Consider the following 144,179-nt stretch of genomic DNA (forward strand, 5'->3'; position numbering starts at 1 on the left):
TAATGGGAAGCCAGTGAAGAGATGCTAAAATAGGGGAGATGTGGTCCCTTTTTTTAGACCCAGTCAGCAGTCTAGCAGCCGCATTTTGAACAACTTGCAATCGTGATAATGAAGACTGAGGGAGACCAGAATAAAGAGTGTTGCAATAATCTAATCGTAATGTAGCAAGAGCATGAATCACAACTTCTAAATCTTTGCTTGAAAGGAGATGCTAAAATTTTGCAATAGATCTTAAATGGAAAAAGCTTCCTCTTATAACAGCACTGATTTGTTTATCAAATAATAGTGTCAAAGATCACGGCAAGATTTTTGATTTGTGTACATTTGTTGAAAGAGGACCTTACTGGGCTTCCAGAGCAGGGGAGGAATTTGCAGGACAACCTAGAATTAAAACTTCTGATTTATCCTCATTTAGCTGCACAAAATGATTTGCCATCCACCTCTTGATATAATTTACACATTTCAATAACACATCAGATGAACTGGTAGATAAAACTGGGAATCATCTGCATAACAGTGATATGAGATGTTGTATTTCTGAAAAATGAGGGCAAATAAAATGTATTTGTTTGTTTATTTATTATTTTAACAAAATAACCTTAAAACACCTTAAGGAATTCAGTGGAACATGCGGTTATGTAGCCAGTGTCTAGGGACTTTTGTGTGAGCACACTTGCTCTAGGTAACCAGTCTCAAGGCGGTCTGCAACAGGCCCAGGTGAAAAAAAAAAGAAAAAGATTTTGACACACCCGAGAGCATCAGAACAACTGCTTACAAATCTTGTTCTAACAGGTTAAACCAATTGTGTCACTGAAATGTTGAAAAATTGATGTACATAGTACAACAGCCACTGGTGTGTCTCAGCGTTCTCCTTTCTCATAAGAGAATCAAGCATATCGGGATCCTTCTCTAAACGGAATGGTGAACATAGTTGCAAAACAACATATCAAATAGCACCAAGAGGGATTAAAGTTTAATGAGTTTAGGCCTATGCAGTGATCAAAATATAGCACGCCTTCTAAACCGTCTCTTTTAATATATAAACAACACTCATAAGAGTGTTTTTTCTTCTTCATCCCTGCTCAAACCCGTTATAAGCCAAACTGGTTCTCCAGCTTTCAGGAAGAAACTTCTTATGTCAGCCAACACCATCACCACAGGAGTGTCAGGTGTCTGCAGATAACAAGTAGCCTATATTGTATAAGTGAATATAGGAATTCTGATTGACAACATTGAGATGAAAGGTTAAAATAAATAAATAGGCTAAATAAATAAATAGCATTTATCCTACAATAATAGGCTAGTTTATATTGTAAAATGTAGGCAGCTCGTGACAAAACATCATGTCTTCCCCCTTTATCAGTATTAATGTCATGTTTAAATAGGAAGTTTTACGTGTGCTTGGGTTCCTCGAATTGTATTTCAAGGAAGGTTATTACTGCGTATTCCTATTGACAACGGCCCGCGCGTTATTACGTGTGTGCCTGAGTCAACGAGGTGCTGCTCGGGCGTGGCAGTAGATACCTGCTTTGCTCGTGTCCGTGTTTGCATGCGCGCGCATCTCAGGTATCGTATCTTCCTCTGCTGCGGTTCGTTAGTGCAATGAATTTGCGCACGCGGATGGCATCGATGCAGAAAACTTGTTCTGGCCTATACAAATGAACCGAGGCGAAAAATGTTTATCTCGTAGTTTATTCTGATACAAAATAATGTTTTTGTTTTGTTTTTAAATGGCTTCATTTCTATAAATTTTAACCCGTCGTTTAAATAGTGAGTGATACAATGAAAGACATACACCTGCCATCCGATTCATGTATCAATGGTAAGAGAGTTTGTTTGTTTTTGTTTGTTAGAAACTACCGTCATAGCCTATAACTTAAATTGCTAATTGTTTTGTTCATGTATGCTATTTGTGTGATTTGTGCGTATTGTTAGAGCTCAAAGCTGCTCAAAAAGAGAAAAGCACTTAACATTGTTATAACTAGGCCTACTATTAACTAACAATAAACTCTTAACGAATTAGTAAGTAGCCTAATAGTGCTTAGTTGAATGTGGTAGTTCACTATTAGCTAATCAATAACTAGGGTACTATTTTTGTCATACCTCTTGGAGAACTAGGCTACTAAAAAGAACTATACAGATTCATAATTAATGTGAATAATGCATAATTCATTCTAAAGTGAAGATACTGATAACTCACTAGTAATTACTCGAGTATTACCAAATCCTTCTGAAGGAAAACTAATTATTTGGATCAATATTCCAAAATGAAAACATGACAACTCTCTTAGAAGTGACTGAAGTCATTGTACACTTTTGAGGTTTTTGTAAAGTTTTGGATCAATAACTAAATTATGTTTGTAATTGTAATTGTTGCACATTATTATAGTTATTGGTTTGGACTGGTTATTGGTTATGTTATGTGAATGTGACTGACATCATGCTCATTAACAGGGACAAACATTCTTTATTGTATGTCTGATGTCAGCCTTTCAATTAATGACAGATGACTGTTTATGCCCGCAACTTTGGTTGCATTGTTACCTAAAAACACTATGTAAACACTGTCTTTTAAAAAGTGATTTATGAATGTATATGCTCTAGAAATCTGATGATGAGGGTTGTCATTATTATTAAAGTGGTTGTTGCCATGGGTTGAGTGGCTGCAATGAAGAGCATGACGATAAGGATATAACAGAAAACTCTCTGGTTATACTTCATTTTAAGGTGACGTAGGTACATTGTACTTACTTAAATAAGTACAGAGTAATATGAATTAACTACATGTACTTACTATAGAGTTACGGTTAGGGTTAGTTACTTGTAATTATACATAATTTACTGTTATTACTATAGTAAGTAACGTGTAACTACGTCACCTTAAATAAAGTAGGTTACACTTTATTTTAAGGTGTCATTGTTACAGTGTAATTATATATTTAAGTACTGAGTAATATTAATTAACTACTTAGGGTTAGAGTAGGATTAGGATTTGGTTGAGTGTTAGTTGCATGTAATTATGTTAGATGTATAACAGTAAATTATGCATATGTAACAAGGACACTGTAAAATAAAGTTTTACCATAAATTATTACTAACTCTTTAATACAATATAACTATGAAAAAAGCATTAGATCTCAGGAAATAGAATGCAGCCACATGCAAAATTAATATAAACGAGGCTGAACACTGAACAAAGGAAGCTAAGGCTTATAAACGCAGGGAGAAATCAAGGACAGGTGTAAATGACTATAATCAAAATCCATATTAACTAATGAAGAGTGGGAAAACAGAACAAATGGAACAGGAAAAAATGAGAAACAAACCAAAACAAGACCTAAACATGACAGTTGTGTAGCTGTAGTTAGATCCTTTATTAACCTGAATAAAAATCCAACAGAAATTCTGCAACTGCTTTTTTCAACCAACTAAAATGTAAATAGGCTAAATAAGATCAAATTTTACATACATACATTTAAAAATTTAAAATGACAACCTGCAGTAAGTTCGTTGCCCCTTTTTGCCATGTTGATTTAGCTGTTTCATGTCACTAAAATATATACGGTATGTAAAGTATATATAATGTGAATAGGCTGTTGAGGAAAATGAACTAATCAGTTTTGCCTAACTTGTAACATTCAGTTCCTCTCTCTTCTTTTGATCAGGTTCAGTCCTAAGGATCTTCTGTCCCACGTCCGCTTCTGTCTGTGTGTTTGACACGGGTGTTGGCAACACGTCTTTTAACTCTACCGTCAACACAGCAGTTCTCGCCATTAACAAATGGAACAACTACAATTTCTGGACGGGCTTGACACTGGCCGTGCTTTCAGCTTTCCTCATAGGTGGAAGTATTATCCTGAAAAAGAAAGCATTGCTGCGTTTGGCCAGTACTGGGGAGACGAGAGCAGGTCAGGTCATTTACATTAGTATTTACATAATACAAAGACTCCATCAAATTCTGACTAAATAAAGCTTGTTTGATGTGTATCCTTCAGACTCTTAGACCGGTTATGTATAGCAAGGTATTTGGTTTAATGCTAATTATTTTACTTGACTGAATAGCAATTGCGAAATTGGTTGTAACCGGTTCCTTCTTTGTTTGTGCTTGGCTAAATTTCTGAGAATTACCAGCAGGATCTGTTTCAGGATCCTTAATAAATGTTCTTTAATGCCTGTTTAGCCGAGGGAGGTCATGGGTACCTGAAGGACTGGCTGTGGTGGGGAGGCCTTTTGACAAGTAAGTTCAATGCAAAGCAACTGTAAAGCATCTTCCTTTCATGATTTCCGACAGACTTAGTTAACATCCTGCATTTGTTTTTTAAGTGGGTGGAGGTGAAGCAGCAAATTTCACTGCGTACATGTTTGCTCCGGCCACAGTGGTGACCCCTTTAGGAGCTCTCAGTGTTCTTATCAGGTAACGGCACACCTTTATTTACATTCGCCAGCAGTTTGTTTTACAAACCTGAGTGAGAGGATCGGTACATTTTGAAATATTTATAATATAAATATACAGTATACTATAATGGTAAACATCCTGAATTGCAGTAGGTTTTGTGCAGTTAACCCCAAGTAATGCGTTTTGTAGAGTATTGACACTTGTGGGATTGTGGTGTTATGAATATTAAATGTCATTTTTCATTTTTACAGTTTGTACATTACCAGTAAAAAGTTTGGGGTCTGTACAAATTTTTTATATTTTTATGCTCATAAAGGCTGCATTTATTTGATCAAAAATACAGTAAAATAGTAATATAGCGAATTATTATTATTATTACAATATAAGATATATTATAATGTTTTATATCTGAATATATATTAGAATGTGATTTTTTCCTGTGATGGCAAAGTTGAATTTACAGCAATTTTTACATGATCCTTCAGAAATCATTCTAATATGCTGATTTGCTGCTCAAGAAGCATTTCTTATTATTATTATAAATGTTTAAAACAGTTGTGCTGCTTAATATTTTTGTGAAAACCATGATACATTTTTTCCGTGAATAGAAAGTCTAAAAACAGCAGCATTTATAAATAGATATATACATCTTTTGTAAAATAATAATTGTCTTCACTGTCGCTTTTGAAAAATTATAAATGTAATTTCTCTGGCAAATCTCATTTTAACAGATACTAGATGTTCAAAGAACGTCAATTGACAATGTCAATTATTATAAACATAATTATATAGAGAATATCTCGTGCACTGATCTCCACCTTTGACCTACTAAAGCCACAAGATTATATTTGAATCCCTCAAATGTCCCTCTCTCAATATGAGTGAATTCTGGTAATGGCCTTTTGTGTTTCGTTCTGGTGTTTTCATTGGAAGTAAATGGCAAGGTAGTAATGTTGATCTTTATTTACTCTCTTCAGTGCAGTGCTGTCCTCCTACTTGTTTGGAGAAACAATGAATCTGCTAGGAAAACTTGGCTGCATGCTCAGCATTCTGGGAAGCACTATAATGGTTATACATGCACCTGAAGAGGAAGAAGTGACGACACTTACAGAAATGACAGCGAAACTGCTAGATCCTGGTAAGTGTTGCAATAGCTTTAGTTTACGAACCGAAAACACATTGCCATGCATGGATAACAACAGTTTTTCTGCTTCTCCTGAAGGTTTTCTGGTGTTTGCCGGCATCCTGCTGGTCGCCTGTATGATCCTGATCATCTACGTCTCTCCTCGCTTCGGTCAGTCCAACATATTAGTCTACATCAGCATCTGCTCTCTGCTCGGAGCATTTACCGTGTCCTCGGTCAAGGGCCTCGGCATTGCGATCCGCACCATGATCTCCGACCTCTCGGTGGCCCGTCACCCTCTCACCTGGATTCTTTTGCCGACCTTAATCGGCTCCATCATCATCCAGGTCAACTATCTGAATAAGTCGCTGGACACCTTCAATACGCTCTTGGTGTACCCCATCTACTACGTCTTCTTCACCACCGTGGTCCTGAGCACCTCTGTGATTCTGTTTAAAGAGTGGGGTTCCATGTCAGGAGTGGATGTGGTGGGCACCATCGGGGGCTTCTTGGTGATCGTGGTCGGGGTGAGCATGCTGCACCTCTTCAAAGACTTGAACGTATGTTTTGACGATCTTAGGAGCAATCTCTGTCAGCCGCTAGGCCAGGAGAGCCCGTCGAAGAGAGAGGACAAGCATATCCTCATTGAGAACATAGAGACCCTGCCGCCCATGAGAGAGGAAGGGCCCAGAGTCTTCATCATCAGCTGAGATTGTATCATATATATTTGGAATAAGCACTTTAGATTCTCACTGTCTTAATCGTTCATTTCCTCTGCGGAAGACTGTTGTGTGACGCAGTAGTTTGGATTGGCTGCTGCCGAGTACAGTGCCGACGCAGACATTTTCTTCAAAAATGCTATTTTGCTGCTGTGACTTGAACTTGGAAATGTTTAAAGATTGAAATGGCATAAAGAACATGATGCAGCAGGACTTCAAATCTCGCTGCTGAGAGCGACCACATCATTTACACAATATTTAGTCATCTTTTTTCTGGGATGCAACTATGTGGGAAATCTGTCCGTGAAATATCTTGAAATAGACCCGCAGTGAAACTAAATATATATATATTTACATAAATATTTGAATGTAAAGAAGAAACATTTCACAGGTAATAATGTAGTTTGGCTTGAAAGGTGTAAAGTTCAAAACATTAATATGTATTATCGAAATGTTTTATGTTGCCTCTACTATAAAGCAGTATCACATTCAGCGCCTGACTTTCCATATTATATTTATTCAGGTTTGAAAACAAGCATCCTCTGCATTGTGGGTTATTTGAGACTGAGTGGCCAGAGAAGTGTTCTGTAAATCGGATAGGTCTAAACGGCAAGAGAGACAAGTCGGGAAGACTGTATTTACCTTTTAAATCATTGACCAGAAGAGCACTGGGTCAAATGACTCTGTCAATACAACGGTAACCTGTGTGCCAGTTGGCGTCTGTCTCTCAAATTAGCTGGTTTGAACTGAAAAGATCAAAGTCTTTTAGGATGACTTTTATGTTTTAATGTTTTTTGTAAAAAACCTCTACACCCACTGATCATTTGAATTAGTCATTACAATGGCATTTCTCTGAGAAATCCTAGTCCAATGCATAAAAATACATTTGCATAATTGAATTTAAAGTGTCTATTCAAATTACTATATACTCAGGAAGAACATTAAGAAAACATTTATTTTAAAGTGAAGTATACAGAATTCATATTATTTTTACTTTGCGTACCAGTATTCACGGGAGCCGCACCACACAGGCAGATTTCATACCTAAAATCTCCCATAGTTCATTACAAGAACAACAGAGCAAAGTGCAGAATTGTCTTTCTCAGTTGCACCAGTAGATGGCAAACTCTACACACCAGTCAGTCCCACCTCACCCAGACATTCAGGTCTCCAAACTGCCTAAACAACTTATTACACAGAGCTTTGCATAGGTGTGCCAGAAAGTTTGGCTCTTTTAGCCAATCAAATTGCTCACCGTGCTTAGTGTTGCTATGATACAGTAAAACAGTGTTGTAATAAAAAGACAGATAGTTGAATAATTTTGATTGCAACTATGAATGTCAATTTAACATAAAATATCAAACCAATTCATTTTTTTTTAAAAAGGGCAAACTTTTCAATCATTTCACAAAATTAAGTTTGTAGGTTTAGGTACAGTATATTCTAATTAATAACATATTTGTTTTGTTATTATTATTGTGACAACATATGGTTTTCAGACTTTAGTGGAACATGTTCATAAATCATCGTGACACCACTTTTTCTAAAAAAAATGACAAACATGTCTAAGAAAAGTTACTTCTGAGAAAAGCTTCCTTTTTTTAGCACCAGATGCCATTGGTTTTGGTATTTTGCATCTAATGCAGTAACATTTAAAGTGTCCCAAATGATGTCCAAATACTTTGGGGCCACTTGTTAAGTCAAATCCCTCAAACGTTTGGCCGATAAACAAGAATTCAGTTATGGTAGGGTGATCATTTTGTCCCATATCACAACTGAAAGCTGACCAAACACAACAAAGTGTTTACTGTAAGCCATTCCTCCCTGTTGTGACAGTGTGAGTGAAGTCATTTGATCCAGCTGCAGGACAGAGGCCATTTCATTTATTAGGGACAGCAGTATGACTGTGAGTTTAAATGGTCTCTATTGTTCTATTGTGCTCCTCCACTCACTCACCCCCATACACACACACGCGACACAACTGCATTACTGCAAGAACAGAACAGAACATTTTTCCTGGATTGTGGAATACATGGAGATGGACACAGAAAGTTCAAGGGAAAGAGATATAACCATCATTTCCTGTTGTAACACCCCCACAGATATATTCATCACCAGCCAATCGGTGTTCAACAAACAGGTACTGTGACAGATACCACACCTATGACAGGCATCAGCACGTGGAGAGGTGGAGAACAGATACAAAGAGCCTGGGCGTAAGGAAGACTCAAGGAACTGTTTCGAGAATCTGCATGCGATTCATGTGCACACTGTTGGAAAGTGTACAGAAATTATAGATCAGCAAAGAAACGGCATTAGAACTCACTGTCCGAGAAAGGGAGAGACACAGAACAAAGTGTGGAGGATGGACACATGGCTGAATGAAGTCCAGAAGCATCCAGCCCTGTATGTTTTGTGCTGTTCTTTAATCTTCAGGATTCTTCACAGGTTCCTCCTGCAGACTGTGCCCAGCCCCGGCATAGTGGACACAGACCCCTGGAGGACATGGAAATGGAGGAACCTCTCAGTGTCACTCGTCCACTCGCTGCTGACCGGCATCTGGGCCGTCACTTGGTGAGTTGTCCCACCAATTTAAATGCAGTTTTAGCATCTAAAGAACAATGTAAGACAACAAAATCTTCACTTTCATTTTAATATATGCAAGATACATTTACTTTAGAGGCAAAATAAGATAATACAACTTGTTATATATTGTGATCCTTAATACATCTTGAATTTTTTGTTTTTGATGAAATACATCTATATTCTAATATACAAGATATATTCTTCAAAACAAGTTTTATTATTCATCATTTAAAATTTTGAACAATTTTATTAGACATTTAAAAAAAAATCGAATAAATTGTCTAAACATATCTAATACATTTTGTATTTTAAGGATGTTTAGATATGCACAGGTTCAGTATCTCGAGTACACATAGAATTAAAGCATATTACAGAGGTTGTGCTTACTGTTGTATTGTTTGAACTAATAGCACTGTCTAGGAATAAACACACGTTATTGAATGTTCATAAACAGCACTTAACATTCAGTTACAGATCTTTCAGTTTAGAAACAGGTAAAACCTGCCGGACCGGCATGGTTTGAGAGAATGAATGATTGTGTAACTTAAAAGTAATTACAACACCATTACAATTGTCAGAGTATGAATCACTTCATCCCACAAACCAAGCAAGAGTTTCTATCAGCAATGGACTTTTTCACTCTTTTTGTGTGATGTTTTATTAACCAGGCTTGTGCACAATTCAGGATTGAATTGAGAATGACTCCTGAATTCCAGTTCAATTCTTGAATTGAATGGAGGCCAATTCTGAAATTCTGAATTTTGCACAAGCCTGTTATTAACAATGTTCGCAAGAGGAGGCCATACATAGCCGACTCACCTAAGTTCCTTGCAAGTTTTCTGCATCCCTCTGCCCCTCCTCATTCTTGGCTGGTTCCCATCCCAGCCAGGGATACGGGGGGAAGTACTCTGGGTTTGGGCCAAATTCAGCGCTCGGAGCCCTCCCTTCGGCAAGCATGCCAAATGAACTCTTTCACCCTATCAAGTGTGAACTAGTGAACTGTTCTTTAGTTTCTGTTACTGAGCACATGTATGTTGTATTTTGATCCTGTTGTTGACATAATCAAAAACTCGCATGAACCTGTGTGTGTGTGTGCCGACAGTGTCATACAGCATCCTGCGATGGTGCAAGAAATCCACTCGACCTACACCCCTTCATCCTACATGCTAGTCGTCGTCTCATCTGGTCAGTAAACACGTCATCATATCAGGAACGCATTGCACTAAGATGCAGTAAAATGCAAAACAATGAGCCTAGAACCTTGACACATCATTATACAACTCGCATCTTATTATTTATCTGATGCTCATGTTCTCCTGTGTGTTCAAGTATTTAGAAAACTCTGTCCTGTCTCTACTCTAATGATAAGAGTTTAAGCCATCCTACGACTCAGGTCTTTGGAATAATGGTGTAGAAAATTATTAACACCTTAAAGCTGTGCATATATTATTTATACTGTACATATGAGCATGTGAGAATAGACGTGTGTGTATGTGTATATTCACAGACAGGTGAAGTTAATAACACTTACTATCTCTTCATCACGGCCCCTGTTAGTGGGTGGGATATATTAGGCAGCAAGTGAAAATTTTGTCCTCAAAGTTGATGCGTTCGAAGCAGGAAAAATGGGCAAACGTAAGGATTCGAGTGAGTTTGACAAGGGCCAAATTGTGATGGCTAGACCTCTGGGTCAGAGCATCTCCCAAACTGCAGCTCTTGTGGAGTGTTCCCGGTTTGCAGTGGTCAGTATCTGTCAAAAGTGGTCCAAGGAAGGAACAGTGGTGAACTGGCGACAGGGTCATGGGTGGCCAAGGCTCATTGATGCACGTGGGGAGCGAAGGCTGGCCCGTGTGGTCCGATCAAACAGACGAGCTACTGTTACTCAAATTGCTCAAGAAATTAATGATGGTTCTGATAGAAAGGTGTCAGAATACACAGTGCATATATCACATAATTATGTAATGATAATTACGTTCACCAAGGCTAAAATTATTTGATCAATAATACAGTACAAACAGTAATTACAAAAAAAATTATATACAAATTGTAATTTATTCCTGTGAAGCAAAGCTGAATTTTCAGCATCATTACTAATCTTCAGTGTCACATGATCCTTCAGAAATCATTTTGATATACTGATTTGGTGCTCAAGAAACATTTCTTATCAATGTTGAAAACAGTTGTGCTGATTCATTTTTTATTTTTTGTAGAAACTGAAGGCAATTTTTTTTTCCTCCAGATTCTGGTGAATAGAAAATATAGGTAATTTCTTTCAAACTGACCCCAAACGTGTATTAATCAAAAGATTATTATAATCAAAGAAAAGTTTTATAAACAATGTTGAAAGGACTGAAACCACACATATTCGTCTGAGAATCATTAGAAACTGTACCAAACGTTGAAACCTGTGTGAGTGACACTACCTGTTCCGTAAACAAGGACTGGAAATTGTACAATTCAATTCAACAGAATGTATTTGAAGGATTTTGTCAATAAATTCAACATTTATCTCCTTCAACAGGGTACTTCATTCAGGATGCTGGTGACATTATTTTTAGTGGGTACGCAAAAGCATCTTGGGAGTTTTTACTTCACCATGTTATGGTAAGTCAATACACAGGTTAGTTATAAGGCCATGACAAATGTTGTGAAAAACAGTGCTGGGCAAAGTCATAAAAAGTATATTATTCAGGCACGGATAATGTCTCAACTTGTTCCAGATGAAAAACTTGAGATTCAGAAAAAAGTTTCTTGAGCAATTGAGTTATTGATTTTGAACACACATTAGAGTGGGCTCAACCTTAATCCTGAAGTGGTGTGTGTGTGTGTGTGTGTGTGTGTGAACAGATATAATGATTAAATACACATCATTCTCAGTACACTCAAGGGAAATTTGCCTTTTGTACTTTGTACACACACACATATATACTGTATGTGTGTGTTTCTTTTACTTCTTTTACTTGATTCCTTGTTTGGCAAGGCCTCATCCTAAAAAAAATCCATTCAATTCTAGCAAGTTAAACAAGGTGCAATAATGAAAATTATAATAATAAAAGTGTTCCCTTTCGTTCAGTCACTACGACGTAACGTTAGTGACTAACGAATGGGGGTTTCGCTTAGAAGCCTATCAACTTCGAGTTTAGAGAAAACGCCCAATGGCGTGCCAATGCCATGGGCATGCGGAATTTGCATACGTAACTCCGCCTCACTGCGTGAGTATATAAGGAAGTACGAGTCAATATCGCATTATGTTTCTGCTTTCGGAGCCTAGAGTACCTACCTCTTCACTCCTACAGCCTTCTGAGACTCTGTCAGCTTCTTCGAGACGAGCAGCTTTCCAGTCGGTGTTGGTGTGACGGCGCGTTCCAGTGATCGCATACTTCCTGCTGGCTGATCTGTGCAGTGGTCCGCCTGACAGCTGGTGTGTGTTTCCCTGGGCGCTTCGGCATCGACTGCAAAGTTTCCTCTCACAAAAGAGCTTGCACGTGACACGTCCTTTTCAGGATGTTTCGTCCGTGCACTTCTGGGTGCGGTAGATCGCTTTTTTCTTTTGACTCTTCAGGCTTACCAAGCCAAGTTGCTGTGTGATATGCACGAGGGAGGGGCTGATCCAGGACTCAGTAATGAGTTGCGTACCGCCACCGACCTCGCTCTCCGGGCGACGAAGGTGACCGCACGCTCCCTGGGTCAGGTGATGTCCACAAATGTGGTCCAGGAGAGACACCTATGGAAGAAACGCCAGGCTAAGCGGCGCTCCTGATGCGGACGGCTCAGGGATGGGCAGTTCTTTCCAGGAGACGGCGGCAGGGCCACTCCTTCCCCCGGTGGAGGGCCGGGGGAGAATCTTTTGTTCAGCTGCTGGCCCCCGGGTCAGCAGCACCCTAATGTGGTTAAAGAAAGAACTGACAACCCCATCCCTGAGCCCCCAGAGATCGGTGACGGCAGTGCGCGCCACCCTCGGGTCTCGCCACTCTCGTCCCTCTCTGTCGCCAGCCCCCTGGCAGAGCAGACCCCAGTGGAACGCGAGTCCTTCCCTGGTCTCCTCTGTCAGGGCGCAGCCGTTAACCGTGCCCCGACCCCGGGACGCCCAACAGCCTCCCCTGTCCGTGCCGGTAACGCTGCCTCGCTGCCCCACCCAGGGTACTTCTGCCGTCCGTATGACCCCGTTGGTGCAGTCTCTGGAAGCCTGGCTTCAGCTTCCGGGGCTGTCCCGCTGGGTTGCCCGGACCATCAGGATCGGCTACGCGATTCAGTTCGCGCAGGCTCCTCCCCGTTACAGGGGAGTCCGCTATACCGTGACCGGGGCCCATGCCCCCATCATGCGTGCAGAGATTGCCACTCTACTGGCGAAGGGTGCGATCGAGCCTGTCCCTCCAGCCGAAATGAGGTTGGGGTTCTACAGCCCCTACTTCATTGTACCCAAGAAAACCGGTGGGTTACGGCCAATCCTGGACCTTCGCATCTTGAACCGATCCCTTCACCGGCTTCCGTTCAAGATGTTGACTGCGAAACGCCTTTTCGAATGCGTTCGTCCTCACGATTGGTTTGCAGCGATGGACCTGAAGGACGCCTACTTCCATGTCTCCATCCTTCCTCGACACAGACCGTTCCTACGGTTTGCTTTCGAGGGGTGGGCATACCAGTACGCGGTTCTCCCATTCGGGCTATCTCTGTCCCCTCGCGTCTTCACGAAGATCGCCGAGGCAGCCCTCGCGCCCCTTCGGCAGCACGGGGTTCGCATCCTGAACTACCTCGATGACTGGCTCATACTGGGCCACTCTTGAGAGCAGGTTTGCGGACACAGAGATCTGGTTCTCCACCACTTAGCCCGTCTGGGCCTTCGGGTCAACTGGGAAAAGAGCAAACTTTGCCCCGTGCAGAGGATCTCTTTTCTCGGTATGGAGATCGACTCGGTCGCCATGTATGCGCAGCTTTCGAGCGAGCGCGCGCAGTCTCTGCTGACTTGCCTCCGTCAAATCGAGAGCAAGAGTGCGGTTCCACTGAAACTATTTCAGAGGCTCCTGGGACATATGGCATCTGCAGCCGCGGTAATGCTGCTCGGATTGCTTCATATGAGACCGCTTCAGCACTGGCTTCGCGATCGAGTCCCGAGATGGGCATGGCAGTCTGGCACGCTCCGGATCCAAGTGACTCGGGCCTGCCTACAGACGCTCACCCCGTGGTCGAACCTCAGTTTTCTCCGGGCCGGTGTGCCCTTAGAACGAGTGTCCAGGCATGTTCTCGTATCGACGGATGCCTCTGCCACGGGCTGGGGTGCCATGTGCAATGGACAAGCAGCCGCGGGCTCCTGGACAGGACCCCAACGCCTCCTGCATGTCAATTGCCTCGAGTTGCTGGCAGTACGTTTCGCCCTGCACCGCTTCCGAGCGCTGCTGAAGGACCAACATGTACTTGTCCGGACAGACAACACGGCCGTAGTAGCGTACATCAACCACCAGGGCGGTCTACGCTCCCGCCGTATGTCTCAACTCGCCCGCCATCTCATTCTATGGAGTCAGAAGCGCCTGAGGTCCCTTCGTGCTGTCCATATTCCGGGAGTCCTAAACCACCCAGCCGACGAGCTCTCGCGGTTTCAGCCTCTCCCGGGAGAATGGAGACTCCATCCCCGGACGGTTCAGCTGATTTGGGAACAGTTCGGCGACGCACAGGTAGATCTGTTTGCCTCCCTCGACTCTTCCCACTGCAGCCTGTATTATTCCCTGACCGAGGGCACGCTCGGCACGGATGCACTGGCGCACAGCTGGCCGCGGGGCCTACGCAAATATGCGTTCCCCCCAGTGAGCCTACTCGCACAGCTCCTGTGCAAGATCAGTGAGGACAAGGAGCAGGTCCTTTTGGTCGCCCCGTACTGGCACGGCCGGACCTGGTTCCCCCGAACTCGTACTCCTTGCGACAGACCTTCCCTGGCCTATTCCTCTGAGACCGGACCTCCTTACTCAGAGACGGGGCACCCTTTGGCACCCACGTCCCGACCTCTGGAGCCTCCACGTGTGGCTCCTAGACGGGACGCGGCAGGTTTGAGTGGCCTACCACCTACGGTGGTCGCCACCATCACTTCCGCTAGGGCAGAGTCCACTCGGCATGCCTATGCGTTGAAGTGGAACCTCTTCGTCACCTGGTGCTCTTCCCGCCAAGAAGACCCCTGGAAATGCCCGATCGGGTCCGTGCTTGAGTTTCTCCAAGAGGGGCTGGAGCGAAGGCTGTCTCCCTCCACCCTCAAAGTATATGTGGCTGCAATATCTGCCCACCACGATCTCTTGGAGAACAAAAAGGTAAGTCAGCACGACCTGGTCATCAGGTTCCTGAGGGGAGCCAGGAGACTGAATCCTCCTCGCTCTCCTCTCGTACCCTCTTGGGACCTCGCAGTAGTGTTAACTGCTCTGCAGAGACCTCCCTTTGAGCCTTTGCGGTCGGTTGATATTAAGTTTCTGTCTATGAAGACGGCTCTGCTGACCGCATTGGCCTCAGTTAAGAGGGTCGGGGACCTGCAGGCATTTTCGGTTGACGAAGCGTGCCTGGAATTCGGGCCGGCTAACTCTCACGTGATCCTGAGACCCCGGCCTGGATATGTGCCCAAGGTTCCCACCACTCCGTTTAAGGACCAGGTGGTGAACCTGCAAGCGCTGCCTTTGGAGGAGGCAGACCCAGCCTTGGCATTGCTCTGTCCAGTACGCGCCCTCCGCGCCTACGTAGACATGACGCAGTGTTTCAGGACCTCAGACCAGCTCTTTGTCTGTTATGGTGGAGAGCGGAAGGGAAGTGCTCTCTCAAAGCAATGGCTGTCTCACTGGATAGTGGACACCATTGCTTTGGCTTACCAGCAGCAAGGCCGACCATGTCCCCTTGGTGTGAAGGCACACTCCACCCGGAGTGTGGCCTCCTCTTGGGCTCTAGCGCATGGCGCCTCGCTAGCAGACATCTGCAGAGCTGCAGGCTGGGCGACACCCAACACATTCGCCAGATTCTACAATCTCCGTGTGGAGCCAGTGTCCGACTATGTACTCGCCCCCCCGAGGGGCCGGTGATGGGCCAGGCTCAGGTGTCTTCGCTTGCTCGCCACTCCACTCCACGGACTGGATTCATGCGATATTTCCTCAGGTGAGCTCCCCGAGAGCCCTGAGCTCCTCCAGCACTGTCGATGCCGACATCAGTTCAGTCTGCCCTTTCGAGCCCAGACCCTCATGTCCGGCGAGGTGCCCCATGTGCATGGTTCCCTCCGGCGACCCCCACATGTGTATTTCACCGTAAGTCTCCGCAGTGAGCGGGTTTCTTCCCTTGGCGTGTCCCCGCCACCCCTAGGGTTAAAAATCCACCTTCGGCTGGTACCCTAGAGATCTTCCATATGCAGCCCTCAGCGGGTCATATGTGTCTCTTAAGTCCTCCCCACGGGAAGGCATTTTTGGCATTCCCTCACTGGGATATGCTTCCCAGTGTACCTTGGTATTCCTGTGTTAAGTGGGAGTCCTTCGTCCGTACTAGTCTTACGACAGGGTACTCACACTTACGCAGGGCGCTGGAAGACAGCTGAGTGGCGGGATTATATTGGGACCCCCATTCGTTAGTCACTAACGTTACGTCGTAGTGACTGAACGAAAGGGAACGTCTCGGTTACGGATGTAACCCTCATTACCTGTGGAGGGAACGGAGACGTAACGTCCCCTTGCCACATCAGCTGTGCTACCTGGAACGCAGGAGTTCAGTCTTGGCTCCTCAAGCAGGTAACATAATGCGATATTGCCTCGTACTTCCTTATATACTCACGCAGTGAGGCGGAGTTACGTATGCAAATTCCGCATGCCCATGGCATTGGCACGCCATTGGCCGTTTTCTCTAAACTCGAAGTTGATAGGCTTCTAAGCGAAACCCCCATTCGTTAGTCACTAACGTTACGTCTCCGTTCCCTCCTCAGGGAACGAGGGTTACATCCGTAACCGAGACGTTACTCATTATCACTAAGATTGGCTGAATACATACATGTGTAGAGAACAGAGTATTTATTTATTAGAGCATATTAGGTTGAAAGACACTACAAGCACAATCGATTGTTTTCATGCACTTGTACAGTTTGAGAGTATGGCCTATTTGGCTTTTCATAATGTGTTGTTTCAGATTAGGGGAATAGAAAACATCGAACGCACACGCACACGCACACACACACACACACAGAGTTATAAAAAAAAGGGATATCCAAAATACCCTCTTTAAAATCATTTGACTAAAATGTCAACAAAATATGATTTTTATATTATATTATATTTTTTTATTATATACTCAAAATAAAATCTTAGCGATCAAAGGATTTTGAACATGTTTTTAGAAGTCTCTTATGCTCACCAAGGCTGCATTTATTTGATTAAAATACAAATATATATATTTGTATTTTATAATAATTTTTTTTTAAATGTAAAATAACTTTTCTATTTGAATATATTTTGAAATGTAATTTATTTCTGTGATGCAAAGCTGAATTTTTAGCATCATTCCTCCAGTCTTCACTGTCACATGATCCTTCAGAAATCGTTTTTACTAATATGATGATTTGCTGTGAGGCAAAACTGTGATGTGATAAATGTCTGTGAAGACATTTATAATGTTACAAAACTTTACACAACTGTTTTCAACATTGATAATAATAATAATAATAATAATAAATGTTTCTTGAGCAGCATATCATCATATTAGAATAATGTCTAAAGGATCATGTGACAAAGTAATGAGGCTAAAAATTCAGCTTTACCATCAGAGAAATACATTACATTTTAAAACACAAATACACATTTTAATAATATTTCACAATATTACAGTTTTTATGTAATTTTAATCAAATAAATGCATCCTAAGTTGGTGAGCATACGAGACTTCTTCTAAAAATATTAAAAACCTTACCGATCGGCAGTGTATATCATTTTGAACTTGGCTTTATCCAATGTTCAGATTTCTGTTTTGGAAATGTATACAAATTAGTGCATATTTAATTTGATAATAATTGCATATTTCAGCAAGTGCAACATTTCAGAAAACATAATATTAAAATGTTCACATTAAAGGGTTAGTTCACCCCAAAATGAAAATTCTGTCATTAATTACTTACCCTCATGTCGTTCGACACCTGTAAGACCTCCGTTCATCTTCGGAACAGAAATGAAGATGTTTTTAGTTGAAATCTGATGGCTCTGAAAGGCCTCCATTGGCACAATGGCACTTTACACTCTCAATACCCTTAAAAGGTACTAAAGACGTCGTTACAAAGTCCATCTCACTACAGTGGTTCTAAAATAACTTTATGAATCGGCGAGAATAGTTTTTGTGCACAAAAAAACCCTAAATAACGACTTACATAGTGATGACGATTTCAAAATAAGGCATCATGAAGCTTCGAAGCGTTATGAATCAGCGAGTCGAATCAGCGGTTTGAATCGCCAAATTTCAGCAGTTTGGCGGTTTGACACGCGATCCGAATCATGATTCGGCTCACTGATTCATAACGCTTCGAAGCTTCATGATGCCTTATTTTGAAATCGTCATGACTATGTAAGTCGTTATTTAGGGTTTTTTTGCGCACAAAACTATTCTCGCCGATTCATAAAGTTATTTTAGAACCACTGTAGTGAGATGGACTTTGTAACGTCTTTAGTACCTTTTAAGGGTCTTGAGAGTGTAAAGTGCCATTGTGCCAATGGAGGCCTTTCAGAGCCATCAGATTTCAACTAAAATATCTTCATTTCTGTTCCGAAGATGAACGGAGGTCTTACGGGTGTTGAACGACATGAGGGTAAGTAATTAATGACAGAATTTTCATTTTTGGGTGAACTAACCCTTTGATGTAATCAATCAACTAGGGAAATGTGGTGATGTCTATTGATTGCATTTTTACCCCTATTGATCTGGGGTGCTTTGCCTAACTGTAAAGCTCTCGTCTCGTTTCCCGTAGGTGATCTGGTGTTTCCTGTACGCCGTGTTCACACATCATTATGTGGCGGGTGCAGTGGTGGCTTTATTCGTGGAGGTGAACAGTGTGTTCCTGCACACACGTTTACTGCTCAAACTGGCTAAGGTGGCCCATAACTCTTTCATCTACACCATTAACAAACTGTTGAATGTGGTGACCTATGTGACCTTCCGGCTTGGAGCACAGTTTTACCTCACTTGGTACCTCATCCATCACTACTCGTCGTTGGATCATGCTCTCTACTTCCTGGTAACCATGATGCTCATGAACATCATGATTCTCATTTACTTCTACCGCCTCCTCCGAACCGACTTCTTCAACAAGCGGCGTCCTCACAACAGTGCTCCTAAATTTGCTGAGGACTAAACTAACAGATGCTTCCATAAAGCAAGGGCTGCATTCAAGTGACTGTTAACAACATTTATCCATAGGATATCTGAACTGAACAGAGAAACCTCACCAGAGACGGTCTGATGCCAATCAGAGACATTTAAAACCTGTCCGAATAAAACATATATTTAGAATAAAAAATGTAAAAATGTTTAAGATTCTGTTACAGATGGGGTTTTACACTCCAAAAGAGATTTTCTTAATATTTTTGTCGTTTTCTAGCACACATATTAAAAAAGGAGCATTTAAGGAAAATTATGTTAGAGGTTTTTCTTAAAAAATAAAATGACGTGTTTATGCATAAAACAAGAAAAAAAAACCCTCTGCCAATGAGGAAAGAAAAACAAACTTGTTTCCCTTTTAAAATTAAAGTTTCTTACCCTATACTGGCAGACATTTTTCAGAAATCAAGATGAATAAGAAATCATATGTAATTTTGCTTTCAAGTAAATGTATCTTGTTTTAAGAATGTTTAGATGTTTGGAAACTGGAAAACCATACTAAGAAAATAACTTTTTGTTGTGTAGTGTATTCAAGGAAAGGGTCATCATCACAATATTTGAATTAGCCACCATTTATTAAACAAAGCATTTTCTCAAAATTGTGAACTGTAAAAAAAAATCAGGTCTCCAATTGAAAATTTTCTAGCGAGCGATCACATCTAAAATTTTCAGTTGGCCAAATTGAATTTCTTGAATTTTAATTGGAATAAATTGCATCAATTTCACAGAAATTCAATTTGGCCAACTGAAAAATTTAGATGTGATCGCTCACTAGAAAATTTTAAATTGGAGATCTGATTTTTTTTTTTTTTACAGTGTAGCTGTGAGGCAAAGTGTGTCAGATTCTAATACGAAGTAATACTGATATGAAGCTTTGCACCCAAAAGCAGAAATTAAACCAGCCTTGTAGAGAGAGCACTCAAGGGGGAATTCAACCTTCAAAGAAAATGATTTGAGTGATGAGTATTTGTCCTACTAAATTATGCATTGGGTATGAAGCTCTCTCAGCAAACACAGCTACCTCTGTTCTGTAGAAATTGCAGAGCACCATTTCATATTTCTCTGGACACACAGTGGTAGAGATGTTCATTTAGTCAAATGATAAGATATATATAAAGAACATATCAAGAATTTAACATGCAAAAAAAGTGTGTTGGAAATGTTTTACATTTAAACAGAACAGTTAACCTTTCCCAGGCTGTTATGAATATCTTAAAGAAAATGCAAACACTGTTAAACAATAAATGTTTGGAACGTGACAGTGAATTATTTTTTGCAAAAATTGAGTTGTCTTCAACCGTTTTCAGGGTTCTCTTAGTGGAAACACACTCCATAAAAGCCTGGCTTATAGTGTATTTTTAGTGTACCGTATTATTATGGTATTCATACAATGACTCATTCTGCAACATTAACTTTGCCTTACATTAGAGCTGCACGATTCTGGAAAAATTTTGAATCACGATTTTTATTTTTCAAATAGAAAACACTTCTCCCATGATTCTGAACTACCAATCAAAATAAGCAATTTACAAGAGGATCTGACAAAATGTTGAAAACCGGTTTGAATCCATGATTTAATGACTTGCTCATAAATACTTGTTTCATTACTGGATGAATCCACATTTTTGAACAAATCTCTTGAATCTTAATAAATGTACGTGTCATTGAATCGTTTAGCCATTTGTTGGCAACTACTGACATAACCATGTAATTGATACAATCTTTATTTGAAGTTCCAAGTTACTTTCAAAAGGTGATTTGCTCTATTTTGATCAGTGTTTATATCAGATCTATAAACTTTTATCCTAGTACTTCTGTTAAGCCATTTCATTGTTGTATGCAACTTGGGATCAGCAGCAGCGCTAAACGCAGATCTAAATGCTCTGGTGTGATTTTGTCAAAGGTTTAACAGACAGAAGAATATTGATTTAGGAATGAGATCACAATATTTTAAAGATTAATCGTGCAGCTCTAGTTTACATTAACTTAATACTGCACTTAGGTTTAAAAAAATTAAATAAATCGCACTCTGCAGTAGCACCACAGGCCCTTTAGGGGTCATACGGTTTATTTTCAATACCCTAATGCAAATTACCAAAAGGATTCCTCTGCAATTGTGCCAGTTGATAGCAAATATTTTTTTTTCCTCCATTCCTCCTCACAGAGGAAAACATTTCACTTTAGATTATAATAGGGCTGTAACGATTTGACCAAAAATAAAAACCTTAACTAATTGAACATTTTATAATTATTTTTCTTTTTTTGCCCTCATAAAGGTTGAGTAAGTTCACTGATAAGGTTTTTACCGTAAATATTTTCTACTATTAAAAAGGTGGAATTTTTTTTGAGTCAAAAAAAATGTTGGGGTATGAAAAGCCTATTCCAGGGTTCTTGCAGGTTTCAGAAAGTCAAATTTAAGACCTTTTAAAGACATTTTAAGACCATAAAGATTGAAATTTAAGACCTATACGACACATTACCAAAAATTTTTCAATCAAAGAAATAATAAAAAAAGCAATGACATTAGTAACCCTCCACAGCCAACAACGTGCCAAATGCCCAAAACCTTAGGCCCAAAATGAAAATAGGCTAAAATAAACTTGCCCTCAAATAGAATAGATTACAAAACAGCATATTAATAGCCTAATAGACTGAACAGGGGATGCACTAGGGAGATAGGATAAACTAGGGATGCACGATTTGGGGAAGATATCTAATTGCGATTATTCTGGTTAAAATTCAATTTTAAAAAAAATTTTTACAAATGAAAAGTGTATGCATATAACATTTTATATATTAATGTTTATATATTAACGAGACTAATAATAATGATTATATTCAATAAATACAAATATTTAACAAAATTAGAAATATTACTATTACAATAACATTTTAATTATTAAAAAATTTAAAATAGAGTATTTAAGAATACATATAACAATATAATAATAATACTAATAAAACAACATTTATATTTTACAGAAAACTTATTTTACAAAACAAACTGCTGGGTTACCTGTTAATATGCAGACAGCCTATGACTAAAAATCATTAGAAAGGTCTGAAGATTTGTTATAAAAAATAAAGAAATTCTGTGCTTTTTATCTGTGAAATAAATTTCTTAAAGTCTATGTATTTAATATGAAATATGAGCCTCTAATGCATCCACTGTGGGGGAAAAACTGTACATTGGAGAAAAACATATGGGTTGTCATATAAATTTATTTAGAGAGAAGTATTATTTTTCATATTTGTTACCCAAACTTTCATTCATACTGGAAGCCAGAGGGCGCCCTCGAGCAGAAACTCCACATTTCCCTCAGAGAAGTAATCCTTAGCCCTAATGTGAAGCTAGCGATGTAGGATAAACTGAAGATAGAAACGCTTTGACTGATGAAACGAAGACAATAAACACGACTGCATCAAGCTATGGTGTATTTGAGTTCTTCAAGCCTTCACTATTGTCATAATAATAAGGTATGCAGTGCTGATTGAGTGCAGACTTTATCACTGTTTAGAATAATATAAAACAATGCATGTCTGCCTCATTCTGTCCAGAAAAATACAACGTTATTAAACGTAGATGTATTTTGCGGGCAGGTAATTGCATTTATCACGGGATTTGTAGTTTTATCACCGAGTACGTGTACCAACACCCCCAGAAAGAACTACAACACACCGAACGAACGCTCTGAGGGCGGCGCAGCAAAGACTCTAGAGCTCCGCTTTCGCGATTCTATACTTTTTTGCTACAGTGTAACGTTAATAACTTTCTGCAGCAGGCATTTCTGGAAATGGAGATAACACTTTTTTTAAGACCAAACTATATTAAATTTAAGACCTCGGGTGAAAATCTGGTCGTTTTTAAGACGTTTTAAGGCCTTAAATTTAAAAAAATTAATTTTAGACATTTTAAGACTTTAAGACCCCGCGGGAACCCTGCTATTCTCAAACCTTACTACAAATGAACTAGTTTCAAATGCAAACAAATGAAACCACAACAAATTGTTTTTACAAACATTTATTCTTCTGTACATCTGACCAAGAGCACTTTAGATGATGCCGATCTGTAAGAAAATAAGACCACAATCAGCACAGATCGGAGCACAAACATTTCACAAAAGAACGCACAAAGCATCAGTGGTTCCTTTGATTGCATCACAATCATTCAGGCAGAATCATAGTTTACATCATTTGCAGAGATTGACAGTTACCCTCAGCAGCCAATCTAGCTACTTGAAACTGACATCTATAGTTTGATACATGCATGGACATTACATTTACTCATTTACCTTGTTTGCAACATCCAAGGCATCGTAATCTGGCGCAAGACGAACGTATGCCTTCTTTTCGCCATCAGGCCTGCAGAGAGCAATGAAGCATTTAGAACACATTTCATCACGTCATCACAAATCTAACAACGCTCTTCCTGTGCATCAGAGGTTCCTTTGATAACATCACATTTCAGAGTAATGATAATCTTTACATCATTGCACAGCAGGGCTTCTCCCACAATGATCATTCTAACAGACCAGAAAAGTATAGATTTAAAACAGTGGTTGTCAAACTTTGACTCAAAGGCTGACAATATTCAAAGGCTCCCAGCTTTTTCCAGTATTTCTGCTTTAATTGAACTCATTTTTTTATGGGAGCACTGACAACTGTAGGCCTATATGTGCTTCAATTTAAAAAAAAAAAAAAAACTTATTGAAAGCTTTAGAAGAGTTTGAGTAAACCAAGTTCTACCTGATCAGTGTGTTGACTTTAGCCACATCGATGTCGTACAGTTTCTTGACAGCGTGTTTAATCTGATGCTTGTTAGCCTTGACGTCAACAATGAACACCAGAGTGTTGTTGTCCTCGATCTTCTTCATGGCTGACTCAGTGGTCAGGGGGAACTTGATGATGGCATAATGGTCCAGCCTGGCAGAATGAGAGGGATGTCAATCAACTCATGCAGGCTCTGCCGTGTATTTATGATTTAGATTCAACTATATCTCAATGTTGAAATGAGGATGCATCAGTGTTTTAAAAATTTGTAATCATATAATTTCATGCTTTGATCGCAATTCCCATCATTTGCATCCTGACATTCATCACAACAAAGCAACAAATGAACTCTGACTTTAGGGAGTCACAAAGCATCAAATAGCTTGGCGGTCTCACTTGTTTCTGCGTGGAGCGCTCTTCCTAGGGTACTTAGGCTGCCTCCTCAGACGCAGGGTCTTGGGCCGGCGGAAGGTTGGGGTGGTCCTGATCTTCTTCTTCCTCTGGCTGTGGACACCCTTCAGCACAGCCTTCTTGGCTTTAAGGGCCTTGGACTTGGCCTCAGTCTTAGCCGGGACAGCTGCAGAAAGATGTACAAATTATGACCATACAATATTACCAAAACAGTCTATATGACGCACCATGAATGAGTGCCTGCATTATCACATCCCTTTTTATTATTTTATTATAAAAGGTAAAGGACTTCCAGAGTCACGTCATTTGTACATTAATATTAACGTGTTTATATTTAAGCAGCAGCTATAAAAATGCCTCAAACACAAAATTTGTGTTTGAGGCCAAGTGAACGACTCTTTAAATCACTTAACTGGCTGATAGTGAATGAGAAATGGATATATATGGGTAGCCACGTGTGTTTGCTAGCTAAGGATGACAAGCTAGCGAGGTGTCATTTACTTGATTTTACTCTGTACAATACAATTGGAAGGTAAATACACTTTATGCAAACTGTTTAATGGTTTTAACACGCGGCCAGTCTGATAGAATGACGCACTGCGAATGTAGCTCAATTATGTTAGCTTGCTAACCGCCAACCCGACTAATGACGTCTCACTCCGGCAAATTACTTCTTGCATTAAAACCAATGCTATTTCCCTCCAGACGCCAAATGAAACCACCAGACACAAACATACCTATATCAACTACATTTAAACGAAAATGTAGATGTATATAATCAGAATAAACTACTTTTATAATGTAAAATCGAAAACCATAACGCACCTTCCTTCTTCGCCTTCGGGGCCATGTTGGGAAAGGAAGAACGAGAGGGGTTTCCTTCAGTATATCACAGGGGTTCACGTTAACAGATTCAGTCATCGCGAGAACACCGCTAGGCATTATGGGTTCTGTAGTTCAATGGCGCAGTGTAAATACCGAGCGCAGTCACAGGATACCGGGGCGAGAGTGCTTGTGTTGAGCACAGTCACGCAGTAAAACTTTTTACGATTACTTGTATATATATTTCATGTATTAGCCGCAAAAAGTACCTAATAGCCTACAAAATAACATTTGCCTCAACAACAAAAAAATGTGTCTACTAAATAATGACCTAATGCGAGTTTTTAAGTCTAAAATAGACTACTTGTAGAATGGGAAAAAATAAGACTTCTGCCTTTCGAGGTAAGTTATATTGTATTTTTTTTTCTCAATACATATGTATTATTATTATCTTTACGGTTTATTTTTGTTTATCCCGCTAGTCACAGGACAGAATGGTTCAGTGTTTTGTTAAAGCTCTCACATGATGAGCTCTCTACCCCCTGTGAAAGGAGACAGGATCATCTGTGAACTCCCTTTGGTAAAACTTTCTGTATTTTTAGTTAGTTATTAATTTAGTCTCAATGCACATCTGTATACTTTTTCCTATTTTTTTCTTTTCTTCTTCTCATTGTTACAATACTCACATTCTAGGATTATTGTGTTGAATTACCCTCTGTGTAATTCTAGAAACCGGACTGGACCCGATTATTATGTAAAGGCAATTTTTTTGCAAAAAAGTCTTTTTCCAAAATTTTAAACCCTAATCGAACTCATTTATATTGGTCTATTTATTCAGTACTTTACAAGGGACGCTGCAGTGCACACCAAAGATGGGTTTAATATTACTGTTAGAGAGGCATGTCAAGGATCGAAAACAGGGTAAGTTACTCTTTTTTTCTCCCTTTCACACACACACACACACACGCAATTATTTGTTTTGCTATTATGGTGGAGGCCTGTTGTCTTGATATTTCCCATTAACATTTATTAAGCCTTTTCCCCATTGGGACCTTTGGCTGGTACCCACAATTTAGGCAAAACTTCACATGCAATCCCTGGAGATTGGTTTAGATTGGATATTTGATACAAATGTGCAATGCAGCATGAATGAACATTATTTTATTGTAAATGTTCACTATATTTTCAGACTGAATGTAGCCAAGGTCATTGTAGTTGGTGATGTAGCAGTTGGAAAGACCTGTTTAATAAATAGGTAAGAGTCTGTAATGTAAATTTTCTATCATCAATTATAATCCCAACAGTTCAGTGCAAATAACATTAAATCAGCTTGATTAACAATAATTGTTTATATGTCTGACCTGAAGATTCTGCAAAGACACATTTGACAGGACGTACAAGGCGACTATTGGAGTGGATTTTGAGATGGAGAGATTTGAGGTCCTCGGGGTGCCCTTTAGTTTGCAGTTGTGAGTTTTGTGTATTTTATGGGTTTAACAGTCATTCATATGGTTGCATCCTTCTATCGTGGGACCTCTTTCCCTTTGCAGGTGGGACACAGCGGGTCAAGAAAGATTTAGATGCATTGCATCCACTTACTACAGAGGAGCTCAAGGTAATAAAACAGACTATATTAAAGGGGTCCTGAATTGAGAAATCAACTTTCTCTTGAGCTTTTGATACATAAAAGGTCATGGTGATATAAGAATATCCTGTAAGTTTCAGAGCTGAAAACTTCCATGTTAGTCAAAGAAAAGCTTTTATTGACACCAGGCCCAGCAAACGCTCGATCTCAGAATGTGCCATGCTGTGACGTCAGAGGGTGGTGAAACACCGCCTCAACAGAAAAAGAACAACGCCTGATTCTGTAGCCCTGCCCACCGTCTCATGCCTGAGATGATATAGGCCTACATAGAGCTAAACCGGATCGAACTTCTAAGCAATAAACATACCGCATAAGTTTAATTCCGATTCCGATATATTATGAATGCATGGATGAACTTTATTTTTAATGAATATCCAGCTCACGTGGGGAAGACATTGCGCATTTGTTCCTTCATTTCACCACGGATTCGTTTGTAAACAAGAGACTGGATTTGCAGACAGGATGAGATTACATTAATGAATGAAGCAACTCACTAATGTAATTTAAAAAAAAAAAAGTGATAGTATTGCATTGTTACAGATCGTGTGTATGTGTCTAACTGAACATACCTTAGCACGCTGTCAAAGGCTGAAGAATAATTTGTGGTGTTGTTGGTTAATTTGGGATCAGACTTGGACATGTATGGGCCAGGGCTCGCAAAGCCCAACGTCCCAGGGCTATGTGTTTTCCAGACGGGCTACCAAAACATTAAATTACCTTAAATAAGTGCGTTGTTCACTCTCAACTTGACATTTGAAGGGCTTGTCAGTGCGCACGTGTGTGTGTGTATGTTTCACGGTTATATCCACCGATCGGGCAGGCCAAGTAATACAAAAATAACATTCCAATCAATCGCGGGTGGATGAGAGATAAAACTTTGTGTTTGCTTGATAAAGATATTTTGCGAGCCCTGTGGGCAATTAATTCCGGTTGCCGTTTTCCCAGACACTTTCAAAACAATTCCCACATGTACTGACAGGGGAGCTGAAGCTTTGAAATATGAAAATCTAATCTTAGCCGTGGGCGTTTACTTCCAAGTCTTCAATTCAGCACGCCCATAAAAACAGAGCGTTCCAGGAGAGAGACTCAAAACCAGGGTAGAAAATAGACTATTACTTATTCATTATGATGTTTTTTTTATGTAAAAACCACACAAACGTCATAAATTGACCTCAGACAACAGTATACATTAAAAAAAAAAAAAAGCTAGTTCATGACCCCTTTAAGCATACGCTTGCTGTGTATTGTGCAAAAACAAATTGTCTTTTGTTTCCAGCCATCATCGTTGTATTTGACCTGAGCAATTATAACTCTTTGGATAATGCAAGGTACAGTATGACCACTTCTTTGGTTTGAAACACTTGTCTAAATAACTTCAGGTTTCTCTCACCTGTCTCTGTTTATTCAGAGAGTGGCTTGAAGATGCCATGAGAGACAATGACCCTTCTAGTGTTCTCCTCTTCCTCGTTGGAACCAAGAAGGATCTTAGTGTGAGTTATCAAATTATCACCTGGAAGCCGAAGCCATTAAAAAGCCATCGCCACACTGTGACTTTCTCACAATGTTGGCGTAACGGTTTTTTTAAAGAAAAAATGGATATGGATGCATGAAATAATATTCCCAAAATAGTGTTTCCTTGAGATGGTGAATATTTTTGTCCTATAGCACCCAGATCAGTTGGCCCAAATGGAGCAAGAGGCTGTTAAACTCTCCGAGGAGATCAGAGCAGAATATTGGCCCGTCTCTGCGCTGTCAGGTACAGAAAAGTGTTTATTTGTTTGATGGCATTCAAAACACCTGCTAACAGGTGTTCAAACAAGTTGGTGTGTCTGAGCTGATTCCTGAAATACTCGAGGTTGCAAAAGCAGATCAAAATAACATCTACATGAAGTGTGTAATAAATGTGATAATCTCACTAAAAGTCGGATTCCACTATGTTCCACTATTGTCATCACTGCAGTGCTAGTAGCACTATAATCAGCTGAATATATCATCCTGTCATTACTGTATATTATGTTTTCCATTTTAATATATTTTAAAATGAACTTTTTAAAAATGTACTTCATTGTCTTTCAGAAATCATTCTAAAATGTTGATTTGCTGCTCAAGAAACATTTCTGATTATTATTGATGCTGAAAACAAATTTTAATATACACTCACTTAAAGGATTATTAGAAACACCTGTTCAATTTCTCATTAATGCAATTATCTAATCAACCAATCACATGGCAGTTGCTTCAATGCATTTAGGGCTGTGGTCCTGGTCAAGACAATCTCCTGAACTCCAAACTGAATGTCAAAATGGGAAAGAAAGGTGATTTAAGCAATTTTGAGCGTGGCATGGTTGTTGGTGCCAGACGGGCCGGTCTGAGTATTTCACAATCTGCTCAGTTACTGGGATTTTCACGCACAACCATTTCTAGGGTTTACAAAGAATGATGTGAAAAGGGAAAAACATCCAGTATGCGGCAGTCCTGTGGGCGAAAATGCCTTGTTGATGCTAGAGGTCAGAGGAGAATGGGCCGACTGATTCAAGCTGACAGAAGAGCAACTTTGACTATGCAGCAAAGCATTTGTGAAGCCACAACACGCACAACCTTGAGGCGGATGGGCTACAACAGCAGAAGACCCCACCGGGTACCACTCATCTCCACTACAAATAGGAAAAAGAGGCTACAATTTGCACGAGCTCACCAAAATTGGACAGTTGAAGACTGGAAAAATGTTGCCTGGTCTGATGAGTCTCGATTTCTGTTGAGACATTCAGATGGTAGAGTCAGAATTTGGAGTAAACAGAATGAGACCATGGATCCATCATGCCTTGTTACCACTGTGCAGGCTGGTGGTGGTGGTGTAATGGTGTGGGGGATGTTTTCTTGGCACACTTTAGGCCCCTTAGTGCCAATTGGGCATCGTTTAAATTCCACGGCCTACCTGAGCATTGTTTCTGACCATGTCCATCCCTTTATGGCCACCATGTACCCATCCTCTGATGCTACTTCCAGCAGGATAATGCACCATGTCACAAAGCTCGAATCATTTCAAATTGGTTTCTTGAACATGACAATGAGTTCACTGTACTAAAATGGCCCCCACAGTCACCAGATCTCAACCCAATAGAGCATCTTTGGGATGTGGTGGAACGGGAGCTTCGTGCCCTGGATGTGAATCCCACAAATCTCCATCAACTGCAAGATGCTATCCTATCAATATGGGCCAACATTTCTAAAGAATGCTTTCAGCACCTTGTTGAATCAATGCCACGTAGAATTAAGGCAGTTCTGAAGGCGAAAGGGGGTCAAACACAGTATTAGTATGGTGTTCCTAATAATCCTTTAGGTGAGCGTATGTTTTAATAGTTTTGTGTAAATCGTGTTCCCTACCATTCAAAGGTTTGGGGTAAGATTTGTTTTTTGTATGTGTGTAAAATAGATTAATCATTTTATTCAGCAAGGATGCATTAAATTGGTCAAAAGTGACAGTAAAGACATGATGTTGTAATATTACAAATAAATGCAGTTCTTTTGAACATTATTTTCATCAGAGCATATAAGAAAAAATCTATCATGGTTTCCAGCAAAAACTGTCATCATCATTGATAATAATCAGGACATTATTAATAACCGAGCACCAATAATTGAGCAGCAAATCAGCATATTCGAATGATTTCTAAAGGATCATGTGACACTGAAGACTGGAGTAATGATGCTGACAATTCAGCCTTGACATCACAGGAATGCACTAATTTGAAATTATAATAATATTGCTGTTTTTAATGTATTTTGATCAAATAAATGCAGTCTTGGTGAACATAAGAGACTTCTTTTTCCGTCAACAATTCCAAATGATTCCAAACTTTTGATGACATCATATATATAATTTTGGTTGTCTTCCATAGGGGAAAGTGTGAGAGACTTCTTCCACCGGGTTGCATCACTTACATTTGAGGCGACTGTATTATCTGAGATGGAGAGGAACAATTCTAGACAAGCTGGTGATATTGTCAGTAAGTTATTTTTCAATCAAGTCCAAGTAACAAATGTCTCACCCTGGGCCTCATGTCATTTCAAACACGTATGATATTTATTAACTTTAACTTTTGAGAACATATTTAGAATGTTGGTAACCAAACAATTTCAGTTCCCATTGACTTCCATTGTATTTTTTGACCATATAATGGACGTCAATTAGAACCAAAACTGTTTGGTTATCAGCATTCTTCAAAATATGTACTAATATTTTTCCACAGAATTGAGAAAATCATACATATTTCGAACGGCATGAGCGTGAGTAAATTATGGCAGAATTTTCTTTTTTTGGGGTCAACTATTCCTTTAATAAGTTTAACATCCACTTTTTGGGCTCATTTCAAATATTTAATTTCAGTTTTACCTTGGAAATCTTTCACCCTGGTCATCTTTTCTTACAGTTGCAAATATTTTGTTCACTCCACAGACATTTCTAATTGTGGTGAAAATTTGAAGAAGAGGCAATCAAACTGCTGTCATTGACTGAATGTACACAACATGTTTCAATGGATCTGATCAAATGGGGATTGAAGTGACCCTTGAATACAGACTTTGACCCCTGACACAAATCTCTGGGGGAAAGAAAATAATACAAACAGAAGACTTGGCCAGGGAGATAATGAGGGAATCTTAACAAGAATCCATCTGAAAGTGAAGTTTGGACTGTATTTAGAGGTGAATAAATGAATGCCACGTTTTTACACTTGCTTAATTATGAATTCACTACTTTTACTACATTTTCTGCATCATAGTTGTATTACATTGATATGCGGATACACAGTCAGTGAGTTTGTCATAGACTCTCAATTAACCAGGATTAAGCGAGTATTATTTTGCCTATATATGTGTTCATCTTTGACCCAAGCAGTGCCATGTAGAGATTTATGTAATCTATAAATACTTTAGTCTATCATCGTTCTTACATAAAACGATGCAAATCCCTGTAATTTGATGGTAATGAGTTCTGCTTTTTCGTTTCATTTCTTTGCTAGCAAACGGCAGTGTTTAGTGAAGTGTACTTAAGAGGTCACATTAAATGCCCTCCTGGCAATTCCGAGTGGATTTTTTTGTAAATGCAGCCCTTGTTTTTCATTGCATCATGAGTTTCTTTGGCTAATATGATACATATGCCAGCACTCATGACCACAGGCTCTGCTGCCGTCTGCTCCGACACGAGATTCCCACTGTGAGCTAAATGGAAGGATTGTTAGACGTAAATGGAGAAGTATCACTCAACAGACATGTATTATGTACCGAAATGTCCTCTCAAGTCTTGATTCATAGGACAATAAGGGCTTACATGATTTCAAGTATGGATGGTGTCAAGAGATTTGATTTTGGTACACTAGTAGTTTTGCATTACACGTGACAGCTTGTAGAATCAGCTTAAGTCTCTAGGAATAAAAATTCCAACAAATGTCACATGGAAAACCGCATAATGCAGCCTCTTGAGCCTCATCTTAAAATCACAGCTGTCTGAAATGAGTTATCTACAGTCTCAAGCTTGAAGACAAACACTCAAACCTCTTCCTTTACTAAACTGAAATCAGAATAGACTGTTAAAAAAAAAACTTGAGTACTTAAATAAAAACACTTGAATCAGAAGACTTTCATTTTGACAATTTTATCAAAGGAAAGAAATGAAATGGATGTCAGCAGTGATATACACTGAACAGTATGGACACATAAGAGCTCACTTCCTGACCTGAAGGCATAGTGCAGCCTTAATTTAGCACTAACACATGACCAGGCCAGAAACACTTCCCAAAACTTAGAAGATTCACTAATATGGGGTGTATATGGTAACTGTTTGGTGTGTGAAAATATTGTCACAGTATAAGCAGCCAGTTCATAAAGTTCTCTTTGCTTAAATGTCACACTTTTTGTCTACAGTGATGCATAGGATTGTACATGAAGGAAAAAAAGACACCGTTTAAAACAGCATGTGTGCAAACACCTTCAGGAAGTCTGGTCAGCAAAGATGCATTCACATACACACAAACAGCATCCAAACTGAAAAAGCAAAAACAAAAACTCAGCAGAGGTCTCAATACCTTATAGCACAATAGTTCAGTTTACTTGTATAAGCACATTGCTAGCAGTGACATATGAAGTTCAAAAACGAACAGCTAAATGAATGGGTTCGGCAAACCTTAAAAACATTCTTCAAAGTTTAGAATTTAAAATGCATACGTTCTGGTCACTTTAATGGCAGAGAAAAACATGGCATTTACAGGATGTCTTTTAAAGTCACACTTCATTTTAGAGTAGCTAAATAGCTTTGCAAATCTCCCGAGTGCTTTATTCTCAGAGTTTTGCGTAACAGCTCAACAGAACACGTATTTTGAATCATTACAGTGCTCTGATTCATACTGAAACAGGGTTTTATTTAAATGTTTAAGCCAGATACAAAAAGAAAAGCTCTCTGAGTGGGCTTGAACGAATGATCTTATGATGACTTGAATACCAGCTCCCATGGGCAAAATCATGCAGCGTCTCATGCTTTAAGCCTTTCCTTTTGAAATTTAGTTTAAAAAAAACAAAGGAAAAGGAGGTGCATTTTGCACACTTAAAAAAAGAAAGAAAACCCTTGTGACAAACGTATATTGTAGGTCCATTTCCTAAATCGGTTTGTCATCACCATATTTCAAGTGTTTGTCTTTGTATCAGTAGCTCTGAATGACAAAGAAATACTTCTAGCAGCGAAAGAGCAAAAGACGTAGGGTGAGAGATGGGATGTGGATGGATTGGGTTTTATATGAGATGTCTGAACACCCCCACTTCTCTCCTATCGGTCCATCTCGTCCAAGAGGGGAGTGGCGTCTCCGGCAATGGACATGGGCGTGCTTTCGATCATGGGGCTGGGCGAAGGTCGGGGCGTCATGCGGGGCGTCTTCTGCTTTCGCCGCTCAGCTTCTTTCTCCTGCAGCCACTGTTCAGCCATCTTACCCCAATCCACGGCAGTGTGGGAACTTGTCCTGCAGGGAACACAAATGGAGTTTTAGTACCTGATATTAATATAAACCCCACACAAAAAAAGTTGCAGCGTTATTTAAGTGAAAAATCTTCTGAAATGCCCGTTGTCAATAGCAGTGATGCATGAAACACTGCTCAAAGAGAAGCCACTTTCAAACTTTTTCTGTTGGTCACCACCATAGACTGTAAAAAAAAATTTGGACGTAGTGTCCGTGACGTCACCCATAGGGTTCTGAAGAGCAGTTTTGAAGCCTCAAAGTCAGAAAATGGCCAGAGGCGGGAGGTGGTGTCCATGACTAATAGACAGCAGACAAACGACAATCCACCTGTCACTCAAAGTGGCCACGCCCTTAATTATGCAGAACTTTAAGGCTTTATATAAATGTAAACGAATGAGTTATAAATCGTCATGCAGGGCCGTAAAAACCACAATTTGAACCAGGATGTAAAAGTTTTTTTCTGCTGTAAAGTTGGGCATTTCTGCTCCCTTTTGGAGCCTGTCTCTAGTGGCCAGTCAACTAATTACAGTTTAAGTCACTTCCGTAATGGCTTCAAGAGAAACTGGGGGAGGTTGCCGCTTGGTGGCCACAGCAAATTCATGTGACAAATTTGAACATTAGCAAAAATCTGTGTGGGGAAACCTTACAATTTTGACCTCACAAAAACCCCAAACACACAGATTCCTGCACATGAGCAAGTGCATAAATGTGCCTGGGCAAAAATTGAGCATGAAAAATCGGTTTGCGTTCTTTACCACCCACATATGATTTCCAATGCGTAAAAAACAGACAGGCTTAAAGAAAATTCCAAATTCACTCTCTGACAGTAGATGGTGCTTATGGAAAAGTAGAAATATCATGGTTAATCTGGTACACAAAGCATTGCGCAACTTTGTTTCAAAAAGGAAGTCAACCAGTATTTACGTTTTCAAACACCATTCGGATTTTTGTATTCGATAATAAATATGGTGTTTATCAGACCACACCAAATACAAGAGTATAGAGAAAAAAGAGCCGGTTCCAGATTCTCTCTCTGTCACTTAGTCAAACACTCGTGAGAGCCACAAACTTGTAGTTTCATGTAACAGCACCAGCAGCTCTGGTCATGCGACAAAAAACCTGAATAATATATGAAGTATGATGGAAGAGAGATTGGAACACCCCTCCATAAAAAAAACCCTCTGTTGCACTGACGGCATGCAGACATTCACATCAGTCCAAACAGACACAACAACATTTAAAATTAAAATGTTTATCGCACTGATTTTTCTTTGTGTGATGTGGCTAACATGGTTCTGTGTGTTGAAGAAAGCAGAAACACTCACTTGGGCTGTGGCGTCCGCACTCTCGATGACGAGGACGATGGAGTGGAGGACGAATGCGGATGGTGTCCGTGTGAGGACTGCGGTGTACTGCTGGGATACTGGGGCGTGGTCATGGCCTGCTGCTGGCCAGGGGTGGTGTAAGAGTAGCTTGGCGTCATCATGGGTGTGGCCATTGGCTGCTGGGGCGTTGCGAATACCTTGAAAATGTGAAAAGGCGAGGAAAGAGTATTAAATATTGGCATGCTCGGTTTTGATTCAGTAGGATAAAATGGTAAATATGTGCAGGTCTCGTACATAAGCGCTGCTGCTGCCGCCTCCTCCAGCACTGCTGCCGCCGCTGTAACCATACTGACTGGAGGCCCACTGGGCCGGCGTTGTGTTGGGATTCTGGCCCTGCCCTGTAACCGCTGCTATTGCGTTGAACATCTGGGATGTCATGTTTCGCGGGAGAGCGTTCACGGCTCGAGTCAAGTCTAAAAGCGAGGGGACAGGTGTATAATTTAAAATACATTTATAAGAAGAGTCATCTGAGAAGCTTCAGAAAGCCCTGCTGTTTTCAGGGAAGATGTCAGCATGTCTGACATACCCGCAATGTTAATGTTTGCAGGTGTGGCGTTCACTGATGCTGGTGTTCGTGTTCTGCTGCTGGTTGGTGTGACTCCTTTAGAGAGACAAAAACACTGCATTAAAAGGAATAATAATGACGCTAGGCCAGAGCTGAGGTTCAGATGGAGACTACTAACCTGGCACAGGATCCTGGTAGTGGTCCTTGAACCAGCGGAAGAGACCATTGACCGTAGAGAATACCTGAGACCGATACCTAAAGCCATCTGAAGTGATGGTTACATATTCTATTCTGAAAAACAAAAGACCAAAGCAAAACATTATTAAAAACAATTGATGTGTCTAGAGCCCTGTTCTGGTTGGGTAGTGAGAGTTACCTTGGCTTCCCTCTAGGCTGGTAACCCAGGAGAAATTTGCCCGGTAGGTCTCTACAAGCTGAAATGTAGTAGGGGATGAATGTCGGCTTCTCTTTCTTGGACCTTATGAGAAGCTCCTCCATTTTCTGTTCAAAGGCAAGAAAGGATAAATGCACAACTCCTCACATTCTGTGTTATCTCTAACACAGAGTATAAATCAAGATGAAGAGAACAGAAAAATGGTTGTTCCAGAAGAATAACATACCTTCCTATCACCTCCATTGCACTCGTGGAAGTACTTGTGGCCGAGCAGATCTCGTGCAAACGCAGCCATGGGCTGGACATATCTGGCTGTGATTTCATCCAGATCCTCAAATTCCTGCAGACAACCATGACTAACATTAGATTTCAGGTATACTGTATGAGCGAGTGTGCTTCTCCACCATCATTCAAAAGTTTGGGGTCAAGATTTATACTTTAATATAACAAGGATACTTTCAATTGATCAAAAGTGGCAGTAATGATATTTATAATATTACAAATGTTTTCTGTGCTTTTGAATTTTGTTTTTTTCATGATCATTTGATAAATTCAGTTTCCACGAAAACAATAAGCAACTGGTTTTCACCCATTATAAGAAATATATTTATTCACTTCTTTAACATGTCCCCAATTCAGATTCATTCACAAATGTTGCTTACAACGTCAACAGTTTCTTTACAATATTGTGATATAGTGAACATTCATATGGATTTAGCGTAAATTTTGGCAAATTCCTTTTGGGTTGAAGAGTTTTTATTTTACTCCTCATCTCGAACATTAGTATCGTTTCAGATGCTTACAAAATGTTTGATCTTTCTCACCATACACAATAGAACTGATAAAACTGGCCATTATCTATTTTTTCTATTATTATAAAACAGTCAAAGAATTGACAAAGTTATGACCCCTTATATTTTCTCAAACATCAGACTTCACACTACATATGCATTTTTCTTCAAAAGTGGCGTTTTACAAATAAAGCATTTTACTGCTTATTTGTCATCTACCCAATTAGTGTTTTTTTACTGTATTTTTGATCAAATAAAAGCAGTCTTGGTGAGCATAAGAGACTTTTAAAAACATTTTGATGCATGTTGGATGTGATAACAGCTCACCTCATTGTTGATCCAGAGAGTATGTCCAAGGCTGAAGGCATTCTCTTTGCCCTCCTCACGCACATCCACATGCTGATAGATCCCATCAGCCACTTTCCACGTGACCGTCAGGTGGTTCTCCCCTTTACTGCTGGGTCGTATAACTACATCACCCTGGTCCATGGATTCCATCATCTTCTCCGCTTGTTTGAAGTTGATGTTGTGGAAGGACGGGTGAGCGATCACACGCTTAATGTAAGCTAGTGAAAAGAAAAAGAAAGTCAAAACTGCATCACTTGAAAAGATGGTAAATGCTCTCAAAAGAGATTTGGTCAATACTGACTGGTTCTCTGCTGTTTCTTCTTTTGCTCCTCTTCCTGTTTAACATCATCTGTCTCGGCATCAAAGTCATAGTAGGTGTCTTTGGGAAGCTTCCATTCGTTGTTCTTGTCACTCAGATCAGATGTTCTACAAGTGAGGTCCACATTGAACTTCTCAATGTCAATCTTCATGATGCGGCAGTGCACAGTCATGCCAACCTAACAGTGGAGATCCAGGCACATAAGTGAGTGTGTCAAAAGGAGATTTCCAGAACTTTTGTAAGATTACATATTTGATGTATATTGCATAGAAATGGATGACAGATAAAGTAAAGAAAGGAAATACGAGATTAGCTTACCTTGACCCTCTCCTCAGGGTGCTTGACCACCTTGTCACTAAGAAACTTGGTTGGGATAAAGCCCATGACAGCGTTATCTAACCTGGTTCTCACTCCGATGGCTTGACCAGGACAGGAGCCGCTGTCAAAGTGATTCCACACCTGAGAAAAACAACATTGTGATTTGCTGATGTGCAAAAGCTAAAATTTCCATGATCTCATTGCGCAACCATTGGAAATTAACAGAAAAGATTCCCACCTCACTGAGCTCAGGGAAGTTGTCCTGTTGGCAAAAAGGACACTGCCAGAGTCCCGTCTCATCATTACGAATGGCTTGGTCATAACTTTCACCCTGTGGCCTTCTGTGAGCAATGCCAGTCACCACACAGGTGATGAGTTTACCTATATGTGCACAAAGATATTTCCAACCGCATCAATACAGATCACCACAAATATCACAGAAAACTATAATAAATGTAAATCATGTAAATCAAATGTAGGTTTTTATAATTATAGATTACTCTATGATCCTTTATAATATCTAAAAACATTCAAGTAGAATTTACCAATATAGAAGGTCTCAGGCGTCTCCTTGGTGAGCAAGTTAAAGACCTCCTCAGTGTTAGGAGACCTGTAAGGGGCTCTCAAATCTTTATATCTACAGCTGAGCTCCGCTCGGATGTCATACAATGTAATTCCCTTATTGCCATAACCCTGAAAAGAAATAAAAAAAATAAAATGGTTACAGAAAAATGGTCTAGTTCAGTCAAGTACATGGTTGAACAGCTTATGCTGTGTTCCTTGATTGTTGCTTTGAATGATTTTGACTGCTAACAGAATTAAGTCCAAAGCAAAGCTCACCTGTCTCTCCAGCTCCTCAGCAAAGGCATCCAGATCCAGGTCTTTCAGTCTCTCTGGGTTCTCAAGGATCTCCTCTAGCGCTCCGGCTGGGTTGGCATCTTCTGCCGACTCGTCGTACTCCAAAGCATCCACTGCCATTTTACGCGCCCACTCATACGTTTCAGGATGCACTCGGGAACCGTCCAGAACCTCAATGTAGGAGTCAGTGCTGCAGAGTGAAAGAAGACATTATTTCTACATCTCTTCTGGCTGTATGCAGCGTAATTCAGAGTGAGCTGGTGGTCATTCACACACATTACATTTAGTATATTACCTGTCTCCAAGAGAAGCCGTGTCAATCTTGATAAAGCCAGCGCAGTTAATAAAGACTTTGGGTCCCATATGGCACATGGTGACCAGCTGTGTCCGGTTCTCTAACCTAGTGTTGTTCTGTTTAAGAATCTGAGGAACATTGGGAAGGTGCAGAAGATGTTTTTTAACATCTCGTGATTTAGTTCTAGCAAAATATCTTAACCCATTAGCTAGACAAACAGAGAAAAGTTGAAGAATGTCTCACCTTGAGCAGGTGTGAGCCTTTTCTAGATCCGAGGCCACAGATGTACTGGACCAGGCTCTGGGTGTAAGGGTGAGCAATGGCACGGTTCACATCCACACCAACCTCGTTCACCCGGTTTATAAACTCACAGTAGAGAGCGCCCAGCAGCTCCTCTTTCACTACATGCTCCTGAGTAGCATTTAAATGATAACGCATGAGAATTGATTCACAGATAACCTTCATCTCAAACCTGATGAAAAGACTCTGTTAGTAACCACAAAACTATCACAAATGAAAATATAGGGTCATTCTGTCTCAACTCAACCAGAGGTCCCAGACTCAAATCTTTAATTTTGTTTATATTTTTTTGAAGAAAGACTTACATAAATAGTGATGAAAGCTAAAATATTAACATGAAAATGAACAAACTGTGCATAATCCCTTACATTGACGTGTCACTCCAGCCCTAGAATTTAAACAAATGACAGAATGCAAGTCATTAGATGAAAGAATGGGCTGGTACCTGTAGGGGATGCAGTTTCAAACACAGGATGTCCTCATCAGAGCTGCAGACTTGAGCAAACTCCACTAGGGGGTCCTGAATCTTGCGAGCCACAGACACAGCCTGCCGAAGCAGAGGTGGGTAGTCTCTGAAGTCCGCCTACGAGAGGAACAGTATGTGAAAGAAACATTAGGAAAGGTATTGAAGCGTAAAGCCTTCTGTAAAATTAGTTATCATCTCACTGCACTGACCTCAGACTTCTTGCTGTTCATATAAAGCATAGCCAGCTCGTTGTCCACCAGCTCCACTCCCACTGCAGGCAGAGAGGAGTCCTGCTCCAGCTCACTGATGGTGCGCTTGATGTCCTCCATCACCATATGAGCATCGCTAAACACATCCAGATACAGGATTAACAAGCGGCTAAATAAAAGTTGAAAACTTAAAACATAAAAAAAAAAAAGGAGCAACAATAAACATACCGATTCTCCCCAGCAACTGCAACAACATGTGGCTTCTTACTAAGGAGGAATTTCTTGAGGTTTTCAATGTCTTGAAGCTATGGAAACACAACAACCATTTTAAAAGCCACAATACTGAAAACAAACAGAATTAACAAACAGCTCAATTGTAAATGGATTGCAGGGCTTCTGTTTCTTCACCTTTTTCTCTCTTTCATCTTCTCTCCAAGCATTTCTCCTCTTAAGGAAATAAGGTAGCCTGAGGAAGTCCACAACCTCTCCTTCACCATTGATGAGGGAGCAGAAAACTGGTGTGTCTCTATAGAAACAAGCAAACACTATCATATACCATTCAAAAGTATACCATTCTGGCCAATACTGACAAGCTGATCATTATAATGACATTTTGGTGAATAACTGATAAATGGCCATTATTCAAATTCTATTAAAAAAGAAATATAAAATATTTAAATAAAATAGTATATGAAAACGTAAAATTATTTAGGGATCACAGATTCATAATAATGAAACAAAACTGTATCAACCTCTAGGATAAACACCAGTACAGGGGATGAGAAGGAATGAAATCACATATTAAACTATTAGAGAACCAAAAAGCAAATTAAATACCCAATATTTACCAATAACCAATACAGTGTTGATGCATCCCTATTCAAAATCAAGTGAAATATTCTCTCACTTAGTACAAATATGTACCTGCCAGAAGCAAAAGCCACCCCAAGTACACGGATACCCTTTCCTTGTGACTCATCCATAAGGTCATCGTCCTCTTCTACCTGCTGATCAGGCCGATAAGGAGCCACCTTCAGGCAGTTATACAGCTTCTTGCAGCAAGACTGTACCACAGACACAAGAAACACAAATCAATTTGTTTTAGGCCACAATTTGGTTCAATAACTGTTGGGTAGCTTTAAAAGGAAATGCACGCAATCAATGAGGCACCTTAACAATATTGTCCTTGGCTTCAGCGATAAGCTTATTTTTCAGTTCTTTGGCCATCTGTGGATACAGGAACTGCTGAAGGGAACGTTCAATGGCAAGTGTTCTCTGCTTGTTCCATTCCTGCACCTGGTGACTGAACTCATCCCTGTAGTAGAACTGCTTTATCTCATCAAAGTACGTCTGATCTCCATACCTGTAGAGATGACAAGCAAAACTGCTCAGCACCTCTTGTATATAATCCTTAACAACTCAATTGTTTCAAGGTTTTTAATCACAATATAATTCAGGACACATCTATACCCTTTGACTCCAACGAGGTCAATGCAGATGTCTATGGCGAGCAGGCCTTCCTCCTCAGCCAGGCACATCTTTAAGAACTGATCTCCACTGAGCTCTTTCACAGGCTTGTTCTTCAGGTACTTGAAGGAATAAGCATAGTGTGCCTCATCCACATCCTGGGAAACATGAGAGACATTAGCTCATGTGGAATTACTGACAAAAGCAAACAACGTGGTCACTGGCACATCAGAACAGTCTGGGTTTGAAAAGAAGTTCACTACGGTAACACTGTAGCAAAGCAATAATGCCTACATGGATCAACAGAATTCATTCTAGCTAAAGCTCTAACACAACAGAACTCTGCTGGGATGGGAAAGTTGCTATTCTGCTAATACCCTTTCCTTGATGAATATGGTTGAGCAAAAGAGTAGAAGATAAACAAAAATACAACAGTCAATAAAATGATGGTAGAATACTGACACTTCCTAAATAATATAAGGTAGGTCTGTAAGTACCAACCTTCTTTCCCTTCTTAGTTGGCTTGATGTTAATCTTGGCCCTCTCCTGGAAGGTCTGTCTGAGCACGTGCCTGACCAGAGGTTCACGGGCAATCTGCATGGCCACCATGTAGCGAGCACCTTCCAGAACAGCCTCGGCGGTGCTAAATTGGCTATGAAAACATGAATAAATGTACGTTTATTAATAAATATGCAAAATGCTAACTTATTCAGTAAGCAGTGGGTAAAAGTTTGCTTTGATCCATTACCTGCACACATAGTCCTTGGCCAGCTCCAAAGGCTCTGCAGGGAACTGCTCGGTTTCGTGCCTCTGATAACTGTCTCGCAAGTTTTCTCCAAACTGCTCTGGGGTCAGACCAAACTTCTTGGCAAGACCATCTAATAAAAAAAAGTGTGTATGAATTCATAACTTTCAAGGAGTTACACTGTCATTAGGTAATATGCATATAATTATGTAACATAAAAAATAATACTACATTTTTTTCTATTTTACATAATTCTATTATATTATATAACATTATACACTGATCAGGCATAACATTATTACATTATGACTCCTAATATTGTGTTGGTCCCCCTTTTGCTGCCAAAACAGCCCTGACCCGTCGAGGCATGGACTCCACTAGACCCCTGAAAGTGTGCTGTGGTATCTGGCACCAAGATGTTAGCAGCAGATCATTTAAGTCCTGTAAGTTGCGAGGTGAGTCTCCATGGATCGGACTTGTTTGTTCAGCACATCCCACACATGCTCGATTGGATTGAGATCTGGGGGATTTGGAGGGCAAATCAACACCTCAAACTTATTGTTGTGCTCCTCAAACCATTTCTGCTTTTTGGCAGGGCACATTATCCTGCAGAAAGAGGCCACAGCCACCAGGGAATACAGTTCTCAAGAAAGGGTGTACATGGTCTGCAACAATGCTTAGGTAGGTGGTATGTGTCAAAGTAACATCCACATGGATGGCAGGACCCAAGGTTTCCCAGCAGAACGTTGCCCAAAGCATAGTGCATTCCTGCTTCTAACATCAACTTTGAAGACAAAATGTTCACTGGCTGCCTAATATATCCCACCCACTTACAGGTGCCGTGATGAGATAATCAGTGCTATTGACTTCACCTGTCAGTGGTCATAATGTTATGCCTGATCGGTGTATTTCTGACACATAAAATATGTTGCCATACATTTGTTTTTTGTGTTCTTTGCAGTGGGTCAAGTAAAGTGTTTTTGTTCAAAAATATATATATAGTTGAGTCTTATTTATATTTGCAGGATGTACACACCAAGGCCTGCGCTCTGGCAGATGCTGTACATATCTCTACGGGAGGCTTGTTTCAGATCTGGCCCCTTCTGCTCCTCTTCTTCCTCTTCCTCTTCCACTTCTGGATCTTCCCCTTAAAAAAAACAAAAAATAGGTGTTAGCCTAATGCTTGAACATCATAATTGTCTCATTCAATGAAAACACGGCTGTACCATCTTCCTCTGACACTTCCTTGATCTTCTTCAGTTTCTTTTTGCTGGTCTTGGTTGCATTCTGCATCTTAGGAATGTCTCGGCCATAGTAGAGAAGGAAGTGGTTGTAGACATCTCCCAGCTCATCAAGAGACTGGACATCTTTCAGTCTATCAAAGCAGAGGAAACATGTGACTACTGTGGACACAGCGTAATATGTTAGATAGTTTGTAAGGTTGGTACCCGTACCTCTCCATATCAGCAGTGTCTAGGGGACGAGTCGAGTCGGCTAGTGGCTTGTCAGGGTCAGCTGAGATCTGCTCAAATTGATAAGACTGCATTCGCTGGAAAAGACGTGTCAGGTTCTGCTTTCTGGTCTTCAGCTGGGTCCACTGAAGAGAGGACAGCATAAACAGCCACATTTAAAAGTTAAATTAAAACAAAAAGCAGCAACCACCATGCATTCTGTGAACATTTGATTGTGCCCTTACCTTCTCATCCCATTGCCACACCTTCCACAGATCATTAATGTTCAGCTCTGGTTCCACATACTCCTTCCTGTAGAAAGCAATGAAGGGAACCTGGAGGATGGAAGAGAGAAGAGACAAGTTAATACCACTTGATCTGTCTATCAAGTAAGTTTAAAGCCTGTGACACACCAAGCCGATGACAAAGAACTAACACTAGACAACTGTGTTGTCGCCTTCGGTCAGCTGCGTCCGGAACAAAAAGCTGTGCTTGAACACACCAAATGGACTACAGGCGACTCTCAACTAGCATATGTGTTCTGCGCCTGAGTGTTAGGAAATAACAGCAGGTATCAATCGTGTATATTTGTCATTCAAAAAGACAAACCAAAACTAGGACTGCAGCCATACAAACCATAAACAAAGCAGTGCTTGCTTATTTTGAATATAAATCATATTGATCACTTTCTTTATTCCAGGTGGCTCGTGTTTTGAACATATTTGCATATTGGAATGCTCAGATATGACAACATAAAATTAGAACAGCCTTCTGTCTGTGCTGTCTTGATGCCTTTGCTCGTTTTAATCACTTTTGCTTTTATTCTCCTGCACTGACTTGCTCGCTAAATTGAACAGCCAATCAGCGTGATCTCTCTCACTGATGGCCTGACGCCAATTCAACATGCTGACTGGGGCGAACTGCCACCGAAGTTAGCCCGACTACAGCCGAGGAGAGGAAAGCGCTGCAAAGATTAGCTGGACAGACGGCTTGGTGTGTCACGGCCCTAATATACCCTATTTCCCCCCATGACTATACCTCAAAGTGTTGATTCCTCATAAAGTTCAGGGCTTCTTTGATTTTAGCAATAGTACTGGGGCCCTTTCTACTGAAATTAGTGGTTGTCCCACGATCCAGGTAGTCTGTGCTCTCCTACAAAGCAAACAAAAACAAAATAGTTTGATGAATAAAACAAGTTAGCTTAGTGCCATGATATAAATATCTGGGAACATTCAGTTCCTACCTGCATGGAGATGGTTGGTGTAGAGAAGGCATTCCTGTAAATCCATTCAGCTTCTTCCTCCAGCTCATCATCCTCAGCAGGCTTTACAGGAATGGCCCTCAACTGCAAATGACAATAAGTTATAAAATATCCTTATTCCCACCCATGAAAGGAAACGCACTTATATAAACAGCTTAACGCGGATCCACACCTGGAATCTTTCTGGCATGTCTGTAGAGCGGATCTCATTGTCCTGATCAGTCATGTGGCTGCTCTCCAGCTCACTGGGCTCATAGATCTCAAAGATGCTACGACGGCCAACTCTTCTCTTGGTCTGCTTCTTCGGTCGATCCCATGACTCATCATCCTGATCCTCCTCTTCCTCTTCCGCATGATCATACGCCTCAGTGTCGAACTCAGCAAAGTCAAAATCACCCCCGAAAATCTCTTGAGCTTCTTGCAAAGCACTAGAATGTCAGAAAAGAGAGCAACACTACAGATAAGAAAGTGATAGGGTTGAAGGCCATTTGAATCAGGGATTTAGTCCATCCTAACAAGGAGGTAGTCAATATTTACATAAACAAAACACGGTTTAGAGTTTACACAACTTACGCATCAGTATAGCCAGAGAATTTCTTTCCCTTCTTTTTAGTGATGGGCTGTCCATCATCATCCACAATGAAATCATCAATGTCTACAAGTATTGAAGAAAAAAATATAATCAATAAAATTCCACAGAATAGCAGCACAATAATTAAAATCCATGATGAATAGAGTAAATGTCTTTTCTACCAGATTCCTCATCATCTTCCTCCTCTTCATCATCTCTTTGGTGAAGTGTGTCCACAGCCTCTCCGTCCTCCACCTCTCCATCTCCGTCTCCATCCCCAGTGAAGATCTCATCAGCGATCATGTCTTTCTCGTCATCTTCCCCCTCATCATCCATGGTTTTTACACGAGAGTACTTCTTTTTCTAAACACACACATTATTTTTTATGTGGTTAACTGGTATCAGTTAAATTAGTGAAAAACCTGCAATCTAGAACAGGCAGGAACTTAGGGGACTCACCCTCCTCTTCACTTTCACTCCTAAATTTTCCTCAATAAGGTCCAGATCATCATCATCCAGACAGTCATCATAACCTGACAGATACAAACACACATTCTTTAATGAGAATTAAGGTTGAGCAAAATAGACAACAAATATATAAAACAACATTTCGTTTTGCCATTGGTCAATATTTAAAAAATATATATATTTTCTATTTAAAACAACCATAATTGCAGACAAATTTATTCAAAATAAGTGCAATACATAATCAAGACATGATTTCCAAGTACATCACAGTATTCACATGCAACCATGCAAGTATTTCCTGAACAAATCTGAGTGATGAGGCACTGATTCAGAATTGTCAATCAATTAATTGAAACGAGTAGTTTGAACAGTTTTACAAAAATGAAGTACATTTACTTAACTTTAACACTGTTTCTGCTAATAAAATATAAATCATAGACACTATTAATGTTTTATTGCTTTCATACTCACAAGTCATGAAACAAGGAATCATCACAACTAGGGTTGGGTATCATTTGAATTTTAGTGATTCCAATTCCAATTCTGCTTAACGATTCCCAGTTTCGATTCCAGTAAGGTAAAAACATTTAGTCAAACATTTATATCAAACATATTTATTCTGTGTCTTTTGGCAAAACCACAGCAAAAACAACCGGACTAACTAATTTCATGTCAAACATTATTAAAGTAAAGAGTATTAAAATAAGAACAAATAATAAAATAGCAATATTACAAATAAATACAACTGAACAAAGTTCAGGTTCAGAAATTGTAATCAAATGTAAAATAACACTGCATAGTTTTCTTTTTACAAATAAAAAAGATTTACCCTTAACTGAAGTTACAAAATGTATTCAGTCAAGATCAGTGAATGATTTTCTTTTTCTGTTGTTCTTTGATTAACATTAATGACAGACTGCAACAAGTGAATTAGGCTGCTGTCACTTTAAGGCCTCATGCAGGATCCAATATGAGTTATTTCTCAACTGTTTACGTTCACATAAGACATCACTGACTGTATTTACGAGGATATTTTGACAATTTTGTGTGTATTTGTGCTTTCAAGCGCAAGACGGGTACCGTATCACGCACTATTTGAGGGACGGGTGCTTCATTCACATCTTGCACTTGAAAACAGGAATCGATAAGCGGAATCTAAATTAATTTTATAAAAAGCATCTGATTCTTGATCTTAAGTATCAATTCTCGATTCCCAACCCTAATCACAACAGTATTATAATGACATGCTGTTTAGGAAACTTAATGTGCACTTAGAAATATCCGCAACATTGCTTAATTTGTTATCTTCAGCAAAATAGTAGGGATCATATTGTGAATATTTGATTTCACCCAGCCCCAATGAGAACAACATTACTCACTAGCAAACTGAGAAAACAAAACAATACAGAAGGATTCACTAATGTGGCTTTATCAGAGTAACCTACTTCGTTTCCTGCGCCGATGCCGGACCTCTTCACCAGAGTCACTGTCCTCTCTCCCACTTTGCGGTTCTGCCGGCTCTTCCTCTTCCACGTCCCCATCATCGATGAGACCTCTCAGGTTTCCATGCTCATCCTGATCTTCAGTATTCTCTTCCTCCTCCTCTTCTGGAGACAACAACACAAGCAATTAATTAAATACAGCAGCACACCAAAATGTGGTTTCTGGTAGTATTCCTGCCCTGGATGTGGCTTTAAGTGAAAAACATCTTACCATCATCTTCCATAAATCTCTGCGTCTTCTTGGGCTTCAGATCTTTCTCCTCGAACTCCTCCTCTGACTCCTCAGCCTCGCTCTCGATGAAGTCAGACATGTTTGCAAGGCCTGTGTACAAATCCAAACAGGATTTTTTTTTTTTTTTTACAAGGGATGGAATAGCATTTAATGGGCTTTGGGTATTGATAATATTAAAGTATGAAATGTTGAATTGAACCAATGTTACCCCTATTATAATCGGCAAAATTCCATTTAAAATAATAAAGCAGCTTAAAGGTCATGCATCGGAGACATCGCTCGCATCAGTAAACAAAAGACTGACTGGATCACATCATGGCAAATATAATATTTACTAGTGGCTTAAATTGGTTATTCTTGCAGTAGATATTCAATTTGTTTTATATGGTGACCTAATGTTTATGTTAAATATGTTAAGACATAACATTTGAATATTAATTTTGTAAATCCAGGCCTTTTTATACCAAAAGACATATCGAGATGAACTTGATATCCATAGACAATGTAGCTTAGCCAAGGAATTTGAGACGCACAATTACCAAGATTATAATATAGCTATTAAGAAATACCCTGAGAGTTAGCGATGCATCAAACGTAAACAAGTGATTTTTTTTTTTTTTAATAATCACGCAACGACTGTCCGCGACGCTGTGGGAGATCAAGGCCCGCATGCTAACAGCTAACGTTAACCTGTGCGATCAGAAAAACAACCCCAGGATTTATAGGCCGCTTTTAAAAACACCTGCCTGAAACTAAACATCGAGCACTTACTTTCCCTTGCGAGGAAGCTCGGTTAAAGGCTTGAATATAAGCGCTGTGGTGAAGAACGAAGCGTCACTTTTGGAGAAGCTTGATAGTGACAACAAAAAATGGCTGAGGGTTACAGTCGGAATTCTCGTTCCGGTAAACACATATTTAACTTCCGGTCAGGATAAATTCATTTGTTGATATCAAAGAACTGATATCGTTGTGACCGTTTATGGTATGGGCCAAATGAGAAAGTGCTCATTTAAATATGTATCGCTATTTATTAAATATTTATTATTTATAAATAAGTTTACCACATAATCTATTATCATAAACGAAACGAACTAAATCTCGTTTTTACCCGATAGTGAAGTTCCTCCGAGCCGGAAGATGGCGCGCTAACTTTTAGTGATTCAAGCGCTACATGTGACGTCAGTTAGGGGTTTTAAAGATTAGTTTTTTTTCCATAGGGCTCAACAAGCCATGGATAATTTGCGGTTCGTGCGGGTCCAGTTATCTATAACAGTGTTATTTTCATGTATGTTTACATTGTCCACTGGCAGTGAAATGAGTTTTGTAACGTGCGGTTCGGTGGTGAAGCTGCTCAATGTGAAACACAACGTCAGATTACACTCTCACGATGTGCGCTATGGGTCTGGTGAGTGGCTCCCATTCATAAATGCTGTTCATTAAACTTTTATGTAGAATATAATTGAACAACCGTCACTTATATTATATTAAGGTAATTATAGTTTGATAAGTGCATTTTTAAATATGCCTTCAGAAAGCTAACAGTGTTGACATTTGACATTACAAACCTTACACTCAGGTCTGTTTCTTTCTCTTTCTCATGATGAAAGTAAGTTTGTATATGTTCTGAAGGGTTTAAAAGCATATACTCTAGTTGTTTCCAACTGATGCACTCTACAGTATTTACTATGCACTCAACCGTGTAGTGTATGAATACAGTTATAAGGTTTATTTAACATCCAACATCAGAGTCTAATAGCCCTAAGCTATGTAATTTACAGTGTGAACATACTACATTTATGCACTATGCCGTTTAGTAGTATAAGTACACAAATAGAGATGCATATCTCTGATCTGTTTATGAATTAATTCCAGGTAGTGGGCAGCAGTCAGTGACCGGTGTGACCGCAGTGGAGGACAGCAACAGTTACTGGAGTGTGCGGGGCACCAGTGACACTACATGTCATCGAGGGACTCCGGTACAGTGTGGACAGAACATCCGATTGACCCATGTGAACACAGGTCGCAATCTACACAGCCACTACTTTACTTCCCCCCTTTCTTCGAATCAGGTTTTAATATTTCATATTTTTTTTATCACACACTGTAATGTAAAGGTACTGTATGTAGAGTTTGATGTGACAACTATTTACAACTCCTATTTAGGAGGTCAGTGCCTTTGGCGAGAATGGCGAGGGTGACCATCTGGACGAGTGGACCGTTCTGTGTGCAGGCTCAGTGTGGCAGCGCGATGAGTCCGTTCGGTTCCGTCACACGGCCACTGATGCTCTGCTGTCTGTGACGGGCGAGCAGTACGGCAGACCCATCCACGGCCAGAGAGAAGTGCACGGCATGATGATGAGCAGCTCGCACAGCTACTGGAGAACAATGGAGGGCATCTTCATGAAACCCAGTGAGACTGGATCCAGGGACTTCAGCAGTCCATTACACACTGAGTTTTAGAGAAATGCTTCTTGCAAGCTGACCTGTATTTACCAACTGGCCCATAAAAGGAGCCTTGAGCTGTTATGAAAAACAGTTTGATAAATCAAATTGTGCCTCATATTCATTTTTAACACTTGAAGCGTATCATTTTATATTGCACCGCGTACACTACTGTTCAAAAGTTTGGGGTCAGTACGTTTGTTTGTTTTTTTTGTCTGTAAAAAGAAATTAATACTTTTTTTTCAGTAAGGAAACCTTAAATTGTAGGATTTCTATTTTAAATAAAAATTCATCAAAGAATCTTAAAATTATGAGACTTTTAAAAACATAAATCTTACTGACCCTAAACCTTTGAAAGGTCATGTATAATAAAAGGCAACTAGAAATTTTGGAAGGCAGAAAGAAGCCACTTTTATCTTTTCAAACAAAGGTTCAAAATTAATGCCACAATTTTACAGATTTCATAATTATAAGGCAAAATTTCATTCAGTGTTTTTACCAAGTTTTAACATGAGTTTTAACTTGCGGCATTAATGTTTTGTGCTCACTTTTGAAAATATTTAATGGCCGTTAATATATAAAAATCATGGCCATCTGTTTGCGTCTTACAAGTAGTATTAAAAATAAATAATTATGAATAATTTAAAAAGAACAAAAGCAATTTTTTAAAGCCATAAGCCCACAACTGTTCCCAAAAAAATATAAATGAATTGCACACCGAACAAACTTGAATTGCTTGATGCTGACCTCGTAGTGAAAACACTACATCAGCACAGCAGTGCTACGTTATTCTGCCACAGTATTAACAATAACCTCACTGAGAGACTTGCAGTTATGTGGTGCTACGTAATGATGTTTTAGGTTATTTTCCTAAATGAAGCCATGAGTCACTTCTGATGAAAGCACCTGTACAGTATCATACTTGCACACCCGGAAAGTAACACTCTGGTAAAGCAGGGATCTTTCACCTAATAAGGCAATTTCCTAAGTATACATTAAAGGGATAGTTCACCCAAAAATGAAAATTCTGTCATCATTTACTCACCCTCAAGTTGTTCCAAACCAAATGAGTTTCTTTGTTCTGCTGAACACAAAAGAAGATATTTTGAAGAATGTTTGTAACCAAGCAGATAGAGCAACCATTGACTACCATAGTAGGGGACAAAATACAAAAATACTTTGTTACAAACAGTCTTCAAAATATCTTCTTTTGTGTTCAGCAGAACAAAGAAACTCATACAGGTTTGGAACAACTTGAGGGTGAGTAAATGATGACAGAATTTTCATTTTTGGGTGAACTATCCGTTTAAGAAGGTAACATCATTTTTAAAGTGCCACTAAAATCATTCATTTGAAGCAAGTGCCTTTTTTATTCTTTATTCGTTTACCTTGATTACATATAGATGCTGTAAAATTTTTGTTACAACTAAAACAATTGATACAAGCAGATTTCTTGAGAATGTTAACTTGAGGTGACCTGTAAATGTTTGTTTTCTCTTTATATGGTTGTCAGGTCACAGCTGTATGCCTGACAATAACTCAGTACACATTGTGAAGTATTCCTCATTAAATAGACTCTAGAGTTTAAAACCTCAGACCATCTCATTCTACTTCAGGCCTTGGAAAACAGTATTTTTGTTTAAATATGTCAGTGTGCTTTGATGGTTGTGTAGATTCTTTAAATTAAAGAGATCAAGACATATTCATTCATGGTCCTTCTTTTATCATATGTAGATATGCATATCTTGAGACGAGAAGTGCAGAAAAAAATTGCATGTCATTTATTTTAGTCTTATTTGTAGAAAATCCAATTGTGCCCCCTACTGGCTCAAACAACAAAAATGATGATGGTGATTATAACAATAATTGGACGCAAAGATATGTTTATTGTCATGTTCAATAAATTATTTTATTTTATTCATATTCTTTATATATAATGATACATTTTTGTTTAGAAACCATATTGCTGTAATCTGACTGTCAATCCACATCCTGCATGCAATATGTATTGGTTTGCATAATAATAATCCTTCTTTTGATATAATTCATAAAAATACATACATATAAAATTTTATTTGGCATGCTTCAAATTCAGATGAAGTTAGGATCTGGATTGAGAGTAAATTAATTAAAAAATGCCATCAACTTTTGCAAGAATAAAAAATTAAATAAAATACCAATAAAAAACATAAATATTATGAATCAACAAAATATAAAATACAGTGTCAATTAAAACTTGGACCAATTTATATTTTCAAAATGCCCATAAACTAGAGGGGGACTTTTAGATTGTATATTCTAACAACAAGATGGCAACAAGCAGAGGAATACATACAAAAAAAATTATGCAGGACATTTTTAAACTATAATCCATAATCCATCAATTTGCCTTTGTGAAAATTGAAAGAAATAGCAAAGGCAAATATTTTGATATTAAAATAACGAGGTGTAAAACCTTAAATTAATACCATACCTGTCAAAAGTTTGGAAACATTACAATTTTTTAATGTTTTTGAAAGAAGTCTCTTCTGCTCACCAAGGCTGCGCATTTATTTAATCAAAATACAGTAAAAACAGTAATATTGTGAAATATTATTAAAAAGTCAAGTAATTGTCTTCTATTTGAATATATTTTATAAAGTTTAATTTATTCCTGTGATGGCAAAGCTGAATTTTCAGCATAATTACTCCAGTCTTTAGTGTCACATGATCCATCAGAAATCATCCGAATATGCTGATTTGCTGCTGAAACATTTAATATTATTTTTATTATTATTATTATTATCATCATCAGTGTTGAAAACAAGTTTTGCTGCTTAATATTTTTGTGGAAACGGTGATGTTTCCTTTTTCAGGATTCTTTGATGAAAAGAAAGTTCAATAAACATAATTTATTATATGTATTTATTGCATTTATTAAAGCATGTATTAAATAGAAATCTTTTGTAAATCTATAAATGTCTTCACTGTCACTTTTGATCCATTTAATGCATCCTGGATTAATAAAAGTATTATAGTTTTTTATCTTACCACAAATGTTAGTATCAACATTTGAATACATTGATAATAATAATAATAATAAATGTTTCTTGAGCAGCAAATCAACATATCAAAATGATTTCTGAAGGATCATGTGACACTGAAGACTGGAGTAATGATGCTGAAAATTCAGGTTTGTCATAAATTATTTTATTCTTTTTAAATAGAATACAATTTTTTTGCTGTATTTTTGATTGAATAAATGCAGCCTTGGTGAGCATAAGATGCTTTTTTTAAAAACATAAAAAAATTGTTTCCAAAATTTTAACAGGTACTGTATATATGGAATTTACACTGAATAACACCCCTGTTTCCAACTTGTTTTTGGTAAGTTACTTTGTTTCTTTCTTCTTTACCAGTGTCACTTCAATGTCGCATCACAATATTTACCTCAGATCGTGTAGCCCACTAGATGGAGCCATTGATTTGGAAGTTTCCTCATTCCAAAGCACAGACTGACAGAATAAAAAGCACCAGTCCTTAATCAAGCCGTTCTTTGACATTCTGGAAAACTGACAGGAACTTTGTCTAGTAAACAGTTCCCAATAATCCGCTTTTCCTTTGCAGTGTATTTTGGCACAGAATGCTGGTACTGTTTCAGATAAGTTTTGCTCACAGGAAGGAAACAATGGGAGTTCAGACATTTAGACGGATGCTTTAAGCAAACGCCTGCAAGCAGTACAGACCTTGAAACATCACTGCATTAGTGTTCTGAACATGCAAACATGACACAGTCAAACAGACGACTCTTTTGTGTGGCACTATATGCATAAATACACATGCAATATACAGGGGAGTGTGACAAACAGCTTTAAGTATAGCTACACAATAATAAGGAACACAGGGAAGGAGACTGATGTACTTACACATTATAAATATATAGACAAACAGGTAGACAAATACTTATTTTACACACATAGACTCTAACTGTAAAAGAAAAAGTGCTATTTTAGAGATTGACCAGTTAACTGCTGGTTGATTCATTTGTTGCATTCACTGACTCTCTGAGCCTGAGAGTGAATAAAAACACAAAATGGACCAAAAAGTCCAACTATGTATCATAGACACTTCCGCAGAAGTTCAGAGCCATATATTTAAACCAGACAAGACATTGAGACGACCTTGATACTATATTTAAAAACAAAGAGAGTATTATACTCTCTTCTTCCGTGTAGACACAAGACGAGAGATTATTGGGTGATGAAATGAACGAAGCAGACTTCTAATTTCCATATAAAATGACAATTCTTTTTACACTTAATGCACAAGGCGTGCCACAAAATGGAGTTGTGTGGAATTTAATTAATCTCACTTGCTTTATAGAATATGGAATATGTTAATGTACAGCCACAAAGCATTTGTAACTCAAATTATGAAGCAAAAAATGAGAAATCAGTCTGCTTCTACTCACACTGAGCACTACAAACTACCACTGAAAAGTTTGGGGTCGAAAGAAGTCTCTTATGCTTACCAAATCTGCATCTATTTGATCAGAAATAGAGTAAAACAGCAATATAGTGATATATTATAATGATTTAAAATAATATTTTCTATTTTAATATATTTTGAAATGTAATTTATCCCTGAATTTTCAGCAGCCATTGCTCCGGTCTTCTTCAGTGTCACATGATCAATGTTAAAAACAGTTAAAACATTTCAAGATTCCTTGACAATAGAAAGTTTAACAGAACGTATTATTTGAAACAAAAATATTTTGTAACTGTCACTTTTGATCAATATAAAGGCGCAGTAAGCAATTTTTGAGAAACACTCTTGAAAGTGGATCGGACTGAGCACCACTACACCAATCAGTAGTAGGGGCGTGTCCACTCATGATGGGGGAGGACAGAGAGAGAGAGAGAGAGAGAGAGAGAGAGAGAGCAAGAGGGAAATTTGAAGAAAGACCGCAGAAAGAGAGATGGCTGAGAGACACTACAAAAGAGAAAAGGTCAGAGGAATATCATTGGAAAAAGAAGGGATATGACCAGGCACGAGCTTTAGGACCTGCGTTAATATTAGAAAAGTGCTGGAGAGAACTAAGCAGGAAGGCCTAAAACGGACGCAGAGGTTGCATTGTTTGTGCTCCATACGTAAATAACATTACTGTATGTAAATTTTTTGTTCTTCCTTGTCATTCGCTCTTCATCTTTACTTTATTTTTCGCAAAGCATTATTTTGCTTTGCTTCTGCAAAGATAAAGAGGCATCCACTCTTGCATTGCGGGCGGAGCAATGAAGGGAGGGCTGTGTGTGTTTGGGTAGATTTCAAATATCAGCAGTTTTTTCTTTCAAAAAAACAAACAAAAAAACGTAGTGTCCCCAAACTTTTGAACGGTAGTGTACTAGTTTCTTTCCTTACTCATTTTTGTTCATAAATTATGTTGAATTATTGTTTTATTTGTTTTAAATCTCTCCCCTCCCCCTCTCTCAATTATGCTAATGTAAGGCTAAAGCACTTCAAAGGGATAGTTCACCCAAAAATGAAAATTGGTCAATAATTTACTCACCCTCAAGTCATCCTAGGTGTATATGACATTGTTCTTCCAGACGAATAAAATCGGAGTTATATTACAAAAGTCCAGGCTAATCCATTAGAATTTGATTAATAGTTGCTCTGTTTTTGAAGTCCATAAAAAGTGCATCTGCCCATCAAATAACATGCTCCACACGGCTCCGGGGTGTTAATAAAGTCCTTCTGAAGCGAATCGATGCGTTGGTGTAAGAAAAATATCCATATTTAAAACTTTATAAAGTAAACTTTCGGCCGACCGCCTTCCCTGTTCAATTTATGGAAAAATTGTTGAAAGTTCCCCTGCCGATCGAAAGACTAACGCGACCAGGTAGGCTCGTCATGACGTCACGTACGCATCTTGAGTTTCACTTTCAACATTCAACACTTTTCCACGGTAGGTGGTCGGCCGAAAGTTTACTTGATAAAGTTTTAAATATGGATATTTTTCTTACACAAACGCGTCGATTCGCTTCAGAAGGCCTTTATTAACACCCCGGAGCTGCGTGGAGCACGTTATTTGATGGACAGATGCACTTTTTATGGACTTCAAAAACAGAGCAACTATTAATCCAGTTCTAATGCTTGGATTAGCCTGGACTTTTTTAATATAACTCCGATTGAATCTGTCTGAAAGAAGAATGTCATATACACCTCGGATGACTTGAGGGTGAGTAAATTATGGGCTAATTTTCATTTTTGGGTGAACTATCCCTTTAAATGTGATGGCAAAAGGAGTCAGAATGCGCAAGGGATAATTTCGAGCTACAGTCAAAACAAGTGAAATATTTAAATTTTGGTCGATTTTGAGGTTTTCACTCAAATATTTTTCTTGGCCCTCGTCTAGAGATCCATCTAAAAGTATCTTTATTTGTACGTTTTCTGGGAGGAGTACCTTTCCCTTGTCCATGAAAAACGCGCTGACTGACAGATCCGATGGTTGCGCACAAAGATTACAGTACTTCCAAATATCTGTCTTGGCAAGTATTCATGCAAACATCATCTGTTATGCCTTATGTGAACGTTTGGTTAACTGTTGTGGAAAAACATCTGATGTGTAAAATCATATAAGATCCGTGCAGTACAGTAGGTCTTAATATAGGATGTTTTATTGATGTTAATCGAACAATTGTGGTATCACGGAAAAATAAGTTGAATATATATTTTTCCTATAGATACTTGGTTTTGACTTGATGTGTGCCGAATTTGGTGATATTACTAGGGGTTTTAAGGTATGGTTGCTATGTGATTTTGTTTTGGAAACTTGATACTTCTCAAAATTGACTTTTGCTCGACTTCAAACAGGTGTAGCTCATTCGTTTTTCGTCTGATTCAAACTAACCATACGTCATTTTGAAGGGTTTTTAACAGAGAATGTATGAAAATAACCATAACATTTTTGAAAATGTGCTCATTGCGACTCATTTTGCCAGCACGGGTCACAAATCATTATTAGTTGCAATATAAATAAACTTGCCTCGCCTTGGATATATGGTGTATGTCTATTTTGCATTTTTAATCCAGTATAAAATGTCTTTAGTATTGACAGTCCAACCAAAGGAGGAGAGGTTCAAAATCAGCTGAAATTGCCTCTGGGTTATTCATAATATCAGTTTCAGATGCATTGTGGGACTCAGTATTCCATACAGGTTGTATCCTGCATATTTTGGTAATATATTTTTGTGCATACTGTACACATTGCTTACTGTAAAAGTAATAGTGTGGTCGTACGCTATTCCAAAATATCCAACAATCCAACATCTTCAAAGATTTCCATAAATTACCTTCAACACAGTAAGGCTCAGAAAAATCAGACAGTGCATTTGAGATGAACATGCACACACTCTTGATGCCAGACATCCTGTGGTGGCTCTGTCGGACAGGCTGCCAATCACTCCTCATCGTTCCCATCTGACATAGCTTGGTGTGAGATAAAGTACAAAGTCGTCGCCTTTCAAAGACAGGGAATGAGAAAAACACGCAGCGCAGAGGGACACGGATGTTATTGCATTAAATGGTATTCAGTGAGGAGCCCTTGCATGTCCCTGTCAAGCTGATGATGGAGGACATTCCTCACTGCTGTTTCTGAGTCTGTCACAATCACAATCAACATAATAAATATAAAAGAAAAAACTTGCCATGGGATTCACATCCACTGTACTGTGGGCTCCCCAACACTCTTCAAACTAAAAGAAAGTGGAGTTTGAATGCATGTTTCTTAAGCAGAGGTCAGATCAACCGGGGTTCACAGTGGGTGGGGCTACTCCATGCCATTCCGCAACATCTGATTGGCTGCGATGAGCATGACGCTGATGATGAAGGCCATTGCAAAAGCGCAGATGAGGCTCTTGCGGACACACGTCTGACGATTCTTCTTTTTTGAATGCACTGATGAAGTAGAACAGAGCATATATGAAAGACACGTAGGAGAGATGCTAGCGGTTACTGCTATGGAGCATGAGAAGAGATGACAGCACACAATGAGCATAAGCCATCCGAACAATGATCCAGCAGTGCTGTTGATCTCTCTGCATAATGATGCTTCGAATATGCACAATAGTGAAAGAAAATGTGTGGCTTTGCTGAGCTGCCTTACTGGACTTGACACATGTCGCAAACTAAAGATCGCACACACACACACACACACACACACACACAAATAGCATACAAATTCGGGTGAAACTGTTTAAGGGCACAGTGTGGGCCAGTAAAGGATATATTTTAAAACAATATAAAAGACTAATTGGATTTTGAGGCATGAAATTGTTACATTTTATTCACCTTTTTCTCAGGCTAGCAGATTCAATTCCATTCAATTTGTGTTGTTATTCTGTGCTGCATATTGAGATTAAATATTGAACTGCTGAAACATAATTGGATACAAACGGTACAATAATGTCCCTGTTTCTGAATTCCATTCATCTCCTTTACTTTTGTTGGCAGATGAAAACATCTGCGTCAATAATGCTTCAAAAGGGGGTGAAATTTCGCGTCTATGGCCAAATTCAAAAGTAACATGTGAACAATGGTTTGAATGAGAATGTCTTGGAGTAAAGGAAACATTACACAAGTTGCTTTCATTTATCAAATGATTTTCATCCATAAATTCATATAATGCACTGAGAGCACATAACTCTCATCTTATTAAATGGCCAGTTTCTGGGCAAACACAGCAGGCTGTAGATCGCAATAGTCTAGCTCCGGAAGTAAAAATCCATAAAGAAATTGATTTTTAATTATAACATAAATCTTTGAAGACCTACTATAAGCTCTGAGATTGTGAAGCGATGATATATGCTTCTGCAGAAGCTAAAAGTCAATTTGGTTTCAGCTTCATTTAAAAAACAAGCTTCTAGTTGATCAGAGAAGTTGTTGTTACCCTGACTAAATGACTAGTCAATAATAAAGTCAATAATTTTATATTGTACCATTATTTTTGATTCAATTCATTCCGAATGTGTCATGGGAGGAGTACTTCATTGCCTCATAAAGTACACAGTATTTGATGAAGTTTGTATGTTGCCCTAAAACTCTTTGTTTAAGTTTTTTTTAAATGCCTGTGTAGAAAAATAACAAAAATTGCTACTAGGCTTCTGAAAAACTGTCCGTTCCCTTTCGTTCAGTCACTACGACGTAACGTTAGTGACTAACGAATGGGGGTTTCGCTTAGAAGCCTATCAACTTCGAGTTTTGAGAAAACGCCCAATGGCGTGCCAATGCCATGGGGCATGCGGAATTTGCATACGTAGCTCCGCCTCACTGCGTGAGTATATAAGGAAGTACGAGGCAATATCGCATTATGTTTCTGCTTTCGGAGCCAAGAGTACCTACCTCTTCACTCCTACAGCCTTCTGAGACTCTGTCAGCTTCTTCGAGACGAGCAGCTTTCCAGTCGGTGTTGGTGTGACGGCGCGTTCCAGTGATCGCATACTTCCTGCCTGCTGATCTGTGCAGTGGTCTGCATCCAGCTGGTGTGTGTTTCCCTGGGCGCTTCGGCATCGACTGTGAAGTTTCCTCTCATAAAAGAGCTTGCACGTGACGCGTCCTTTTCAGGATGTTTCGTCCGTGCACTTCTGGGTGCGGTAGATCGCTTTTTTCTTTCGACGGGCACGAGCGCTGTGTGACGTGTTTGGGCTTTCAGCACGCTCAGGCAGCGCTCGTGGATGACTCATGTTCTCTCTGCGGGAACCTGGCCATCTCAGTGCTACGATCGAGACTCCGTGAATTCCGTGCTGATGCCGGAACGAGAGTCCCCTCCGTCCCCCCCCAATCTGCGGTCTCCTCTGGAGGCGGCACTTTGGCTGGTGACCAGGGTGATCTGAGGGTGACGGTGTGGAATAAAGCTCCGACGCTAGTTCCTCGGCCCACACCCCCCTCTCAGGCACTTGACCCGGCCCGCGCTCAGGCGTCTACATCGGGGCCGGCTCCTGCTGTCCCGACTGTGGCGTTTGGCGCGGCGGAGGAGGAAGTGATGTCTATCGCCGCATCACAAGGTGGGCTGGAGTCATCTGAGGATGAGGATTCGGCTGTGCTGCCACCTTCGGGTGTCCCAGCATTGCCCGAGTCGGACCCAGAGTTGACAGCCATGCTCTCTCGGGCCGCCGCAGCGCTTGGACTGGAGTGGAACCCTCCGCCTCAGCCCGAGCGTTCGCGGTTGGATGATTGGTTTTTGGGGGCGGCGCGTTCGGACACCCGTCCGGCCGCTCCTCCAATACCTTTCTTCCCCGAGGTGCATGAAGAGGTCGCGCGTTCCTGGAAGGCCCCGTTGTCTTCCCGTGAACGTTTGGCGGCCTCTTCCGCCTTCACCTCTCTCGATGGAGCCGCGGCTCATGGGTACACTGGGGTCCCCCCAGTCGAACGTTCTGTTGCGATGCAACTGTGTCCACAGAGCGCTTCGTCCTGGCGTGGTGACCCAAAGCACCCCTCCAAGGCCTGTAGGTTTTCGTCATCTCTGGTGGCGAAGTCCTATAGAGCTGCGGGGCAGGCCGCCGCTTCTTTGCATACCATGGCAACTCTTCAGGCTTACCAAGCCAAGTTGCTGTGCGATATGCACGAGAGAGGGGCTGATCCAGGGCTCAGCAATGAGTTGCGTGCCGCCACCGACCTCGCTCTCCGGGCGACGAAGGTGACCGCGCGCTCCCTGGGTCAGGTGATGTCCACAAATGTGGTCCAGGAGAGACACTTATGGCTCACCCTGTCTGATATGCGCGACGCCGAGCGAACACGTTTCCTCGACGCCCCCATATCACAGGATGGGCTATTCGGCGGAGCGGTCGAGAGCTTCGCCCAACAGTTCTCGGCCGCTCAGAAGCAGACTGAGGCAATAAAATACATCCTGCCCCGGCGGTCAGCTGCTGCCTCCACCCCACCGCCCGCGCAGGTGCCTCAGCCTGCTCGCCGCCGAGGACGTCCTCCCGCGGCTTCCTCCGCCTCTGCGCCACCCAAGCAGCAGCCTCCACCCGGGCCGCGCAGAGGCAGCCGCAGGAAGGCGTCCCAGTCCGCTCCAGCCCCGCAGCCCGCGAAGAAACGCCAGGCTAAGCGGCGCTCCTGATGCGGACGGCTCAGGGATGGGCAGTTCTTTCCAGGAGACGGCGGCAGGGCCGCTCCTTCCCCCGGTGGAGGGCCGGGGGAGAATCTTTTGTTCAGCTGCTGGCCCCCGGGTCAGCAGCACCCTAATGTGGTTAAAGAAAGAACTGACAAACCCATCCCTGAGCCCCCAGAGATCGGTGACGGCAGTGCGCGCCACCCTCGGGTCACGCCACTCTCGTCCCTCTCTGTCGCCAGCCCCCTGGCAGAGCAGACCCCCGTGGAACGCGAGTCCTTCCCTGGTCTCCTCTGTCAGGGCGCAGCCGTTAACCGTGCTCCGACCCGGGGACGCCCAACAGCCTCCCCTGTCCGCGCCGGTAACGCTGCCTCGCTGCCCCACCCGGGGTACGCCTACTGTCCGTATGACCCCGTTGGTGCAGTCTCTGGAAGCCTGGCTTCAGCTTCCGGGGCTGTCCCGCTGGGTTGCCCGGACCGTCAGGCTCGGCTACGCGATTCAGTTCGCGCAGGCTCCTCCCCGTTACAGGGGAGTCCGCTATACCGTGACCGGGGCCCATGCCCCCGTCATGCGTGCGGAGATTGCCACTCTACTGGCGAAGGGTGCGATCGAGCCTGTCCCTCCAGCCGAAATGAGGTCGGGGTTCTACAGCCCCTACTTCATTGTACCCAAGAAAACCGGTGGGTTACGGCCAATCCTGGACCTTCGCATCTTGAACCGATCCCTTCACCGGCTTCCGTTCAGGATGTTGACTGCGAAACGCCTTTTCGAATGCGTTCGTCCGGACGATTGGTTTGCAGCGATCGACCTGAAGGACGCCTACTTCCATGTCTCCATCCTTCCTCGACACAGACCGTTCCTACGGTTTGCTTTCGAGGGGCGGGCATACCAGTACGCAGTTCTCCCATTCGGGTTATCTCTGTCCCCTCGCGTCTTCACGAAGATCGCCGAGGCAGCCCTTGCGCCCCTTTGGCAGCACGGGGTCCGCATCCTGAACTACCTCGACGACTGGCTCATACTAGGCCACTCTCGAGAGCAGGTTTGCGGACACAGAGATCTGGTTCTCCACCACTTAACCCGTCTGGGCCTTCGGGTCAACTGGGAGAAGAGCAAACTCTGCCCAGTGCAGAGGATCTCTTTTCTCGGTATGGAGATCGACTCGGTCGCCATGTACGCGCAGCTTTCGAGCGAGCGCGCGCAGTCTCTGCTGACTTGCCTCCGACAAATCGAGAGCAAGAATGCGGTTCCACTGAAACTTTTTCAGAGGCTCCTGGGGCATATGGCATCTGCAGCCGCGGTAACGCCGCTCGGATTGCTTCATATGAGACCGCTTCAGCACTGGCTTCGCGATCGAGTCCCGAGATGGGCATGGCAGTCTGGCACGCTCCGGATCCAAGTGACTCGGGCCTGCTTACAGACACTCACCCCGTGGTCGAACCTCAGCTTTCTACGGGCCGGTGTGCCCTTAGAACGAGTTTCCAGGCATGTTGTCGTATCGACGGATGCCTCTGCCACGGGCTGGGGTGCCATGTGCAATGGACAAGCAGCCGCGGGCTCCTGGACAGGACCCCAGCGCCTCCTGCATGTCAATTGCCTCGAGTTGCTGGCAGTACGGTTCGCCCTGCACCGCTTCCGAGCGTTGCTGAAGGGTCAACATGTGCTTGTCCGGACAGACAACACGGCCGTAGTAGCGTACATCAACCACCAGGGCGGTCTACGCTCCCGCCGCATGTCTCAACTCGCCCGCCATCTCGTCTTATGGAGTCAGAAGCGCCTGAGGTCCCTTCGTGCTGTCCATATTCCGGGAGTCCTGAACCACGCAGCCGACGAGCTCTCGCGGTTTCAGCCTCTCCCGGGAGAATGGAGACTCCATCCCCGGACGGTTCAGCTGATTTGGGAACAGTTCGGCGACGCACAGGTAGACCTGTTTGCCTCCCACGACTCTTCCCACTGCAGCCTGTATTATTCCCTGACCGAGGGCACGCTCGGCACGGATGCACTGGCGCACAGCTGGCCGCGGGGCCTACGCAAATATGCGTTTCCCCCAGTGAGCCTACTCGCACAGCTTCTGTGCAAGATCAGGGAGGACAAGGAGCAGGTCCTTTTGGTCGCCCCGTACTGGCACGGCCGGACCTGGTTCCCCGAACTCATTCTCCTTGCGACAGCCCCTCCCTGGCCTATTCCTCTGAGACCGGACCTCCTCACTCAGAGACGGGGCACCCATTGGCACCCGCGTCCCGACCTTTGGAACCTCCACGTGTGGCTCCTAGACGGGACCCGGCAGGTTTGAGTGGCCTACCACCTACGGTGGTCGCCACCATCACTTCCGCTAGGGCAGAGTCCACTCGGCATGCCTATGCGTTGAAGTGGAACCTCTTCGTCACCTGGTGCTCTTCCCGCCAAGAAGACCCCTGGAAATGTCCGATCGGGTCCGTGCTTGAGTTTCTCCAAGAGGGGCCTGGAGCGAAGGCTGTCTCCCTCCACCCTCAAGGTATATGTGGCCGCAATATCTGCCCACCACGATCTCTTGGAGAACAAAAAGGTAAGTCAGCACGACCTGGTCATCAGGTTCCTGAGGGGAGCTAGGAGACTGAATCCTCCTCGCTCTCCTCTCGTACCCTCTTGGGACCTCGCAGTAGTACTAACTGCTCTGCAGAGACCTCCCTTTGAGCCTTTGCGGTCGGTCGATATTAAGTTTCTGTCTATGAAGACGGCTCTGCTGACCGCATTGGCCTCAGTCAAGAGGGTCGGGGACCTGCAGGCATTTTCGGTTGACGAAGCGTGCCTGGAGTTCGGGCCGGCTAACTCTCACGTGATCCTGAGACCCCGGCCTGGATATGTGCCCAAGGTTCCCACCACTCCGTTCAAGGACCAGGTGGTGAACCTGCAAGCGCTGCCTTTGGAGGAGGCAGACCCAGCCTTGGCATTGCTCTGTCCAGTACGCGCTCTCCGCGCCTACGTAGACATGACGCAGTGTTTCAGGACCTCAGACCAGCTCTTTGTCTGTTATGGTGGAGAGCGGAAGGGAAGTGCTCTCTCAAAGCAAAGGCTGTCTCACTGGATAGTGGACACCATTGCTTTGGCTTACCAGCAGCAAGGCCGACCATGTCCCCTTGGTGTGAGGGCACACTCCACCCGGAGTGTGGCTTCCTCTTGGGCTCTAGCGCATGGCGCCTCGCTAGCAGACATCTGCAGAGCTGCAGGCTGGGCGACACCCAACACATTCGCCAGATTCTACAATCTCCGAGTGGAGCCAGTGTCCGACTATGTACTCGCCCCCCCGAGGGGCCGGTGATGGACCAGGCTCAGGTGTCTTCGCTTGCTCGCCACTCCACTCCACGGACTGGATACGTGCGATATATTTCCTCAGGTGAGCTCCCCGAGAGCCCTGAGCTCCTCCAGCACTGTCGACGCCGACATCAGTTCAGTCTGCCCTCTCGAGCCCAGACCCTCATGTCCGGCCAGGTGCCCCATGTGCATGGTTCCCTCCGGCGACCCCCACATGTGTATTTCACCGTAAGTCTCCGCAGTGAGCGGGTTTCTTCCCTTGGCGTGTCCCCGCCACCCCTAGGGTTAAAAATCCACCTTCGGCTGGTACCCTAGAGATCTTCCATATGCAGCCCTCTCCGGGTCATATGTGTCTCTTAAGTCCTCCCCACGGGTAGGCATCTTGGCATTCCCTCACTGGGATATGCTTCCCAGTGTACCTTGGTAATCCTGTGTTAAGTGGGGGTCCTTCGTCCGTACTAGTCTTACGACAGGGAACTCACACTTACGCAGGGCGCTGGAAGACGGCTGAGTGGCGGGATTATATTGGGACCCCCATTCGTTAGTCACTAACGTTACGTCGTAGTGACTGAACGAAAGGGAACGTCTCGGTTACGGATGTAACCCTCGTTCCCTGAGGAGGGAACGGAGACGTAACGTCCCCTTGCCACATCAGCTGTGTTGCCTGGAACGCAGGAGTTCAGTCTTGGCTCCTCAAGCAGGTAACATAATGCGATATTGCCTCGTACTTCCTTATATACTCACGCAGTGAGGCGGAGCTACGTATGCAAATTCCGCATGCCCCATGGCATTGGCACGCCATTGGGCGTTTTCTCAAAACTCGAAGTTGATAGGCTTCTAAGCGAAACCCCCATTCGTTAGTCACTAACGTTACGTCTCCGTTCCCTCCTCAGGGAACGAGGGTTACATCCGTAACCGAGACGTTCACTGCTGCGCTCCACTGTCATGTGAAGGTGGAAATAAAATATTTTCACTGGAATTCATACAGATCGGAATTCTCGAGTACTGTCAGAGTTTTAAGCGTCACCTCATTGAAGCTTCGCAAAGTTTCCAGTCTCTGTAAACAACCGTTGCATGATCCGCCAATTAATATGAAATAGTTTTCTTTGCTATTTACCTCCCTGAAATTCGGTCTGGCAGTTTCCTGAGTTCTCCTTCAAGCTCTCCTCCTCTGTGACGATAATATTCTCGATGTCCTTCATGGTGAGATGGTCTCTGAAGGCGTGGAACAGGACGTGTTTGAGCTCCTCCAGGGACATCTGTTGCATGTCAAACTGCAGGGTGGAAACACAAGAGGCCTGTTGTCAAATCTCAGCACGGCTGGGCTGTCAATGCTTCTCTGTGCGGCAGTGCTCAAATCATAGAGTGATTTATTATAAGGAAGAATTACCTTCGACAGAAAGTTTAGAGAAGTGAAGCTAGTCGGAAGAGAGGAAAATGACCAGATTAGATGTTCACTAGCCAATCACTATGCTAATCACTCTTGTGCTTGCTCAATCTAATGCACATTGAAAATGTATCATTGCACTGGATAATCTTTCTGACGCAAAATGAGACCTGAATCAACATTGATGTTGAAGTGTGTAATAGTTCTCGACATCTTTACTGTCCTCAACAGAAACACGCTTCAGATAAGAAATGTCATTTCAGACATCCAATTAGCATGGCAGCTCTGTCTTCATTGAACTGCCATGCTTGTACTGACAGCATTACACTTGTGACCTCAAGCTGGGTGAAAGCTGAATAAAAAAAGAGAAGAATAAAAGGAGGAGGCAAATTTGGGCTGGTTCAATAATTCAGAATCACAGAGAGACAGACTTGAACTTTTCCAATTTCCCAGCAAACTCTGTGTCAAGGGTCTTCTCAGAAACCTTGAATGAGCTTTGGTGGTGGGGGTGTTATCCTGTCTCGACAGAGTCAATAAATTATTGAACTGTATGAGAAAATATGTATTACATCTCTGAGAGTGTCCTTCTCCATGATTCCATCCACTCAAATGCCTTTTTTCCTAGACTCTTGAAATCTTCATAGGGCGTTCCAAAGCTCAAGCATATAAAATGTGCATCAAGTAAATGCAGAGATTACATATCAACAAACTCTCATTAGAGTATTAGTAGACTGTTAGGTTAGGGTTAGGATTAAAGGGGTGATGAATTGAGAAATCAACTTTCCTTTGAGCCTTTGATGTATAAAAGTTAATCGTGATAGAAGAATATCCTTTAAGTTTCGGAGCTGAAAACTTCCTTGCTAGTCAAAGAAAAGCTTTTATTGACACCAGGCCCAGAAAACGAGAGATCTCAGAATATGTCGACCAGTGACGTCATAGAATGCAGAAGCGCCACCTCAAGCCCGCCCACCGACTCGTGGAGCTAAACGGGTTGCGCTACCGAGCAATAAACATGCTAGTTCTAGCTCACGTAAGACATTGCACGTTTGTTTGCTTCATTTCACCGCAGAATCGATTGTAAACAAGATACAGGTCGAGACTGGATTTGCAGACATATTGAGATTAAAACACAATGCTGTGCCTCCTATATTGGATCTGACAGGAATGGTGCAACACACACTTATGTGAGTAAAACATGTTCTTTTTAAATGTGTTAGTATTGCATTGTTACAGATTGTTTGATATCTATTGATTACATACCTTGGCACGCCGTCAGGCTGGATAATCCTTTTTTTGAGGTGTTATTGGTTCATTCGTGATCAGACTCTGACTTGTAACGCCAAGGGTCGCAAAGTGTGTGTGTATGGTTCGCGGTTACACTGATCGGGCCGGCCAAGTAATACAAAAATAACATTCCAATCAATCGCGGGTGGATGAGAGATTAATCATTGTGTTGGTTTGACAAAGATATTTTGCGAGCCCTGCGAGCTTTTCTCCAGATGCTTTCAAAACAATTTCCACATGTACTGAGGGAGCTGAAGCTCATTAACTATGCAAATCTTATCCAATCCTAGCCGTGGGCGTTTACTTCCAAGTCTTCAGTGCGGCACGCCCATCAAAACTGAGCGTTTTTCAGAGAGCCTCAAAACCAAGGCAGAGAATAGCCTATTACTTATTCATTATGATGTTTTTGAATGTAAAAACCAAGCAAACGTCATAAGTTGACCTCAGACAACAGTATATATATATATATATATATATATATATATATATATATATATATATATATATATATATATATATATATATATATATATATATATATATATATATATATATATATATATATATATATATATATATATATATATATATATATATATATATATATATATATATATATACTGTTGTCTGAGTAAGTTGTTGAATAAGTATATCAACTTATTCTACTAACCTTAAAGGGGTAATGAACTGGCTTATATATATATATATATATATATATATATATATATATATATATATATATATATATATATATATATATATATATATATATATATATATATATATATATATATATATATATAAAGCCAGTTCATTACCCCTTTAAGGTTAGTAGAATAAGTTGATATACCTGCTTATAATCAGTAGAATGTCCGTTGGGGGAGCATCAAAATAAAGTCTTAGCATAAATTAAGCAGAGAGTCTACTAATACTCTCCTGATGGTAATTGTAATGGTAAAAGTTACTGATACAGTAATTATTACAATGTAGAAAGTGGACTATCGAAATAAAGTGGTACCCTTAACCCTTTTATTAAACTAGGTTAAAACAAATTTATTGAGATTAAAAAGGGTTCCCTATCTGCCTGCGAGGGGCGATGGGGGTATGTGGCAAGCAGGGTGGGGCCGAGAGCCATGGGAGTGGTGGCAAGGCCAGTGGTGCTAATGAGTGTCAACTGCTTATTTGTGGATTTGTCTGGACATTAGAACATTTTTAAACATCCACAAATGCATGCAGGGATCTTATAAATGCACAGGAAGCTATTTGAAATTATTGACATTTATTTGTGGATCTTTATTTATTTGTGAATCTCAATTGATTTATTTGGAATAATGCAACAATTCTAACCCCACCTGCACGCCACACCGGTCTCAAGTCTCACGGAAGAGCTCCGGAAGTATAAAAGGAGGAGTGATGACAACAATACACAGCAAACTCTGAATGAACATTCAAAAAGCTTTTCACCCTCAGATGGTGTGGTTATGGCATCTGCCATAGTAGTAACTGGACCATGCCAACCAACCAAACCTTGACCCCTGCAAACACACATGGTTTTTGTGCCCTTTAGAAGTTCCTAGGGATTCAGTTCAGATGCAGAACCAATGGATATCTGATGTTATCACCGAGGCCTGTCAGAGAATGTCACTTAAACAAAGCCAATGCGTAAAACCTCAATGAGACATTATCAGCTGGGATTGTCTCTTCTGAAGAGCGAGATGACAGCTCTTTGTGTGTATCTCTGCCATTCAGCTATTCACACCCACCTATATACTCTCATATACTCTCATGGGATACCTTCAACTCAAAATTCAGTTCTTTTCCAGCACTGTCTGTTCACTCACTCTGAAAGAAAGCCAAATGAAAGAGACCCATCGATGACGATCATAGCATTCTTTGTATTACACTATTTTTCTCTTATTAGCTAAGAGTAAGATGCCCTGCTTTCTACTGCCTATAAGCAGCAAGGGATTGAATCCTTGTTAACAACGATGTTGATGTGGTACTTCAAGGCATCCAGTTTAATGTTCTAGCTCTTCACATAACCAAAACCATGGCCAGATTTACTAACAGCTTGCACCAGCACAAACCTAGCCTGGTCCTACCAGACTCTTGTACATTTCATTTGTACAGAGAGTCTGGTCACTCTCCATTGACAAGCGTTAACTTCCTTGAAGGCGGGTACTCTGTTAGTTTAAAACTATTGGCACTGCCCAGAGCCACTCTGGATCTGCCATAACCAATCGCTCACATTTAGTCGAGACGTATGTCATCTCAAACTAGTGCACAACATCAACGTCATCGTTCTCAGCCACTCCCTCTGTTTGCTGATTGCACTCATCAATTTACTGGTTATTTACCGGCCAAAAAAGCATGTATTAAAAAAGACGATAATTTTCCCTGCTTTTGGTAGATTGCATTGGTCATTATGGAAATAATGTACAACCTAATTTTTTTGTGAAAGTGTGTGACTGCTGGCTGTAATCTAGTTTGATGTTATTTAATTTGCGTGTTGTCAGTAGATCAGAACTTTCTTCTCCCATCGGCGCTATTTTGGATTTGCGCTCTCATGCTAATTTGCCCCATTTAGTAAATCTAGCCCTATATGAGGTGATTTACTGCAAGTTGTTTCATATGTGTTGAAGCTCTCTATAAACACAACTGCACTTACTTAGTCTGCTTGAAAACAAATTTGAATTATGGTAACAAGCAGACTTTCACGAGATGATTTGAAAATAATAATTTGTAGAAGTCTATTACTACACAGATGCATCCATGAGCTGTAGGGAAGACTCATAATAATAATACAAACAGTAATATTGTGAAATATTATTACAAGTTAAAATATATTAATATTTTTAATATATTTTAAAATATAATTTATTTGTGCGATGACAAAGCTGAGTTTCAAAGCATCAATTACTCTAGTCTATAGTGTCACATGAATGATCCTTCAGAAATGATTTTAAAATGCTGATTTGATGATCAAGAAACAGTTCTTATAATTTCTGATTATTTTGGGGGTTTTTTCTGATATTTTGTAACTCGATAAATGTGTTTACTGTAACTTTTGATCAACATGTGTCCATGCTGAATAAAAGTATTATTTCCATTTTTTAACAATCTTATTGTGTTTCATAGGTATTCATATTTTTAATAATTTTATATCGTTACCGTTTAACTAAATATCAGAAGTGATATTTCTTGCCAGACTATACAGCATAGAAATTTAAATACTTTTTTAAAAATGCACTCTTTTACACCAAAAAATATACTGTCACATGATACATTCTTTTTCTTTCACATTCTGTTTGACATTATTGATGACATCAATAAAGGAGTGATCTTGAAGGAGGTCTACAGAGCGTGAGTAAATGCTAATGTTTGTGTGTGTGTGACTGCTGGCTGTAATCCACGCAGTCTGTTTGATTTGACAGGCATTTGAGAGGCCTCTGATTATTCCAGATTTACACTTACTGCGTTGCTTATTTTGCAGTGGCGGCAGTGAAAGCCTATATTGATACCCATCAATTCTGAAGTACCACCCAGTAGAGCAGGTGATTAAGGTTTCAATTACCTGAACGCTCTCATTTTCATGGCAGGTACATGATTAATGTGAGAATGAAAATACCTCTGTGAAATCATTTGGGAGAGCTCTCATAAAGAAAGACAGAACAAACAAATAAACAAACAAAACATAATAATAAACTAATTCAGAGAGTTAAGTATAAACACTGATCAGGCGTAACATTATAACCTAATATACTAATATTGTGTTGGTCCCCCTTTTGCTGCCAAAACAGCCCTGACCCTTTGAGGCATGGACTCCACTAGACCCCTGAAGGTGTGTTGTAGTATCTGGCACCAAGATGTTAGCAGCATATCCTTTAATTCCAGTAAGTTGCGAGTTGGGGCCTCCATGGATTGGACTTGTTTGTTCAGCACATCCCACAGATGCTCGATTGGATTGAGATCTGAGGAATTTGGAGGCCAAGTCAACACCTCAAACTCGTTGTTGTGCTCCTCAAACCATTCCAGAAACATTTTTGCTTTGGGGCAGGGCACATTATCCTGCAGAAAGAGGCCACAGCCACCAGGGAATACCGTTTATATGAAAGGGGGTACATGGTCTGCAACAATGCTTAGGTAGGTGGTACACGTCAAAGTAATATCCACATGGATGGCAGGACCCAAGCTTTCCCAGCAGAACATTGCCCAAAACATTGCATGGCCTCCACCGGCTTGCTTTCCTCCCATAGTGCATCCTGGTGCCATGTGTTCCCCAGGTAAGCACCCGGCCATCCACGTGATGTAAAAGAAAACGTGATTCATCAGACCAGGCCACTTTATTCCATTGATCCGTGGTCCAGTTGGTGCTTTCGGTGGTGGACAGGGGTCAGCATGGGTACCCTCACTGGTCTGTGACTATGCAGCCCCATACGCAACAAACTGCGATGCACTGTATATTCTGACACCTTTCTATCAGAACCAGCATTCATTTCTTGAGCAATTTGAGCTACAGTAGCTCGTCTGTTTGATCGGACCGCAAGGCCCAGCCTTCTCTCCCCACGTGCATCAGTGAGCCTTGGCCACCCATGACCCTGTCGCCGGTTCACCACTGTTCCTTCCTTGGACCACTTTTGATAGACACTGACCACTGCAGACCAGGAACACCCCACAAGAGCTGCAGTTTTGGAGATGCTCTGACCCAGTCGTCTAGCCATCACAATTTGGCCCTTGTCAAACTCGCTCAAATCCTTACGTTTGCCCATTTTTCCTGCTTCTAACACACCAACTTTGAGGACAAAATGTTCACTTGCTTCCTAATATATCCCACTAACAGGGGCCGTGATGAAGAGATAATCAGTGATATTCACTTCACCTGTCACAATGTTATGCCTGATCGCTGTATATCAAAATGTTGAAAATGTACACATCGATCATCTTGCACAGTTTGTATTCAATACATTCCTAAGATTTAAAATGCTGTCTCTGTGGGCAGCTCATTAGGTTTTGGAACCGAGAAATTGTGTCTTATTATTTCAAGCTCACTGTTTGCTATTGCCTTCCTTGCCAAAACCTAGACCTGGTGTTAAAAGTGTCTGGTTTGTGGCCAGCTCTCATGTCACACGTCTAAACAGATCTGCACGTTGGGGGAGATGGGCCATGGAGAAATCTGTCAGAGGCTGATATCTTTGGTTGACCCACTGAGCAAGGGACGAGGCTGTAAGTGTCGTGTTGAAGGTGTCCAGACACATTTGTCACAATGAAATAGGAGCTCGGCTATTTTTTCTTCCCATTCCTGTCTGCCTGCTCCCCTCTATAACTCACAGCCCTAATACTGATATGGAGAGATAAGCTACACTGATGTGAGGAGAGAAAGGTGAAGGACCATATCAGCCGACTACGGATGCAGCATAGAACAAGTGAAATGTGTACTAATTAGTACTGATTAATTTCCCAATGGTCAAATCAATATTTTCATAAACTTTTATTATATGGCTTTCATTGTATTAAAAATATGTCAAATTAATTACATGCAACACTGACTGATGAATCAAATTTAATACCAATAATAACATGCCCTTAATACTTATCAAATGTAAAAATATTAAGACAATACTGTCAGATGATTAAATTACAAACAATGAGTCTCATTCTCTAAGTATGCGTATGCACAAATTTGTGTGAAATCTGCGTACAAACATTCTCACGAACAAATTGTGATTCACCAAAAACTTTAGTATTAAAATTTATTCTAAATTTATGAAAAACCGATAACTGAAACCACATGTATGCAAATAAACACCTTCTCTGTTGTGCCTTATAATCATGTAAAGAAGATATATTTCATCTTAATTATATTATATTATAATATAATATATTATATTACTATATTACTGTATTAATTAGAAGATTAGATGTGCGTACTCCTCCCAAATTTATGTTTAAATAAGTTCACTTCATAAGTTTGTGTGCCCATATAATCTTAGCATAAATGGTAAACAGTTTTGGCTTGCCTTCCGCTATGAAGGGGCTGGCAGAGGATATTCTACCCGAGCTCCAATTTGCTTCCCAAAATTGCAAAATAAAATTTGGACAGCAAGCAGAATATACCGGATTGAAATACTCATAGCTATTTGAGTGATATTGGCACATGTAATTGGCTCAGGAGTCTGAAATACTGAAATACCCCCCATCACATCATGTTTGTGAGAAAGTAAAATTGGAAGGAATACTGCTAATGCTTGTGGTAGCCATAACGGGGCACTAAAGTAGCAGTATCTAGCAGTATCTAATCCCACAATGCGATTTGAACAGGACAGCCCACTGTATGTAACGTGAAGCTCACTCTGAATTCGAACGGGATATGTGGCATAGAATCGAATAGGGTAAATTTGGGTTGATCTGAGTTGTGAGGTGATAACTATGAGTGTAAGTAGCTTAAAGGGAGGCAAGGGTTAGATGGGCTTGTTTGAGGCTAATCAAAAATAGCCCGAAAGTAGCCCATTGATCAAAATTCAAATTTCAAGACCGCAGACTTGGCAAACCTGTTGATGAGGACGAGAATCACAGTTGGGGCGGTCTGCGACCAAGGTAGACTGCCGGCAGGGATGAGTGGTGAACGAGAAAGCAGTGGTCGCAGATAAAGGTTAAGGCTGTGAGGAGTTGAAGGTGAGATGTCCTTGTCCGTGTGATGATTTGCTTCAGTTTGGGAAAGGACGAGTTGGTGTCGTTGGAGGAAAAAAACTCAATTTCCTGAGAGTCGGACATGAGACCAGATTGGGGTGGGCCAAATGCCGAAAGAACTGATGCCGGGAAGAAGTATGAGGCTGCTTTTATATCCTGGTATTAATTAGAAAATTAGATGGGCGTTCTCCTCCTGAAATCACGTTTAATAACTTCACTTCTGCTTGTACTTCAGCACTAATTGCTTATATGGAGGGATTTATTCTCATTTCCCCCCATTTCTCAATCTGGAATATATGTATGATAAAATATGTTAATTTTCTAAAATAACTAACTGTATTAAACTAACATGTTAAAATGACAGGTCTATTTTTTTATCTGCTGCTTTTATCTTGTCTTTTTTTTCAATAGCTAAATCCAAGTAAGCTGATCCTTAATCGAGACAATATGATTCAGAATATCTCAAACAATCTGCCAATCGATACTATATCACTCCGTCAAGACATCAGGGGGGACCGTCTGTGGTGTCTTATCAGAGACTCCAAAATCGTATAACTGCGTGGCAAAAAAAGCACAGAAAAATCGTTTGAGGAACTGCAGTGATATGCCTCTACTATAACTTGATGTATACCCTTGAACTACAAGTACATATGTGAACACACACATATAGCCTAACTGTCTTCTGTAAAATCATTTCCAAGGCACCAACAGCCTGTAATTCAGCTGCCAGTTCTGCAACTGTCTCTTTGGGAAGTGTGAACTGAACAGATGGCATTTGGGCGTAAATGGTGCGTTTGGGAGCAGAGTGATTGTAACAGAGGGTCTGGGGTTCATCAGCCATCCATTACTTCACATGAACTCATTTTCATTCAGCTCAACAAACCTTGGACCAATATTACCTCTACTTCCTCTATTTGTGGCTGTAGTAGATTAACTACTTGTACCATGACCTGGTTAAATATTGGTTTAAATTTCACTGCTCAGAATCTACTGTGATCATAGCACACACACACACACACATCTAGATTTTCATGTATGCATATAGTACTCACCATTCATTGCACTATAAGCCAAATGCACTCGCACAGACAAAACCGACAAAGGTGACGAGCCGATTACGAGGTTTGAGACATAACTAATGCAGCATCTCTGTTACAGTCTTCACATGTGACATTTGACATGGTTAGGGCCCATCTGTTCGTGGGCCTGATTGTTATCGCATCATGTTAATGACTGCCAGTGTGAACGAAGCAATGCATCTGTCCTACTTTCATCCCCTTTCCATTAGCTGAAGTGTCCTAGAGGATAAAAGGCAATCAACAGGATAATTGCTGAGCAGCAGCCATGAGAGAATTACAAGCAGAAAACAGGTGCCATAAGCCAATGTACATTCACATTTCTCAAAGAGTTGAGTCTTAACATACAGCCATGTGCAGTGATAAAATAATCAGAAATTTGTGATATCCGGCGACACAAAGCAACCATGGGCGTGTCCAGCAATGCAATAAAGTTGACTGCCAATTGGAGTAAAGACATGGGAGCACATGTGTGAGTTGCTGTTGTCGAGTGAAGGCAAGATGGAGAAGATAACATTGCCATAAGCGATTTCTGCCCACATGCAGCGATATAATAGAAAAATTATGCTTGGAAAACCTTGTCAGAAATTGTCTGCATTCTGAGTGATCCGTGCATTGACAGTCATTCATCTTGTTCATGAAATGATATATTATGCCCTGCTGCAATTTATATTCAAATGCTTTCCCCTCCAGAATATTCATTTTTAGCGACAAAAGGCAGATTTCTTGTTGAATTTACCAGCAATGCATTTCTTTTGTAATCAGATTTTGAAAAGCTATGACCAGTTGTGCAGCCCATCAATCAGATTCGTCTATTCGTCTATATCTTTAGTATAAAAACGGCCACTAAAATAGGAGCTATGCCATCACTATAGCAAACTGTAGCCACTAAAACAATACTGTGTCTGTGTGTGTTTATATAAAAATATATAGCTTATACAGGTGCTGGTCATATAATTAGAATACCATCAAAAAGTTGATTTATTTCACTAATTCCGTTCAAAAAGTGAAACTTGTATATTATATTCATTCATTACACACAGACTGACATATTTCAAATGTTTATTTCTTTTAATTTTGATGATTATAATTGACAACAAAGGAAAATCCCAAATTAAGTATCTCAGAAAATTAGAATATTACTTAATAAGAATGTTTGTAACAAAGCAGATAGAGCAACCATTGACTACCATAGTAGGAAAAAAATTCTATGGTAGTCTGGTGGATGCTCTATCTGCTTGGTTACAAACATTCTTCAAAATATCTTATTTTGTGTTCAGCAGAACAAAGAAACTCATACAGGTTTGGAACAACTTGAGGGTGAGTAAATGATGACAGAATTTTCATTTTTGGGTGAACTATCCTTTTAAGACCAATACAAAGAAAGGATTTTTAGAAATCTTGGCCAACTGAAAAGTATGAACATGAAAAGTCTGAGCATGTACAGCACTCAATACTTAGTTGGGGCTCCTTTTGCCTGAATTACCGCAGCAATGTGGCGTGGCATGGAGTCGATCAGTCTGTGCCACTGCTCGGGTGTTATGAGAGCCCAGGTTGCTCTGATAGTGGCCTTCAGCTCTTCTGCATTGTTGGGTCTGGCATATCGCATCTTCCTCTTCACAATACCCCATAGATTTGCTATGGGGTTAAGGTCAGGCGAGTTTGCTGGCCAATTAAGAACAGGGATACCATGGTCCTTAAACCAGGTACTGGTTGCTTTGGCACTGTGTGCAGGTGCCAAGTCCTGTTGGAAAATGAAATCTGCATCTCCATAAAGTTGGTCAGCAGCAGGAAGCATGAAGTGCTCTAGAACTTCCTGGTATACGGTTGCGTTGACCTTGGACCTCAGAAAACACAGTGGACCAACACCAGCAGATGACATGGCACCCCAAACCATCACTGACTGTGGAAACTTTACACTCCTCTCTTCCTCCAGACTCTGGGACCCTGATTTCCAAAGGAAATGCAAAATTTACTTTAATCAGAGAACATAACTTTGGACCACTCAGCAGCAGTCCAGTCCTTTTTGTCTTTAGCCCAGACGAGACGCTTCTGACGCTGTCTGTTGTTCAAGAGTGGCTTGACACAAGGAATGTGACAGCTAAAACACATGTCTTGGATACGTCTGTGCGTAGTGTTTCTTGAAGCACTGACTCCAGCTGCAGTCCACTCTTTGTGAATCTCCCCCACATTTTTGAATGGGTGTTGTTTCACAATCCTTTCCAGGGTGCGGTTATCCCTATTGCTTGTACACTTTTTTCTACCCCATCTTTTTCTTCCCTTCGCCTCTCTATTAATGTGCTTGGACACAGAGCTCTGTGAACAACCAGCCTCTTTTGCAATGACCTTTTCTGTCTTGCCCTCCTTGTGCAAGGTGTCAATGGTCGTCTTTTGGATAACTGTCAAGTCAGCAGTCTTCCCCATGATTGTGTAGCCTACAGAACTAGACTGAGAGACCATTTAAAGGCCTTTGCAGGTGTTTTGAGTTCATTAGCTGATTAGAGTGTGGCACCAGGTGTCTTCAATATTGAACCTTTTCACAATATTCTAATTTTCTGAGATACTGAATTTGGGATTTTCCTTAGTTGTCAGTTATAATCATCAAAATTAAAAGAAATAAACATTTAAAATATATTAGTCTGTTTGTAATGAATGAATGTAATATACAAGTTTCACTTTTTGAATGGAATTAGTGAAATAAATCAACTTTTTGATGATATTCTAATTATATGACCAGCTCCAGTAATATATACACTCACCAGCCACTTTATTAGGTACATTTTCAAGTACCGGGTTGGTACTAGAAAATACCTAGTACCCTTTTGCCTTTAGAACTGCCTTAATTATTCTTTTGAGTACAGTGAACTCATTGTCATATTCAAAAAAACAGTTTGAGTGGATTTCAGCTTTGTGACAAGTCACATTTTCCTGCTGGAAGTAGCCATCAGAAGATAGGTACACTGTGGTCATAAAGGGATGGACATGGTCAGCAACAATACTCAGGTTGACTGGCGCTTAATCAATGCTCTATTGGTACTAAGGAGCCCAAAGTGTGCCAAGAAAATATCCCCACACTATTACACCACCACCAGCAGCCTGAACTGTTGTTACAAGGACGGATGGATCCATGCTTTCATGTTGTTTATGCCAAACTGTGATCCTACCCTCTGAATGTTGCAGCAGAAATCAAGACTCAACAGACCAAACAAGATTTTGGTGATTCTGTGTGAATTGTAGCCGCGGATTCCTGTTTTTAGCTGACTGGAGTGGCCCCCGGTGTGATCTTCTGCTGCCGTAGTTACAAAGTTGTGTGTTCAGAGATGCTCTTCTGCAGTCCTCGGTTGTAACGAATGGTTATTTGAGTTACTGTTGCCTTTCTATCAGCTTGAATCCGTCTGGCCATTCTCCTCTGAAGTCTGGCATCAACAAGGCATTTTCGCCCACAAAACTGCCGCTCACTGGATATTTTCTCTTTTACAGACCATTCTCTGTAAACCCTAGAGATGGTTGTACATGAAAATCCCATATCACTTTTAAACAGCGCATTCATGCCATGTTGTAATTACCGCATATACAAGATTTCAACTTGTCAAAAGCATTAACGTCCTCATACAGCTCATAATTAAAACTTGTAAGCTGACCGATGTACCCCCTGACCACTGCAGATTCAGTTGATAGTGTTGCCATAGAAACGCATAATTCCCAGGCCGAGGACATAAAGCTCAGAGTAGAACGTCACGTGTTGTCATCTTGAAATTACGGTAATTACGACATGGCGTGAACGCAGCAAAAATCACTTAAATCACCTTTCTTCCCTATTCTGATGCTCAGTTTGAACTTCAGCAGATTGTCTTGACCATTTCTACATGCAAATTAATTGAGTTGCTGCCATGTGATTGGTTGATTAGATTTTTGCGCTAATGAGCAATTGAACGAGTTTAGTTAAAGTGGCTGGTGAGTAAGTCACTGAACATAGCTATAAGACACCACTCTTTGGGAGGATAAATGTAGGTTAGTGGTACCCATTTCCTGTTTTTTTTTTAAGAGGTATATATACACAACAGACTTACCTCTGTTCTATCAGTTTCCCAGCATCCCTCCACCACCCCATCTCCTCACTCCTAACTATTCCTATCCCAACCTGGGATGGGAGGAGTTCTCTGGGTTTGGGCCAAATTCCAAGCTCGGATCTCTCCCCTCAGACAGCACGTCAAATACGCATCACCTTTACTCTATTTAATTATATGTAAGTGTAAACTCGTGAATATAACTGTTTTTACTATTTTTTTAATCAATAAATGCAGCTTTTGTTTCTTCAAAAACATTGTACACTCGTCAGCATATACGGCATTGAAAAGTCAATATTTGTGCATCCATCCAGTTTGTTATGCTGCTCTAAATGCGTCCATGGAGGGTTTTAGTTTATCAGACAGCTATGGCTCTCAAGCATTAATGCCGCTGGCTATACAAGCAGACAATAGTAGAGAGATGCTGGTGTCATTCATCTGGCCTGGACATGGAGGAGGACAGTGCCGGGCTGATTCATGGCTTAATTGAGTTGTCAGCTGTGGCGAGTTGGAAAAAAAAGACACACTCCCTAATGCTGTGGTGACTGTTGGGGATACTCCCGAAAGCTCCAATAATTTTGGCTCACTGCATTTTTCATATTTCTCTTAGTTTCTCTCTCACTCTGTCCCTTTCCTTTCTGTCACTGTTTATACACCCACTCCTTCAACTTTCTGTCATCTTATCTGTCTAAATAATGTTAATCTTGATTTCAGAACAGGACAGAGACAGGAGTTTTGTCCATTGCTCATATACAGAGCTGATTCTACAGCTGATTCTAAACAAACCAATTAATCCACGAGGACACCATGCTTTCAGGACATTATATAGCCCAATCCACTTAAATTTGTATTTTTTTTATATTATCCACTTAAAAAAGTCTGGAGAAAAGATGAATAATAATTAGCCTTAATTGATTTTTAATTAAATTAGCCTTAGAAGTTCCATGATTTTTTGGCATTTCCATACAACATAAAGTCAGTTTTACATTTCCATAGATACACTATAGCCCTATTCGCACAGGATTAGTATTATCTGGGGACCTCTGGTGATTTGTAATAATTGCAGAGAATGTCTGTGATCTTAATCCCGTGCGAATCGGCCATGTCTGTAATTTGTAAAGTTAAAATTACCCCGCAAATAACCATATATTACCATATACCATATTTCGCCGAACACCGAGGTCCTGTGATAATATTAGTCCTATGTGCGAACTGGCATCTCTGTGATTTGGCCGGGATTAGGCAGATCGTATATAATTTTTGCAAGGTTTTTGTGTCCTGTGCGTATTTTTATCTTTATCTTTCACAAAGAATGGCACTACGCTGCATATAATGCGCACGGCCGCTCGGATTATACTTTCACTTTAGAATGAGCAATTTGGGAGTAAATTGCTTGAATGGTGTGTTTAATATTATTCTTTATGAAAAACACAAAGACAGAACAGTACAATGACAAACTCGCTTAAATGGGCGCTTTTACATTAAGCTTTGAAACTGAATCTCCCGCCGTATATTGTTATTATATTGCTCAGTTAAGTTTTTAATTGTAGCGTCTGTTCTCTAACTGAACTAAATTATTTTTATTATTATAAAACAAAATGATATCGATACGACTGTTTATAATTTCATACAGCTATAGCCTATTTATAACGAAAAAAACATTTACATCATATCCGGGAGATAGTCAGTAAATTCGAGTAAAATCACAGGCTTGCTTATCCCGTGCGAATGCGCCACGCAAAATTCAGATGTGGGAGAGTACTTTCTAAATCACACAAGGTCCCCAGATAATACTAATCCCGTGAGAATAGGGCTTATGTTGCACCCCTCCAAATCATTGAATTCAGGTGTTCCAATCACTTCCATGGCCACAGGTGTATAAAATCAAGCACCTAGGTATTCAGACGCTTCTACAAACATTTGTGAAAGAATGGGTCGCTCTCAGGAGCTCAGTGAATTCAAGCATGGTACCATGATAGGTTGCCACCTGTGCAATAAGTCCATTCATGAAATTAACTTGCTACTAAATATTCCACAGTCAACTGTTAGTGGTATTATAACAAAGTGGAAGCAATTGGGTACAACAGCAACTCAGCCACGAACTGGTAGGCCACATAAAATCACAGAACGGGGTCAGCGCATGCTGAGGCACACAGTGCGCAGAAGTCACCAACTTTCTGCAGAGTAAATAGCTACATACCTCCAAATGTACCTCTGAAGTTTGTGTGGACTTCAGATTAGCTCAAGAACAGTGTGTAGAGACTTTATGGAATGGGTTTCCATGGCCGAGCATATGTTTGTTGCAAAGATGTAAAGTTTGGTTGTGTAAAAAATGTGGTGTGGGGTTGTTTTTCAAGGGTTGGGCTTGGCCTCTTAGTTCCAGTGAAAGGAACTCTTACCAAGACATTTTGGACAATTTCATGCTCCCAACTTTGTGGAAACAGTTTGGGGATGGCCCCTTCCTGTTCCAACATGACTGCGCACCAGTGCACAAAGCAAGGTCCATGAAGACATGGATGAGCGAGTTTGGTGTGGAGGAACTTGACTGTCCTGACCTCAACCCAATAGAACACCTTTGGGATGAATTAGAGCGGAGACTACGAGCCAGGCCTTCTCATCCCCATTCGTCTCATCTCATCCTGACCTCACAAATGCGCTTCTAGAAGAATAGTAAAAAATTCCCATAAACATACTAAACCTTGTGGAACAGCTTCCCAGAAGATTTGAAGCTGTTATAGCTGCAAAGGGCTCCAACTCCATATTAAACCCTACGGATTAAAAATGGGATGTCATTAAAATTCATGTGCATGTAAAGGCAGGCATCCCAAAACTTTTGGCAATATAATGTATTTTTTATATTCTGTTTAGATAAAAAAAAAATTATCAGATATTACTGAACTGAAATGTCAAAACTGAATTATACAAGATACAATTGGAAATCATATGTGATTGTAAATGTAATTTGTGTGACACCTACTCATTCAGTTCAGTTAAAAAGCACAAATGAACATGTTAAACAATGCTAAAACCACCAAAGCAAATAAGGAAATGAATACATTAATTTAAATATTGTAATCATTTTTCACAATATTACTGTTTTTACTGTATTTTGGTCAAATAAATGCAGCCTTGATGTGCATAAGAAATTTCTTTCAAAAACATTAAAATAATAGGCCTCATATTATCTATTCTCAAACGTTTGAATGGTATAAAAAAGACGTGTTAAAATTCTATAGCATCATATAATATATATATTAGAAATGTGCTTGTAATGTAATGCAATACAACTACATAATTTAAAGCAGTGGTTGTTGATTTAGGCGCCAACCACTGACTCTGTTTTAAAATAATAGTAAAACAATAGACAAATATACATGCAAATTATACATCAGAGACGGCTAGAATCTGTTACTGGTTAAAGCTGACTGTGTTTGTCTCAAATCATTTCCACTGTCAAAATTGGGCTGCTGGCAGCAACTCTACATACACTTCCCAGGTTTATACTCCTCAGGGTGGGGAAAACAAGCTTGTTTATGCCAGTGTGTTCCTAATAATCCATGATTGCCTGTAGCACTTGGCTCTGACGTACCCATTGACAATCTTGTTTAGAACATTTTTAAACGCCCCCACTAATAAGTGTTCAGTCTTTCATGTTACACAAAGGCCTCAAGGTTCTTGGGATAAAAAATGTCCTAGTCAGCATGCAAATTCAAACTGAGATGACACCCTGATGAGCACATGCACAATTTATTTTTGCTGACAGATAAGAGCTAACTTTCCTCTGAATGGTGTATGACTTCACATCTACAGCTCAGATTTAAAAATCAAAAGCTTTTGGTGGGATAGGTCTGGCTCTAAGGCATTGTGTGTGACACTTTACATAGAGACCATCGCTACCATACATCAATGTCAAAGACATGGTGTTTTAATATTTATTCGAGCAGGTTATGATGCAAATAGCTTACAGATAATCTCACAGATAATACCTGCAAAGATGCACTTGACCTTGAAATCATAAGATAAGAGTAGAACTGTTGTACTGTATTGTAAATTTATATTGAGAAGTCCTCATTTAATTCCTTAATTTATTCTATATTGTATTGAAATTATTCAGTTAGTAATACTTTTTTGTTATTATTAATACAATTAGTGGACATGATTATTAATTTTGTAGTGATTTTTAATACATATTTTTTGGTAATTGTAATGGGTAGCTGTAGTAAAGTGCGTGATGACGAAGGACATGTGAGTCTAATGAATAAAACCAAAAATGTACGTTCACTTGAAAAACGGAATAGAACAACAACTTCAACAAATGACTATCAAACTGAACAGAACTAAACATAATCCTGACAGAAATGAAATGTTTTGATATACTGCTGTTCAAAAGTTTGGGGACAGTAACTTTTTTTTTTTTAATTTTGTAAGAAGCAATGGTGGGAAGAGTACTGAAAAAGCATACTCAAGTAAAAGTACTGTTACTTGTCAAAAGTAGGAGTAAAAAGTAGCCCTTTTAAAAGTACTCAAGAGTAGTGAGTATTATGAATGTTATTCCAACTTATACTCTGCAAATTAAAAATGTAGCTTACTCTTTTATGGATGATTCTCAGTAAGAACAAAAAAAAAACCATGAGATCACCAACAGTATTTCAATATTTCTCCAAGTTTTATTTTTTGACTGTTAGCACTAAAAATACAGCCATGTAATATTTGAGAAAGCAACCAATAATCTGGTAACATTTATGACAACCATTCTGTTGAGGTTTTCTTGCGGTTAATTAAGAAATGTTGCAAAGCGTTGTACATTAATAATTTTACATAAAAAAAAGCAGAGTTCTTTCTTTTCAAGACGCATCCATTGTACTGCTTTAATTTCAATGGATGTTTTCTCTGAGAATACACTTCAGAAATCAGAATCCGGTAACTCACAATTTTTCACCACTGATTTGCTTGCAATTAAAAAATAAACCTGATTTAAATTTAAATTGGATGTTTCATGAAAGTTATTTGCTATATACATGGACTCAAATTTTAAATCGCCATGTGAGAACACATTACATTAAAATATGCACTTCAATAAGCTGACAGAAAGCAGGTTAATGCGTTTACATGCTGAGCGAAATCGATGTAAGGGACAAAAATCTAGCAGTGACGATCGGTTAAAGGGTTAGTTCACCCAAAAATGAAAATTCTGTCATTAATTACTTACCCTCATGTCGTTCGACACCCGTAAGACCTCCGTTCATCTTCAGAACACAAATGAAGATATTTTAGTTGAAATCCGATGGCTCAGAAAGGCCTCCGTTGGCACAATGCACTTTACACTCTCAAGACCCATAAAAGGTACTAAAGACGTCGTCACAAAGTCCATCTCCTTTTCATACAATAATTTTATGAAGCGACGATAATAGTTTTTGTGCTCAAAAAAACTTAAATAACGACTTGTATAGTGTTGACCGATTTCAAAACACTGCATCATAAAGCTTCGAAGCGTTATGAATCAGTGAGACGAATCATGATTCGGATCGCGTGTCAAACCGCTGAAATCACGTGACTTTGGCGATCCAAACCGCAGAATCTTATGGGTGTCGAACGACATGAGGGTAAGTAATTAATGACAGAATTTTCATTTTTGGGTGAACTAACCCTTTAATGCCTAATGCACTTCGAAGCCTGGCAAACAATCAAGCTAAATAAAGTTTTTCCAGGAGATGGCACCGCGAGCTCGTGCAGCGCTAACAGAATACGCACCATTTGTGCGTATTTCATAAACCCCCTTTCATAAAGCGTGCGTGCCTCTCACTCTAGACTGATCGCTATCATGTTTTTTTATTATTAACAAGACAAAATATTACACGAAAATTACATTATACAAGACAATACATCATAAATGTAACAAACACTAGCGGGGAGGGCTTAATCTAGATCTACATAAAGGCATTGAAAAGTTTACACATTTTCAAAACTGCTTTTTGCTTCATAGAAAATTGGATTGATTCAATATAATATGCTCCATTTCTTTCTTGAATGATATTTAACAGGGTTTTTTACAGGAAAATTTACATTTGTGAACATGGAATTTTGCCATTAAAAGAATAAAATGTATTATATAGACCTGAGTGCGCTTGTCTCTATAGTTCTCAAAAAGACCAAATAATAAATGTTTCCAAAAAACACAAACTGGTCATCAATGTTCTTCGTGATAAAATCACAAACATTTTGGCAAAACTGTCTTACATGTGGGCAGTGGGTCGCTATCATGGTTGATTTGATGGGAGTCACACGCGTGACGCATGAAGTCACAGGACGATTATTCGTCTTAGCCAATCATGTTGACAGGAAAAAAATAAACATAATTTAATGACGGCAGGTTTAGGGAAAATAGAGCAGTAAAAATACTGAAACATCAGTTAAAATGTACTCAAATAAAAGTAAAAGTACACTGTTTTTAAACTACTTAATAAAGTAATTCCTGAGAAAAACTACTCAATTACAGTAACGAGAGTATTTGTAATTCGTTACATTACACCACTGGTAAGAAGTCACTTACTGTATGTACACCAAGGCTGACTTTTTATTAGATAAAAATAAATAAATACTGTAACTGTTTTCTTTTTGTATATATTTTAAAGTGTAATTTATTTCTGTGATGGCAAAGCCGAATTTTCAGCATCATTACTGCAGTCTTTAGGGTCACATGATCCTTCAGAAATCCTGCTAATGTGTTGATTTATTGATCAAGAAACATTTCTTATTATTATAAATGTTTTCATCATTCATTGGTGAATAGAAAGTTTAAAAGAACAGACTTTATTTGACATTTTTTGTAACAATGCAAAAGACTTGTGAAATGATCTCAATAACAGTCGCTCTGTCAAAACACAATATTCCCCAGGAGGTTTTGTCAGCGTGCCATTATTAGACTTGTATTGGCCTCATAATAACATCAGAGAGGGAGAGGGTGTTTGGTATGCTGGTGTGATGATCTTACATGGATTATGAGTCACTGTATCCCACTAAAGGTGTGTTGAGATGAGCATTTAAATCACCTTCAAGACAACCAGTGTCTGTGACCTTGTGTTACTCACTCCTACACACACTGCTCTGCTTCCTCTGTGAGGGAAAGATGCTACACATAAACATGCAAATATAAACTCAGACACTGCTCCTTCAAGACAGGAAGTCGGCTATATAGTCAGCTAGGTCTAAATTCTTACTTAATAAAGCAAAGATGAAGACCTAAAGAGAGAGAAAATGAAAAAAAAAAAAGATGCCCAAATGCCTGTGATGACTAATTCAGATCTATACTTCCCTTTTAAGCAGCAAATCTTTCAATTAATATGCCTTCCTCGACGCTCACAGAAATCTCTTGGAAGTGGAACTGGGATTTCTTCACTATATGAACGAATGTTCACTTTGAAATGGACAGATCTGCCTGCTCGCTTTGAAGCCCACAATCTGGGAAGAATCACATTCACCAGTCGCCACGGGATGGAGGAAGCAGTTGGAGAGGGCAGAGTGTGACCCGTAATCTTATCCATATGCTCAGAATACAAATGCACACCCAAACAATGAAGTAGAGAACACTGAAATATAGAAATAAATGTTTTCCATACCTGCCAGAATATGCTGTCTATAGTGCTGCCTAAGAAGCCCTCTCTGGTTTCAGAAGAAACGAGTTTAGGTCCCAATATTGTCATAAATTCATCAAAGTCCACCTGTCCATCACCTGCATCAAGAAAAGAACATTCAGATTAGAATTAGAGAGAAATTTAAAAAGAGCCTCATAAAAATAAGGGATCTTACATATCGGTCCCATGGTGCTTATCAGTTGAAATGAGATTTATCATATTCGCCCATATTGAATAAATATATTCAGATACAGGATATTCAATTGTGCATTCTCATTTCCTTTATTTTTACAACTGGATTACTTTTTTCTGTCATCTAACGCTCACTTTAAAACACTAAGAATTTAATAACACTTTTTTATATGTCATCTTTATCAGATATTAGGATGAATATCCATTTTTCATACTGTACAATATATTGCTGTGATGCCTAAATTCACTTTAGCATTTAAAATGACTGAATTTAGTTTTTTGCATTATTGGTTTGTCTGTATATAGATACATTGCTAGAGCAGCTAAAGCAGTTTTTAATGGAACACAAACAGTAACATTATGTCCTAACTAGATGCAACACTATAAAGCAAAAAGTTATAAAATATCTCACATCCATGTAAATCTGAGTTTTCGCCCTACCCAGCAGCAAAATCAAATCATTTTCTAGTCTTCATGTCACATTTGCACAGCAAAATTGTGAACTCGCTGGTAACTTTTTTACATTGCGGCTGGTGATGACAAAGTTAAATAGAGTATAACAGAACAGAATAGTAATTTTAATTGTAATTTAATAGGATCTATCCTGCTATGAGATTGATTTATTATGTGGTTTTTATTGGTGTGGCTCAGCTATAAGAAACCATGAAATCAGGGTCTTTGAACTAAGTTATAGGCTACAGATCTGATATATTCAAGTTCGCTTGATCAACAATTATATTTTTCTCCCATTGGTTTCTTGTGCAGTTTAATTGTTTAATAATTTAATTTAATAAGTGCCAAACCTAAACGCTAGTGTGTGTGAGAGTGTGTGAGTAAGAGAGTGTGTGAATGGTGTGTGAAACCCTATATTATGGGGACAAAATATCTTGAAAATCTTTTGGTCCCCATGAGGAAAATAAATCACACTATTTATTTTTTGGAATTGTAAAAATGCAGAAAGTTTAGTGAGAGGGGTAGGTTTAGTGTAAGGGGATGGAATATACAGTTTGTACAGTATAAAACACATACCCCCGGTTTCACAGACAATGCTTAAGCTAATCCTAGACTAAAATGCATGTTTGAGCTGTTTTAACTGAAAGAATCTTGCACTGACAAATCTTAAAATATGTCAGTGGCATTGTTTTGTCTCAAGATGCACACCAGTAATGTTTTTTTCTTGGGCACGTTTATAAAAGTTACTTAAATGTCCTAATTGAACTAAGGCCTAATCCTGGCTTAGTCTAAGCCCTGTCTGTGAAACCGGGCCATTATGTCTGTGTAAAGTCCCCATAAAACATGAAAACACAACATTGCTTGGTCTTGTTGAAGTGAGTTTTGTTTGATAAAGTTGAAACCCCATTGTCAGGCTGTTTTTAGTCATCCCAGTCTCATCATCTGAGGCTGAAAGAAGTTTCAGTGATCTTAGGAGACTGAAAACATGGCTCAGAACAACAATGGCACAAGTGAGACTCAACAATATTGCCGTGTGCCATGTCCACCAGGACAAATTGGACAATATTGATGTGAAACAAATATGCCAACAGTTCATTTTTGTTAATGACAGGCACATGTTGGCTTATTCAAATAGCAAGGAACAAGACAGTAGACACATTGACTATTGCATTGTACTAGGAAAGGAGTAAAGTTAAGTTTCTTTTAAACGGCCTCTTTATCTTTATTAGTCACCTGTAACATTACAAAATTAATTAATTAACATATTGTTATGGTCACTAAAAACCTTAATACATTATGCTATTAATTTCCTGAATCCTCAGCTTCCGGGGCTGTCCCCACCAATTTCAAAATCAAACCTACGCCCTTGCCTTTAATACTTTTAATGAATACTCTTTTCATTAATAATTTAATCTCCTAAGGTGCCTGCTCTTGACCTTACATTTGCCCAGAAAACATCTATGGCAGGTGAGCAAATGTGAGCATACATAACAGCTATCAAACTTCTTCTCTTAATCCTTCCTGAAAGAAATGAAAGAAAATGACTGGTCTGAGATATACAAAAGGAATTAAATACCAGCTGAGAGCGAGTGGAACTTGAAGTGATAAGTCAGAGAGAGCTGTTATCATGCTAGTGTTCCCACTTGCTTCAAAACCTTGTCTCTGCATTTCATATATGCATTCTGTACAGCACTAAATAAGAACATATTTTCAATTAAGTGTCAAAAAGATTTAATGTGCCCAACTAGTCATATAACTGTGCTTTAAAGTTGACACAGCAAAGCTACATCTTGATGTGGGTCTGGCTTGTCAGGCAAATGGTTGCCACCTGTCCCATGAAATACGGAATCGTCCCATAGTTAAAATTATATTAAATCAATGCGGGATGCTTTTTTGTCCCGTATTTTACATAGGCCCGCACATAGTTGAAAAAACACATAAGGATTTTGAGGTGTGGAGAACACTAGCAAATATAAAGAAACCAATTTCACAATAAGAGAAGCTCATTTGTGCATGATTGCGGCTTTGTTTACTTGGCGACGAAGTCTCGAGAACACTTCGGTCTAGTTTTGCTCTTGGGTTTGTGACAGAGCCCTGACACAGCTATATTGTCATGTTTTGTATGAGCACATGGCTTGTCGTGTTTCTTTATGCTATGGAGACAGAGCGCCATGCATCATAATCTGAAGACCATGCCCACCGTGGGGGAAAACAATCAAACGCTCTTCATTGACTTTGCATTGCGTGAGGCTGCCTCCCTGTCATTTCGGACTTATAACAAAAAACAGAACAATGTATAAAAGCTGATATGTGACAAAGTGTATAGCAAACAAGCTAAACAAAACCCAGAACCAAAAACCCAGAAGTTTTTATAAGCTGTTGACCCAAAAAACGAGCGTTTAAGGACAAAAAAGTGGATTCAGGCCATTGTGACAGAGTGCGACGCGTTTTATTACACTGAAAACTACGCCGTCTGGAGGGGAACGTGATCAGCGACAGTAAATATAATATATAAAACTGACATTTGGATATTTGACTTAACAGTGACAAAATGTTTAATGCAAACATAGGCATAATTGAGGCATACTGAGTGTCAGGATTCCAAAATATACCCATTCTTCCTGCTGAAACTTCACTTCTTATTGCCTGTGTCCACTTTTATCTCCTTAAACGCTAGTTTTATTTGGTCGACAGCTTATAAAAACTTATTTCTGTAAGTGTTGGTCCTGTGTTGGTTCGTTGTCATTGATTCCCATCCTTTCTTCATGTTTCCTGGTTCCTTGTGTGTGGTATGTTCTGGTTTTCCCCCCCGTGGGTAGTTTTTGTTTGTTTGTTTTGTTTATGTTTTTGTGATAACTTATAGCAGCATGCGGTGACAGACACAGCCGTGCTTCATAATATATTAACGTAATATTCCATACATAATCAGAGCTTGGCAGACAGAATTATTTATTATTATTATTATTTAGACAGATTCATTAATAGATTATAGCCTAAATAAAGTTATTATTAATTTACCATTTAGCTATGATATATTAATCATTCATAAATAATCCTGTCATATACAGTTTATGGCATTTAGATTTAAAAAAATATATTTAGATAAAAATGGTACAAATACTTACATAATAATGTAGTCATAATTTATAATGTAGTCATAATTTAAGATATAATAATAATAATTTCCGAGTTGTCAAAAAAGTGATTACTGGTTCAGAATGACTGCTTAAAGGTATAGTTCACCTAAAAATGAAAATTCTGTACTAATTTACTCACCCTCAAGTTGTTCCAAACCTGTATAAATGTCTTTGTTCTGTTTAACACATAGGGTTGTAAGACTGTAAGATGCCGGGACGTTTGGGCTAAGGAATGACTACTCCCAAGAAAACAAAGGATGTTTCAGGAAATTAACATTTGAACTCTCTCTTGTGAAAGTGGCATCCCCACCCGAGGCTCAGTATAATTGCAGTAATAGTTGCTCTTTTTTAACAGAGTCCATAAAAAAGGCACATGTCCATCGAATAACGTGCTTCATGCGGCTCTGGGGCGTTAATAAAGGCCTTCTGAAGCGAATCGATGCGTTTGTGTTAGAAAAATATCCATATTTAAAACTTTATCAAGTAAAGTTCCAGCCGATCGCCTTCTGTGGAAAAGTGTTGAAAGTTGAAAGTGAAACTCAAGATGCGTACGTGACGTCATGACGAGCCTACCTGGTCGCGTTAGTCTTTCGATCGACAGAGAACCTTTCAACACTTTTTACATAAATTGAACACGGAAGGCGGTCGGCCGAAACTTTACTTTATAAAGTTTTACATATGGATATTTTTCTTACACAAACGCATCGATTCGCTTCAGATGGCCTTTATTAACACCCCGGAGCCGCGTGGAACACGTTATTTGACAGACAGATGCATTTTTTTATGGACTTCAAAAACAGAGCAACTATTACTGCAATTATAATGCATGGATTAGCCTGGAATTTTGTAATATAATCATATTTATTCATCTGAAAGAAGAATGTCATATACACCTAGGATGACTTGAGGGTGAGTAAATCATGGGCTAATTTTAATTTTTGGGTGAACTAACCCTTTAAACCATTATACAAATGACCAAATAACCAATCAGCATTCTAACTTAATTTCGAGGTCATGATAAAATGAAGTCAGATAAAAGTTAAATGGAATTAAATTACTTGGCCCTGCTGAAAAGACATGCAGAAACCTTCACTCGTTTATCGGAAGCCTTACATTGTGAAGAATGTGGGAAATTGAACAGTTCTAGGGCACCATTGACTTCCATATATATTTTTTTTCCTATGGAAGTCAATGCTGCTCTAAAGCAGCCTGGTTATAGACCTCTTTCAAAATATCTTCCTTTATGTTCAGCAGAACAAATAACTTTATACAGGTTTGGAACTTGAGGGTGAGTAAATTATGACAGAATTAAAAATTGGGGTGAACTATCCCTTTAAGGCACACCAAATTAGAAACAAATAAAATAATCAAATGTAAAATGATATCAAATGTTTTCTGTTGCGAGTTCACTAACTTGATCTCATGTTTTCTCATGGTTTATTGTTGAGCTTATTGTTGTCCTGACTGTGGGTTGTGTATGGGTGTCCCTTATTTTGCCACAATGAAGATGGCAACCCTATATGACAGCGATCTTAAAATAATAAAATTCATATAATGGGGTGTAAAAGATCTTCCCAGACCACTTCATAGTGTGAGTTTCATCAAACGCCCTACTTGCACAAAAATGTGCAGATCAAGAACAGCAACAACCTCCCGTGCTGATTGATGAGCTAAATCAATGCATGTTCTCTAACCATTCAGTCAACTGGTCTGACCTTGAGGGACCCCTGAAGCTGGACACAAACACAAGCACACACACAGTAAGATGAAGGTTTCTTAGAATTCATCTCACAGAATTCATCTATTTACAACCCCCTGTGCTGGATAAATTCTTCAATTCTATGATCGCTTCAGCATGAACTGTTCAGGAGGTCATATATCTCTCCAGTGCAAGGATTGGAAGGGGTCTTTGACAGACTGTTAAGCTGTTTTTACAGATGATCAGAGGCAGACGCTCCTTTCTTTGTGTGAATGGTGCTAGCTCAGAATGAACCAGAGAATAAGAGAGATGTAGAAAGAGAGTGACTCACCGTCCATATCCAGTCTCTGCATGATAATAGCCAGCTCCACCTCACTGGGCATGTACCCCAGAGAGCGCATGGCCATACCCAGCTCCTGCTTCGAGATGAATCCATTCCCATCCCTGTCTAGAACTCGGAATGCCTCTCGAATCTCTGCAGAGAGAAATAGAGAAACGAGACCTAACTGAAATGTATTAAAAATATGCAAAACAGTAAACACAAATAACTCAATTGACGTTCATAATTCAAGTGAATCAATTAAATGTGTGCGTGTCATCAGTGAGCATTGGACTGTGTGTGTTATATAATGCATGCTTTTTCTCAGCAGTAACACAGTCCTATCACACAAACAGCAGACATACTAAATGCAGCTCATTCTGTTTTCAAAGGCGCATATTTAGTGTGCTGTGACTGAATGTTTATCCACCGTTTCAAAGGGCATCAGTGCTGGTTTTTCAGTTCGGCTCGGGATAAGTAACCCACACCAAGTCGCAAATGGCAACAACAAAAATAACACGCGTATCTCAGATCATTTCTGATGAGTATTACACTTTTTTTCTGCCATCATAAAGACCCATCTTGGTGTTATTCTGGGATAAAGAGGCAGAGGTGCTGTGTACCTTGTAATATGCTGATACTGAGCACTTCCTGCATTTCACCCTGAATGTTTTTTCACTGCTTTAGATAAAATATCCTTAAGTCTTTGCTATGTTTCATCGGTTTCATTTGAAAACGTGAATTTGTTCATGCATGCATATTACGTGTTCGCGAGGTGTTTCTTGACAAAATGACATCGCCAACTACTGGCCTGGCATGCATAATTCAGCCTTTTTAGTCATTTTCGCAGATCCGTGTGAACGGGGATCATTTTGACAACGCCAGTTCACCAAATCGGACTGAATCGCTCTAAACGGTCCACGTCTCGAGTCAGCGCTGATCCGCAAGTTATTAAAGTTTCTCACTTTCTGACATGAGTGACAGTCCCTCCGACTAGAAATAAACTAATATCCTGAAGTATATGTTACTAGTAACTCCAACAGTTCACTGAACTGAGACATGTTGTGCTGAGAGAATTGATGAGAACTCACGAGCAGCTGATACTGAGCATGCGCGTTTACTACTGAACGTACAGCGGTTCTCGAGTTAAAAGTTCTCGAATCCGAACGAACGTTTCTTTCGGACACGTTCAATACTGAGAACTTATGATCCGATGATCCTATGAGCTGAGCATGCGTGTACTACCAAACGTACAGCGGTTTTCGGATCACCAGTACAGAATCAAGAACCGTTTCTTTTTGAGCTGAGAATGGGTGTCATTTGTTCAGAGGAACGAAATGCAGGTTTCAAGTGTATACAATTAATAATGTTTGAAACATGTTCATCACATAATTGCTGTCTTATCACTGTATTATTTTAAAGTTTGGAAACACAATGAATGGATTGTAAAACGGTCAAACTAAACATTTATTTGTTTGATCAATAATGCATGATATCTTCAGGAACATCTTATTTAATTTCTAAATAAGTTGATATAAATCTTAAAATGTATTCATCAAAACAGTATAGTTTTAATAAAGACTACATATTCAGCTTGCAGCAGTTCTCAGCTTAGCACACTTATACGCTGATACAGCGGTTCTCGAGTCAGGAACGGGTTGCACCGGTTCTCGGATCACCAGTACAGAATCGAGAATCGTTTCTTACGGACATGTTCAATACTGAGAGCCGATGAGCTGAGAGACTGAGCAAAGTGAGCATGCGTGACAGCAACGTCTGAACTGAACTGTTTCTCTCGGACAACTGATGCTGTGCTGATAATATGAGGACGAGTGAACCGAGGATTTATGTAAGTTTATGTTATGTCAATGTAAATTTATTTAATCTGTGTAAACATCCGCGTTTGCACGACAGTGGCTGTATTGAGTGCTTTTGCAAAACGTAAATGTAAGAACTTATCCAAGATGAAGATGACGATAAGTATTATTGTTATACTAAGTTATGATAACAAATTACTTTATATGAATGTGTTTTAATGTATTTTCATCAGCCGGGATGATAGAAATGACGTCATTATGCGAGGACGTAAAAGAACCGGTGATCTGTTTTTTTTAACCGGTTCAGTGAAATGAACTGTTCGAATGAACAGGTTTGCGGAAAAAGAATGTGACAGTGAGGACATTTTCCCACCGGTTAATCGACGTGTGACAACACCGGTAATACCGGTATCACCGACTCGGCTTTTAAATCACTAATTCTATCTAACCGAAAATAACATGCACAGACTGCTCAGGCATTCATAAATAATGCAGCGGAGCAAAGCGAGTGGTTTCAATGAATTCCTATGAAAGTTAATCTTCCATTTGCATGAACTGAAAACGCGCCTGTGCGCACACACCGTGAATGACAGTTCGTCTGTAAATGCGCGCTCTGTGAGGCCATGAATGAATGACAGTTTGTCCGTAAATTTTAGTTTCAGTTGAATTACCGCCAATTCGGGGGCAGGTTGCTTGAATTGTGGGTTCATTAGCCTATTATTCTTAATGAAAAACTGTTTCTTAATGAACAACAAAACAAATGACAAATAGGCGCTTTTTTTTAGCATACGTTTCGCTTTGAAACCAAATCTTCCGCGATCATCTCAGTCAGCTCACTCTCTTGATGAATGAGATCTGACTCCTGCTGGGTTTGTGCCGAGACTCACGGTCGGATCATGCTTTATTAGCAGACACGTTCAATTTATATTTGAATGGTCTGTTCTCTAACTGAACTAAATTATTTTATTACTATGAAAAAAAAAATCGAAACAACGGTGGGGGCGGTGCCACGGTGGGCAAGTTCTGTAACAGGTGTTGAGTCTGAACACCGGTAAACACCGGCAACAGCGACTATCGTAGAAAGCCTATATCATAGAGATATAAATTCCTTTTTAATTGATTAAATTGCTTAATTAAGGGTTGCACAAGCTAGTGTCATGGCAGAGATCAAGGTAAATCTTTTCATTACATTTTAAATGATTATTAAACAGCAAGCAGAAGCTATGCAAAAGCAGCAGCCCTTCTGGTGCACTCAGTGTCCGAATTCACTCACTTGTTTTCATTCACTCCTTCAAGTGGACTATATTAGTGGAGTAGGGAATAATGAATGAGGGTATAGGGGGCGATTTCGAACACAGCAACAGTGAAACTGAACAGAACAAAATAATTCAGGAATTTAGTCGGATTCAAGGGGAATCAGAATACCAAATCCTGACAGGACAAGAGGAGGAGCTGGGGGATGGAGGAGGGTAAATGAGCAGAACGTGAGAACGTGATAGCTGCTGATAGTACTGAAGAGCTTATATATGTATGCTGTGATAGACATCATATTCCATTAGGTAGGCGTGATCAACTGACAGACCGCTGATGCGAGCTTGACTAACGTGACCTGCCGGAACTGACACTACGTCTGATTTTCTGCATTACTTGCGACTTAGTACCAGATTTAGACAAATGTTCAAAGGTTCTAGATTTCATTCAATATGAGTTAACTGATAAGTTGATCTAGGCAGTGGCTCATTATTTAACATGTTCCTCTTTGTCTCCCTTCAGAGTTTTTCTTTTTGCAAATGCAGACCTCATCTGAACTACCACTTACACTCCCTCATCTCATGAATATACAAAATGTGAAACCTCCCATTGTGGACATCCCTCAATTCCTGGTCTGTCCATACAATCATTTTCAAAAGAGTCTTTAATTCCATCTGAGAGTTTCACAGCTCAAAAATCACTTTAAATCAACCACTGTATTGTCAACACCCTCAAACCCACCAGTCAGACCATCGATTTTCTTCTTGTGTGCCCTAAGGCAGTGCCTTAACACATGACCGGCAAGACAGATGAGGACGTGAAACTTACAGTTGCATTGGACTATAGTGGGGAATAAACTGTAATGGGTTTGTAATGTTTATCAGAAGAAATTATTCATTTGGTTATAGCTTTATTAAGTAGCACCGAATGACCACATTAAAAACAGCGAGGAAGTAGTTTATCAGAAAAAGTTTATTAAAAAAAAATTCATGATGTAGGCCTATTTACCCTCTTGATGTTTCAGAATCAAGATGCAGTTATTATTCTGTGGAATACGTATTTTTATTCCTATAAAACAGCAGTTAATAATGTCGAGAGGTAGTCAAACAATAAACAATAAGAAGCTATAAGAATAAGAAACAATAAGAAAACAATATATTCCGAGTTTTCTAAAGCCATGCTCCAGGATTGTGTGTGGAAAAAAGCAAAGTTCTAATCTTCTTTAAGTTATACTCTTCTAACTCTCTGCTGAAACTGAAATCTCATTTATGTGCACATTCAGATTCAAAAATGTACCAGATGCCTCGTGCCAAGATATGACATCACTGATGCCAAAATGGTATTTGGTTCTTCCATATGTCATAGCCAAAATATGCAGAATGGTCTTTACAAAACAACCAACACTTAGGTGTTTTACACAAAACTATTGACAAGATTTTCCTTGTGTGTTTAAAGGGTTAATAAAATAATAACAGCATATTGGAATTAAGCGGGAAAAAGTTCAGAATTGAGCATTCAGAATTGAGACAAATAGCAGCCAGCCAAATAAAACACACACACACACACACACACACTCACACACACTCACCACCAAGCTCTTCTGTGGAGATGTTGGCAAGCTGTTCTTCACTGGTTTCAGAGAGAGAGGTGCTCAGGAAGTTGTCTGTGTAGAGCAGCCCTGCTCTCACATGGTGAAAAGGCATCTTCACCCTTCAAAGGAACAACAAACAACTGAGATGAATCGATGAACACGCAACCACTGTGCGCCTGCAGCCTCACCAAAAGTGAGTAATGATCTTATGTCTGTTGCTGAAAGAAAGTGACTAGACCTAGAATGAATGATGGCGCGCAGGCGAACAGGTTCCTTAGTGTATAATACACAGTGGTGTGAAGGGAGCATACATTTACAACTGTGAGTATGTTCAATCAAGTTAATTTTTAAGGCTAACATTCAAATACAGAAATGCCCATGTGTACACACACAGTGTACACACACTTTATATTAGCATTTATGTCAGCTTGTGGAAAAGCTACTTCTGATGAACTTTGATTCATTCAATTTCTATTTACCACCTGTGTTTTTTTATAGTGGTTGTCAGTGTATTATAAAAGTATGGATAACAGATCTAGGTAACAGATTTTAGCGATTTAGTATATTGCACTTATATTTCAGTTAATGAAATACATTTTTAACTGTACATTTATGAACAGTCTGTAAAATGTAAAAGTGATGCTACCTTATGGTAAATATATAGCAAAATTCTGATGTAAAGCTGCCTTTTTTAATTTTTTAAGTATCACAGATTTACTATTTTGAATGTTTTTAAAAGAAGTCTCCTATGTTCATCAAACCTGCATTTATTTATTAAATATTATGTATTAATAATATTTATTAAATATTATTTATTATTATTTATATTATGTATTAAATACAGTAATAAAAACTGTAATATTGTTAAAAATTATTACAATTTAAAATAATGGTTTTCGATTAATATACTTGATTTATTTCTGTGATGCAAAGCTGAATTTTCAGCATCATTATACTAGTCTTCAGTGTCACATGATCCTTCAGAAATCATTCTAATATGCTGATTTGATACTCAGTTCTTATGTTGGAAACGGTTGTGCTGCTTAATATTTTTTTGGAACCTGTGATACTTTTTTTCAGGATTCATTGATGAATAAAAAGATAAAAAGAATGGCATTTATTCAAAATAGAAATCTTTTCTAACAATACAAATCTTTACTATTTCTTTTCTTTTTTTAAATCAATTTAGCATATCCTTGTTGAATAAAAGTATTAATTTATTTCAAAAAAGAAAGAAAAAAAATGACTGACCCCAAATATTAAACTGTGGTATATATTGTTACAAAGTATTTATATTTTAAATAAATGCTGTTCTTTTAAAATGTGATTCATCAAAGAGGATCACAGGTTATAAAAAATATTAAGCATGCAGCACAACTGTTTCCAACATTGATAATAAATCAGCATATCAGAATGATTTCTGAAGGATCATGTGACACTGAAGACTCAGCTTTGCATCACAAGAATACATTACATTTTAAAGTATATTCAAATAGAAAACCATTATTTTAAATTGTAATAATATTTCACAATCTAAATTTTTTTCCTGTATTTTTGTTCAAATAAATGCAGTCTTGATGAGCATAAGAGGCTTCTTTTAAAAACATTAAAAATAGTTATGTTTCCAAACTTTTGACCGGTACTGTATTTATATCTTTATAATTTCATTATTGTCAGGATTATGTTCTGTTTATTGAGTTTGGTTCTGTCATTCTAAGTTGACCTAATTTCCATGTTTGTGCCGGTTTCATTCAGTGCACCTGTTGTTGATTAATTAACTCATTAGTTCCATCGTTTAGTCTGTATACACCTTTGCTGTGTCTGAAACCTGGAAAATGCTGCCTTCAGAGGACACATTTCAAGGCAGGAAGGCACCAAGGCACGTCCGAATCTAATGTTAGCTTCACATCCTGTCTCCTGAGATACCTTCATCTGATCGATTTTTAAAGGCAGCATATTTGTATCCGTCGCTGCCTTTGATATCCCAAAATCCTGTGCCAGTTGAGCTGGAAAAAAGAGATGGCGTCCGAAAGTTGCGTTTGCTGGTCAGTTGTAAATGTACGTTTTTTACCAACCTTTTCTACTTCTGATGTCATTTCTAGCGAGAAATTACTAATGTAGAGATTAAATATTTGCTTAGTTCTCACGTGAGGTGCCTTCATGCACAAACGCTGTCTGATAAGGCACCGAGTCACTGCCTAGGTTTTCGGACACAGCCCTTGTTCTGTTCCATTATTTGTCCTGTCTCGTCGATGTAAAGTGGTTGTGTTTGCCATATTCTCCTGTGGATTTCATAAAGACATTGTGTTTAGATATTCTCCTTCGTCAAGCATTTTATTTTACCATCAGAACTTTGCCAGAACTTTACCATTAAAAAATATGGTAGCAACATTTTGACATTTTACAGATTGTACATAAATTTACAGTTAAATTGAATTAACTGAAATATAAGTATGCAATTTGACTTAAAAATATGCCAACAATATTTTTGAGCCCTGATTTACATCAATATTGTTTTCACTTCAATTATTGTGTTGATCATTTTTAATTAATATATATTTGTATTAAATTTAAGCATTTTTTTCTAGTGGTCTCTTTGGCCCACACTGTAAATGTATGTCTGAGGACTCATTTGTTCAAGCCATTGATTTTTTTTTCCCCACTGTGAGCACAACAGGGCTTTTATTTAGTAAAACAATGACAGTACCAAGGTAGATAAGTTGCCCATATAATTTATTGGCACAATTGTTTATGGACTGAAACTGTGGATTTTTTTTTCTATAGCAGCCTGCCAAAAGATGATCAATTTTCCACAGGATTTCGTTTTTTGTTTTCTTAGTGTTTTGAATCACTGTCAGCACATCAAGCAAAGGCTTGAACATGTCTCGGGTGTCCCTTTTGTAAATCTACTGACACATCTAAAACACCAGCACACACAAAGCTTACGCTTTTCTAAAGTTATAATAGGGAATCCTCTGAGACACACAGAGTCTCTGTCAAGAGAGATTCATGTAAATTGAGAGTGAATTACGAGAAGGTGACAGAGGAGTCGAAGCAGCTAATTTGTGGTGATGCTCACCAAGGACGAACCCTAGCTGTACAATTGGGTTCTGTGCTACTGTAATTACCATAGATATTAACAGGGCTTTAGCTAAAGGCAGCTTTGGGCACAGTTTGATTGATACTAGGCTCAGCTAAGGGCAGCTACACATGAATATTTTAAAAAGCCACTGATGAGTCGTTTGGTTGACTTTTAAAACTGGACCTATAGAGGATATCAACATACACTAGGCTACTATTCAAAAGTTTGGAAACAGTAATTAATACTTTCATTCAGCAAGGATGCATAAAATTAATCAAAATTGACAGTAACTGCATTTACATTCTTACCAAAAAGAGTATATTATTTAATAATGCTGTTCTTTTGCTGGTTCTTTCTATTCATCCTGAAAAAAAGCTTTAAGGTTTCCACTAAAATATTGAAAATACAAAAATATTGTACAGCACAACCTTGTTAAACACCATTATTCAACATTGATTATAATAAGCAATGTCACTTGAGCAGCAAATCAACATATTAAAATGATTTAAAGACTGAAGTAATGATGCTGAAGATTCAGCTTCTTATATTTAAAATATATGTGACCCTGGACCACAAAACCAGTCATAAGGGTCATTTTTTTATGAAATTGAGATTTATAAATCATCTGAAAGCTTAATAAATAAGCTTTCCATTTATGTATGGTTTGTTAGGATAGGACCGACGATATTTGGCAGAGATACAACTATTTACAAATCTAAAACAATCTAGATTTTTGCAAAACAATCTAAATATTGAGAAAATCACCTTTAAAGTTGTCCAAATGAAGTCCTTAGCAATGCATATTACTAATAATAATACATTTTTTTATATATTTACGATAGAAAATTTACAAAATATCTTCATGGAACATGATCTTTACTTAATATCCTAATGATTTTTGGCATAAAAGAAAAATCTAAAATTTTGACCCATACAATGTATTGTTGGCTATTGCAACAAATATACCCGTGCGACTTATGACTGGTTTTGTGGTCCATGGTCACATATTTATATAGAAAACAGTTGTTTCACAAAATATTTTTACATGTATTTTTATTTTACAAATTTACTGTATTTTTTATCAAATTAATGTCCTGGTGAGCATATGAGACTTCTTTCAAAAACAAATTAAGCTCAATATAAATGCACAATAGAAGTAAATGGTATATTTTAACAATGCATTTTTGAAAAAATAAAGCATAAAGTAATTTGGAAAATGTTGTCAGTTCAAAGGATGATCATTCCCTCAATTTCTTGGCATTTACTTGCTAAAACATGCAAATTACAAAATAACCAATGCCGGATTGTACTGTATGTTGTTGCTTTGGTAACGGATTCTGAGGTATATTATTCTGAGGTTGCAAGAGTAACCTTGACAAACATTCTATTCTAAAGTTCTTTAAATCCTAATCTAACCCATTTCTAACTCACAGGCATTGTGTGAATGCTGATGCAAATTGATATTGAGTGAAACTGCCGTCACATTAAGCCTTTAGTGTGGCAAGGACTGTTGATCTAATAGTTTAAAAAAGAAATGAGATGGAGAAAGAGTGAGATACTGAAAGGAAGTGGCAGCCATTGTTGGCATGATAAATAACACATGATGCAATATTAATGGATTCCTCCCAGACACCTTTTAGCTGGTCTAACTCATAGGATCTCATGGGGCCGACACATCGGCCAGTACCGGAAAAGGTGTGAGGTTTTCACATGCACAGGTGCTATCTTGGCTTTTTGGTTTTTCTCATCTGCTCCTGGCTCTTTTCCAGGACCTCTTAAAGAGGGTTCATTGGCATTTCGGGGACAGACACGGCACCTACCTAGGACACATGTTAGCCAGTTCATTAAACAACCGCAAACAGAAACACATGGGACGGTCACAGTGATGATAATGAGCCACAACAGGAATGCACCTTCACAAGGTCAACTGTTGTACTCGTCCTCAAAGCAATAAAAGAGATTCAGTGTAGCGAATAGTTCAGGGAGTCAAAGACACTGAGAGTCAAAGACACTGAGAGTCAAAGACACCGAATGGCATCTAAGACTCAATTATACGACCTTCACAAGGTCAATGAGAATGCAGATGGAAGCTGATTTCGACTGAAATGTGAAAACACAGCCTAATGTTTAGTCTGCAAATAATGCCAGGTAACCAAATGAATGGTCTTTAAACAGATGGAGAAAGAGATAGAGGGGGAGGGAAAGATCTGACATTGTGAAGTTGCATCAGAGAAATGTCAGAGCTTCTCCAGGGACCCTTTGCATGCACTTAAGTCAACACTCGGTGTCCATAACAGCCACATCAAAAAATACAGTTTAACCCTCCTGTCATGGTTCAAAAACCTTTTCTCAACATAAAACATATACATGTGAAGTAAAGGATAGAAATACCAACTTCAAGAGATAATGAAAATAACCAAAGCAAAATAATGCACCAAGAAGCATGTAAGATATCCTTAGAATGGCAACTGCATTATAAGATCCGGATTATGGCATGTCGTGCACTGTTAAAAAGAAATGTGCAGTTTGTGACCTATATCTGTTATCTCTTTCTGTCCGCTCAGCCCATTAAAAATAGCATCTGTTGAAACCAAATGTAGTCGGGTTGATTCAGTCATATAAAATAATGTTTGCCTTGAATAAAATAGGCTACACCAATGAACATGAAGAATTTTAGGTACTTAACAGAAACACTTCATAGAAAAATACACTTTGATTCATTGTCAAGGTCGGAGAAAGAAAAAAAATGCAATATTATTGCAATATCAACTCAATCAGCATCTTTCACCAGATCAAAAAGCTACATGTTCAGTTTCGTATTGCTTGTTTGGTGTGTGTGTGTGAAAACAAGCTCTCCCTGACACCCAATTATGATTCAAATACACCAGGGATGAACCGAGCTTTCACACAGTGCCAGTTCACCATCTGCACAGAAAACTTCACTCTCCTCATTACCAGCCAAAAAGCCTCTGATCAAGAACAAAAAAGAAACGCTTGTATAGAACACCGTACCCGGTTTCAATGCATTAAAGGGATTTTTACAAGACTTTCAGTCTGTTAACCTGTATACAATCAAAACGCCTCGCGGTTACCTCCACGGATCAAGCGAATCCTCTGAGTGACTCTCTACGCACAGCTCCGCTTCTTCGGCTCCATTAGTTGGAGACGGACCGGGCACATGCACATCCACCGTGCGCAAAGGCAATTGTAAACCATACTTTTCCGGACCCATCATCGTTTATTATAGTATCTGTAGTTTAGATAAGAAATGTCTATATCAAGGAACGCTGACATCCCCGCGAAGCTCCCATAAAATTACTGCCGCTTGCGTTCCCACGGACAGCCGGGCGTAAAGCTCAGAGTGCGGGCTTGTAGCCTCCTATTCCCTCGCCCCTGGAGACTGACAAGCCATAACTCACATGGGCCATACATCACTACAATCCTTCAAATATCACCTTGCTCTTACCGTGAATGAACGCCTCGGGCCACCAAAACCATTTAACAGATTAGCATGGGTGGCATTTGTAAACATTTGATGTAGTGACACAAAGCTATGAAACAATTGCATCCAGCAAATTGGCCAATCAGAATCAAGTATTCCATAAAGCCGTTTAATAAAGTTTTATAGGCTAACGAAGGCCAAAAAACTACTAACCAAACTTTGTAAATGCAAAATTCCTATGAAAATTTCATTCGATAAAGAACGGACCATTAATATCCATCAACGATCTATTCCTTTCACAACAGGTGCCAACCTGATTACCTGACGTCTAACTGGGCATTTTAAAGACATTGATACCATATATGAAATCCACTCACCTCCTCAAAGACTGTGTTTTGTAATTCGCAAAGTGTCAGGGCGCGTATAATGCCTGCAGTGTTGTGAAATTTTCTCGGTTGGAGTTATAGTTATCGGTGGTCTCATATGTAGGCTATAGTATGCTGAACACACTAATTCTGAAGAAAAACAATGATTTTTTCAGTTGCTCCAGTTATCTCTTCTCGGTCCAGTTGGCACGTGACAGCCCCATTGCCACCGCAGCAGAGTTTCTTGAAGATCCATCAGGTGAAATGCTCGTTCCAAAAGCCACTGTCGTATTTTTTTTAAGTTCAACAATTCAACTGATGTGTTCAGAAATGCCCCAGTCTCGCGCTCGCCTCGTGCGTAACAGGCGTTCTCCGCCGCGCGCCCAAGGGTGTGTTGCATTTAAAGTCCTTTCCGAATGCACCCGGACAGATTTATAACCGTCTTAAAGATGGAGTCCCCCTTTACTTGCGTGTCTCTTGCCAAAACACGCTGGAAAAAAACAAATCTTTTCGGTCGCAATAAATCTATAGGGATGATAAAATCTGAGATGGGAACGCTGCCCTGCAGCCATCGAACGGCTGGTGTGGTACAGCCGATCTGCTCCAGAATGCTTTCCCTCCTTTAGAGATCTGGCAGGTGTGTCAGAGAGAGTGGTGTAGGGTGGAGTTAAAAATAGATCAGTAATGTATCACTATTAGCAGACAGAGACATAATGCACACATTTCTGCTGTTCATTTCTTGAGGTTTATAACCTGAACAGGTAAAAGAAAACAAGAGTGTTGTTTTTTCCAGCATTGTGTATTTTACAAATTCAATATTCCCATATATTTATCTGCTATAAATTGCATACAATTTGACCACAATGAAAACCAGATACGATTTTTTTTTCTTTCTTTTACTTCTTACCACAAAATATAATAGAGTTACAACTCACCTCATGTTACATCACTCCCAAATTCATGCTCAACATGTTCTTCTTTATGCTGCACCCATGCAGTGGGTAGGCAAGTAACTGATTACAATCTGTATTACGCAATCAGATTCCAAAAATTACTTGTTAGAAGATATTACATTTTTAAATACTCATAATCAGACTACAGTTACTTTATTATTGATTACATGTTATTCTCAGAATGGCAGTAAATGATTCATGATTAATTGATTAATTGACTATTCCTTTTTATCTTTTAAATGTTCCTTTCTAAAAATAAATCCAACTGCTTATACATTCAGAAGGTCTTCCAGGTTTCCACTAGTCATGTGACTATCACTGAAAACTGAGACCCACAGCATTTGACCATTGGATTTGCAGAGAAGTGATTTCTCAACATTGCAACGCTACATAATCAGCTCCTGATCAACACATTACTTGTTATTTGAATTATAACTCAGTGAGTCATTTAACCATGTATTGCTATCTTTTGAAGTCTTTTGTCTTTAATCTTCAATTTTTATGATTTAATTACTGAAAATGTTTTCATTAAACTCACAAACCCCCTGCAGTTCCTTCACAAACCTCAGTAGTATTGCACTTTTGATAACAAAGAATGGAATATTTATTCTTTCTCTTTATATTTTTATATAATAATACTCTTTATTTTTATATAGCACCTTAAAAAGTGCATCTCAAAGCGCGTTACAAGCATATAAAAGCACATCAAACATGTAACAAACAAACAAAAAATCACATAAAAGCCATTCTGAAAAAAAAGGGTTTTAAGAGCAGATTTAAAAACAAGAATCAGCCTGTCTGATCACAATGGGAAGTGAATGGTACATGGTTATCCTGTTCAAATCAATGTGATAAACGCGTTCCAAGTAATCCATACTTGGAATTTGTCCTCTGCATTTAACCCATCAAAGTTAGTGCGCACACATTAGCAGCTAATTAGTGAACACACTGCAAACCATGAAAACACACACACGGAGCAATGGGCAGCCATTTGCAATAGCAATAGGCCCTTTTCACAATACCGTCAGAAAACATCCGCCTTTCCGCAAAGGTGCTCAAGGTGCTGACCTCAGTTGGTATGGAGAATCAAACCAGCAACCTTGCGGATTAGGCCACAAACTACAATTTTTGTTATGTAATTTGGAATCAGTAACTGATAACAATAAGTATTCTACCAACACTGGCTGCACCTGTTGGGCCCTCTTTTAACGATCTAAGCACATGGTCTGAAGCATAGATATACATGATAAAGGCTAGATGTCTTAGGGCGGAGTCTCTAACGTCATCACCGGCGGCCATCTTGTCACAGGCAAGCTTTCTGGCGGGCTCTGTGAGTGATCTGCACGAACACAAATACTCTTATCTCGCTGAAATATTGACGGATTTACAAATGGTTTGGTTTCTTACAAACGTTATTAACCCTTAATCGTCCCTTGGGGTCCAGCTTACCCCAATGGACTTTTCCTCCATTTTTAAAAAGTGTTCCCTTCATCTCAGGGCCATGAGACTCTGTGACTTTTCCTAAATTTAATGAGCCAATTTATGACATAGTTAAGTATTTGTGCAGTAAATAGGTAAAAAACTACCAAATACCCACAAAAACACAGCATAAATGTATAGTTGAGAAGTAAATAAAAAAAATGATATATAGTTTTCCATGTAAAAAATTTATATTTCCTTATGCAATCGCTCTGTAAAAGTTTGGGGTCTATCTGACCCCAAGGGACTCAAACGTAAACCCTACTTGAGGGACGATTAAGGGTTAAGGTGCCTATAATTCTGGATGCTTGAACAAATTATGAATAATTATTCATAAGTATGCAGTGTCATAACTACATCTCTGACATTTATGACAAACCAAACAGTTAGAAAATCGGTCTGAAATTGAGCAAGTTATGGTTATTTAAAAAGTACATGCACCATTAAAACACAATGTTACGAGTGAGCGAGCTGACTGTGACAAGATGGCCGCCAAGTGCGGATGTCGACCTCCATTGGCCAGCAGATGGGACGAGACATCTAGCCTTTATTATGTATATCTATGGTCTGAAGTACATGGCGCAGGTGCACTTAGGGCATGTCCAAATCCACTTTTACACTTTGACGGAAGAAAAACGGTCGGCGCACCTTGCGCATGATCTAAAAGGGTTGTACCTAGTCTCTTAACGAGTCATGGGTGTGTTTTGGGCATAAAGTGCAATAGACCAATCAGAGTCTCATCTCCCATTCCCTTTAAAAGCCATGGCGGATTTGCTATTTACATGATGGAATTTGCGAGCGGAAAGACTGATTGTCGAAGAGGAATCCTTTTTTGTGTGTTACTGCTGCCCTGTGTGTGTAACAAGCAGAGTGTACGTGCATTGTATAGCCTATAGGTGCATATTACTAACACGCCCTTTAAATAACACAAAAAATACTGCGCCATTGACTTTAGACCAGGTTTTTGTCAATGGCACAGTTGCTTTCAGTTGCCTCAAAATAACAACGTGCCAACAATGCGCCTGAAAACACCTCGTTTTCAGACCAGCACACCCATGGGCGAACAGTATTCATAGCATCCCATTTTTATCATAGATCAGAACATGGAGTCCATAACTGTTTGGAATGAAAGGTACAGGGCAACCAACTAATAATAAGCTGCTTTGGTTAAAAAACTTCTGCTAAACGGCAGTTCGGTTGCTGGGACTCACTACTTTACCTGTTGAACACTGCAAGGTTTGGGCACTTGTCAGAATAACAATGACCCACCTCCTTTTTTCATATTACTAAATGATTTATATCGGTATTGTCACATACCTGTCTTGTCCTGTGCAGCACATGTGGTGGTTTGTTATTTTCCGTCCTAGTCTAGTTCCCACCCTCCTTGTTATCTTGTCATTGGTTTAAATTGCCCCACCTGTGTTCCCTAATCACCTGCCTCATTTGTACCCTTTAAATAGTTCCCTTGTGTTCTCAGTCCTTGTCGGTACGTTGTTCTGTCTACGTCTCCCTTCTCTGTGATCCCTTGGTATGTTCAAGTTATTCAGTTTTCTGTTATGTTATGTTATGTTTTTTCCCCCCTCGTGGGTTTTTTGGTTTTGTTTATGTTTATTTTATATTAAAAATCATTCCTTCGCGCACATGAGTCCTCACTTTAGTTTTCTTTAAGTTTCACGTGACATAACGTACCGACCATGTCAAGGACTCAGCGCAGGAATTCACGTCACCCACCAGCACCCACTGTCCCGTGCCCTCATTATGAGCGCATTCGCCGGTTTCAGTCTCTAGCGTCCCTCCGCCAACAAGGGGCAGATTTGATGAGCTTCGCAGCCGAATTCCTGAGAGTGGCGGAGGGATTGAGAATGAATGAAGAGTCTCTTAAGGACTTGTTCTTTTACGCTCTCGATAAGCCTATGGACTGGATACTTAGGAGTGCGTATGAGAGGTGTTCATTCGAGACAATGGTGGAGGGGCTCGCTCGTATGCAGGAACGAGAGGCCAGGGAGAGGAGAACCATTCCGGTGGACCCTATTCCAGTTGACTCGGTTCCGATGGACTCGGTTCCGATGGACTCGGTGCCGGCGGACTCGGTGCCGGTGGACTCTGTTCCGGTAGACCCAGTACCAGTGGTCTCTAAGCGGAGAAGGAGAAGGAAGGCTCCTTCCGTGGCGGTCCCGGTGGTCCCTGTTCCGGTGGTCCCTGTTCCGGTGGTCCCTGTGCCGGTGGTCCCTGTTCCGGTGGTCCCTGTTCCGGTGGTCCCTGTTCCGGTGGTCCCTGTTCCGGTGGTCCCTGTTCCGGTGGTCCCTGTTCCGGTGGATCGTGTGCCGGTGGATCGTGTGCCGGTGGTCCCTGTTCCGGTGGTCCCTGTGCCGGTGGATCGTGTTCCGGTGGTCCGTGTGCCGGTGGTCCCTGTTCCGGTGGTCCGTGTGCCGGTGGTCCCTGTTCCGGTGGTCCCTGTTCCGGTGGATCGTGTGCTGGTGGTCCCTGTGCCGGTGGATCGTGTGCCGGTGGTCCCTGTGCCGGTGGATCGTGTTCCGGTGGTCCCTGTGCCGGTGGATCGTGTGCCGATGGATCCTGTTCCGGTGGTCCCTGTTCCGGTGGTCCCTGTGCCGGTGGATCGTGTTCCGGTGGTCCCTGTTCCGGTGGTCCGTGTGCCGGTGGTCCCTGTTCCGGTGGTCCCTGTGCCGGTGGTCCCCGTGCCGGTGGTATCAGGGACGGCGGACACTGCTGTGCCGGAGGTGCCGATCGGGCGCCCCGCACCGCCCCGGCGCCCTGCTCTTCCCGCGCCGCCCCGGCTCCCTGCTCTTCCCGCGCCGCCCCGGCGCCCTGCTCTTCCCGCGCCGCCCCGGCGCCTGGCTCTTCCCGCGCCGCCCCGGTCCGTCCCCCCCGCCCCGTCCCGCCCTGGTCCGTCCCTCCCGTCCCGCCCTGGTCTGTCCTCCCGGTCCTGCCCTGTTCTTGTGGAGCGTCTGGTAGCCGCTCCTTAAGGAGGGGGTAATGTCACATACCTGTCTTGTCCTGTGCAGCACATGTGGTGGTTTGTTATTTTCCGTCCTAGTCTAGTTCCCACCCTCCTTGTTATCTTGTCATTGGTTTAATTTGCCCCACCTGTGTTCCCTAATCACCTGCCTCATTTGTACCCTTTAAATAGTTCCCTTGTGTTCTCAGTCCTTGTCGGTACGTTGTTCTGTCTACGTCTCCCTTCTCTGTGATCCCTTGGTATGTTCAAGTTATTCAGTTTTCTGTTATGTTTTTTCCCCCCTCGTGGGTTTTTTGGTTTTGTTTATGTTTATTTTATATTAAAAATCATTCCTTCGCGCACATGAGTCCTCACTTTAGTTTTCTTTAAGTTTCACGTGACAGGTATTAGAGATATAGCAACGTGAGAATTTGATGCTGTATTGTCTGGCTTTTGAAAGTGGCAGAATTACATCATCCCTCTTTTATTCTCAATAAACTGTGGCTGCATTGCCCAAAGGTCTAATGTTCATACATTTTCAATTATGTTGTATTCTTACTCATTAAAAATAAGATCATTAACACCGTCTCAAAGGGTAAACATGCACTGCCTAATAGTTTGTGACCAAAAAAGCAACGATAAGTGTGAATGAATGTCAATGATACTTTAGTTGTTGTTTCATTTGAAGTTTATTTTGTCTCCTGAGAACCTATAAAGGAAACAACACATCAATTCATTAAATATTTAGCTTTTATCTGTTTAATTAGCAACTAAAGCTGTGTTGGAATGACAAATTCAGTTCGACAGCAGCTCCATAAATGACCTTGAGATGGCATCGAAGGGCTTGCTGGTACTGCAAGTGAAATAATAAACCTATACGTTACAGTCTTCACACAACTATTGTCTACAGAACAAGGTGAGAGAGCACGCAAACTTCACAAACAGTGGCCTTATCTTAGCTTCTAACATTTTTAATGAGAGTGACTTCTTACATTTTTAATGAGACTTAAAAAGCTAAGAGATATAAGCGCAGAGACTGGAAACTAAAGTTCCTTTATTAAAGTATTCAACAATAAATGTCTCATTAATATGATCACATAGTTATTGATTCAATTTCCCTGCATTTACCATCCATAACAAGGGTCAAGCTTCCGTCAAAGAGTTTAAAGTTTAAATAGAGAATATATCTTGATATTGAATTCAATGGAGCCCTGTGACTGAAAAGTCATGGTTGGTTTGACATAAGCTACTTACCGTCCCATTCCACAACTATCACACAGCATAAACACTAAGTGACACTTAGAGTTGGAGAACGGGCTGCATAAAAGAAGATGTAACATATGGAGGCTGTTATTACCTCACAGATCAGGTCTAATTCAATTCATCCAGGCTTCATTAAAATGCTTTAAGGCCTTTAGAATGGAAATTACCCCACCCAGAAAATCTTCCAATATATTAAAACGAAAAACTTAATCTTCTATCCTTGAGCATAAATACACCTCAATCACGTACACTATATTGCCAAAAGTTTTGGGATGTCTGCCTTTACATGCACATTAACTTTAATGACATCCCATTCTTAATCAGTAGGGTTTAATATGGAGTTGCCCACCCTTTTCAGCTATAACAGCTTCAACTCTTCTGGGAAGGCTTTCCAGGGTTTAGGAGTGTGTTTATGGGAATGTTTGACCATTCTTCTAGAAGCGCATTTGTGAGGTCAGGCACTGATGTTGGACGAGAAGGCCTGGCTCGCAGTCTTTGCTCTAATTCATCCCAAAGGTGTTGTATCGGGTTGAGGTCAGGACTCTGTGCAGGCCAGTCAAGTTCCTCCACACCAAACTCGCTCATCCATGTCTTTATGGACCTTGCTTTGTGCACTGGTGCGCAGTCATGTTGGAACATGAAGGAACTGTTCCCACAAAGTTGGGAGCATGAAAATGTCTTGGTATGCTGAAGTATTACGAGTTCCTTACACTGGAACTAAGGGGCCAAGCCCAACCCCCCAAAAAGCAAAAAGTTGGCGACTTCTGCACACTGTGTGCCTCAGCATGCGCTGACCCCGGTCTGTGATTTTACGTGGCCTAACACTTGGCTTAATTGCTGTTGTTCCCAATTGGTCCCAATTCACTGAGCTCCTGAGAGTGACCCATTCTTTCACAAATGTTTGTAGAAGTGTCTGCATGCCTAGGTGCTTGATTTTATTCACCTGTGGCCATGGAAGTGATTGGAACACCTGAATTAAATGATTTGGAGGAGTGTCCCAATACTTTGGAGGGGTGTTCCATTCGACCGTAAGTGGACTGCGAAGTGGACTTCAGAGGGTATTCCGCCATCTTAAGTGAGATTCCAATCCAAAGGGAGCGAACATGTTCAGTCCGAAGGGTACTGCGAACGGCGCAGGGAAGAAGGGAACATCGATACATCACTTCACAGGAAGTAGAGAGTGAAAATCACCCAAATGTCTTTGCGCGTCGCATGCATCACCTGTCTGAACTAATGATGGTGCAGAGCCGTTGGTTGGAAGAGTTTTTAAACAGCTCTGCGATTGAGGAGTTTACATACGCATTTGAATATTCATAGTTATTATACAAGCTAGAGTATTTATGAATGGTTATGCACACTTGGGAAAGAAAGTGCACGAGATGAGACCCCTACAAAGACCATTGATTAAGAATAGCCTACATTTATACATAGTTAACCAAATCAAAGTATTTTCATATTGAATGACAGGTGCAGCTTCAAATCTGTTCATAGTCAATACAGGTAACTTATAAGTAAACTAATAAAACTAATGGACAGTACTAATGGCCTATACCGTGTGTTTTGTAAATGTATATGCTTATTATATGGTTTTCAATTTGAAAGTAAAGTCAATTACAATATTAATTTATGTTATATCATAATCTGCACCCGTCATTGCCTTTCTTTGATGACGTTGCAGGGTGTTCCAAATGAGCGATTATTGTCAGCGAAGTCCACTTCAACTGATATACCGTGCTCAGGGAGTAGGGAACAGTGCGTAGGGACCCTGTCGAATGGAATGCACCCTTAGTTTCTAATGTGTACTCCTTCTAAATTAGATTGGAATAAAATATCCACCAGTAGAAAAGAAGAATGGAAGATTTTACATGAAGCCAGATATTATGCAAGCATCTTTCTGCAGCAAAAAATGGTTAATCAAAAAAGGTTATTTAAAATTAAAAGATAAGATGACAAGAAGACTGTCTTAAAATGCATCCATCTGAATCCATCTCTGCAGGTAAAAACAAACACAAAAAAATGGAACAGCACATAAAAACTATTTTCTATAATCTTATAAAAGTGGGTCTTGTTACTGTCGCTTAATAAAAATGACAAGCCCACTGCAAAAGATAAAGAGAAAACATTTAAGCGATCTCCAGAGATTTTTCATGGGCAACGTGGAGGAGAAAACAACCTTCATAGAGGTGAAACAATTTTTCCTTCTATTGTGATTAGTGGTCCCTTTGGTTGCACACTGTGGGAACTTCATTTATATTATTGTAATTCTCTACCTATTGATGCAGCGATGCAACAAGAAATCACAGTTATTTGATTTCAAAGAAAGGCAAGCTAAAATACATGCCTTATTAAAATTTAGTAAGTACTTCTTTAACAATTCTTTTAAATTAAAGAATTTAAAAAAGTACATTTAAAATTGAATATTTGGTAACACTTTACTTAAAGCTTTTATGTATAATGCATTATAAACGTATTTTTAATGCATTAATTATGCACCTTATATGAATAATGTAACCACATTTATAATACATTATAATATACCTTTAGAAAGCAAAATGCATTAAAACATACAAAAAAACTATTGCAGGTTTAACAAGGAATCTGTGAATATTATAATGCATTTTAACTTTGGTTACAATTATTCTATATGAATATTCTTTTAATTCTTTTTATTTTTTTATTTATTCATACTATTTATAAAAAATAAAAAAAATCAGAATTCCTGTTTACATGACATTAATATTCAGTTATTTGTAATTTAGTAGATCTATTCTAAAGCAATGTGGAGCAATCTTAGTGACAGGTCAGCCCAGCATCTCGCCAATTCATGAACTGCCACTTCCAGCTTTGCCCCCAATACTTTATTAAAATAACTATGAAGTAACACGTTCAATGTTTGTAAAAGCAACAAGAGAAATGCTACATTGCTTATGAACCTTTCAACAGTTGCTGTAATGTAGCAGATTGGCCTATCAGAGTTAGGCGTTATGTTGATTGTGAATTTCATATACTGATCAACTGAGCTTTTTTTTTAATGTAAATTACTGTCAATATGAGATTTTTTTTCGCACACCAGTCACAAAAATTCTTAAGTGTATATATTGCATTCCAACAAACTTGAACTACATGTAACCTTATTTATTTTTTGCTCTGTTTGTTTTTTAAAAACTGGGCCAGGGTCCCAATGTTCCTTTTGGGGGCAATAACAGGAAGTTGGCTTAGACTTTTGGCAAAATATATAGAAAGTCATTGCACATTATTGCCCTACAGCCCTCTTGACAACTTCTCCTTACTCGATAACAACTGTGAAGGCCCCTCTCCCCTTGTTACTCTTCTCACGATCACCAACAACATCCATCTGTTTATTTACTTTTACTGCCATCACAGAAATTAATTTGCCTGTATTCAGCACAGAAGAAAGTCTGCTGAGCCTTTACCCTTGAGCCAGAAAATTAAATTGACTTGCTCCAACACATATACATGTTGCATATATGAATTATGTATGAAAAGACTAACAAAGAGCGGCAGGACGGACTGAGGGTAGAAACAACAAACTAACAAATACATAAATTGCTAAATATAGAGTCATCAGGGAAATGAATAATTCTAAGATGAAAGATATCTATTCCCAATGAACAGAACATTTATCCTTACACAAGCAACTTTCTAAAAAAGATTAAACGAAACGACAGTTCAAGTCACCATGAAATCAAAACTGACAATTCTTAATTTGTACGAAATATTGCAGTATTTATTGTAAATGATTTATCTGCACATTATTATTATTATTATTATTTTTAATTAATTAATTCATGTTCCTTTATAATCTTTAATCAAAATAACTTCCCCTCCCTTTTGCAACATGTTTACTGGCGCAAGGGCGGGACAACCTGTCACTCACATTATAATGCAACAATAGCAAACAAATTAGTGCTGTTATAAGAGGAGGCTTTTTCCATTTAAGATCTATTGCAAAGTTGAAGCATCTACTTTCAAGCAAAGATTTAGAAGTTGTGATTCATGCTCTTGTTACATCACGATTAGATTATTGCAACACTCTTTATTCATGGTCTCCCTCAGTCTTCATTATCACGATTGCAAGTTGTTGCGGCTGCGGCTGCTAGACTGCTGACTGGGTCTAAAAAGAGGGACCACATCTCCCCTATTTTAGCATCTCTTCACTGGCTTCCCATTAAATTTAGAGTTGATTTTAAAATCCTTATGTTTGTATATAAGGCATTGTCTGGCCGTGCACGTTGTCACGGGTGAGAAATCACACAACAAGGTTGCTCGTGAAAGTGAACCCCGGAGGGTGGATTTAATGAGAATACTTTGGGGATTTAGTGCAAATGGTGAAACAAAGGTGCGTGCTGTCGTCGTGGCTGGTGCTCCTGTGAAGTCCTCGTGCTCGTGAAGGTGGGTGTCCAGGCGTGCTCAATCGGGCTGTCGGTCACTCGCTGCCTTCTGTGAGGTAAGAGAAAGAGGATTAGTTCCAGCACGTTCAGCATGAGACGGGTGTCTGCTCAAGTGAGGGCGGCAGCGGCTTTTACACCCTCTCGCTGATCGGGTGCAGCTGTGACCGATCAGCCCGTGAGGAGGACGTGCAGGTGCCGTGCGTTGGTTGCCAGGGCGACGCTGATATGCCCAGAGAGACTCGTCACATTCCCCCCCCCTAAGCGTCGTTCTGGCCCTGGGAACGAGAGGAGACAGTAGGGGTGAAACAAGGGGTGGGTGGGGAATGACACCTGACAGACCTGAGAAAGCTGCCCACATCCGCGAGAGTCCATCAGCGTTGGCGGCCCCGGCCCGATGTCGTACTTCGAAGTGGAAGTCCTGGAGCGCGAGGAACCAGCGGGTCACCCTGGCGTTGGTATCCTTCGCCCGGGCCATCCATTGGAGAGGAGCATGGTCGGTCAGCAGGGTGAACTTACGGCCGAGGAGGTAGTACCGCAGCTCCAGGACTGCCCACTTGATGGCCAGGGCCTCCTTCTCGACGGCGGCGTAGTTCTTCTCTGCCGGGGACAGCTTTCTGCTGATGTAAAGTATGGGATGTTCCTCACCTTCCTGGACTTGAGAAAGGACGGCTCCCAGTCCGGTGTCGGAAGCATCCGTTTGCAGCAGGAAGGGACAGCCGAAATCAGGGGCGCGGAGTACCGGAGACGCTGTCAGGGCCGTCTTGAGTTGGGCGAAGGCCTCTTCGGCGGCCGACGTCCAACAGGTCTTCTCGGGCTGCCCCTTCCTGGTCAGGTCTGTCAGGGGGGCGGCTACAGAGGAGAAGTTGGGGATGAAACAGCGATAGTACCCCGCCAACCCCAAAAAGGCGCGTACCTGGGACTTTGTCTGTGGTCTGGGTGCGTTGCGGATGGCTTCCACCTTCTTCTCCTGGGGCCTGATGAGGCCCCGGCCAACCTGGAATCCCAGGTACTTTGCCTCAGAGAGCGCGAGGTGGCATTTGCGGGGGTTGGCGGTCAGTCCAGCCCGCCGGAGCTCCGAGAGCACCCTCCGCAGACGTTCCAGATGTTCCTCCCATGCCTCGGAGTGCACCACGACGTCATCCAAATACGCGGCCGCGTACGCTTGGTGGGGCCGTAGGATGACGTCCATCATGCGTTGGAAGGTCGCAGGGGCCCCGTGTAGGCCGAAGGGGAGGGTCCAGTACTGCCAGTGTCCACTAGGGGTAGAAAAAGCAGTCTTGGATTTAGCGGAGGGAGTGAGAGGTACCTGCCAGTAACCCTTGGTGAGGTCCAGAGTCGTGATGTACCGGGCCCTCCCCAGGCGGTCCAGCAGCTCGTCGACCCGAGGCATGGGATAGCCGTCGAACTCGGAGACTTCGTTGAGCCGGCGGAAGTCATTACAAAAGCGGAGGGTGCCATCCGGCTTGGGTACCATCACGATGGGGCTGGACCATGGGCTGCGCGATGGTTCTATCACCCCCAACTTCAGCATTTCCTGGATTTCCTCCTCAATAGCCTGCCGACGAGCTTCTGGGACTCGGTAGGGCCGTTGCCTGACGATGACTCCAGGGGCGGTCCTGATGTCATGGTGGATGACGTTGGTCTGCCCGGGCCTAGAGGAGAACACATCCGTGAACTGTCTGACCAGGTTCTGCAGCTCGGTCTTCTGGGCAGCCGACAGGTGGGGGTCCATGTCCACAACCACGGGATCGGTGAGACTCAGGGCGGCGAGCTGGTCTCGGGTCCCTTGCCACTTCTTCAGTAGGTTGATGTGGTATAACTGCTCCGTCCGTCTTCTTCCCGGTTGGCGTACCCGGTACGTCACGGGACCAACCTTCTCCACCACAGTGTACGGCCCTTGCCACGACGCCAGGAATTTGCAGGCGGACGTAGGGACCAAGACCATCACTCTGTCTCCCGGCTGGAACTCCCGTGGTTGGGCTGCCCGGTTGTAATGGCGTTGTTGGGCCTGTTGTGCCTTGCTGAGATGCTCCCGGACTAATGGCATGACACGGTCGATCCTCTCCCTCATCTGGGTGACGTGCTCGATGACCGAACGATGAGGGGCAGGCTGCTGTTCCCAGGCCTCCCGAGCCACATCCAGCAGGCCCCGGGGCTGGCGACCGAAGAGGAGCTCGAAGGGGGTGAAACCAGTTGAGGCTTGCGGGACCTCACGGATGCCGAAGAGGACGTAGGGGATCATCAGGTCCCAGTCCCGCTTGTCCTCCGCCGCTACCCTTCGGAGCATCTGTTTTAGAGTCTGGTTGAAGCATTCCACGAGTCCGTCGGTTTGTGGGTGGTACACAGTGGTCCTCAACTGTTTCACCCCCAGCAGCCTGCAGAGGTCTGCCATTAGCCGGGACATGAACGGGGTTCCCTGGTCAGACAGTATCTCGGTCGGGAGGCCGACCCGGCTGGCCAACAGAAACAGCTCCTGGGCGATGGCTTTCGCTGTGGCTTTCCGCAGGGGAACTGCTTCCGGATACCGGGTGGCGTAGTCCACGATGACGAGGATGTGTTCGTGCCCTCGGGCAGACTTAGGCAACGGCCCCACCAGATCCATTCCGATGCGCTCGAAGGGCACCTCGATGATGGGTAAGGGAATCAGCGGGCTGGGGGGAGGAGTCCTGGGCGCCGTGCGTTGGCAGGTCGGACAGGCCTTACAGAACCCCTTCACATCCGCGTCCAGACCCGGCCAGTGAAAGCGATCCCGGATCCGCTGGATGGTGTTAGCGGCTCCTAGGTGACCTGCCATCGGATGGGAATGGGCCAGTTCGAGGATGGTTTCCGTCTTCGTCCGCGGGACGACAAGAAGCTCCTTCTCCTCCCCCCTACGCTGAGCCACGCAGTATAGCAGACCGCTTCGGACCACAAAGTGCGGGAGAGGATGAGGCCGTGGGAGGACGTCTTTTCCGTCCACAGTCCTAACTTGACCCCAGCAGTGCTTTAGGCGATCGTCCTCCCGTTGTTCTCTGGCAAAAGAGCCCCCCTCGCTGGCCTGCTGGAACACATCATAGAACAGGTTAGAATTTGACGAGGGGGACTCACCATCTCTCCCGCTGTCCGAAGCTAGCAGCGCCGGCCGGTGACGACATCTTTGTGGCCGGCGACGACGGCAGCAGTTCCGTTCCGGGCTGGCGGGCTGAGCAACGGCGGCGAGCAGGCGGTCAAACCCTGGCCAATCTCTTCCAAGCAACAGTGGGACCGGTAGGTTCTTTACCAATCCGGCTTCGACGGGCCAGGTGCCATGGGCGGCAGCGATGTTCACACGGCGAGCGGGTACTTGTTGGGTGTCTCCATGCACACACGTGATCGGGAGGTAACTCTTTTGGCCAGGGTGAGGCGGACACAGACGAGCCTGGATGAGGGTGACTGCGCTGCCCGAGTCCAGAAGCGCCCGGATGGGCTGACCGTTCAGCTGGACGTCCGCCGTTGGAGCCGCAGGTGGGACGTGCTGATGTACGATGCAGCCCGCCAGCCAAGCCCGCGGGGCCGTCGTTGTTTCTGCGGTGGGCATGGGCTCGTCCACCGGAAACGGAACTGCCGGTCTGCCAACTGCGCGCGAGGTGCCCTCCGGCGTGCGTCGCTCCTGGACCACCCTCCGGGGAAATGGCGGCGCTCTCTCCCCGGCCTCCCGCTGGTGGACCGCATCCGCCAGCTCGATCGCCTCCACCAGATCGAGGACAGTGGCGGGGTTCCTCATACCCACCGCCTGACGATGGGACCGAGGCAGGGCGCGGAGGAGGCGATCGATGACCACTCGTTCCACTACCTGACCTGCGGTGGGCTCCCCGTCGAGTAGCCAGTGTTGAGCCAACCGGACGAGATCAGCGGCCTGGGCCCGCGCTGGCATCCGACCCTTAAACTCCCCCTCATGGAACTGTTGCGCTGCGCAGACGGGAGAAAGCCCCAACCGGGCGAGGACCTCTCGTTTCACTTCCCTGTAGTCGTTCGTGATCGCGGGAGGAAGGGAAAAATAGGCTCGCTGGGCTTCACCGGTTAGGAGAGGAGCCAGCGCGGAAGCCCAGTCTTCGACCGGCCATCCTTCCCGATTGGCCGTTGTTTCAAAAATTTGGAAATATGCTTCAACATCGTCGTGATCCGTCATTTTAGGCAGTAGCCGAGTCGCTCGTATGCGGGGGTCAGGTAGTGGAACTGGCTGGGCCGCCTGGGCATGAAGGGCGGCGATATCCTCTTCAGCTCTGCCCTGCCGAGTGGCCAGATGTTCCACGATCTGCTGCTGGCGGATGCTTACTTCGGTGAGGCGCTTCAGTATCTCCTCCATCTCCAACGGAAGAGAGAGCGCCGATCAGTGCTGGGGTGGTGAACAGAAAGAGAACAAAAAATATAGTTGAGTGCGGTGAAAACTGCAAACACTTGTGTGTGATTTCTCATGCAGTTGCCCGTATTCTCCACCAGATGTCACGGGTGAGAAATCACACAACAAGGTTGCTCGTGAAAGTGAACCCCGGAGGGTGGATTTAATGAGAATACTTTGGGGATTTAGTGCAAATGGTGAAACAAAGGTGCGTGCTGTCGTCGTGGCTGGTGCTCCTGTGAAGTCCTCATGCTCGTGAAGGTGGGTGTCCAGGCGTGCTCAATCGGGCTGTCGGTCACTCGCTGCCTTCTGTGAGGTAAGAGAAAGAGGATTAGTTCCAGCACGTTCAGCATGAGACGGGTGTCTGCTCAAGTGAGAGCGGCAGCGGCTTTTACACCCTCTCGCTGATCGGGTGCAGCTGTGACCGATCAGCCCGTGAGGAGGACGTGCAGGTGCCGTGCGTTGGTTGCCAGGGCGACGCTGATATGCCCAGAGAGACTCGTCACAACGTGTATACAATCCTCTTGTGCCATACTGTCCCGCTAGGGCACTTAGATCTTATACTCACTTGCTCTTAATTGTGCCTCGTGTCGCTATAAATCAAAGGGTGATCTGGCCTTTTCTGTGGCTGGGCCCAAGCTTTGGAATGGTCTTCCCATCATGTGAGGTCTGCTCCTTCACTGGACATTTTCAAATCTACACTTAAATCGTATTTTTATTCTTTAGCGTTTGGAAACCTATAATTATTTTTGTGTAGATCTGCTTTTTACTTTGTACAGCACTTTGGATCCATGTTGTGTTTAAATGTGCTTTATAAATAAATGTTGTTATTGTTGATCTGATCATGTCAATCACACAATAAAACACAGTTATTTTTAATTTGCCACTGTTAGAAATTAAACATATCCGGATAAAGCCACTGTCTTTATGAGTACCCTTACGAAAAATAAGTATACTTCAAGTTAATTTTATGAAGGATACTTAAATAATGTTCAAGTATATTTTTAAGTATACCTACTTTATGTAAGTATACTAATATCAATGTGTACCAGTAGTAAACTTGTAAGTGTACTATACTACTGCTTGGGACTAAATTGGCCCACTTTTAGAATACAAAAGTATACATTTAAGTGTACTATAAGTGTAACAGTTGTAAACTTTAAGTGTACAACTAGTTTTCTCATTTGTACTGCATCTGTACAAGTGAACTTATAAGTATAGGCTACTATTAGTTTACTATTTTAATACAAGTAGTATTTTTTTTTAGTTTATGAAAGTGCACTTTGAAGTGTACTCTCAGTAAACTACTAGTTTAGTAGTTTTATACTGCAAGTATTCTTGTAAGTTTTCTTACATTTTTTATACTTGAAATATACCTTTAACTGTACTTTAACATTTTAAAAACATTTTTTATTCTAGTTTCATGCATCCTTTTTTATCAACAATTGAATGTGGATGTTTCATAAAGAAAGCAACATTTAAAACAAAAAGTTGAGAAAATCACTACGCGTTGATCAGATTCAGAATGATGATCAAAACACACATGGAGTAGATCGAATCCATCAACACCTCCAAAGCTTCACAGTAGTTTCCACTTCATGGTTTCGACATTTCAATTGGTAACATTACGCAGTTTTGATTTACATGCTGTTTAATATGGAGCCCCGCACATGACGTGCAAGAAAAAAAAGTAAATTGTGCGTACGATTTACTAATTCGTTCCCTCAATTTATAAATCATGCGCACAATTTACTATTTCGTTCCCTCGATTTGCTAAATCGTGCGGACGATTTACTACTTCACTTCCCTCGACTTGCTAAACCGGCCACACGATTTACGAATTTGTTCCCTCGATTTATAAATTGTGCGCACGATTTAGCAAATCGAGGGAACAAAGTAGTAAATTGTGCACACGATTTAGCAAATCGAGGGAACAAGTTAATAAATCGTGCTCACGATTTAGCCTACTAGGTTTTTCCTGCATGTCATGTGCAGGGCTCCGTAGTTTCATGTTTGATGATCACGTTATTTTACATTTGTGTTAGCAAACTTCTATCACTTGTTTCTGCTTCTTCTTCACATGTATCTTAATCAGGAGATTCTGTACTAGAAGATGTGTCATAGCGCCCCATACCGTATAACAGTGAAAACATGGATAGCCAGAAAATTCAGTCAATGGTGAGGAAAGTAAAGTAGATTTTAAGTAAATTCCTGTGTACACTACCAGTGGACTAGCCTACACTAAAATCCAGATATGCAGAATTGGGAAACTATCTGTTTTATATCAATACAATATAAGTTTGATAAGACTGTATTTAAAACGATGTAAAAAAAAGTATATTTAATAGGCTACTCAATCAAAAGATTAAACACAATTACAAGGCTGTTAAGTATATATCGATCAAAATATGGAGTACAAGTATAGGTTAAATATACTTAGACCTTTCTGTCAGTATAAGTCAAGTATACTTAAGTGCAATTTTCAGTATATTTCTGAGAAGTATATAAAAAGTAGACTGAAAGTATACTTTCTTATTTTTAGTTTAAAAGAAGTATACTACTAGAACACTTAAATAAACGTATTTTTCGTAAGAGTAAATATGAGTAAGTCTTTGCACACTGATTCATTTAGGAACGAAAGATGTGACTGACTTTATAAGTGAGTTATTGGATCATTTACTCAACCAATTCATTCAAAAACAGATTAATTTGGGAAAGTAACACCACTAGTGTGTTGTTGCATGGAGACATGATGTAACTGTCAATGTTGTGTATAAAATCTTGGTTACTTAATATAATATTGTTTATTGTACTGTTATATAACAGCAACACTGCTTTGCTTGATAATTATACCATCTTTACACATCAAGGAAGGTATTTAGTTTATGTTTACCTGCATCTCACTCAAGGATTATATGAAAATGTGAACTCATTAAACCAACTTTAAGGTCTCATTATGTCATACTGTAATCTATTTTGAAGATGCTTTTCGGGTAATCCATTATAATGCTGACACGGATGCCTCCCATTAAAGCATTAAAGATCAATGCGGATCTAAAAGACCTTGTTATCTGGTTCATTAAATCCAAAATAGGCTCTACTGGGTTTGAAAGAATGAATCAACCAGAATATTCTCATATAATTTGGATCATAATGTTGTGAACAAGTGACACAGTATTCCAGACACCACATGAGAGTTAGTATTGAGATGCTGTGTGACCTAGAAAAGTGGGTCACTCTTTCTAGGCCTTCAGAATATAAATGTGATACATTTAAGGGGCTGAAGAGGAAGTGATATGCATTGAAAGTGAGGTAAAAAAAGAAAGTGAGGTAAAATTATTTAAACTGGAAATATTGAAATAGCAATAAAGAAGGAACATTATTTAGAAACCCTCAATCTTCACGATCATTGGCTTAAAAAAACAAAAAACTATTTGCTTATCTTTTAGATAATAGTTTTATCCCTAAAATGTAGAGGAATCCGATATTTGTCAGCACTCTCACTTGTAAAAGACTTCAAACCTTTCATCAGATGTAGTTACACTTCAGTACCTACTTCATTTAAAGCTTGTAAATCCCTGAGGGGGAAAACTCCCACAGAGAACTTTAATTGGAAAACTGAATTAATTATCTACTGCACATTTATACTCATAGCTTGCTTATCCCCAAAATATTTTTCATTGCTAACATGGAAAAACATGTCTCATCACACTTTCTCACTAATACTTTGATTATGTGTGCAGTGAATTATTATGGAATGTTTAAACGCGTTAGATAAAGAGTTTTACATGCTAAATGATAGACAGAAGCTGAAAAGATAATTGAAAAAGAGATACCACACAAATGTAGTTTCATGAATCGTTCTAAAATATAAATGATCACGTCTTTGTCAAAAAACGGAAGGGACTCAGTACACGTGAATCATTGTTTAGCACAAAAGAACATGAAAGAATACTCTGAGGAACAAGTTTGTTGTAAAATGTCTTTTGTATTGTTGTAGAATTTGTTTTATAATCCTGACCTGAGCCATCATTCGTGGCAGACACAAGACTTACAGCTGTAAGAAATCAAAGCAGCATGCTTTTAAATATAAAACAGCTCGAGCTAGTTTTACACCTCAAGCTTTTTGAATAAATAATCGGCCTCTCTCACTATGTTTGTTCACTTTGAGGTGGCAGATGAAGACAAACGTTGATGACAAAATGGCTTTGCTTGTCGGGCAAACATTTTTAAATCCCCTCCGAGCTGTCCTGTGTCACGCCTCCTCCTACAGAAATGAGGGAGATGACAAATTAGTGCATTAGAGCGAATATCAGACATGTGGTCATGTTAATCTTATAATTGTAAGGGACCGTCTTGGGATTGACCATCTGATCATGGGTAAACAGTGGCGTTAATATTCTGTCATGCTGCTTTTTTGCAAAAGGGGAAAAAATAAGTCAATGTTAATATCATGAGCAGACTCAGTTGTCCGTCTCAAGGTCTTAAAGGAATATTCCGGGTTCAGTGCAAGTTCAGCCCTTCTGGCACAATGTTGATTTCCATAAAAAATATTTTCAGCCAGTCACCCGCTATCTTAAGAAAAAGAAAAGAAGGGGAACATTTTTGTGATGCAAAAATGCATATTGTTTACTTTACTTTACTATTGCTTTTAAACAAAACATGTATTTTACATATGCATATGATTTCATATGATATCGCTTGTTTCTGCATCTTGTTCGCATATGTTTTGATCAGGAGATTCAGTACTCTTTTAAAAGATGTGAAAGGGGCGGGGTTAATAAAGGTCTTCTGAAGTGCTCTTATACATCGCGCCAGGGGTTAATCTTTCGCCGTAAGTAGACTTGCGTACCGCTGACCGACGGAATCTAGTTATTTTTAGTCTATATAGTTTTAATAAGGATATTTTTCTTACACAAACGTGCCATTTCACTTCAGAAGACCTTTATTAACCCCCGGAGCCGTGTGGAGCAGTTATATGATGGATAGATGCACTTTTATGGACTTCAAAAATTAACCATCAAGTCTGAAAGAAGAAAGTCATATACACCTAGGATGACTTGAGGGTGAGTAAATCATGGGCTAATTTTTATTTTTGTGTGAACTATCCCTTTAATGTACACTGAACCCAGAATATTTCTTTAACTCTTTCCCTGTTATACGGTAGGGTGGCGCTATGACACATCTTCTGGAAGAGTACTGAATCTTCTGATCAAAACACATGTGAACAAGATGCAGAAACAAGCGATATCATAAGACAACCTGAAAGCAGAGGGGCTGTTTTTTCTTTTGCATGTTCAGATATTCATACAACAAAATATTCTGTGGGCCATGAATATTTTGTGAAAATGATCAAAAACGCTGGCAGTGGCTGGCAACTTTTTTTTTAACTGCTGGCGGGGAAAGAGTTAACCACAATTTGTGTCCTTGCAAACCGTCTTGCTGTCAGATGTACCAGAAATACATGACAACGAGAGCATTTTTGCACCCAATGTGGCAGGTTAAAGCAAAGGCTTCTGCAGTGGGGATGTACAGTCATGGTACATGCCTGCGGTCCCATGAGGAATGAGGCTCCACTTGTAGTCGAGACAGCAAAAATGGGGCCAAACCTTCCTTTATGATTGTTCTCTTATCTACAAGCAAACGAGCCTTTGGGATTGATGGCCCTGATAGTCCTTATCAGCTGCCGGAGAAACCCGCAGAATAATGATCACCCACAAAGGTTCCCTGATAAATCAGTGTTGACTAGGCAAAGGGAGAGCTCTCTGATTGTGTGCACAGGCTATAAGAAGTCAAAAATATGACTGCCAGCGAGGCGATGTTCGCCTACTTCCTGGGTACCAGCTCATCTTTCCAAACGAGGCACCCCACCATTGCACTCTTTGAGATTGAGAATGAGAATTGAGGCTCAGGCCAAATATAGAAGAGGAAATTGTGAAATGGAGAGGAAAACATGAGACCGAAAAAGCAAAAGGTAACAGAAATGTCACAAGAGAATAGGAGACTGAAAGAGAAACTTACTAAGAAATGTACTAAAAAAAGATCAGTTTTCAATGAAGCCGCACAGAAAAAAAACAAAATAGGCCTATATTTCAAGATTAACAAGAAACCGAAGGGAACGTTTACACAACAATGATGTACTAAAAACAGAAAGTACAGTACACAGATGACAGCGTTGTCAAAACGATCCCCGTTCACACAGATCTGTGCAAATGATTTTAAAAAAGTTGTATTATGCTGCCAGGCCATTAGTTGGCAAGGTCACTTTGTGCCAATAGATTGAACGTGTTATACGTAAAACATATATATATGTGTGTGTGTGTCACAATCACAAGTGAGAGTGCCCCTGATTACCACCTGAGGGCACTCCACCCCGGACTGTCACTCCATCACAAACTACATTACCCATAATCCTGTGCCCGGACTCATCATCATTCATTGTTTGCACCTGTGTCTCATCACCTGATTACCCCATTACCCCAGCCTATATAAACCATGTGTCTATCATTAACTGCGAAGTCTTGTTTAGTGTTTCTACTGCAATTCTGAGCGTTTCCCTGGTTTCATGTATCTTGGTCTTTGATTACTTGCCCGTTCCGTGGATTACCCTTTTGCCTGTCTCTCCTGCCTTGTTTGCCTGTGTATGACCTTTTTGCCTGTACTTTTGACTACGATTGTGGATTACCCTCCAATAAAGCTGCGTTTGGATCTTCTACCTTCTGTCTCAGAGCAGTACGTTACAGTGTGTGTGTGTGTTTTACGTATAACACATTCAGAGATTACATATTACATTTAACCTTATTCCAAAATGGATTCAATTCATTATTTTCCTCAAAATTCTACCAACAATACCCCATAATGACAACATGAGAAGTTTGTTTAAAATCTTTGCAAATTTATAAAAATAAAAATAAAAAACGGGGGAAAAAAACCTTACATTAAGTTTTCACAGCCTTTGCCATGGCACTCAAAATTGAGCTCAGGTGCAGCCTGTTTCCACAGATTATCCTTGAGATGGTTCTACATCTTGATTTGAGTCCACCAAATTCAGTCGATTGGACATGATTGGAGGTCTCACAGTTAACAGTGCATGTCAGAGCACAAACCAAGCCATGAAGTCCAAGGAATTGTCTGTTGAACCGCAGAGACCTGTTTGTATCAAGGTACAGATCTGGGGAAGGGTACAGAAAAAGTTTTGCAGCATTGAAGGTCCCAATGAGCACAGTGGCCTCCATCATCCGTAAATGGAAGAAGTTCGGAACCACCAGGACTCTTCCTAGAGCTGGCCGCCCAGCCAAACTGAGCAATCGGGGGAGAAGGGCCTTATGGCGCACTTAACAAATTGTGGAAAAAGTGAAGCACTGTGAATACTTTCCAGATGCACTGTATGTAAATACACACTATACATGAGTATATGCACCTGACCTGACTTCATACTTTAGGATGGGGGTCCCTTTCCCGGGCATTAAAAAGTTTGAAAACCCCTGTCATACAATATCTCAGTCATGGAGTGATGCCTCTGTGTCTCTCTCTGTCCTTATGGCACTCTCTATCTGTGTTTGATTTATGGCGGATAAAATGATGAACATATGCGCCACACACCATGTCAGAGCAGAGGCAGATAAAATGCTTTGCTTGGTCGATTGTAAATCAAAAAATAAATTTCCTGCCACTGCGAAATGACAAATATAGCGAAATTACAGTACAGAGAAGAAAATAATGAATTTTAGAGATCTAGCTGGGATTGTGGTGTTAGTAAAAACAAAATGTTCCACTATTGAATATTTTCTTTGGAGACTTAAAGGTCTGTTTTATTGCATTGGAACAAGAAATCCTAATTAAAAAAGACGTTTCCTAATGCTTTTAGATACAGGTTGTGAAGTGGCTAGTGTGCTATGTGTCCAGAAGCCCACCAACCCCCACACGTACAGGATATATTGTTGAGAAAAAGCAAAGGCAAATGCTTTCTTCTTCTGATTCCTTCTGATCTACACCCGCCTACATCAATCAAACATAAGCACGCGTTGTGTCACTGGGACATTGTCCACACCACAGTGCCAGTGTCGTGAGAGAGAGTATTCAGAGCAATGCAGGGCCTAAACAAAACACATATAGGAACAAGATTGATAAATCTTCATGCACACACACACTTCCACTTAAATATATATCACTAACCCACAAACTATCCTAACACAATTCTGTATCTGCTGTCTGTTGAAGTAGAACACCTGTTATGAATCATTGATGTGAGCTTCCCAGCCCCCTTCTTCTGTAACAGAGCACACAACACATCCATTAACTGAGGCACTGATGGGACAAATCTGAGTTAACCTCTTCCCCCAGAATTCCAGCGTGCAGGTGAAGGAGAGGGCCAGAAAGGAGAGAGCAGGTTCTGTCCTTAGGGGAGGACTGACCTCTACATAATACGAACCAGAAAACCACACTCTAATTTAAAGCAATACAGCGTTGTATCGATTGAACGCTTTAATTCACTTCAGTGCTCAGAATACTGAAGTAAATGTGGTTTTTAGAAGTAGTGGGTCAATTTATCTCACATTTATGTCTCATTTATTTCTACGGCATTTAAACTGGATATATAATAATGTATAAGGCCAATCTCACCAATAATGAAATTGCAAGTTAAAAACATGAAGTTCACATATAAAGTCACTGTGAGATATAGTCAAAATTAGAGAAACAACATGGCAAATAAAGTTGCATTTGGGAAATATAAAGTCACAATGAGAAATTGTCACAACTGTGAGAAATAAGGTCACAATCGTGAGATACAAAGTCGCAATTAAATAAAGTCACAACTGTGCTATAAAATAACAAGTGTTTTATCAGATTAGATGATTGTATATTTCAATGATATGTATATGTACATTTGTATATTTAGAATATGTATATTTAAATTGTTTAGACATCAACATTTAACACTAATTAAATCTTTATATTTATATTTCACTGAATGGACAAACTACTAAAGAGCTGAAGTATTTAGCTGTCTTCAGGAACGTTCCTTGCGCACAGCATGACTCGACGAGTGACTGAGAAAAAGATGGCTCTTTGATTTACCATCACCCCAATTACAAGGTCAGAGAGCCAGTGGCAATCAGTTTGAATCATGGTAGCTTATCGGTTGAACATCTATTGTGGATTGCATAAATCAACCTGGGGAAGGTATTGACGAAATTAATCTCTCGTTAATATATAGTTAGTGTGCACGTTTCACCTCTTCCTTTCATCTGGCCATTATTCTTTTCATGGTGTTTAGTGAGGTTTTGATTCAGAACTATAAATGTAGACTGGGAGGGATCAAAGCCTGAGCACTGCGAGAGAGAAGAGGAAACGGCCTTGAAAAGGAGCAAAAGACAAAGAGAGAGCAGTCATCTAATCAGCCAAGATTGGACTGGAAGATACAGAGAGGGAGAGACAATTTAAAAGGAAAACAACAAACTGATAGATGGATATTATCTGGGAATAACATAATATACGTGTATAATTTCTGTACTTCTAGCGTCACCAAAGAGAATTGCTAAAACAACGGTTGTTTCAAACAGGTTTACCGAACACTATCTCCATCTACCATTGGTCAGAAAAACAGATAGCCCCGCCCTAAACACCTAAATCTGATCCAATCACCTAATTATCCATGTCACGTGACTACTTATTACTTAATAATAATAAACTGCATTTATATAGTGCCTTTCTAAAACTCAAGGTCAAGTAACAGAGGCAAAAATATGAACACGACAAATCAGAGACAGAATTATTGAATAATAATAATTAAATGCAGGGAAATAGTCAGCAAATACATCTGAATGAATGTCAATGGAGAAAGATTATCTATCTACTGGCTCACTTCTTAAGAAAGGATTTTAATATTGAAAAACAGATAATAAAAAAAACATGAAGGATAGATAATGTATCTGTAACATAAGAGGGATGCGAGGCAGATAAACCGGATGATGGGGTATAAAGGGGGAGATAAAGACAGACAAAGAGAAAATGAAAGAGAGAGAGAGACTAATACTGTTGCTGAGGGCAGGATTTGATTCATTACAGCATTAGTAGAGGAGTGAAATCAAGGACATGCTTAATATGGAGGAGAGATTCCTTTTATATGACACTAAAGAAGAAAGGCAAGTTCATTCACCAACAAACACCTAGCAGCAGGTGTTAATATCATACATCAATAGCCTATACCTCAGCACCTACATACAAAATTCAAATTCAAAAACAGCTATTTGGATGATGGATTGAAATGTCTCAGTCTTGATCACCTTTTTCAGTCATTTATTTTGGATTGCTCAAGTAAATTCGGATGTTTGTACTATGTAAATCATCAAAACCTTTCCCGCTCTGTCCCAACGTGCACTAGCCCTGCACACACATCCACGTACGCCCCCCAGCTATGTTCACTAATTAAAGAGAATGGAGACTCAATACGAAGAGGAAAACAGAGAGATACCTCAGGGTTTTGAGGGACCTGTGGGTCTCCAGATTTAATCAATGCTGCTGGCTGCCCACGTGGTCCATCTGGAAATAGGCCACGGGTAGAAAAGGGCACCTCAGGGTTCAGCTCTAAATACAGCAACTGAGTGAAAAATGGTTAGCGTATGTGCATAAAGGAGTGGGGACACAAATGATCGTGGGTGTTTTTTTTTATAATGTTTGAATTTTGAGTTCTTACACTCTAAAAAAAAAAGGTTCTAGACGGCACTAAAAGTGGTTCTTCGTCGTAATCATAGAGGAACCACTTTTGGTGCTATATAGCACCATATTTTAACATGTTCTGTATATGGTAGCAGTGAAAGCGCTATTTGCACCGTAGCAAAATAACCACTGAAGAACCAAAATTGGTGCTATACAGCACATAAAAAGGTTCCCTTATGATTACGAGCCAAGAACCAAATTTAGTGCCATATAGAACCTTTTTTTTAGAGTGTATGTTTCGGTTGAGACCTGGCCTTGAGGAAAAAGGAAGCTGGCCTCTGATTGATTTTTACCACAAAGACAATGAGAAAAGAGACTGGCTCTGTGTTCTTTTCCAGGTTCAATGAACATGAAGTAGTTTCCCACAGCTGAGGTGACACTTTGACAGAATTGCATGAATAAAAAAGAAAACAATAGAAGGAATGAAGGATGCCAAGGTAAAGATGGTGAGAGGGAGAGTGAAATTTACATTTGAAAGAGATGAATTAACGTTACAATTAATGTTGAATCACGCTGATACCAAAGTGATGTTGGTTCAATAACCCTTTTGCACCCACAATTGATGCTGAAAGAATAGCAAGATTCCTTTTTTTTTAAATAATTTTATTTTTAGTAATTTTAGTTAATTTATTCGTATACATTTGAAGAATAAATCATATGCATTCCCTATATGAAAATAATAATAAAGCTAAAAAAAACACACATACAAACAAACCCACCGTGAAACATTATTGACCCAATTCTTGCAAAATGTCTGCCCTAAGTCACTTAATCACTTATTTTATTCAGTTAAACAAAATCTGATCGTATAGGAGTCGGAGATATATAATCAATCCAATCTCTCCATAGTACTGAAAACAACTGATATTTTATGTCTTAAAGCATAGGTTTACTTCTCCATTGTAAAGAATGAAGAGATTTCAACAACAAAAAATCAATGGTAGTGTTATTTAATCAATTTTACACTATGGCAATGTTTATATTAAGAAACGTTTTCGTCAATCCGATCACAAGTAGACAACGCTAAAATAGGCATGTGATACTTTTATCGCGGTATACGGTGTTATCACAATACTGAATAAGTGATGTTATACTACCCTTTTTCTTATAACAAAAACAACTGAACATTTAAATACATTAAAGCCAATACACAAAAATGTATAAAGTAAACAAATGTTTTAAACAGATTAAAGTACAAAAGAATGATAAAGAACAATGGTATCACTTTACAATAAAGTCTCAGTAGTTAACGTTATGTATTAACATTTGTTACAGAAGTTATCTTTTGTTAGTTAAAAAAACACAACTGTTAGTTCATGTTAGCTCAGGTTCATTAAATAATAGAGTTGACTTTTTAATAATTTGTTATTAAATATTGAAATTAACTAAGATTAATAAATGCTGTTTACGTTAACTAATGAGTTAACTAATGGAGGGCATATAGTAGTCCAGATTAAAATATAAAAATGTTTAAAGGGATAGTTCACCCAAAAATTAAAGTTCTGTCATTTATTACTCACCCTCATGTCGTTCCAAACCCGTAAGACCTTCGTTCATCTTCGGAACACAAATTAAGATATTTTTGAAGAAATTTGAGAGCTCTCGGACCCCTCCGTAGACAGCAATTTAATTAAATGAACACTTGTTAACTTCAATGGTTCAACCTTAATTTTATGAAGCGACGAGAATATTTTTGTGCGCAAAAACAAACAAAAATATCAACTTTATTCAACTATTTCGTTCTAGTCTGTGTCAGTCTCCTACGCTGTTTCCATGCAGCACTTTCGAGTTACGGGAGCCGATGCTGTTCAAGTGAGCACCACAAGGCATGCGCGTGCTGTATTTACAATGGAAACTGCATTGGATACTGACACAGGCCAGAACGAAATTGTTGAATAAAGTCGTTATTTTTGTTTGTTTTGGCACACAAAAGTATTCTCATCGCTTCATAAAATTAAGGTTGAACCACTGTACCACCTTTCTGGGCCTTGAAAGTGTTAATTAAATTGCTGTCTATGGAGGGGTCAGAGAGCTCTCGGACTTCATCAAAAATATCTTAATTTGTGTCCTGAAGATGTCTTACGGGTTTGGGAAGACATGAGAGTAATTAATGACAGAATTTCCATTTTTGGGTGAACTAACCCTTTAAGTTAGAAAAGAAATGTGCGAATGCTGCTACTTTGTTTACAAGATTACTGGGGTAATTGCTTCTGCTGTTCCTTTAGCACCATTTGCTGTTAGAGAGTGAATGTACATTTTCATTCAGCACACCTCCTTCAGTCATTCCGCCATGCACTCATGCGTCTTAATTGGGCTTGTTACTTCAGAGTGCCCATGCATCTTTGACGCACGCATACAGCGGTGTTGTGTATTTTAACCGGTTGATGGGAAAAGTATTCTTAAAATGCATTCAGAACATCTGAATAATTCATAATAAATAATGATTCACAGTATTCTGAAGTGCCCACAATAACAATATTGTGCATGTTCATATATCATGATATTTCGTATTACTGTATGTGTCTGTATGTGTAAACGGGGCACTTTTACACCTACTGTACTTTGGTGTAAAAGTGGTTGCAAAAGACCGCCTACTCTGCATCTACTGGCCTAACGCGTAAACATCATGGGAAGCGTGCTTGCTAGATGGGATTTAAACTTTGCCGGCTGAAGACCCAAGTTTGGTTTGAAGATGAAAAACACACAAAGCACAATGTTCTCTCTCACCATTCCTGATTTCCATCCAGCACTGGACTTGCAGCATGTGATCATGTCATGTGCTTCCCTAGTTCACTGTCTTGATTGTTCACAGGTCTTGTTAGTCATCAGTCTATGTGTATCTAAGCCCTCATGTTTGCCATGTGTCCTTGTCTAGTATAGATTGTGTAAACCACTTTTAGGTGAGTTTTGTGTTAAGTCCGGGTTCATGTTGAGTTCAAGTTTGTTGTCAAGTCATGTTATGTTTTAGTTCAGTCTGTTCAAGTTCAAGTCTACTCTGGTTTAAGTCATGTTTTAGTTTGGATTTATTTTAATAAAACTGCACTTGGGTTCTATAAACTTGCCTCCAGTGGATACGTTACAGATAGATAGATAGATAAAAAAAATATATAAAATATATATATATATAAAACATTATACATACAGCCTAAGTCATTTGATCCCTTATAGGGATTCATAATGGCAAGAAATCTGACAAACCTTCAAGTTAATTGGTCATCTGAGACCTGAGATCAACAGTCCACCAGTGACAGGGCCATGACCTGGAGATTAAGATCAATATTTAATTCAATAAACCGTCTCTTCATCAAGGTTGTGACATGAAACAAGCTTTAAGAAAGGAAATTGAAAGGGCACACAACATTCATCACTAAAAGTATATTAATGTCTCAAGTCTTTTAGTGAAATGTTTTTCAAGGTAGAAACAACAAATAAAAACATGTTTGAGGCACTGGAATATGTTCAGAGTAAAATACAATATGGATATGGACAAGGCTAAGATTTCACGAATTATAACAGGGCAAACATTCCAATGCTGTGAATTTGGTTATTTAAATTCTTTTTTTAGTTGGCTCACTTGGTGTCACCTTGAGCACTAATTTTGTTGAATGCTTTGCAATTTTGAGTGAATGTTATACATTTGTTTCACATTAAAATAAACTTAATTATTACTGAGTCATTGGATCTTACCTTTGCCTGAACTGATGTCATTGACATCATAAATCATTCATAAATCCAACCTGACCGCAAATTATGCATGCATTTCATAGGTCTCTTATTTATGCAAAATATGTGAGTAATCTGCTATGCATTTTAAATAAGAGAGAACGTTTAATCTGAAGGCACAATCTCCTTTCATATTTTGCATAATATATTCTTAATTTTTAGCGTGTTTCATAATCACAATAGCAGTGACTGAATATACTTTTATTATTTCAAACTAAAGTCAATGTTTCTGGTTGGCTTATTACTCTTTTGGACGTGCATTAAACTAAATTCCTTGGCTTGAATTTGAAAATAATAATAAAAAAAGACTTCAGCAGGACTCTTCCAGGTAGAGACACTAATGAGGGGCCATTATAATCGTCTCTGAAGCCCCAGACAGGAGATCAGCTAGTGTTCATTAAGTGATGACTATGCTGATGATCCTCCACCAGCATATGGAGAAAACCCATTTGGTAAGTTGTTCCCATTCAGAACAATCCAGAGCTATAGCATTGACTAATGTGCATGTCATATACATCCCATCCAAAGTAAATTAGGAACTAAGAGTAAATGAAAAATAAGTTTAGTGTTTGTTTACTCTTAGTTTACGCCATTGTGTTAAATACATTGTGTTATAGAATATTCAGAACAGCCGACTGCATCATATTGCTTTCAGTTAAATAATATGAATACAGAATAAATTACATTTTAGCTCCAATATTATTAGTTTGTCTATTTTTGTTCCTCCAATGAAGATAATTCCAAACGAAGCTGTTGCCTGTCTCTGAGCAACACACATGTCACAATATTAAATATAAAAGGATGCCTATGTTATACGTAATTTTTGGCTTTGAGGACACCCACAATCGGTGCATTGGTCCATCGGAGAGCATGTTGCTTGAGAGAGAGAATCAAAGAGACCTTTTGTGATGGCTTATCTTAACCTGGATTTGTGACAGGAAGTCGCTCGCAGTAGACTCGACGAACAATTTCTGGCAGGCCAAGTTCGTCCCTCCCCCATGAGCCTTCCGCTTCTTCCGGTTCTTCACACTGAGGTGGAGAGGTCCTGGAAGAAGCCATATTCAGCTCGCGTCTTTCCTTTCCCACATTCAAATTACGCAAATGTGGAGGGTTTGTGCGAGCGAGGATATGTGACGATGCCCCCTGTAGAAGAGAGAAGCTGAGGCATCTTCTTTGAAGGCAACGGGTCAGGCTGGTGGTGCCTTGCACACAATTGCTGTTTTGCAGGTATATCTGGCTGACCTGCTGAGAGATTTGGATCATGGGAAGGGATTGTCTCCTGAAGGGGCCGCTGAATTGAAGTGCACCACAAATCTGGCCCTCCGTGCCACCAAAGAGACAGCCACCACTATCTGTCGTCCAATGGCAGCAGTGGTGGTTACGAAGAGGCATCTGTGGTTGAACCTCTCAGACATCCAAGATAGGGAGAAAACCTATCTAGTGGGAAAGTTTGGAGAGGCAAAGCCACAGTTGGAGATACATCCCGACCCGATCCAATTTGCCTCCCTCAACTTATAATCTTCCAGACCCATCGGTAGATAACTGTGATCAATTAAAAAGTGACCAGAGAAACAACAGGACAGTCATCAGTGACCCAATGTGTAGTGAGCCAGGGTCCTTACCAGTAAAATGGTAAATGGACTGAATTTAAATAGCACTTTCAACAGATCCATGGCCATCCAAAGCGCTTTACACATTGCCTCACATTCACCCATGGCAGTGTCAGCCATGCAAGGCACCATCCAGCTCATCGTGTCTTGCATTAGGTGTCTTGCTCATGGACACCTCGACAATAGGTCAGGTTGAACCGGGGATAGAACCACCAACCTTCCGGTTTGTAGACAACCTACATGAACCACTGAGCCACTGCCGCCCCTATGCCCAGTATCCGGATTCGTGTACATGATATACTGATTCTGGACCTAGGGAGCTGATTGAGATGCATGTATATCAACACTATTGAAATGCTGCTCGACCAATCAGTTGCGCAAAGACACATGTAGTTTAGGGAGACTGAAATGTATTTTGAGCTAAGCACCCATTGGGATATGCTTGGAAGCAAGTGCCAACCCAGACACTTCTCATTTGACTTTCGACAGTAGGCTACATTACTCCTGTCACAATCCTCGCCAAGGCACCACAATGGCATTCACATGCTTAATTCAATCCTATTTTCTCTGCGGCAGACACAAAGGTCAAATAAAAGTGTGCTTCCAAACCCATAAAATTGTATTACTTTAGTAGAACACAAAGGAGAAATGTTAAAGAATACACTTCCAAATTTCTTATATATTCCCAATATCTCGTATAACTTGTGCACTATATTCTGATTTCACCATATAGCCATACAATGCTTTTGCTTGATGTATAAGCCCACATTAAGTTTAAATTTAAAGGGGTCATGAACGGGCTTTTTTTATTTTATTTATACTTTTGTCTGAAGTCAACTTATGACGTTTGTGTGGTTTTTATATTCAAAAATATAATGAATAAGTAATAAGCTTTTTTCTGCCCTGGTTTTGAGGCTCTCTCAAGAAATGCTCGGTTTTGCTGGGCGTGCTGCACTGAAGACTTGGAAGTAAAAGCCCACGACTAGGATTGGATAAGATTTGCATATTTAATGAGCTTCTGCTCCCCTGTCAGTGAAAGCGCATGGGGAAACCTCAACCGGAATGAATCTCCCACAGGGCCGTCTTTATCAAACAAACACAATGATTTCTCTCTCATCCACCCGCGATTGACTGGAATGTAAAAATTTTTATTACTTGGCCCACACGATCGGTGAATATAAGCGTGAACCGCACACACACACGCGCGTGCGCGTCCTTCAAGTCAAGAGAGTTATTTCACTATTTAAGAGCCCGTCGGCAGGCCAGGCTTATGTTTTGGTTGCCCGTCTGACAAACACATAGGACGTTGGGCTTTGCGAGCCCTGGTCCATACATGCCAGAGTCTGATCCCAAATCGCAATGAACCAACAACACCATAAATAAAGGATTCTTCAGTCTTTGACAGCGTGCTAAGGTATGTTCAGTTAGACACATACACATTAATCAATACGATCTGTAACAATGCAGTACTATCACATATAAAACTTTTTTTTTACTCTGCTTCATTCATTCATGTAATCTCATCCTGTCTGTAAATCCAGTCTCTTGTTTACAAACAAATCCGTGTCTTCCCCACGTGAGCTGGATATTCATAAAAAATGCATTCATAATATTGGAATCCGAACAAAGCTTATGTGGTGTTTATTTCTTAAATGTTCGATGCGGTTTAGCTCCATGAGTCGGTGGGCGGGGCTACAGAATCAGGCGTTGTTCTTTTTCTGTTGAGGCGGTGCTTCACCACATGATGACGTCAAGGTGTGGCAAATTCTGAAATTGACCGTTTGCTGGGCCTGGTGTCTATAAAAGCTTTTCTTTGACTAACAAGGAAGTTTTCAGCTCTGAAACTTACAGGATATTCTTATATTACCATGACCTTTTATATATCAAAAGCTCAAGGGAAAGTTGATTTCTCAATTCATCACCCCTTTAAGACTTGTAATACAGAGTCATATATGATACTTTTAAGTTTGTAGTGTGGTTCTTTTGAATAAGTGTGAACACTGCTGTACGAACCTTGGTGCACGCCAAACATGCAGAACGAGACACACTTTTTCAGGAGGTCACTGTCCACTTCAATATGAACTCTGGTGTGGTTCGACTGAAATATGAATGATGAACAAACCAAAAACATGATGTGATATCTCAAGATGCAACCCTAAAAAGGACAGAATTCTCAAGCATACTTGGTTCTTCTCTGTGTGTGAACACATCCTAAGTCATACAGGTTGAGTAAATTATGGCTGAATTTTCATTCACTTTAATAATATCTCTGGTGTTATTAGCAGGTTTTGTATGTACATTTTTAGTTGGCTTTATTTCTGTGATGGAGAATCTCCATCCCCTGACGATTCAAAGACCCTCAAAACCCCAATGAATCCCCTTACTCTTGCAGGCTACATTCATCACTGTCAGACCTCTGTGCCTATACCAAGATACCAATATATCTGGTGACTCTGGGTATCTCTCCCAGCATAAGGAGAGTAAGGAAGCCATAGCACTGCCCAGTCTGACGGACACTAGAGGTTCATGGGTGAGTCTCTAGTGACAGGAGGCCTGTGCATGATGGATGTCCTCTAGCTGACAGAGGCTATCTATGAGGAGCAGGGAGGGACCTCATGGCCCAGGGTGTAAGTCGTATGCTAAATCCAACATTTCAAGGTGTATACAAGTAGCTAAATGAAACTTAACCAGGGTCAATAATCGGAATAATATTATGTGCAACATTTTACAAATGTAAACTTTACTTTTGGCTCTCTGGAAGACAATGTGTCCAACAGTTGTTTGTTTTAATATACTGTACATTTAACAAGTGAGAAACAGCTGACAGCAGCACGTTAGTAAAAACAGGGTCACATGTCCTTTGTTTAATCAATATTATAAGGTCAATCAATATCTGCCCACAGTCACACAGACATAGACTGCAAATATGACAAAGCTGGCAGTATCATACAATGCATTTACCTGGATGTTAATGATAAGAGTGAACACACTTAAAGGGTTTGGGATGTGAATTAAAATCAGACAGGACAAATTTGAAGGCCATTAAACAATGAAAAACAACTGTGGATAGGTAATGCATAATGTGCATTTGTACACATCAAACGTTCCATAACAAATCATGAAATGTACCGTAAAACATAAAGGAAGTGGTGGAATTCTGCAAGGAAACAGTCACAAAGATTATTGAATTAGCTAGTGGCATGTGCCAGAAAACATCTTGACTTCTTTTCAAGGACATGCCATTGTAATTTTTTATATTTGTGTGACGGTACAATAAAGTTTGAAGGGAGGTCATGCTGAGCAAGTGTGTTTCTAAAGCGGTATTTGTGACTCATTTTAGACTGTAGATAGTCATGCAGCTGTCAGATGAAATAAAAGATAAAAAAGCATGAATAATTCAATAATAAAATCTTAAATGCAAAGGGATATTGTTTTTAAGGAGACCTTATTTGAACTTGTCTGGCCAGACTGACCTAGACTTCCCTGGCCTTTTTCAATCTCAGTAGTTTTGCAATAAAATTATTACTGCTCGTAATATAAGTTCAAATTGGCAAGGATCACTGTAAAAAATTACATTAGAACTTGTTATAAAATAATAGAGTGCAATATTAGGACATTGTTGTGGCACCTAACGTTAGTTGCTTTTAATTCTTCTGTACCACATTTTGAAGCCAGTCTAACTGCAACCAGTATTTGAAACACGAGCAAAACAAAGTCTTCTTTTTAAATGTTTACTTCCAAAAAAATTAAATTGTACATAGACATGGTACGCACGGTCAAAAAACTGTGTTGCTTCCAACGTCTCTAACTTCAAACTAAAAACGAACTATACATCCAATGCTATGACGTAGTGCTATCTGACTGGAAGCTCAAAATACTGAAATGTTATCAGATCTAAACATTACTAAATTATGCATTTTAAACCAATACATTTCTTATGAATTTTCATGAAATATATATATTTTTGTACTGTTTTTAAACTAAATTATTATTTCAGATGAACTAGTCCTTAAGTGGCTCTTACATTATCCGGCCCCTAATTGGTTAGGCAGGAGGACTAAGCAATTATAAACTTAAACACTGAGAGCCAAACAGTTTTTAAATGTCCATGAACAATCAACTTGTTTCTTCTTTCTTCACTCTTCTAACATCGCCTCTTCCAATAAGCACAGTTTGTTTACAGGCCTTTCCAGAGTGTTGGTCTTGGTCTTTATCTTCACTCTTCGTACTGTTCCATAAGAGTCCGGCAACGTTTCAACTACCTTTCCCATGAGCCAAGAGTTCCGTGGGGAAGAACTGTCCACTAGTAGCACAACATCTCCCGTCATGAAGTTTCTTCTTGGCTTTAGCCATTTCTGGCGCTCCTGAAGAAGTGGAAGGTATTCACGTGTCCATCTAGTCCAAAATAAATCCACAAGATACTGAACCTGCTTCCATCTCCTTCTTGAATACATGTCATCTTTGCTGAAAATCCCTGGAGGCATGTTGGGTTGAGATTTCAACAGCAACAAGTGATTGGGTGTTAGAGGTTCTACGTCGTTCACATCATCTGAAAGCGTTGTAAGCGGCCTGCCGTTGATGATGCTTTCGACCTCGCACATTATTGTCAGAAGACAATCATCGTTCACCGCTTGCTCTTTCAAAAGGGAGTTAAGGATTCTTCGCACAGTCCGAATTTGTCTTTCCCAAACCCCGCCTTGGTGCGAAGCGGCTGGGCTGTTGAATATCCACTTTATTCCATTTGGTTGCAAAGCATTTTCAATTTTGTAATTATTCAGTTGTTGAATGGCTTCTCTCAACTCTCTTTCAGCGGCCACAAAATTTGTGCCGTTGTCAGAACGCATGATGGTAACTTGACCTCTCCTGCATATAAAGCGACGGATTGCATTAATGCAGGAGTCTGTGTCGAGGCTATCTGCAACTTCGATGTGCACTGCTCTGAGAGTGAGGCAAGTGAACATCACGCCGTACCTTTTGACTGTACCCCGGCCCCTCTTGACATCAAACGGCCCGAAGAAATCGACGCCGGTATTTGTGAAAGGAGGCTTATCTGGCAAGAGCCTATCTTCAGGCAGGTTTGCCATCTTTTGCTCACCAATCCTTCCATTGTTCTTGCGGCACACTGTACATTTGCTGATTATCCTTCGAATTGCAGAATTGGCTTGTGGGATCCAATACCTGCATCTCAATTGTGCCAAGACATAACTGCGTCCACAATGTCCTGTTCTTTGGTGTATGTCTCTCAAAATCAGTGTAGCAACTCTGCTGTGCTTTGAAAGAATTGCTGGATGTTTAGCATTTTCTGGCATGGCAGATTTATGGAGTCTTCCACCAACCCTTAACGTGCCATCTTGAAAAATTGGATCCAATTTAAACAGCTGACTGCTGCGACTGAGCTGTTTACCTTTTTCCAGTACTTTGATTTCTTCTCCAAACTGTTGTCTTTGACTGAATTTGATTATTTCCGATTCTGCGGCAACCAGATCATCCAAAGTAAGTGATTTCTTTTCTGTTGCTTTGAATTTTTTCATTTGTTGTTCTAACTTTGATCTTTCCTTTTCAGGGTTCTTTTCAGCTTGCCTGATCGTTATTGATATTTCCTTTCTTTTCTCTTTCAGTTTCCACAGATTTTCCTTCACCTTTAAAATCCAGGCCACTGATCGTTTTAATTTATGCCAGTCCGAGTAATAGTTGATCAGTTTGTCGATTGGTTCTATGTTTTCCTCAGCTTTGATCATGTTGACTGTTGCTCCATTCTTGACTTCCGGATCATTTTCAAGGCTTTCTCTCCTTCGCACAGGCTGTTCCGACCAGTCACATTCATTGTTCAGCAAGAAGTCCGGCCCATTGATCCAGGTTCCTCCTTGCACCAAACTCTTAGCTTTCAGTCCCCTGCTGGCTTGATCTGCAGGATTTTCCGTTGTCCTGATGTACTTCCATTGTGATGGCTTGGTTGCCTCTCGGATCAACGAGATTCTGTTCGCAACAAAGGTTTTGAAACGAACAGTTTCACTGTCAATATATCTAAGCACCGTAGTGCTGTCTGTCCAGAAAATAGATTGTTGCAGTGGAACTTGAAGCTCTTGATGTAACATCTTGTCTATTTTAACAGCGACGACTGCTGCGGTCAACTCAAGTCTGGGAATGGTGACCAGTTTGAGTGGGGCCACTCTTGACTTCCCCATGAGAAATGCACAACGCTTCTCACCTTGACTATTCTCTAGCAGCAGATAAGACACAGTGCCATATGCGGACTCTGAAGCATCCGAAAAATGATGTAACTGTGCTGCTGCAGTGCATCCAAAATCTGTAGGCTTCAAACACCTGCTCACATGGAAGGTAGAGAGATGACCGACATCTTCGATCCATCTTTTCCAATCTTCAGCATGTTTTCCGCCAATGTTCTCGTCCCATCCATATTGTTCTTTACAAAGATCTTTCAGCAAGAGTTTTGCGGGCAAGATAACCGGAGCCAGAAAGCCAAGGGGGTCGTAGATGGAATTCACAACTGATAAGATGCCTCTTCTGGTCATCGGCTTGTCTTGCAGCTTCATACTGTAGGTGAAACTATCAGTTTCTGTGTCCCACTGTACACCGAGGGTCCTCTCAACTGGCAAAGCATCATGTCTTAAATCTAGGTCTTTCACTTCGCTAGCTCTATGTACTTCAGGGATTGACATTAACACCTTCCTGCTATTGCTCATCCACTTTGTTAAAGCAAAGCCTCCACTGGCACACAGGGTACGAAGATCTTTAGCCAAGGTCACCGCATCTTCTTCTTTAGCTACACTCCTCAAACAGTCATCTACGTAGAAGTTGCGCAGAACTGTCTGGACAGCTTCTGAAGATACATCAGCCTTGTTATCTTCAGCAGTTCTTTTCAGTGCATATGAGGCAACACTTGGTGAAGAAGTGGCTCCAAAGAGGTGCACGGTCATTCGGAATTCCTCCATAGGTTCGTTCAACTTGCCGTTGGGCCACCAAAGAAAACGGAGTAGGTCTGCGTCACGCTCCGGCACCTTGACCTGATAAAACATCGATTCGATGTCCGCCATTATAGCTACTGGCTCCTCACGAAATCTTAAAAGCACACCAACTAACGTGTTGTTCAAGTCGGGTCCTTGGAGCAGTTCTCTATTCAGAGACCTATCCTGAAACGAAGCTGTGCAGTCGAAAACCACCCGCAGCTTTCTTTTCTTCGGGTGATACACCCCATGATGTGGTATGTAAAACAGCCTGTTGTCGTCACGCTTCAGCTGTTTGACTGGAACTTTGACAGCATAACCTTTGTCAATGATGTTCTCCATAAAGTCCTTGTACTCTTCAAAGAAATCAGGATTCTTCTTGAACTTTCTGAGCAAACAGGCTATGCGCTGTTCCGCCACACAACGGTTATTAGGCATTTGGAGCTTCTCATTCCTGAGGGGAAGTCCAATGCTATAATGCCCGTTCTCAAACATTGTCGTTTTCTGCACAGACTGCAAAAACTGTTTGTCTTCATGCGACATCTCCTCTCGATCATCGTAGTTACGCTCTGGAAAATCAGTGTTATACTGTTGGACCAGCAACTTCTCAATTTCCATCACAGAAATTCTGTTAACTGAAAAGGTAGGCGTTTCATTCATTGTGTCATCCAGTTCCTTTCTTACGGGCCCATTCACAACCCAGCCAATAGCAGTCTTCACGGCATAAGGGCCTCCATCCTCTGCATTAATAACGTGCCATGGCTCCATTGCTCTTGAACAGTTAGCTCCAATAAGCAGACCTACATCCGCTTTAATCTCTGGCAACCGTACTTCTTTGAGATAAGGCCACTTCTGGATGTCTGCCTGTTTAGGTATGTTCTCGGTGTGAACAGGTATGTTACTATGAGTGAACACCTTAGATAGCTCAATGAACTTGGTGTCTTCCAGCCCGCACACTTCCAGGTCTGATATGACAAAACTGTTCATGAGCTTCTGTTCTCCAGGTTTGTCTTGACTCATGGTGCTTAGAAGTATTCGTGTCGGTTTCCCTTTAATGTTTAGTTTCCTTTGTAGGTCTTCTGTGCAGAATGTTGCTGTGCTTCCCGGGTCCAGAAAGGCGTATGTTTCTACACACTTGTCACTCCTTTTCGATTTGATCTTCACCGGTACTATAGACAACACACATTCCGCTTCTCCGGCCCCCGTGAGGCTACAGGACTCTCGCAGAATAGAAACTTGAGCACACGATATTTCACTTCCATGATGATCATCTTTCTTTTCAGGTGAGACAGAACCTGTTTCTTTTATTATGTGCAAAATGTCTGGATGCTTTAAAGCGCACTCTTTACACTCAATTCTTCTTTTGCAGAATTTGCTAAGATGACCCGGAACTAAACATCCAAAACACAAGCCCTTCAGTTTTAAGAAATCCACACGCTCTTTATGTGGTTGATGTTTGATTTTGCTGCATGAGGCAAGAGTGTGAGATTGTTCGCAGTACAAACATGGCTTCTCAAAGGCACTCACAGTTTTACTTGGGTTTGCTGGCTTAACATGGGTTTTTTGAGGCCCTTTGCTTTCGGTGGAAACATTGGTTGCAAAACTGCTTCCACGGACCTCTTTCCTTCCATACTGCTTTTCTTTTTGGTCAGTCTTTCCACTTTGGATTGGACGGCTGTCTGTAATATTACCAAAGAGTGGATCCATCACTATTCTAGCT

At 40.4% G+C, this 144,179-nt stretch overlaps 7 protein-coding genes across 10 annotated transcripts; 4 read left to right on the forward strand and 3 right to left on the reverse strand.

Moving 5' to 3' along the window:
- Positions 1-1,361: 1,361 nt before the first annotated feature.
- On the forward strand, positions 1,362-7,135 carry nipal4 (NIPA like domain containing 4). Its single transcript, XM_079835857.1, has 6 exons — positions 1,362-1,822; positions 3,666-3,908; positions 4,181-4,237; positions 4,324-4,414; positions 5,374-5,534; positions 5,619-7,135. The coding sequence occupies exons 1-6, from the start codon at positions 1,783-1,785 to the stop codon at positions 6,227-6,229; spliced, it is 1,203 nt and encodes a 400-aa protein (XP_079691983.1). The 5' UTR covers positions 1,362-1,782; the 3' UTR covers positions 6,230-7,135.
- Positions 7,136-8,090: 955 nt separating this feature from the next.
- tlcd1 (TLC domain containing 1) lies at positions 8,091-20,444 on the forward strand. 2 transcript variants are annotated; one of them, XR_013817883.1, is made up of 5 exons: positions 8,091-8,812; positions 9,927-10,009; positions 11,346-11,428; positions 18,777-19,794; positions 19,979-20,444. XR_013817883.1 is itself a non-coding variant. In XM_079834691.1 (4 exons), exons 1-4 carry the CDS (start codon positions 8,604-8,606, stop codon positions 19,158-19,160), a joined length of 759 nt encoding a protein of 252 aa, XP_079690817.1. In that variant the 5' UTR covers positions 8,091-8,603; the 3' UTR covers positions 19,161-20,444. The 2 variants fall into 2 exon arrangements, 1 of the variants encoding a protein (XP_079690817.1); XM_079834691.1 differs by having other exon boundaries at positions 18,777-20,444.
- Positions 20,445-23,191: 2,747 nt separating this feature from the next.
- Positions 23,192-25,271, reverse strand: rpl23a (ribosomal protein L23a). The gene is made up of 5 exons (XM_079835477.1): positions 25,193-25,271; positions 24,353-24,533; positions 23,933-24,109; positions 23,479-23,548; positions 23,192-23,253 (listed from the first exon to the last, which is right to left on the reverse strand). Exons 1-5 carry the CDS (start codon positions 25,215-25,217, stop codon positions 23,239-23,241), a joined length of 468 nt encoding a protein of 155 aa, XP_079691603.1. The 5' UTR covers positions 25,218-25,271; the 3' UTR covers positions 23,192-23,238.
- An 11-nt stretch (positions 25,272-25,282) lies between these two features.
- Positions 25,283-32,466, forward strand: rab34b (RAB34, member RAS oncogene family b). Of its 2 annotated transcripts, XM_079835479.1 has the most exons (12): positions 25,283-25,591; positions 25,672-25,769; positions 26,028-26,110; positions 26,379-26,444; positions 26,557-26,658; positions 26,740-26,804; positions 28,111-28,162; positions 28,243-28,324; positions 28,500-28,590; positions 30,734-30,841; positions 31,085-31,121; positions 31,291-32,464. In XM_079835479.1, the coding sequence occupies exons 2-11, from the start codon at positions 25,713-25,715 to the stop codon at positions 31,117-31,119; spliced, it is 741 nt and encodes a 246-aa protein (XP_079691605.1). In that variant the 5' UTR covers positions 25,283-25,591; positions 25,672-25,712; the 3' UTR covers positions 31,120-31,121; positions 31,291-32,464. The 2 variants fall into 2 exon arrangements, with proteins under 2 accessions (XP_079691605.1, XP_079691604.1); XM_079835478.1 differs by lacking the exon at positions 31,085-31,121 and having other exon boundaries at positions 31,291-32,466.
- Positions 32,467-32,468: 2 nt separating this feature from the next.
- supt6h (SPT6 homolog, histone chaperone and transcription elongation factor) lies at positions 32,469-48,632 on the reverse strand. Of its 2 annotated transcripts, none has more exons than XM_079835480.1 (37): positions 48,495-48,632; positions 47,703-47,813; positions 47,435-47,596; positions 45,981-46,054; positions 45,704-45,884; positions 45,524-45,605; positions 45,123-45,378; positions 44,933-45,034; positions 44,728-44,841; positions 43,935-44,024; positions 43,693-43,835; positions 43,465-43,613; positions 43,275-43,385; positions 42,242-42,371; positions 41,995-42,145; positions 41,497-41,651; positions 41,197-41,389; positions 40,951-41,090; positions 40,435-40,552; positions 40,255-40,331; positions 40,027-40,162; positions 39,797-39,934; positions 39,295-39,462; positions 39,052-39,179; positions 38,739-38,946; positions 38,444-38,591; positions 38,137-38,279; positions 37,899-38,039; positions 37,563-37,758; positions 37,241-37,479; positions 36,349-36,462; positions 36,105-36,229; positions 35,907-36,019; positions 35,750-35,824; positions 35,458-35,636; positions 35,164-35,360; positions 32,469-33,841 (listed from the first exon to the last, which is right to left on the reverse strand). In XM_079835480.1, the coding sequence occupies exons 2-37, from the start codon at positions 47,800-47,802 to the stop codon at positions 33,652-33,654; spliced, it is 5,166 nt and encodes a 1,721-aa protein (XP_079691606.1). In that variant the 5' UTR covers positions 47,803-47,813; positions 48,495-48,632; the 3' UTR covers positions 32,469-33,651. The 2 variants fall into 2 exon arrangements, with proteins under 2 accessions (XP_079691606.1, XP_079691607.1); XM_079835481.1 differs by having other exon boundaries at positions 47,435-47,593; positions 48,495-48,625.
- A 238-nt stretch (positions 48,633-48,870) lies between these two features.
- Positions 48,871-52,085, forward strand: sdf2 (stromal cell-derived factor 2). Its single transcript, XM_079835122.1, has 3 exons — positions 48,871-49,128; positions 49,596-49,792; positions 49,887-52,085. The coding sequence occupies exons 1-3, from the start codon at positions 48,954-48,956 to the stop codon at positions 50,181-50,183; spliced, it is 669 nt and encodes a 222-aa protein (XP_079691248.1). The 5' UTR covers positions 48,871-48,953; the 3' UTR covers positions 50,184-52,085.
- Positions 52,086-57,972: 5,887 nt separating this feature from the next.
- On the reverse strand, positions 57,973-103,447 carry caln2 (calneuron 2; the record flags this gene model as incomplete). Its single annotated transcript, XM_079834432.1, has 6 exons — positions 57,973-58,100; positions 65,660-65,816; positions 86,660-86,772; positions 92,487-92,630; positions 97,131-97,252; positions 103,308-103,447. The coding sequence occupies 6 exons, from the start codon at positions 103,445-103,447 to the stop codon at positions 57,973-57,975; spliced, it is 804 nt and encodes a 267-aa protein (XP_079690558.1).
- Between the last annotated feature and the right edge of the window lie 40,732 nt (positions 103,448-144,179).

Source organism: Gobio gobio, assembly GCF_949357685.1.
Source record: "Gobio gobio genome assembly, chromosome: 14".
In the NCBI taxonomy this organism is placed as follows: domain Eukaryota; kingdom Metazoa; phylum Chordata; class Actinopteri; order Cypriniformes; family Gobionidae; genus Gobio; species Gobio gobio.

What these genes read in the sequence shown, in the direction of transcription:
- nipal4 (XM_079835857.1), top strand. Translation starts at nt 1,783, where the DNA reads ATGAAAGACATACACCTGCCATCCGATTCATGTATCAATG. An exon ending in ATCCGATTCATGTATCAATG is followed by an intron (nt 1,823 to 3,665) that starts GTAAGAGAGTTT and finishes TCTTTTGATCAG; the next exon opens with GTTCAGTCCTAAGGATCTTC. An exon ending in AGCGAAACTGCTAGATCCTG is followed by an intron (nt 5,535 to 5,618) that starts GTAAGTGTTGCA and finishes CTTCTCCTGAAG; the next exon opens with GTTTTCTGGTGTTTGCCGGC.
- tlcd1 (XM_079834691.1), top strand. Translation starts at nt 8,604, where the DNA reads ATGGACACATGGCTGAATGAAGTCCAGAAGCATCCAGCCCTGTATGTT. An exon ending in GGCATCTGGGCCGTCACTTG is followed by an intron (nt 8,813 to 9,926) that starts GTGAGTTGTCCC and finishes GTGTGCCGACAG; the next exon opens with TGTCATACAGCATCCTGCGA. An exon ending in GCTAGTCGTCGTCTCATCTG is followed by an intron (nt 10,010 to 11,345) that starts GTCAGTAAACAC and finishes CTCCTTCAACAG; the next exon opens with GGTACTTCATTCAGGATGCT.
- rpl23a (XM_079835477.1), bottom strand. Translation starts at nt 25,217, where the DNA reads ATGGCCCCGAAGGCGAAGAAGGAAG. An exon ending in CCCGAAGGCGAAGAAGGAAG is followed by an intron (nt 24,534 to 25,192) that starts GTGCGTTATGGT and finishes ATCTTTCTGCAG; the next exon opens with CTGTCCCGGCTAAGACTGAG. An exon ending in AGCGCTCCACGCAGAAACAA is followed by an intron (nt 24,110 to 24,352) that starts GTGAGACCGCCA and finishes TCATTCTGCCAG; the next exon opens with GCTGGACCATTATGCCATCA.
- rab34b (XM_079835478.1), top strand. Translation starts at nt 25,713, where the DNA reads ATGATGAGCTCTCTACCCCCTGTGAAAGGAGACAGGATCATCTGTGAA. An exon ending in AAGACCTGTTTAATAAATAG is followed by an intron (nt 26,445 to 26,556) that starts GTAAGAGTCTGT and finishes TCTGACCTGAAG; the next exon opens with ATTCTGCAAAGACACATTTG. An exon ending in GTGCCCTTTAGTTTGCAGTT is followed by an intron (nt 26,659 to 26,739) that starts GTGAGTTTTGTG and finishes TTCCCTTTGCAG; the next exon opens with GTGGGACACAGCGGGTCAAG.
- supt6h (XM_079835480.1), bottom strand. Translation starts at nt 47,802, where the DNA reads ATGTCTGACTTCATCGAGAGCGAGGCTGAGGAGTCAGAGGAGGAGTTC. An exon ending in ACATGCCAGAAAGATTCCAG is followed by an intron (nt 45,035 to 45,122) that starts GTGTGGATCCGC and finishes TGTCATTTGCAG; the next exon opens with TTGAGGGCCATTCCTGTAAA. An exon ending in GCAATGGAGGTGATAGGAAG is followed by an intron (nt 36,230 to 36,348) that starts GTATGTTATTCT and finishes GCCTTTGAACAG; the next exon opens with AAAATGGAGGAGCTTCTCAT.
- sdf2 (XM_079835122.1), top strand. Translation starts at nt 48,954, where the DNA reads ATGGATAATTTGCGGTTCGTGCGGGTCCAGTTATCTATAACAGTGTTA. An exon ending in CGATGTGCGCTATGGGTCTG is followed by an intron (nt 49,129 to 49,595) that starts GTGAGTGGCTCC and finishes AATTAATTCCAG; the next exon opens with GTAGTGGGCAGCAGTCAGTG. An exon ending in CCCCCCTTTCTTCGAATCAG is followed by an intron (nt 49,793 to 49,886) that starts GTTTTAATATTT and finishes ACTCCTATTTAG; the next exon opens with GAGGTCAGTGCCTTTGGCGA.